This window comes from Drosophila albomicans, chromosome 2R, assembly GCF_009650485.2.
Source record: "Drosophila albomicans strain 15112-1751.03 chromosome 2R, ASM965048v2, whole genome shotgun sequence".
NCBI lineage: Eukaryota > Metazoa > Arthropoda > Insecta > Diptera > Drosophilidae > Drosophila > Drosophila albomicans.
The window spans coordinates 13,606,840-13,718,980 of NC_047631.2; the positions used below are offsets into that span (position 1 = coordinate 13,606,840).

Genomic DNA, 112,141 nt, shown 5'->3' on the forward strand with positions numbered 1-112,141 from the left:
GGAGATCTCTGCGCCGAAAAGCCAATCGTTCAAATAGAGCGTAACCAAAATGCGGAATGATGACTACATTTCAATGCCATTGCCAACAGGAAGCTGCATAAATTTTGGATAGGACCTATTAAATTATCACCACTGTCCATGCAACAACAACAGGACCAACAACAATAAATAAATGGCCATATTTTGCAGCTCGGTCTTGATAATCTGTCGCCGAGATGTGAGCGATTTATTTGATTTCGATTTTATTTGAATTTGATGTGGCTCGTAAATTGTCGAATTGTTGTTTGACATTTCCCAGGACGAGCGAAGCGCGAGCAGAGCAGCCCAAATGGTAGGACAAGGTCACTCCTACAAAACATATCATATCGACCCGGCCAAACCAGACCAGACCAGGCCAGACAGACAGTGTTCCAACTATTTAATGAAATCGCACGGCGCACAATTGAGACATGATAATGTGTATCAAACGCTGAGTTTCACAGGACCAACTTCTCTAACTGTAAATGTAACAGCTGCAGGCGTTTAAATTGGCCAAAAGCAACAGCAACAACAACTGCAAGAGGCAGAAGGCAAGAGGCAGTCAATTCCCAATGCAAGTGCTCGTTTGGCTATGCCCCTGTGTACCATAAAGTTGCCCTACTCCTCCCAGCATCATACGAGACTCGTCTTCGCCATTCACATTCGCATTCACACTCACACTCGGGTTGGCCCACGGCCAAGCAAACTCATTTCACTTTGTCTAGAGCATCATTGGGCTGTACTTGGGAGCTCGTAAGTAGTGCAATTTCTAAACTGAAGACAGACATTAGCATCAACATTTCGACGGCAAATGAGTGGCTTATTTATTTATAGAACATAGTATATATACGCAACTATAATGTCCAACGGACAGGCTCGGCACTCGGCAATTCTGTTCATTTCAATACAGTTTTAATAAAGGTGCATAACTCAGACTTTAATTCTTTTCACGCCCATATATATTATATTATAGTATGACGCACATCTTAACCCGTTTGCATAGAAGTTGAGTTCAAAGCAACTTCAATCTGATTTTAACTGATTAAATATTTGTAGCATTATTTTTTGTTATTTTTATTTCAAAATCTAAAATTTTTGTTTATGTGTAAACAAAAAAAAAACTATTGTTTATCGAGTTGATCTTGACTAAAATGTGTAATACGTGTAGTGCCAAAAATTATATTTTTGGTTTTCCCTAATAAAAAGATCATAAATCTTAAAGTGTGTAAATCATTATGTATACATTAAAGCATAGCGTTAATAGTTTACTATTAGTTTGCTATTATTAGATAATAAATCCTAATAATTAAATGTAAACAATGAAAAAAACCATAGCATAAATAGTTTGCATTTAGTTCGCTTGGCACTTGCGATGGCAGCTGGAAAATTTAGTTAGCACTTTAATGTTTACTATTTATTTATAGGGGTCTATTTTGCGTTGGCTTTTGCCTTTGTGTCAGCAACAAATAATAAGTTATGCCAAAGATATTGTCATTTAACTTGTTTGTCGGTCATTTAACCTGCTTTTGAGGGGATAAATTAGTATCGCTCATACGCCATGTTATCATAAGCGACCGTTGACTTCTGATTTTGAAGCTATCGCCCATCATCTGAAATGGCGGTCATGCAGTCTACCTAATTGTGCACAAGTATGCGTGCGAGGATGTGTGTGTGTGTGTGTGTGTGGCAGCTAACAACATTGAACCTTGATTTTATTGGTTGCAGTGGCATTTTTACGACCTCAAACCTGTTGGTGATAATGTAATGAAAAGTAACGTAACGTAATCTATCGTAACGTGTGTGTGTGTGTGTGTGTGTGTACGTGTGTATAAACCAATTTGCGAACTGATGGAATAACTTCATTAGTCGCTAATTGAATTGGCATTACATTCGACAGTTCGAGCATTCGTGCGTTTGTTAACTATTGGCATAAAGCGTAAACTATCCGCTATGCCACTCGCCAATTGATTAATATTATATTTTATTAGTACATCAATCGGCTGTTGCCATGAGCAGAATGGGCACGAGAATGCCAATGCCAATTGCCTTGGGAGCTCGATAACGCAGCAGGAGGAAGCGTCGGCTTTAGTTATCCTTATTTATACTGTGTTAATAATAGCAAACGCCTGCCAAAGGCTAAAGAGCCCAGCCCATTAATCTTAATTCAGTGTAAATATTCAATCAAGCGTAGAACGTCTGATGGCTGCTTTCTTGTAATTAAAGGCACATTAAGCGCTCGTAAAAATTAAATTGTCAGCAGCAGAGCCAGAAAGAGGAGTAAGAAACTGGGGCATCTGTTGTGTCCATTGGCTAATTAGTGGCACTTAAATTGATCCCCGCAACACTTGAAGCACTTCCGTTGGCCAATGCAACGATTGACTCAACTTGGCAGCTGTTAAAGCCATGGCTTTCACTCAAGTTTGCATTGCAAAATAAAGACAGAGTACATTCACTTAATATCTTTGTTATTCACTTGAAGATTGAGAAAGTTTTCGCATATCAAACAGAATACACAATATATTGATTGGCGGAATTCCTAATATATGTACATACGAATTTAACTTATAGTATAAACAAAGTTGGTAAATAAGAAGTACTGAACTTATATTCCTTTTTTGTTTACCAAAGCTCTTCTAGTTATTTATTCAAAATTGATCTACGCATTTTTGTTATATTTAAGATATTCAAGTCATTAAAGCAACAAGCACAAACGATAGAAGTCATTGAGGTAAATAATAAACGAAATGAAAACTGGAAATTCATTTAATTTGCGCTTGTTTATACCCTGTTCATATTAATTGGAATGGTATATACAATAATACATATTTACATTGAATTTATTGCTTTATTCTTTTAATTGTATTTAAACTAAACACAAAATTGATTACATTATTTATTTGTTACAATTTCAAATACACTTGAATGCGACCCCGAAATCGCTTTCTGACTTCTCACAGACATAATGTATTAATATTTTATTAGTCAGTGGGAATATTTACAGTGGCGCGCAACAAATGAGATTTTATCCTTTGGGTTTTATTCAAATTTGTGCAGTTTATCGATTTCACGGTACGTTTACATATTTATTGAACAATATTTACTAGATGGACAGCCAACTGCTGATGCGTAGTTTTATTGTCCTTTATGTATGCAGATTGATGTTGTGGGTGGCTGAGCACATTCGAACCTGTTATCTGCCTGCCTGACTCTTGGCAGACTTTCTCTTGTGTATGTAAAAATGCATAAAACGGCATAAAACTGCTGCTGATGTCGTTGGCAATAAAAATCTTTGCAAAGAAGTACTATAAAAAGTCTTTAATGACGCGACTGTCTGTAATTAAATGCCACCCAGACAAGCTCCAACACTCCATGCCTCGTGATATGTGCAGTCATCTGTGCTTGCATATGCGGCGTATGCGTGATGTGACTGAACTCTAAGCCGTTGCCGAAGCCAAAGCAAAGGCGCAATGAATTGGTCTTAAAAATGCGCTTTTATCATTTTAATTGAATGCTTAAGTTTCGCGTCGACTTTCTATTTATCTAAAGTCCAAACTGTCTGGACTGTTGTCAATTTCTTTTCTCTATTTTTGCTGTTGTTGTTAGTTTCTGGCTAAGCCAGAATTTGACATATGATTTATGGCCGCATGTCGCTGGTTCCACAAACAAGGTCATAAATATAGAAAAATACATACAAATGGCTAAACAAACGGCGAATATGGCAAATCGACCAAACCTCCATTGCTGCTGGCAGGCAGTTGCATTTAAAGCAATCGTATTATTTCGTGATGTAATTCGATTAAAGTAAACTACGTTGAATGGAAGCGAACCCGCGAATTTCGCCTCATTGCGCATTCAGCAGCAAACGAAACGTTTTCGACTGTTTGCACATTGCGTATACTTAATTTTGCATATGGTAAGTAATGGCCATCAGCTAGATTTTTCGTGCGTCAAGCGTAAGCAATTTCCATTAACGCATTTAAGTTTGGGTTTGAGTTTTGTGTTTGGGTTCGTTTCCGATTCGTTTGCTTGCATTTGTCGTTTGTTTATGTCATGACCCGTGCGTTTATCTTATGCGGGTAACTCCATCTCCATTTCTATCTTCGATTCCATTTCCATTTTCATTTCCATTTTGCATTGCTCTGCCTTTTTCCTGCTAAGCCTCCTTTATTGGCAAAGTTTCGATTGCGTTACGCTACGGACGTTGCTAGCATTTATTTAAATTTTCCTCGGCTCTACAAATTGCAACAACTGACAATGCGAATCGTATTTGAATTCAAAGTGCAATATTAGCGTTGCAATTCACCGTTGTTCCTTTTACCAATTTGTTCGGGACAGGATTACGATTGCACGCGCCCACATAAATAACGAACATAAATTTAAGAACCACACGGATGACATCTTCTGGTCTTGGAGGGGGGATCTGTCCAAGTGTCTAAATCATCTGACAGCTGTGGTCGCTGTATCATGCACATAAAATTCATTAACATTTACACATCTTCATTTTTAATGAACTGACAAATCAGTGCAGCTTTTCCCCTCACTCTCTCTATCATCATCTCTCACTCGCACTCTATATCTATCTCATTTTTATGGCTATAAATAAATCGAGACGCACACATATTGCGTTGACTGCGCTGCCGTCGCATAAATCTTACTTAAACAGCAAAATTATTAAGGGGTATAAGCGACCAAAAGATACCCTCTGAAAGTAGACGAGAAGAGTCTTTGAAGACTTCCTAACTTAAGACAAAAAAAATACTTATTATATATAAAAGTATTTCTTCGGAACATTTATATGGTATATGGAATGATGTTCGATGTATTTCAGTATATGTATTCAGTATGGTATATTAATTTGTTATATTTAAGGTTTATTTACTATATTATAACTTAAAGGGTATTTTAAAGTACTAGACTACTTATTTATTCGCAAATTAAGTTGCTAACAAAGTGCGCCTACAGCCCAGACTTTGATTTGTGGCACTGTGAAGCTGCAACAAACCCGTCACAATGAATCACATTTTTATTGACGAATGAGGTATTTGGCACCGCTGACGGCAATCATTGTTGTCGCCACTTTACCCGGCGCTACCATTACTCAAAAAACAACTCAAAACATGCTGGAAAATATGAAATAAAAATATGAATTAAAATACAAGCAATGCAAAGAAAGGAGAATTGCCGACGCAATTATATATGCAATATATGGTATTAACCCGAGAGCAACAAATCTAATGTGATGTATTATTTATTGAGAACCCCCAACACACAAAATTTCGCATATGCTCTCAATATGTTTACAAAATTTCAAAGAATATAAATACCAAAATATTCTAGATCACATTTCTTTATGAGTTCTTAAATAAACGATCGTTGCATCTGTTTGGATTTGCATAGAGACTCTCAACCGCTTGTCTGGCGCGATCGGGGTTAATGGCACAATTAATAGAAGATTGTTTTGTATTTGTTAACATCTAAAGCGAAAAGACTCTGCAAGTGTAGCGTTCAATCATTATGACACCACATTGACTTAACAACTTGTTTTCCGTGTTGACATAAATAAAATGCCACTTTGTTGTATGACTCGACAATTGTCACACCCCGCAATACAGTCTGCAGCAGCTACTCGGAACTCGGAAAATTCAATCACAATATTATTGTTTGGCGTACAAATGGCAAATGTCGACGACGCCGTCATTCTTTATTCACTCACACACACAGTGAAAGTACCGTTGCAGTAGCTTTTACTCGGCATAAACAAGCGACATACATATATGAAAAAGTGCTTCACTTGATGGTCGAGAGAGGATCGAGGGGGTCTGTTATTAAACCCCTCCCGATTCATGTACGCACTCTTATAGGTAAAGGCAGCCATACGCCTTTTACCATTTGCCTTTTTGCATTTGCGATTGCGGTTTTTCATGGCTTGTTTACAATTAATTAGGCTTGTTATGTCGCCATTTAATTCAATCATTTCGTTCATTTCATTTCTTTGTGTTATGCGATTTTTTACGAGTCGCTATAAATACTGCGTTTCCGTTTTAAATGCCTCGCATTTTTTCGCAAATTCTTTTTTTTTTTTTCTTTTTTGTGTTCTCTTTTTTTGAAAGCTGCTTAAGCTGGATTTTTATTTTGTTGTCTGCAATTTCTTCAGAAATTTCGTGAATAAGATTTACTTAAATTTTTGCTTAACCTAATTGCCAATTAGATTTGGTTGAAATTTTTGTGCTTTACTTTTGCAGAAAAAGCATATGAGATTTAGCTCGAATCTGCTGCTCGTTATGACAACAATATTTCCTCTTAAAGTGTGCCAATTTATCAAACAAACAGTGGACAACTAGCTTAAGAACTGTCTACGTTTTTATCTTGAATGGCTTTCCTAATGTCCTTATCGTTGCCAGGCTCTGGAATATCCCACCAACAACTAACTTGACTTACTTTCATCGTAAACATCAACTCAATGGCTTTTAGACTTGATAATTTACAAACAGTTTCCTATGGCATATTCTTAAGAAAGGTATTAAAGTTTTCTGTCGAATTTTGTGCACAGAATTGCGTTTTAAAATGTGAATCTTAAATTAACATGGTGGCTAGTCAATAGACACTTTAATATCGATTAGTATTTGTATATCGATAGGCACTAAGCAATCGGTATCAGCTGTCGTTAGAAGTAGCTCAGCAACAGAAATTAACATTTAATAAGTTTAACAAAACTATACTAGATATAGATATTGATGTTCTGTTACTGTTGATTATTTATTATATAATATAATGGTTTTTTATCTGTGCAAGCTTTATTGTATTAATTTATTTATTTTTAAATTTATATTTATACCATTTAATGAATTATTCAGAATTTGATGTATTTATTCTACATTTTACATAAAAGGGTATTCAGATTTCGCACTTTGTATCTAAATAACTTGGCCAAACGACATCAGCAATGGCATTATTAGGCACAACCCAAAACTCTTTACATAAATCTGTCAGACTATTTCTTTTAAAAGCCTGAGTCAGCATTCGTTTGGTGTGTGTATTTTTATAAGTAGTATGTGGATCAATCGGTGAGTCGCTTGTGGTTCATGGATTGAAACCCGCTTGTCGCGCGACAATAAATTTCTTGCATAAATTAAGAAATTCTAAAATAAATAAACAATAACACGTGTAGTTAATCGATCGAACTGTGGCTTTTAGGTAGCTCGTTCAATATATTTTGTTGCTTCTTTTCTGAATTTTGTTATTCTGATGCGATCTTAATGAATTCAATTTGTTCATCTTAAATGCGACTGATGTAAGACTTGATTTAGCCCAGACCAAGCTTGTGCTATTTAAGTCTCGATTCGTTTTGAAGTCAACAACAAGTCAAATGTACTGCGCAAACATTTCAATAATCTCTAAAATGTTTGCCGAGGACTTGTCGTGAATGCTTTCGAGAGTTGAGGCGTTGCATAAAATTACTATTTACAAGGATTCAACAAAATTTGCAACGGGTCAAATGGGTCGCCATAGAAACTGACATTGACACTCGGCATGTTATGTGTGGCATTTGCTGTATTGAGTTGACACTACTTGACTAGCATTGTCAACATGACCTCCTCCGAAGTAGACAAATTCGAATACACATCGCAACTTTGTACGTAAGTATTACCTAAGGGACTGTCAGCAATTTGTGGCAAAGACTTTTACAAATAATTTTGCTAGTTTATTTTTATTTTTTTGCTAGACATCGAGAGAGCGTGTGTTGTGTGATTGAATTGCAGTTTATTTGGCATTTAGGCAATCTGATGTGTATGTGTTTACTCTCTCGTTGGCTAACAAATTCCATTTTACGACTACGACACATGCACACACACACAGATACACACTGTCCCAGGGGCCACTAACAACGTGCAAAATACCACAATGAAACAACTACTGCCCCCGCCTCCGATTCACTTCAAAAAAGAAATTCAGACAAAAGGAAATAGAAAGATCATCAGCCATGCAAAAAAAAAAGTCAAGGCAGGGCAGGCAGGACATTATGGCCAAGAGTCAAATGCCAAAGATTTGATGCGTGTATGCGCCTGGCTTTAACATAAATCCCCCACAACAACAATGAGTCCTACGTGCCAACCAGAACGGAATGCAGACTCACAACTTCGACTTCGATACCATGAATTGTGCTCGTACTTTACGACTCTTGGTCACTCAGTGTGTGGGCAAGGGTGTTCGTCTAGCATGCCCGACATGTTTCGCATCTCAAATTCACATTTATGCAAGAATTCGACTTGAAGGCTGAGATTCAGAGAGATGCCAATTCATAGACATGGAGCGTGTGCTCGACTATTTCGAAGTAGTTTGTTATTTGCCATGCAAATGTTTGGCTACAAGCTGCTTATGTAATGCCGAAATTACGATGAAAACGATACTCTAATTTCAGTGTGCTAATTAATTGAGACTTATGTAAGCTGGCGGCAATTTAGTAACCGATAAATAATTTCAATTTTCACGTTTATCGCCGCAACCAAAACCAAAGCCAAAGCTAAGCACATCACGACGCGTCGTGGAGTGCCGCGAAAAGTAGGCAACAATATTTTATGGCTTAATTGCTGCTCCGCCATAACGCCCACAAGGTTACGCCCCCAATTGATAAGGCACACAGCAATAGTACATTTACAAAGGCGCACACGACTCATACATACAAATGGAATCGAGAGTTTATTGCCGTAACGTAGCCTAACTGGCTTCCACAACTCTTATTTATATCGAGGACGACGCCTCCAATCGCCTCTCGTATTCAATTTATGCGTTATGACCACCACACTCACATATGTCTGTGTGCTGGTGTGTATATAAACAAAGACGTATTAGTGAATTTAAAATAACAAAAACAAAAAGAAAAAAACAGTCGTTTTTATTTGACCGTAAATTGAATGATACAATTCTCGTTGTCTGCCCATCGAGACAAGTTGAATTGAGGGTAAAGTGATAGTAAATTCGATGGCACAACACAAAAAAAGGACAATAAAATTTATTGTGTGGTTGCCAAAGTAACGTTCACTCAAGTCTGCAAAATATTGCCATGTTCTTTCTGCTCCCATAAAAATGATTAAGTTCATCGAAACTATTTCATAGCCTTTCGCTTTCGCTGTCGCTTTCGCTTTCGCTTTGATGTGGACAACGATAATAATAAGTAAATTCCTGCGCAAATTTGATTAAATGTTTTTCGAGAATCCCTGTCGCCGGTTATAAAGCATATGATTAGCATACTAAAGAAACATATGCCATTCAAACGCTCGAGTGAATAATTTGCAAATATTATATATGGCAACTAAGCTGTATCGCAGAACTAAGTAGCTAATTCGATTTTGCCTAGTTTTTATGACATCAGGGAGAAAAAATGTCGTCAATTGAGCTAAACGGAATGGAAATTGTGACAAATATTGAAAATTAACAAATATGTGTATGATTTAAATATCTACTTTAGTTGGCTCTTTTTTAAATGTTATTTTAATAGTTTTTCCTACTACTAAGTCAGAAATTTTATGCATAAATATTCTAAATAGTTAGCTTATTTAATGCTGAATGAGATAATTTTAATTTGGTAACACTTTGTTATATAAAAGTTATGGAACCACCAAGCTGTGTTTTAGCTAGTAGCCCGTATAATTGCACATTAATTCACTTTTTGTGGTCAGAGTTGTACCTAGAAATTGTGCAAATACTGTATTCTGAAAACTTTTCAACACATGCTGCTGATGTTCGTGTTATGAATTCAAAACCATTTATTTTTGGCTAACATGTGTCCGCCCGCTTTTCGCTTAACCACAAATTTGACTCCGTCGCTAAATTAATTTTTCGCCCGGCACAATTAAAACTAAAAGCGCCAAAAAGTGCACAGCTGGCACTTTACATAGTCTGACCATATGCGATGAAAGGAGTATATTCATTTCTTGATAGATTTTGGTTTTTGTTACTCTATTTCCTATAAAAATTACGTTTTTATTTTAAATTAGGTAGTTTATCTTTTTCTATTTGAATTGTAAATTTTCAAATATTTCAAAATATTCAAATATTGCTAAAACATTAGAGTAGATAATATAAAATTATTTCCATTAAATCCATTTTGAATTTGATTTCATAATATGTATGAATAAAACTTTAGTAAATTAATCATACGCTAGGTATGCCTGAGATATGTAAATATATAAATTCTTATTATTGGATTTGTTGAAATTTAATATTATTAAATAATGTCACATAAATACTCTTTACTCTTTTACTTTACTACAATAGTATAATTTAACTTCATTGCATTGGAAAAATTAAAGTAGTATTCTCTCACTTCAGTAAATTATTCATACGTCACGTAGGCCTGATATGTGCAAGTGGAAAAATTAATATAATTAAATCAGCAATTATTGAAAGATTTGTGCTATATTAATCTGCAATAAATATTTTTTGCTCTTGACTACAAAGTATTGTTTCACTTCAGCAAATTAATCATACGCCGGGTATGTCCAGGCTTGTGTTTCTCCAATTACTTGCGATAATTAGTCAAGGACAGAAAGACATGCACGTTCTACACGTTCTCACACATCCGTAACACATCCTCACACACACACACACACACACATACACAGTTTAGCCAGTAGAAAATGAGCGATGTGAATTTACAGTTGGCAGTTTTCGCAGTCGCCTGTTAAACCACTCGACGGAGAGTTGCCAACGTCTAGACCAAATGGGAATTTATGCGTCCGATAGACATCTTAATTGCCGGGGATTATGGTTTAGAGTCAGCGCGTGGTGTGCTTAAAACTTACATGGAATTTATTTAGCCTGGGGACTCCATTTCGACAACCGAGTAATAAGAGAAAGGGAAGTTAATAAAGTGGAATTCTAGTGAAATATATTCTGCTTTATTCAAGATAAACAGTTGAGCAGATCAGTAATAACATTAGGAGTACATGCAGGAAAAAATTTATGACTAAGTGTGTAATATGTGCTAGGAATAGAAGCGGCTACTAATTGACCACAACTTGGAATTGTTTTTTTGCGCTGGAACCAGCCGAGATGCTTCGATGTCTCTGTTTCAGTTTCAGTTTCTGTTTCTGCTTCTGCTGCTCTTATCACAGTTATGTACCTGTCCCCCCAGACCCGTGTGTGTTTCCCCCTCCGAAATTTGGCGACACATTTTGCTTTTCCTTGAAGTGCTTTCAATAAAGAGCACGTTCCGTTGTCGTTGTCGTTGGCCTTGTCGTTGTTGTTGACGGCGACTTGTGGCCAACATTATCACCATGGTCGATGGCTCCATTGGTGGCGCCATCTTTGTGCCTGCCACGCCAATTCAATTTGGCTCGCAGACCTTTCAGAGCACTTGATGTCTTCGACGTTTTGGCCTTTGCCTTACGCACTTTCCCGCTACATCTTGTGGTTGCCCCAGGCTCCATGGCTGGCGTTGACATTGCTGCTACTTCACTCGCAGGGGATTGTGGCAAGTGCCGCGTGATGCGCGTCAGCTTGAGACGGGAACGAGAGAGACCCATGCTGCCAGCATCAAAGGCTCCTCCTCCCACGCTCGACTGACAACTCAACTCGTCAATCGCCCCCATGGCAGGCTGGGAGGAGAGACAACCAGCTGGATGCTGCTGCTGCTGCTGCTGACATTTATGGCGAGCGGACAGTTCGTATTGCTCCTCTGGCCACTGACCCAGCTCCGCCTCCAGCAGCGAGTGGGCATCGCCCACCGATGATAATTGCGATATTTGCGTTTGCAGCGTGCGATGTGGATGCGGATGTGGATGAGCAGGCGGATGTGCCGCAGCTGTTGCTGCCGCCGCTGCTGCTGCCTCAGCGCTTGTGGCACGTGTTGCAAACAAATCCTGACGACTGCGACTCTGTGTGCTCAACAGCGTGGCATGCGAACTGTTCAGCGAGCCACGTTGCAAGCGCTGCGAACTACGCGCAGCTCCTCCAGCAGCTGCCACGCCTCCATTCGCAGTGCTGCCATTGAGAGTGGTCAGCGTTGTAGTTGTGCGTACGCTATCCTACAGAAAGAGAGTTAGAGTATGTCGTGGGTCAAGTTAAGCCTACGTTATGCATTCCATTTGCGAGTGTATTCACCGTGTGCAGACGCAGTGATCCCGTCTGATTGCGTCGCAGTGCGCTGTAGGCATGCGGTAATCCCTGACCCTGATGCTTTCCAGACAGTCGAAATTGTCGCGCCAATGTGACCTACACAGACACGCAGTTCGAACACATAATTAATCAACATTCAGTCTGGCTGCTAAGACAACCACACGATGCGCTCACGTTGCCACATACACACTCACCTTGAAGGCCTCTCGGAACTTGTGGCTCATTATGTTATACAACAACGGATTAATGCACGTGGATAGGAAATAGAGCACTCCGGAAGTGTAGTTCAATATGCTGAATACATCGTTGAACCACTGCGACTCGATGCGGAACGTCGAGCCGTAAACCGCCATCAAGCGTTGCGCATGAAATGGCGCCCAACAGATGAAGAAGGCAACAGCCACAGCCACTGCATATGGAAGGTAGAACATGTCGCAAATCATTAGCAAGTCAAACTCAGGCAGCTCATCATCTCCTCCACCCTCCACTCACCCAGCATCCGGATGACACGCGTCTGTGCGCTGATGCCACGGTTTACATCGTAGGAGCGACGTGGCAAAGCCTGGAGGAGACGGCTCCTCTTTAGCTTTATTCCAATCAGCACGTAAAGCACACAGATGGCCGTCATTGGTCCGCCAAAAAAGAGAAAGCCGGAAACAGCGAACACATGTGCAAAGAAGTCGTTATTCATCTATTGAAGGGAAAATAAATGAAATAAATAAATCATAACAGAGTGCAGAGTGCGCACAGAGCATAACGCTTTATAATGCTTTGCCGAACTATGAATACCCTTCGAAATCTTCCGATTCCTGTTTGCATTTCTATTGTTTGCTACCAGTTTTTTTTTTTTTTTTTTTATTTCATTTTGATTAATGCATCTAATATGTAAATTAAACCTAATGCACATAAACTAAATCAAATCAATGAAACCGGAGTTAACGTTATGCTAATGCGTCGCCTTTTTTATTATCGATTGCATGATAGATATATCTAGTATAAAAGATGCCGGTGAAGCAAAAAACAAAACAAAATGATTCAGTTCAGTCGCAAATTTAATGCATTTAAAGCAAGTTCTCGTAGCGAAAACTTTGCATATTATTGCTATCAGCTCTTGTTTCGTTTATTTAAACTGAAGTTTAATTCTCAATTCTTTAAAACTGCAAACAATGAAAACCAATTTGTTATTGCTATGTGATTTTTATGACAATGTAAATTGACTTTGATATAAATTGCTAATAATCTGTTGGTCATACGCCATGTTGGCCGATTGATGTGTGATGAGCAGATACATATATTAAAATATCTATATTATGGCTTGCTGTCTACGCTACAAAAATCATTTTCTAACTACTTTTTGATTTAGTTGTACAAAACATTAGCATTCTTTATTACTTGTGTGTTGATTGAGATGCAATCATATTTTTGGTTATTTCTTTCAGTTCTTTCTATCTATGCCGAAATTCTTTAATTCATGCTGGAGGGATGATGTTTGATTGATACACATATTAAAATATCTATATTACTATCTGCTTTTGTTACTAACTACTTTTTGATGTAGCTATAGAAAACATTAGCATTCTTTATTACTTTGTGTTGATTGAGATGCAATATTTCCTACATGTACATAATATTACTGTGGGATTGATTATATGAATATCTTTAGATCAGGTTATCCTGTTTGTTTGATTAACTTAAGTTGTCGTTGGCACGTCATGCTTTTTCTTTTCTCAAAGTAATCGTCTCTCTCCTTATGATCGATAGTCGTGCATTTCCTAATCGATGGGACTCTAGCCACTGCAATCGATAGTTCAATTACTCGGCGTTGCCATTCGCACATTACTTAAATAAATCAGCTCTTTCGATCTATGCATAAATATTTTAATTCATGTTGTGTGATTGGGAGATTCGACTTAAAAAATCATTATTATATATATAAGTGATATCCAACAAACTAACTACATTTGATTAGGGTAAAGAAAACATTAGCTTACTTTATTGATTGAGATGCAATCATATGTTTGCTTATGAATATTTACATAAGTTATTTGTTTCAGTTCTTTCCAGATATGCTTAAACCCTTTCAATTTTACCATCTGCTTTTGTTAACTAACTACTTGTTGATTAAGCTAAACAAAACATAAATACGATGCAGTATTTATTACTTTTCTATCAGCTCTTACTAGCTCTGCTTCAATCCCTTAATTCATCTTCTTCTAAGTTAACATATGTTCTCTTTAATCCTCCCCACTTGGCAACTAAGCAATTATTTACTCAGCAGCCAGTATGAACTTCTCGACATATGTTGTGTTGATCAAACAGCAAAAGTTCATGCAAGTCTTTTATTTAATCTGACGCGCCTTCTGCTTTTACATCAAAGTTTTAGCACCCACTTCAGACTACACTAAAGAGAGTATCCAAGTGCCCTACTACAGTTCCAGTAAATCGTAATGCCTAAAGTTATGCAATCGACTCAAATGCGCTGTAAGAGAAAAAACAAGACTTAAGTGGCTGAACAACATTTACCGTACACGATGAACCTGCGCCCTGAGTCACCACCGAGAATTGAATGGCTTGTGGCAGGGCCAGCAGGAGGGCAGCTATCCAAATGGCAAAGATGAATTTTATGGCACGCGACAGCTTCGACATGGTGTGTTGCCTATGGGCGAACTGACATCAATCAACTCAAAATGGCAACGGCAATGGCTGGGGCACTCAATGAGGCACTAACTTACCTGAACGGATGGCAAATGGCAATATAACGCTCCACGGTGAACGAGGTGATGGTCAGCACAGTGGCATTCGCAGCTGTTTCGGAGAGCACGCTCTCCAATATGCAGATGCTGTCCGAGAAGGGATAATTGTCGGGATGCCAGAGATTATACAGATCCTGTGGCATGCCTATAAAAGTGATTAAAGTAAACTCCCAAAAGTCACACACTTTAACTCATTCCTGAAACCTACCCGAACATAACAGTATCAGATCCGATATGGCCAAATTGAATAAATAGAAATTTGTGGCCGTGTGCATAAAATTGTTGCGTGAGATCACAATGCAGGTAATTAAATTTCCCAATATGCCGGCTACAAATATGAGAGCATAGCCAACGCTTAACGTGGCCAAAAGACCCATGCTTGTTGGCATTGTGTATGGTCCAGCAGATCCTCGGTTTCGATGCCCTGCAGCAGGCTGGTCAAGTTGTCGACTGATATGTTCAGCACTTGGGTTAAATTCAGAAAGAATTTCTCATTGTGGAGCATCTGGAGGTCTGACAAAAGGGGCGTGCCATTGTAGCTGCCTATGCCAACGCCCCCCGTAGACACATTTGTTGCCCACATCTCAGACGACATGTGAATCAGTGTGTGTGGGTGTGTGTGTGTGTCTCAGTTAAAATATCATTTGATAGTCTAAATTGGACAGATGGCTAGAGGAAATATGGAAAGGAAGGGACAACAATTTATAAATTGCAATTTAATTTATTTTAAAGGTTTTCAATTTGTCTTCTGACCATTTGGCAGTAATGCTTCAATAATAATACACAAACTTTTGGCATCAATAATTCGTTAGAATCTGTCTTTCTCGCTCTGTCTCTTTGTTTCACCCGTCACACAGAATTAAACATTAGCCAATCTAAGGATTGCAGGCAGACATCTGGGCTTGGGGCCTGGGTGTCAGGTGTCTGAATGTCCTTGACAGATTCTTATGAAATTAATTTGCATTGCTAAGTGGAAATTAATTGAAATACTCGAAACACTGCCATGTATCACAAACAGAGGCAAATACATCCACAGGACAATGAGTTTGCTTCTTGAGGGTGGAGTGGAATCTTTGCTTTTGGTTCAAGGTCAACGGAGAAGAGCTGCTGAACTCTGCAGCTAATAAGTATGCCTAATATTCAGAGATATCCACACGAACTTATTCATTCAAGACGACGAGCATTGTCGTAAAAAGGCGGCTAACAGCTTTTAGATGACATTATTATTATAAGTGTATGTATCTCGCCGAAAACAAATACAGAAAAACAACAACAAAATAAATAAAAATATTGCTGCGTGTTGTGTTTTGTGTGTTGTTATAAATATGTATTTATACAAAATATGCACGTTTCAAGAATGTTGTCGAATTGTGTTTTATTATTATATGAAACTGGTTTCTCATCTCTCTCTCCCTCATGTAGAGCTCTGCTTTGTATCGTTTTCGTTAACTATCTGCATATATGTGTTGGGCGTCTGCTTGGCTATCAGGTGATCAAGTGATCAAGGGGCGCTTCAAATCTATGGGCGTTGAACGATGGCCAATAAGAATTTGATTCGGTTTCGGTTTCAGTTTCGGTTTCGAATTCAAATTCGCGAATTCGCGCGACGCACTCAAAAAATTATGGTTCATCGATGACCATAAAGTGCCTTTTATGTGTTTCTTGTATTATATATTTCATATACATAACTTTAATTATTCTTTTTACTTTTTGAGCAAACGCTTTTGCATATGAAATTGATTTTGTGTTCATTTAAAAATTCAAGAATTTTATGGTTTTTGCCTTAAGTGGACATCAACTTTGCACCGAATTTGGCCTAATGAATAACTTAGCCAACTGATCGCCAGAGATACGAGTAACAAATGCCACAGTGATGATGCCAGAAAAGTGGCGACAACTGAAACTCTTTTGCATTATATTCTTTGGGGTTTTTCAATTCACTTTATGCCAATTAATTATTCTTTTTTTCTGTTGTTCTTTTTTTTTGTTAATCAAGCAACTTTTTTCGCTTAACGTTTTGTGCATTTAAAACACGTTTAATTTAAATTTATAAAATGTTGCCGCCTGCCACAGTTTTATTTACTTTATTTTTTTGTTTTTAGCTTTATCTTTAATTTTTGATTTTTATTGCTTTGAACTGCTTTGATATTGTTTCCAGATCTTTGGCGAGCATTGCACTTTTGGGTTTTTGAAATGTGTTTCACTTTTTTTTTTCTTTTTGTGATGAAATGAAACTCATTTTGTATACACGAATTGCATTTTGGAATATTTGCTTATTAGTAACATTTCGCTAAAATGTTAATGATGTTGCTGATGCTGATGGTTTATTAACAAGGTTTATGAACTTATACACTTTTGATTATTATTAAGTCATACTTTTTTATTGTGTTGTCTTCACTATCGATTGCGGATGCGTGTTGCGCGTGTTTTTACTTTTATTTTAATGTAGATCAGTTTTGGGATTTATGTAAATTTATACTATATTATATAGTAGTATTTCACGCCGATTCACGAAAAAGACACGAAAGAGACGATTCACGTTTTGAGGTTCGTCAGCGACTCGGTAAAACTCGCAGCTCGGCCCACGAGCGACAACTGGCCGCAGCATCCGATTAACAGCAACTGATTTTTTGGCCAAAAGCGCGCAGCATATTGGCCAACACAATAACAGCGACGCAGCAGTCGCTGCCGCTGCCGCAGTCGACGTCTGACGCCAACAGCGCAGCAAGAACTACCGGTTGCTTTTTTGGAGATACTGCGACGGCGCTTTCTCTCTTGTTTCTCTCGGAGACAGCATCTCGCTCTTCTCTCTCGCTGATGCTGAAATAAAAATGCAAATGCTTAATATTGTGGCATGCAGTTAATCTTATTTAGTGGCACATTAAAATGCTTGAGGTGGCGCGCAGCTAGACAATTACGATTACAACTGGGCAAGGACATTGCTAATGATGCTCCTTTAGCCAATTTAATGAATGCCAAGTGTTGACATAGGCTCAATTAAAGTCAGAACAATTCAATTTCATCGCACAATCTGTGTCTGTCTATGTGTGTGTGTTTCACTCACATTTCAGTTTGCTGACCAGTTCGAAAACAGAAATTGGCGCGTGTTTTGCTTTTTATTATACTCGCACTCGCATTCGCATTCGAGCTCGTTGTTGCTGTTTGCTGGCGGATTTTATGGGTCCACTGGGCGTTTGTTGTTTAGCCGTTAGTTTTATGACCGCGTGCAAGCAAATCTATCATACGTACATACAGCTTTAGCAGCCATAAAAGTTAAGGTCTGCAGCCTATGTTGCAAGATAAATGTAATTTCATGCGATTGACAAAAAGAAAATAAACGAAATTTATTGCCTGCATTCAATATAGCAATCTTTATGCAAATAATGCAAAACAATTTTTGGCACTTAATCAAAACAAAGTCCTAAACAAACACACCAACAAACAAACACTAGAAGTAGAAGTAGCTGTTGCTATTCCTTGACAGATGGCGGCGGCTCAAGCCTTGGGACTATCAATGGACTCTCCACGTATCCTTTTCAATGCCAAGGCAAACAGGCGAGCACGTGCCAAAGGACATGCTCAAACCAATTGCTGATTGTCAGCTGTCAGTTGTCAACTTTTCTGCTCTCTATTTTTTTGCTACTTGCGACTTGATGCTTTTTTCTTTTTTGGTTCTCGCTTTTCAATTTTCGAATTTCTGCTTCGTTCAGCGTTGTTGTTTTTGGTGTTTGTATTTTCTTTCGCTTTTAGTTTCATTCAGTTTAAGCAGAAGAATTCGGTTGTTTTCTTTATGGCCACTGAACATGACATCAGCAGAGTTGTGTTGCTTTCTTGTCCTTTCAGTTTTAACACAACTCGTCTTCACTCGACTCGACTCGACTCGAATTTTGTGCAAGTTTTCAATTCATTTAGTTTTATTACCAAAGCCAAAGTCAACTCAGGCCAAAAGTCATTTGCAGTTCGTGCAACCCGTTGCAGCCCCCCGCGCTCTTCCCCCTCTTGGTTTGTCTTCCCAAATATTATACATACTATATATAGTATATATACTCGTAATAATTTTCTCATCAGACTGAAGCAGACAACAGACTCGTAGCTGTGACCTCACAATGATATGGCAAAACATGTTTGAGATATTTCACTTTTAATTTAAATTACAAAAATTCACAGTAATCATATTCATCTGAAAAAGTTTCGAGTAAATGTGATAAATGAGGCATCCGCTTGGTTGCCTGGTATTATAAAAATCGTCAAGATTTCTTTTGGGAATATCCTTTATTAAAAAGCTACATTATTATTACACACATTTTACATACAGAGTGTGGCGAGAAATTCTCAGAAATATGAAACAAAACGAAAAGAGCACAAAAGCGCATAAAGCATTCCATTGTTATATGATATGCTCAGTTATTTCCCAGGCAGACTTAAGAATTTCCACAAATTTTATGTGCATCAAAATTAGCTAAATTTAAGTTAACTTCAAGAAAAGTCTCTAAACTTTGCTAGCACTGACCTCACGCATATTTTTCTACAATTCTTTTCATTTTTTGGGGTAAAATTGTTTTTTAGTCAATTCAATTGCAACACGCAACTCGGGCAACAAGTCATCATTGCTGACTAATTGTGGTCTTCGATTAGCAGCTGAGTTTCGCATTACTTAGACGGCCTTTTCCATAATTGAATTCCATAGAAAAGTCCAAAGTTCGAATTGTTGTGACACACCCCAAAACAAAATAAAATAGAGAGAAAAGGGTAATGCTTTCATTTGCTTAAAAGCCTGGCGACAGTACGTGCAACTTCATGTTGTAAGCATTGTAACCATAAACTTTGTGTTGTGCAACGGGTTGTATGAGTTATGAGTAGGCAATGAAAGAAAGTATTCGATGGCAAGTGAAATGTTCGTTTTGACCAAACTGGCAAGTTCATTGCGCCTTACGACCACCAAGGACAGTCACATTTTGTCTAATTACATTTAATTAAATGCCACTCAAGCTTGGATGGCAACATTTAAAAGTGCTTAAAAAGCATTTCTGGTGCTCACTTTGTAAGGAAAATCACAGTGTGTGCGCCTAGCTGTCGTTATTGTTATCGTCAACGTTATCGTTATCGTTTAACGCATTGCACTCGTAAATCAAGATAAGCGCCTCTGGACCAACCGCAGAGCATTTCGAGTCTGTGGTCGACCCTTTTTGATTTAAGCCAACCAATTGGCCAGCTCTCAGACATGTGCGACTGACAGGACACAGACAGACAGACATACGCTCAAATTATGTTTCTTTTGTCTTGCCTCAACTGACCACTAATGGTCCCAGCAGGTCTCCAACCACCAACCGCTGTTGCTGCTGCTGCTGCTGCTGTCAAATGGTTCAGCAATTACAATTGAATTTTCTGCAGTGGCAACGTTGCGTATGAGCAATTAAGTTGTGTGCCAGCAAAGAGTCTCTCAATAAAACGCCAGATAACTTTTGTCACGCTGGGCAGCAGCCACAAGTGTTTTGCCACTTCGCTCGCTCGCTATCTTCTTAATATCTCATGCATAATCCACAGAGGACATAAACTGATTATGGTCAGTGATTATTTGCGTCACATTAAGAGATGTCCTTGGATAAGAGATGAAATGCCGAGGCTGATGCTGATGCTGTGTGTGCATTGCTGATGATTTGTACTTGAGTTGATGAGGACATTCTCTTAAACATGAAAGAGTAATTAAAGTGTTATGACGAGAAAGAAATTCCAACGAATTTTATGTGAAGAGTAAATAAAGTTCTACTTTGTAAAAATTACGTTAAAATGTTAAAGGATAATTTCCACGGTTGCCTCTTAAATATTTAGTTGAATTTCCTAATGTTCTAAAGTCATTATAAAATGGGCGTATTACTTTCGGCAGGACTTAACTTTGCTTTTGTGATATTTATGCTTGGGCAATTCAACGGCGCAATTACGAGCCATTGACAAACGGTTCGCGATATTTGCCCGAAGACATAACCATAAACAACAGAACGAAAATAAAAATAAGAATGGGGAAACCCAACATGAAAATCCGCTTTAAAACCACAAAGTCACCATTTCCATCATTTCAATTGAATCCGCGCACAGTCTGACAAAAACAAATGCCACAAATCTGCCGATGGCCGCCACAGAGATTAATATGCGGTCTGTCTGCACTGACAGCGGGGCAGACCGCAGCTGTCGTCGAAGTCAAAGTCGAAGAAGCAGCAAAGAAAATTGCGACCCAAATACACGCACATTTGCACTGGAACTTTATGACCTGCCTTTGCGTTTGCCTTTGCCTTTGATTTCGCGTGAGTTTTGATTGTTTTGCTAGTAGCTAAAGCCACACAGATTAAGATGGAGAAAGAAGATGAGGAAGGGGTGCGGGTAGAGAACCAGTTGAACGCTTTGATGGGCGGCGCCGTGGCCAATAAATATTAAAAGTAAGTGTAAGTGCTTTGTCCCATTTGCCATTTGAATTGGCTCTAAAAATAAAAACGAATAAGCAGCAAAGTTTTTTAATTCAATTCAGTTTTATTAAATTACCAACCGTTTATGGGCAGCATCTACGTCGCATTACTCATACGCCATGTTAGACACAAATTGTATGCGCTCCCAATGTTTGCGTTCGAGACGAATGCTCAGTGTCTGGATGTCAAAGTCAAGGTAAAGTGCATGAATTTATGAATGAAATTATGTCGAAATGCTCAAGAACCACAAAACGAACAACCAGAGCAAAAGAGAGAGAGAGAGAGAGAGAGAGCGTAGCTCTGTGAGATACAGTGTTGGTTAACAGGACCCAATGCTGCTGTTAGCAGCTGTTAACTCTGTTAACAGAGGACACTCAAGTGCTGCTTCGTTGGCCACAAAGAAGTTCAGTCTAACATTGACTGCACAGCAAGTCAGACGTGTTCGAGAGCGAAAAACTGCTAACAAAAAGCAACGAGTTACCAAACTAGACGTTAAATCAATTCATTAATTGATCATTAAAATATACATTTCAAATAAAAATTCTGCATAAATTAGGACTGTTGGATATGCAAAAAGTGGTTCGGTTAATTTTATGCAAGTCACGGAATTAAATGAAAACCGTAAATCGTTCGAAGAAAGTGCGAGATAAAAAAGTTCCGGAAGTCCTTTTGTCAGACGATTCTTTTGAAAGAAAAAAATAGATGCAACAAAGTTTTGCACAAAGCCTTTGTGATACGCGATAAAGAAGAAAAAAGCCAAACAACGGGTTATACGCCGCAGCAAGCGTAAAGATGTCAAATCAAATAAGAACGCAGCAGCTTTAAATGGCACTTGTCGCCTAAACTTATTTCGGTAAGCGGAATATTCTATTTGACTCTTTGAATCCCCTTTTTTTAAATTGTACGTGATGTTCGACGTTTGCTAAATTCAATTATACAGCAGCTTCTTGCTTACCTGTTCCTAAATTCTTTTGTAGAAATGTTAAAAGTTAAAGAACTGAACAAAAGCCAGAGATACATTTAATTAGGTTGCCTTGTCTCTCATGCGGTTTTCGCTATGCGCTAGTTAACTTTCACACCTGAATTGGCAATTCGATTATATCTCCAATTACCATCAGCAACAACGCAAAGTCCCAGTGAAAAAGGGACACTGATAGACCAATGGTGCTCCGTCCCTTAAGACTGCTGTCAAAAGGTATCCGGAAATCTTAAAGAAAATCACGAGAGCGACAAATTAGGAAAACGGTTTCGAATGATTTAAAGTGTGGAATATTTATGGCTGGCGACCCCAGCAGTTAATTATTCCCAACAATCATTTAGTTTATGGTGCATTTAATTATTAATATTTTGGCAATCTTAATAGTGCTGCCAAGCCATTAATTAACTTTATCATTACTACGAGTGAAATGGACAGGTGGCTAAAAGCTGAGAATATGATAAATTCGGCACAAAATGTAAATGTATTCGGCACATTCTCTTTTATGCATGTGAAATGTGAATGTGGCCAGGAGTCAAGTCAAATTACTTCTCTGCACTCAGACCTTGGCTTTATCCTTGGTCTTTCTTGTGGGTGTCTGCCAAACTCTAAGAGATTTATGTATGCATATTGTAAACGTGCCAACGAAATAATGAGTAAATTACGGTCTCCCAGCGTCATTTATCAAAGTTATTTAAAATTCCATATGTGTCGCAGCATTTGAGCCATGGCTTAAATGCCACCCAAAAAAAAAAAGAACCCAATCGCATATTATCTTAAATGACTCACTTCAGACGCAGTTGCCACCAAAAGTTGTCTCTCCACACCGACAATCATCATAAAAGATATGGAAAAGTTTTTGGTCAGCAATCAACCAATTGCAGAAGAAGAAACAGGAGCAGGAAGAGGAACTTAATCCAGAATTCAATTCAAGATGTTTGTCTATTTATAGAGAGTGAAATTATGATTCGACTACGCAATGAACTGGAGAATTGTTGCCTTCAATTACGCAACAGTTTTTTATTTTTTTTTTTTGGCATTGTTAAGAGCCAACAGCTGGGCATAATTCCTGGTAGTCACCTGTTGTAGACGGGATGCATATTATTATGCTATGTTTGGGGATTCTTCAATTTAAATTCATACTTGAGCCTAATGACTTTTAATGTTGTTTGCTTTACAGGCGAATGCACAATTTCGAGGCTGTCGTCTGGGCCGCTTATCAGCCATGTGCACAACAAAAACCACAGCCACAATTACAACGAAAACGACTTCGACAACGACAACGACCAGCAACGAAGGGCATAAAGGGACGTCGACTATATTAATAACATTGATAAGAGCCAAATATTTGGGGCGTCAACACCACACCCACAATTAATTGACATCTGACAGAATGCTACAAAACGTTGTAGCTGCTGCATGTGTTGTTGCTCTTTTGGTTGCTGGTGTTGCGGCCTCTGCTGCCGACAGCGATGATGATGGGTTCAATCAATCATTCATGGCTCATACGTTGCCAAATGCGGGGCCAAGTGTCAGCACAAGTCTCGGTGTTGGTCTAAGTCTCGGTGTCGATCCCAATCCCAATCCCAATCCTAGCCCCATTTCCACTCCCACATCCTTTCCCTTTCCCAGCGTCAGCTCAAGCCCGGAGCTGTTGCTGCTGCACAATGACAAATTTCTCACACATTTCGCTCAACTGCTGAACATAACGACTGAGAATCTAACAAATCTGCTTGGCAACAGCACAAATGGCAGTGCGACAACATTAACGACCGACTCCATGGCCGATGAATCGCCCACGCTGCTCATTGTGCTGACCGTCTGCTATGCCATCATTTTCGTCGCCGGCGTTTTGGGCAATCTAATCACCTGCATTGTCATATCGCGCAATAACTTTATGCACACGGCTACCAATTTCTATCTGTTCAATTTAGCTGTCTCTGATTTGATTTTGCTCGTCTCAGGTAAGCCATAAATCCCCCAACGGCTTACGCTGCGTATACTTAATACAGCAGCTCTTACTGCTGTTTCCGGTTTCCTCATTAGGCATACCACAGGAACTGTACAATTTGTGGTGCCCCAACTCATATCCCTTCACGGACGGCATATGCATACTGGAGAGCGTCCTGTCCGAGATGGCTGCCAATGCCACTGTGCTCACAATTACAGCTTTTACCGTGGAGCGTTATATTGCCATCTGCCATCCATTCCGGTGAGTCTATAAAAAGCGCAAAAAAAGAAAAAAAAATGAGAACGTGTGTGTGTGTCAATAACATAATAAATAGGCATAATTTAGCCAATCAACTGACATTTAATATACTCCCTTTTATAAGAGTAATCGTAATATGCCTAATTAGAATAGTTTTATGATGTTTTCCCCTCGTGGCAGCAGTTGTTTTTCTTATCAGTGACATTCGATATACAATAAATGCGATAGCATATATTATACATACATAGCCTAAAGCGTCGCATATTAAATAAAGATACAAATCGAAAGCAGACGCTCTGTTCATATTTATTTAATCAAAATTCAGTTAAACGATTTTCTCTCTCTTCTTATTTTTATAGACATTTTTTCAATTTAAAAATGAATTTTAATTCGTTATTTTTATGAAAACAATTTGTTTGCAATTTACTCGTTTTACGCAAAATGCCAGCAATAATTTTAATTGATTTCCCATGAAATTTGGAACAAACTAAATTTCACATGCGCTTTCGCCAACTTCAAAGTTTAATTTAGCATAATTAGCCCGGAAGCAATTTTCAAAAGTATTCGTTATAGTGCGAAGCAGCAAACTCAGCAAAAGTTGCTTTCGTTGTTCTTATGTTATATCTATTTATATTTTATGTATAGCACAATGTCTATGCATAAATACAATCTCATTTAATGTGTTTAACAGCAACAAAACACTTTTTGCTAGATTTGTTTACTTTTGGTTTATTTTTGGCTGCTTTTAAATCAACAACGATTTTAATGAGATTTATAGTTTTGCATAAATTCAGGAAATATTTTTAATACTTCTGATATTTTTGGTTTAATTTAATATGCTAACTTAAATTTAAACTGAAGTCTTAACTTAATTGAAATTGTAGGAAAAAATTTTGTATTTTCTTATATTTGACTGTTTTTCAATCAACGATTTTAATGAGATTGATAAATTAGCATTTTCATGAATTATTAAAAAAAAATTCAATTATTTCTATCTACATTTTTTATTTGAAGCTCAATTTAAGTTAATCGAATTATCTCTATGAACTTTAGTATTTCTCATTGCTTATTGTTGGCTGTTTAAAACCAACAACTATTTAATTGAGTCTTATTAATTTGCATAAATTTACTTAATATTTAATATTAATTTCTAACTATTTGAGCCTCTATATGTACATACATATGTATTTTATAGATATTAAACATACATACAACATATGAAAATTGTATTTAAACTTAATTAAAAACTCACTTTGAATTGTTGAAAACATCTATAAACATTCTATTGAATTTTGTAGTAAATTAAATTAAAGACACCTATCGGAAATACCGCAAGACTTTTTGGACAACGTTATATAATGTGTAGCCCAATTTTCAAACCAAAAGTTTAACTTGTGAAAAACAAATTTTGAATATTCTTTTAAATGTTGCGGTAAATTCTAATTTAATTTTGAGCTATCAACAAAGTTTCATAATTTTCGGTTATGTGCAAAACTTTTTATGATAAACAGCACAACAGTTAGAGTGATTTAAAGCGTTTTAAAGAGTTTACATTTTAGCTAAAAAGCAAATACATGTCGAGAGAGAAACACTGAGTCGACCGCTCTGACTTTCTGCCTTGAAGTATAAAATGTAGTTGAGATTCTTTGCACTTTATTCGCAATTCCTCAGTTGTTAAACCTAGCATTTTATTGACATTTTGAGAGTGTGTGTGTTTTTTAACTGACGTCGCTTTATGCTGCAACATTTACAGGCAGCACACCATGTCGAAGTTATCGCGAGCCATTAAATTCATTTTTGCCATTTGGATGACAGCATTTTTGCTGGCTCTGCCCCAAGCAATGCAGTTCTCGGTGGTCAACCAGGAGGATGGATACTCTTGCACGGTATGTTTTGTGTTTGTGTTTGGGCTCATTTAATGAACCCATAAAGATAAAGTGATTTTAAAGTACAACCCACACATAATATTTAAATATGCATATAGATGGAAAATGACTTTTACGCCCATGTATTTGCGGTCTCGGGATTTATATTCTTCTGCGGACCAATGACGGCGATCTGTGTGCTCTACGTGCTGATTGGCATGAAGCTGAAGCGGAGTCGTTTGCTGCAGGCGCTGCCACGGCGAGCCTACGATGCGAATCGGGGCGTTAATGCGCAGAGTCGCGTCATCAGAATGTTGGGTAGGTGAGTTGAGTTGGCGGCGGCTTCTTGATTGATTGAAGTCACCACCAACCGAACGCTAAGCACGTTGTCAAACTTTCTCTGCTAGAAAAGTCTACAATATTAAAAGTAATGTCAACACACACACACACATATGTACATCCACACACATCAAAAGGAAGTGTTGCGCTGCTCATTTGTTAAATGCGAAAACTTTTGGGCAATGATGCGCATACGCCATGTGGGCCACAAGCCTTCTTACATTTTTATACCCGTTTTCCGTAAGGCAAAAGAGTACTATAATTTAGTGAAGGAAATTTAACAGGCACAGGCAGCCATCTATGACTCCAATATATACATCTAAACATTCTTATTAATTAGCGTCAATAGACATGACTGACTATCCGAATGAACACTTAGATCTCTGAGACTATGAGATATACACCTATAATTTTATTTTGTCTGCATTTGTTACTGTTCCAGGCCAGCTTTCGCAAGCGCAAACTGATTAAAATCGAATAGCAAACCTAATATAATGTAGTAGTATATCAAAATACCAAATATAGCCTTTTAGTATACTTTAATTATATTAATCTGGTATATTTTGAGAGCAATATCATACTCTGTGGTATATATTAAATTTAGTTTTAAATATAACCATCGGTATATTTTATTATTTTTCTGGTATATTAATTTGGTATATATTAAGAATAATTCCGCATTATTTTGCTTTTATTGAACAAGGCTGCCGGGTATCTTTAAGTCGAGCACTCTGGCTGTAGCTCTCTTACTTGTTTGTCTCAGACTGTGTATATTAATCAGTTAGCGCCACATATGCGATGTTACTTGCGGAAGAGGAACTTGACATTTGTAACGCTGTGAACCCTTAACCCCCTCTATTTGCAGTAGCTGTAGCCGTTGCGTTCTTTCTCTGCTGGGCTCCCTTCCATGCCCAACGACTGATGGCCGTCTATGGCGTCTCGCTGATTAATGTGTGCCGTTGCCAGGAATCGTTCAACGATTACTTCCGCATACTTGACTACACATCTGGCGTACTCTATTTCCTATCCACCTGCATCAATCCGCTGCTCTACAACATCATGAGCCACAAATTTCGCGAGGCCTTCAAGGTATTTGTCTCACACATTTGCTTTTTCCATTTCACTAACATTCCCAGCGACTCATTTATTTCACAGATCACATTGACGCGCCAGTTTGGGTTGGCGAGAAACCATCACCATCAGCGTAGTCAGTACCATCAACACAACTACAGCGCACTGATGCGACTGCAGGGTTCGATGCGATTGCAGCCAGCGAGTTGCAGTGTCAACAATAACGCCCTCGAGCCTTATGGATCGTATCGCGTGGTGCAGTTCCGTTGCCGCGATGCCAATCATCAGCTGTCGCTGCAGGATAGCATTCGCACGAATACCACAACCACAACAATTAACAGCACGAGCCAGTCGGCTGTTGGTTCAGCTGGCGTTGGAGTTGGTGGCAGACGGTTGCGCAAGCATGAGCTTTATGCGGCAACACCGTGTGGCAGCGCGGTGCCACATCGCTTGTTGCAGTCGCAAGTGTCGCGTATGTCATCGCTTAGCGATGCCAACAGTCACTCGCTGCTGGAAACCGAGGTGGGGGGAGCAGTTGGGCGTGGCAAGCGCACCTTGCTAGCGACCAACAATGGCGCCTTGCTACTAACGCCATCAACCGAATCTCCGGCAGAGGAGAATGTGCAGCAGCCAGCGACGACGCGACTGAAATTATCGCGTGTGATAAGTCGACGCGATGAGGCAGCATACAGTGGCAGCTGCAGTCTGCCCGAGTCGGATTCTTGCCACAGCAACACGGCTGACACCTCGACGACGGAGGTGCGCAAGTTTCCGTGGCGCAAGAAACGCCAAAAGCGGAATGTGGACCCTGGAGGAGGCGGAGGAGGAGGAGGTGGAGGAGTTGCGGGTGTTGGCTACGCCACACCAAAGTCGCTGTGATAAAACGCTGTCGTTGATTGAAAATGTCAAGCCAGCTGAAAGCTCTCTGCAGAACTTTAGAAGTAGCTAGTGTAGATAGAAATAAACGAGTATTTGTCATTCTTTAGTATAGCATTTATCATTTGAGTTACTTTTCGTTCTTAGCTAGTAAATGGAAAAACAAAACTCAGAAGTCAACTTCGTTCGATCCGCACGTATCGAAGAGTCAACGAACTTTTTGTGCGCCACGCGATTTGCATGAATATTTATGGCCATCAAAATGACAGCGACTGCATTAGCCTGGCCCAGACGATTTATGCCACGCAGTAAAGTACAGCTAATGGAGGCTAGAAGACAACTGACGAACTGCCTTCGTCATTCACTGTTCACCGCCTAGTACTTAAGCTTGAACATATAAATTAAGTGTTAAGAGGCAACAAGTAAATAAACCTAATAAAAATTGTTACTTACATGCACCGAAAGCTAAACGAATTCTCTCTCTCTCTTTCTCTCTTTCTTTTGTCTCTCTTGAACTTTTTGCCTTGTCAACTCATCTGCATTCAAAGCCAGGCTAAAACTCAACCATGAACAATGTTTTTTCTTTGCCGTTTTTACAGTCTTAGAACCTTCCTTACCATCCACCTAACAACTTCTGGCTATATGTGCGACAGCAGCTCCTTCCTTCATCGTGGCTTCTGTGCCAAGATGTGGCTTTGTGTATGCTTCTGATGGACGGGATTTGTACCATTTTGCATCAGTCTAAGCCATTTCAATTTGCACTTTGCCAAGCGAATAAGCTTTCTTGGCCACTTCTTGCCACGAAGTGCATTCGAGCAGTTTCTTTTCGTCTGACCGAATTGTATATGCTTCTCTAAGATACTTTTTAATTTGCCCAAAAATAAGTAAAACTCAACGTCAACTAGTAAACTATTAAACTACAGTTTTAGTTTAGTTTGGCACAGAAGTCCTTGCACAAGTTAAATAAAGTGAACGCATTTTAAACTGTTTATAAATGCGGCATTTTGAATTTGAAGCACAGCTTAATTGCTCGGTAATTCCGCAACAAACTAAATAAAATTATCTTCAACTTCTCGTAGTTTTAATAGTTTGCGGCTACAATTAACAAGCACGTTCTGCAAAGCGTAATTTGACTCCTATGTAGAGCGAAAAAGTAAAGTGCACACAGTTTACCATACAAGATTTTTCCATTTTGAACTCTCAGAGAGATTAAGTATACGTCTCGGAAGATTAAGCATACGCATGAATGTACAGTGTAATATGAATTGTTTAGTGTGCTTATCGATGGAATGTCATGCTGAAAATAGCTTTTTCGCATACTCGCTTGTCACTTGGTAACTGATCAATCAAATTCTGCAAAAAAGCCATAAATTTGCTAGTCCTATTTAAGGCTTAAAGAAGTTGAATGCCACCATGGGACTTGATGTTTTTAGAGTAGATTTTTAGTCTGTGCTACACATTATGCACAGACAGTTTCAGTTTATTATCCACAGCAACAAACATTCACTCATATTGCCTTCCATTGTCGTCTGCCAGAGGAAAACCCAAAGAGATACAGAGAGAGAGAGAGAGAGAGAGAGTGGGAGAAAGTGAAAATATAAAATAAAACTATGAGTGGCAAACCAGATAGTTTTATATCATATTCCAGTTGTTGAGCTTTGAGATACTCCATGTCCAGATTTTAAACCCACATCCTTCTGGTTGGTTATTTTTCCCCTCTTTTGATGCTTTTGTCTGTTGCTAACGAGCGGCTAACACAAAGGCTTTGAACCTGCTTTAGAAATAGTTACATTTTAAAGTGGCCAGCCAAACAAATTTAAATGGCATACACAAGTGCTTCAAATGGACAGGCAATTAAAAATTTACACAGCACTTCAGCACTGAACCTCAGTTTAATTGAAGTTCGTAGAAGTTGGCAAATATAAAACCCACTCATACAGCTCGCAGATAGTTTTAAGGTTCATCGATTTCATGCTGTTGTTGTTGTCAATGACTCGAGGTCAAATCCCAGCCTTGTAACATCCATTCTTGGTTTTGGTTTAGTCCGAAATTTATGACTATCTGTCGGCTGGGAATTTTGATTTTATTGAATCAAAGTGCGCACACTTGACAACTTCAAATATTTGTAGCATACTTTACTGCGTTTTCAACAAAATTTCAATTAAAATGCAATCACAAAGTTTAACCAGAAAGTGCCACAAAGTGCGGTTTAGTTTTCCCGTTGATTTGTTTATGACTCCCACAAAGAGCATTGAATTTTGCAATTTTGGTTTTGTTATCCCCCAGTGCGAAATAATTCATAATTCTGCGTATGCTAGCGAGTTTGGGCACTGAGCAGCTTTAAATTTCCAATAAGTTGAACAAAAAATTGAGAGCAACAAATGATGTGAAATCTGTTGGCAGCTGGCAGCTTGTAACTGGCAGCTGGCATCTCAAATTTGTCGTTGTGACCGCCTCAAAATTGTTGACAACAAATTAAACGCAGCCCCGGTCACAGTTCAACAAACTAAAAGTGTTTGTTTTATGACACCCAAACTCGCAGTACGCGTAGTACTTGAAGCTATAGCTGTGGCTGTCACTGTTGCTGCTTTCGTTGTTATTGTTGTTGTTGTTGTTCTCGAAGCTAGAGAAACAGCGAAGAAAACAAAAGGGCCAAATCGCAAGGCAGACAGCTAAAGATTAGCTGCAGCTTGACTCACTTGCTTGAAGGGGCCAAAAATAGCTCGAAAAACTCGCACAATTGCAGCCATACAATAAAAACTGTTAGCCTTGACCAAGGACCCATGAAATGCCACCCACGCTTCCCTCTCTCCCTCAAATACAATGCCAATTCCTTGCTCATCCCATGTCAATGTCTCTTTATGTTTTGTTTGCGTTTCTCACTTGTACTGCGTCTTACCATAATTACTTGGCTTTAAAGACACTGACACAGAGAGATACTTTGACATCAGCATTTCAGCATCGAGTTTGGACTTAAAGTCTGCCTCAAATTCCCAAAGAGTATTTCAATTAGTGCGTTGTATCCAGTGCGTAGTAATTTCCATCTGGCTGTTACCCTCCAGAAACGTGTCTATTGTAATCCATTCGGGCTTAAACGTTGCGCCTTTGACTCTCTCTATCTCTCTCAACGCGCAGCTCTCAATTGAAATTTATTAAGCAAATTTACACAGATCCTTTTAATGGACGCAACTCGTGCGAGTTGTCATGCTCCTGCTATTATTCCATAACCTAGACAACTGCAGGGTATTCCAGCTCAATATATCTTCAAAGATATCTCCGAAAGCAAATGATTAACTTAATTAAAATGTTGTATATTACAAAAAGTATCCATAAAATAACATTCTGTACTTACCACTTTAATTAAACAGTATCTTCAAGTCGTGTTTTATCTCTAAAAACTCTTTCTCTTTTTCTAACAACCTTCAATGCAGCATTCAACTTTTGCTTCCGGCCAGGGGGAATAATTAAAGGCTTTTGCAGCAGTTCCAACAATTAATTAGTGTATCGAAAGTTTTATTAATTAAAACTGGTTTTCTGCTGTCCAACAAACTTTCAGCTTTCAACAAAATGTGCAATCACAATACGCAACGGCTTCAGCAAGTTTCAGCTGCATTAAAAATAACAAGCCAAAAGAAAATTGTCAATTAACAAAATCCTCTTAATCAGCATAACGATAACTGATAAAAAAAAAAAATTTAAATGCATTCATTATTATTGAATTTAATTGTGTAGCTATAATATTTTTAACTTATTTGCGGCTTTATACAGAAATATTGAAAATATTGCTTTTAACATATCTTTTCATTGACAGTTAACCAAAGTTGTCATTAAAATAATACTCATTGAATTTAATACAACTGTTATGCAATACTTAATGCGCTTTTAATTAAATTTTCTCTGAATGTCAGAGTTGCGACGAAGAACGAAAAATGAATTTACTTGGCCTAATTAATAATTTATTTAAATTGATACAACGTGCAACAAAAAAACAAACAGTCAAAAATAGGTTTTACAACAATTAAAACTATTTATAGCAAATAATTCAATTGTATATTTGAAGTAGAAATTACAATATAGATGACTAATTATTTGTTGTTACTAGAAATGTAAATGAATAATAAATTAATTTCAGTCGCTATAAAATTCGTTTGATATTGACAACAATCGGTTGCCAATGGAGTCCATGATATATATGTGTGTATGTATATATTTGAAGCGGACTTAAAGCACTCTGTCAACCACAAATTAACATAAATTTTAACATTCAACTAACGAAATTGACTTATTGTCCGCAATTTGGCGGTGTGTTGCGGTGTGGCCACCATTGCATTTCGTTGTGGGGAGAATTGTGCATAAATTTCATGGTAGAAAAGCCACACAAATTAAATAGCCAACAATTGGCATTGCAACAAAGCATTTCAGTTATTTCGGCCGACAACAACGAGAAAAAAAAAGGTTAATAACGTAAAGCCAGACGCGGTCTAGGGCTCGGGTCGCTCGTTAAAAGCGACATGTGTCTGCATATCTCATTGCAGGACATGTGGGAAACATCCGTTTTACAAATGGCACACACAAAGAAGACATCAAATACACGCAAGGAATCCGTTGCCAGCTGTTGGCTGCTTACTGTTGGCTGCTTTCTGTTGCCTGGTTGCTGTTAGCTGTTAGCCGTTAACTGTTGACATGTCCCGTATAGGGCTATTGGGCACGTATCTTACGGTCTGTTGGCGCAACAGCATGTGGCAAGAAGGAAACTCAATCTTTCGGCTCCAGTCAGTCTGAAGTTGCGTTCAATTGTAATCCTTCAGATACATTTAGTTTAGCCACTGTGGGCCATACTTACATCGATCTAAAGACGATGCTAATTGAAATGATTTGGGTACGCACTGGGGCTGAAGTCGAAGCTGTCGTCTGTGCGTTTGTTTGTGCATTGGAGCGACAACTGATGAGCTTCAGTTTCAGATTCAGTTTCAGCTTCAGCGAAATGCAATGGGAGAAGAAAAACGAGACTGAGACCTTGACGCAAGCACTACAAATGAGCAGCAAATCCCATTAAATTTATTACAATCTCTGCAGCTCACAAATCTGGCTGTCAGACAGCGATGACAATATTTAAGGTGATTTTTTCAGCTATTGTTCTACGCTTGTAATGCAAATTGTATATATGATAACTACTTGCTGAGGTAAAAGGTAAAAGTTAAAGGTCCCATACGTCATATGACCTTTTCATTGGCAGGCACAACGCCGACGTCGTCGCGTCGTCGAAGGAGCCACAAATCAAGTGCAGGCAACAAAAAACAAAAAAAAAAACCGAAGCAAACTGCCACATAAATAGCTCACGCCCATGTCTACGTCGCACGCCCACATTTAAAATACTCATACTTAATGCATAAATCAATGCTAAACAAGCTAAGGCAGAGCACAAAAAGCGAACGCCTCAAAGTATGCTACACTTTCTGCGCATTATGCAATATTTATCGAAGCGGCAACAGCAACGGTAAATGAAAATTAAAACAACATGAAACATGGAGCATTCGAAATGAGGCATAACTTTCGAAGTAAACAGGCAGACTCAAGACAATACTACAGTCACAATGCGCAAATGAAAGGAAAATAACAAATAGTCAACATCAACAATTGGCATCAATTGAAAATACAAATGTTCTCACGCAATCCCCGGACTTGATTTATGCGCCAAGCAAGACGATTTCATGTTACTAGCAGCGCAGTCTCAGTCCTACAAAAGCCATACAGCATTTGCTCAAATTACTTGAAGCAATAAATAAACTATAATTGGGAAACCAATAAACAGTAGTGGTAATGAATATTATTTACTACACGATGTAAATTGTATAAATTTTTAATGAAATTAATAATTAGCATAACACCGAATGAAATAAAAATATCGATAGTTTAAATAAAAGCAATGATATCGATAAAAGTATGGAGTAAGAAAGAATTCTTGTATCGAAAACGTGAGATCGCAGACGAACGATTTTGATCAAATTGTCATTGAAATCATAATAAATAATCTTATTATTTAAAGTATTTTTAAATGTCAAGACTTTAATTTACATAAAATAGAGAAAACTTAAACTATATTAATAGAAAAAATACATCTTTTAATATATTTTCAAAAATATCACTATTTAATTTACTTACGAAATAGAACATTTTTACCAGATTCGTAGTGTAATGCTCTCTTTTAAAATATTATCTACAGCTTAAGAAAACTTAAACTATATTAATAGAGACAATATGTTCTTTAATATGTTTTAAAAATATCACTATTTAATTTACTTACGAAATAGAAAACTTTAATAACATTCGTAGTATTTAAAATATTATCTACAGTTACTGCAATGCATACTTCATGTTTCCTCTTGGCAGTCTTTTAATTAAATCATTTGTGCGAGTCGAGATGTAATTCTGGATGAGCTCATTTCATGAGCCACCTGACGGTAATGCAATGATTTAATTGCAACTAGGGGCCACATGCCACGTGGCAGGTATCCAGATGCGGAAAGCTCCTTTGCTCTGCTCATCAGGCGTCGCCTTGTTAACCACACATGCTGAGCACACATACACGCACACACACACACACTGACAGAACAATGCACAGTTCGTAAATTAGGCGGATAAGTAAGCGCAACGAAATGTGGCAAGTGCCATACAGAACCACCAAGATACGAGCATGCCAAGACAATTGAGGGCCACAGCCTGATGAATGGGCAACTACTGCACGTTGGCTATCGCAGTTGAAGAAGGAGAAGTAGCCAAGGACATTCGGTGTCTGTGTTTTCCAGCAGCTTTTTCCCCCTGAAGGAAAGTGAATTGCACGCGGGAAATTGGAAAACTGTGCGTCGGCTATGTATATTTTTAGCGAATTTATTGCAACTTCTGGCACTTGTGGCATGCGCTAAATGAACATTCAACTCTGTATCTTCCTTTGTTACAACTGAGTGCATGTCGAGTCTCACGAGGGTTCTTTTACTAATTGCAATAAAAAGAAAAGATTGTTTTAAAAATAGAATTTTCAACAAAAGGTTTTGAAGTTGTAATTAATATAAATTAGAAATCTTACTCCAAAATCAATTAAATGAATTACTTTGACAATATTGTGCTTAAAATAGAATTTTCAAGTCTTTGGAGAAAAAGGGTTTCAAGCTCTTATTAATACAAATTAGAAATATTACCAAGAGATTAACCGCCCTCCTTGTAATTTGAGCTTTATCGTGGGAGTAGAACAAACAGCATGTTGCACACACACAATTTTCAGAGTTTACTTTTTATGGCTACAGTGCGTAAACTTTGACACTTCTCAGCCAGAGCGTTGGTGTTGCCATCGTCTTTGGTTAACTTCAGTCCAGCAACTTCAGTCAGCCGCAGTCAGTGCTTGGAATCCACAAAAAAATGTACATAATTTTGTGTTAATTGAAAAAGTTTTTGTTGGCCAGAAATGTATATACGACGAGTATTGAGAACACCAAAGCATAAAAAAATCAAGCAGCAACATGAACTTCAAGCTGCTTAAAATACGACTGAAAACGCTGTGATTAATTCTGAAACTGAGCCACAAAACGTTTCATTAAATACCCTCTGTATAAGCCAGCTGTTAAGAGGAATATTAAAAAATCACGTATACGTTAAAATCAAGTATTCGACTTTATTGCTTTATTATTGTTAGAATATATTTAGAGCGTATCTTTAAGCCAGCAACTGTAATATTACTCTCAATTTCATGACCTTTAATTGAGTAAGGGGAAACTCTCTTTACATTAAAAAAAAAAAGGAAATATTATCAATGTGCCCTGAAGATATTCCCTGTCGAGGTATCTCCAAGTCAATATCCTTTGTTACTTTGGCATTTGGTTTTAATCCAAAGGAGTCATGCCGCCTCGTGTTCGTTTGCTTGGCACCAAAGGAAATGAGTGGAGGTCTTAGCCAAGTTGGCTGCACGTTTAAGTTATGTCGTAGAATTCAGCAATTATTTTAGCTGTGTGCGTGAGTTGCGTGTGTTTGTTTGTATGTCTGTGAGTGTGTGTGTCCACGTGCTAGTGTTTATGCTAAGAGGGCTGATGGGGCGTGTTGAGTTTGTGGTTTTATGTTTCATGTGGTCTAGCAACACCAACAACAACAAGTTTCAGCTACATAACAGAGCCGCAACAGTCACAGTAACGACAACAAGTTGCTTTCGCAGTCACATTTTGACGGCACATTTTATATAATTTGATGATTTCATTAAATAAATTGTCCTACGGGAAACCGGCATCTTCATCCGTCATTGTGCTTGCGATGGTGCGTGCTTTGGCTCGGCTCGTGTTGCTACTTTGGGCATTGCTACTTTGGCCTAATGAAAACTGTTGCGAGAAATAATTAAAATTAGTGCAAACAACAGCTTGCGGTCAATACACGTACCTGAATGATATTGTCGAGCAACAGTAACAGCTACAACTACAGCTACGAAAGCGACAGCTACAGTTACAGCTTAAGATTGGAGAGCGCTAGAGATCCTCTTTTGCTGTGGTTTCGCTTTGGCAAACAAAAATAAATGACGATAAGAGCCACGATTCAGATTACCCACCTGTTGCCAGCGGTTGGCTTTAATCTGCTTTAATGCTTTCTATTGTCAAACGTGGCAAAGGCAAACGTTGTCAGTTCCTTTATGAAAGTGAATATGTTACTCGCGACTGCTGACAGTACATTTAGACATATGTTATACGTTGTGCCTGGATGTGAGTTGTAGAGATGAACGCGTGTTGAATTGTCAGAACTTTCATCAAAGCGTTCGAGAAAGTTATAAATAATTTCGATATTGACTTGCATTTCAGTTCGCAAATCACAATACTTACTTTATATACATATGTATAAATAATACTACAATATATAGGATGAACAATAATATGCTTTGAATCCAACACGACTCACGACAAGCAACGCGATACGTGCAACACGTTCGCATTGAGGCGTTTAAGTGTGGGCGTGACTTGTGTGTGAGTGTGTGTGTTTGGCAGTGTTTACTTTTTGCCACATGTGTTGATGTTTTGTTGTCACTACCACATTGTTGCTCTTTGCCCTTTGGCTAAAGTGAAAGCCAAGGAACCTTTAGTCAGTGTGCTCGTTGAACGCCCATTTTCCGCCCACAGAGCCCCGAGCTGGAGCTGTGCGCGAAAATTTACTGCAATGGCAAAGTTTTTAGCAAAATTACAGCAATAAACTTGGCTAGCAGTGTCAGCACAAGGCAAATTAGCAAAAAAGTCTAGCACTAAGACATAGTGTGAAAGAGAGATGGGGAAATGGAGGCAGAGAGTGACAGGGACTAGGTGTAATTAAACGTATTAGTTGGCGCATATTTTGCTCTCTGTTCCCATTCCTTCACTAGGGCACCATCAAATGCAAATCTTTGGGTCAGCCATTATCATTACCAGGGATATACGAGCATAAGTCAACGCCTATTCGGCCTGAACTCGGAAGTGAAGGATTCAACTGCTACGAAGGGCGTAAGCTGCAACTTGTACTCGACTTTAAATTAAATAAGGTTAAATTTATTTGCTTAGATAAAAAAGATTATTTGAAATTTTGTCTTCAATTTCCTTGAACTTCTTCAAAATAGTATTGTGCACCTAAAGTCTGAAGTTTAATGCGGGTTTCGGACGAAAATATAACATTTCTTTTACTTTACTCGCATTTCAAACTCTCGTTATCAGGGTCGCAGGTATTGCACTGTGGGGTAAATGTTCAAGAAATTTAATAAATGTTCAAGCATTTAAATATAAGTAAGGCAACATCTTTTGAGGCTGGTACATTATATCAAATTCTTTCTTTATTTTCATTATTATATTTTAAATTTAATGTTTATTTATAAATATTTCGATCTGAATAATATTTGTTTAATGATATTCAAATATCAAACAAATGATAAAATAGCTTGACTAAATTTGTGTCAATATTATTTAATAAGAAATTCACAATATCAATCTAAAATTATACAAAAAAAAAAAATAATATCCGCTATCTATTTTCAAATGCATCACATTACAAATATACTGAAAACAAGACTACAAAAATATACCGGAGGCTTTATTGGTATATGGATATTTTACTGCGTTCAAAATATACCATAAAGTACAAAATATACCAGATTGTCAGCCAAATCAACTAAGATCTATTTGAAGTAGGCTTTTTTTGGACGTACAAAAGTATTCCTTGAATAATACCTGAGAACGAAAATAAGAGAGTTAAGTTAAAAAAGTTAAGTAATTAATACCAAATTCTTTACCCCACAGTGCATTGTATTGCAGACCAGCAGGATATGTAGATACTCAGTGCATTTATACATTTCAATGAGCCAAGGACATCCAACATATAACGGGTCAATACTTATGTTCGCACTCATATCGTTGACAATAAATTCTATTCATAACATTCCAAACACTTGGCACGTTCGGTTTGCAGTGCCACTTACCGCTTGCCCTTTACTTTTTTGCGTGTAATCAGATGACGACAACAAATATCTGGTCATCTTTATGACAAAGTAATAAAAAAGAATTCCAGCAAATAAAGTAAAGTAACAGCAACAACAACAACACTCATTGCAATTCACTGTAAACGAGCGAACACAACATGAACAACACTTCCCCCATATCGCCTACATTGTTCATTCCTCATCTCTGGTGAATCCTCATTTTATGGTCTAGTATATCGACCCATGGACCAAGCTGTCACTTTGACTACGCACCCGCACATAGAAATTGTGCCTGCAAAACTAGGAAAAACTCACACACAATCTCGTCGAAAGATTTTCACGCTATTAAGTCGAAATTTCATTTAGGCCTTCGCGTAGGTGTGAAATAAAAGCCACACTTAACCCCAACGAGTTGTTAACCAAATTCACGCCTACAGATAATGTTCAAGCCGCGACCTCCATTTTCCCCATTTCCCATTTTCCCAGTTCACAAAAATTGTCATAGAGCGTTGGAAAGCGTTTTGCTTGCCTGTTGAAACCCATACCAATCGAAAAATTGATGGCAAAGTGGTGCTCAAGGTTGTCGCATCTGAATTGGAAAGCCATAAACTGCGCAGCGGTCGGGTGTCAAATGTTGCGTATACGCAGCGTAATCAATTTGAATGTTTTTTTGGGTTTATCAGCTGCTCAACTGCCTGCCTGCTTGCCTGCTTTCCTGCTGTGCTGTTCGCTGAGCGCCTGTTTGTTTTGAAGATGCGGCACTCACAATTGGGAATTAGTTAGTCTAATGAAAACAAATTATGTGCTTCCAACCGTTACCACAAATGAAAGTCAATTTAAATTTTTGGCTTTCAGGAAAAATGTGCGCATCGTTGAGCGCTGCTCATTGAAATGCACGTTAGCGCTGAAATGTTTTCCTAATTGTTTAGCGGGAAACGGAACAGAATAAAATGTCATGAAATAAACACGGCGACGAAACGTTCATTAGTTGCACTCAATTGTCACTGTATGTGTGTGTGTGTGAGGGACACTCGACAATTGCACAGTTTGTGCTACCCTCAAAAAAATTGTCTCCCTATCTCAATGCAAATTTGGGTGGCAAATTCAATTATACAAAAGAAGAAAAAAGTAAAATAAGCATAGAAAGCGCAACGGAAAATTGAATTAAACACATGGCGGCAAGTGATGAAATACGAGGACAGACAAAGTTCTCTATATCACATTTCTAATTTATTTTAAGCACAATAAATTGTGTGGAGATTCAACAAATTTAAGAAGTCGTAATTTTGAATAATTTAAAGAAAAAATGTCAAGTACCTCTTAAATAACTCGATTTCATTTTTGTATTACCTATAAGAAAAAGTTCTAATGAAAATTTAATACTGCATAAATTCTTGATGGTATGAAAATGAATTGCTAAAAGCGAGAATACTTAAGAAATCTGCACACGTATCACAAATACATGCCCATCGGCATACACGTATATATTTCAAATCGACTTTAAATCGCTTTAATATTGCAAATTTGAAATTTATTTGCCACGCAGACATGAACTTGGTTTGGTTTAAGACCTTGGAGAAAACTCTTGTTGCTGGTTTTTGGTTTGGTTGTTTATCCATCCATTTAGCAGCGCGAGCTGAAGCTGAAGTTGAAGCTGAATTCAAAAACCCTTTTTAGCTTAAGCAATTCAAGCCGCAAATCAAATAAATAAACTCGTCGCGTAAGAAGCTAACTCAAAAACCTTTTAGCCGAACAGACTTTAAAGCGAAATCGCGACAGTTAAATAAATATTACGCATACGCCATGTTATGGTGACAACAAAACATGAATACGTATTATGCGTATGTGTGATGCCAACGCAAGAGACGCCATGGCGATAAAAATCGAAAGATATGATACGAGACTATCAGCTGTCGAGTAACAAAAACAACATTTGCCACTAAAAAAAGAAGAAAAGAACTTAAAATATTGATGGGGTTGGCGAGAGTGTGTGTGTGTGTGCTTTTAAGAGCTTCGTTTGCTTGGTCATTGTACTCGATCTCGTTGCTAGCCTGAACCGCACTAATATGCCGTTATTATCATTGATGAAAGGGCAGCCAGCCGAGTCAACTTTATGAGGGCCGCGTCCATTTTCGGCCTACATACAACACATATGCGAATAAATTTGTGACATGCGTTGTTTTTTTTTTGTGTGTTTTTTGTACTGCAAGATGATGATGCCATTATCACAGAATCAGAGTCTGTGTGTATGTGTGTGTTGGTGTGTTTTTTGTGTGTGCTGCATGCGAATCGGACATAAATATTTTCCAGGCAACGCGGCCCGAAAGTATGCAACGAAATTGTCGACACACATATGAAATTGCCCCCAACACTGTCATTAACTCGGCTAGCGAACCATCACAAATTGTAAGCTACACTCGTGGCGCCTAATCAAAAGCGAAAACCTCTCGTGAACTTCATCTTTGTCAAGAATGTATTAGCATTGCATAAATAAAAATACAATTATGTATATCTTGTGCTAGTTGCGCTATGCTTTTTATTTTGATGTGACCCCGAAACGGAAGCAAACTGACTGAAAAACAATCTTAAAGCACATACAACCATGCCACATGGCACATTTCCGTTCTGTTTCCCTCTTCTCTCCGCACTCCCCTTAGAGTGCTTCTTTCGTTTCGCAAGCCATTTCAAATTGGCACACGTTTCCGTTCCATGGAAGCCATGTTTAAAGCATATTTTTTAATCATGTATAAATAGTTGTGGGCGAAGCAGAGCTTGGCACAATTTAGCTTTAATCTTCAATGTATTCAGCCATTGCTCCTCGAATCAAAAAACATTTATGCAATTAATTAAATCAGTGGTTCAACTTCTGCAGGAAGTCTCCTCATTAATGGAAAGAAATGTTTTAAGTAAAACTTCCGTTTTGCACTTTAAGTTCAACAAGTTTGAAGTTTACCAAGAGTTCAAGTGATATCTTCAGGACATATTAAAAAGATTTGTATTCTATGCCAAATGAATGTAAATTTATTTGTTCATGGCTAGTTTAATGGGGCGCACAACTTTTCTAAACTGTTTAAAAATGACAACGCTTTGCATATTTGTATTGGAAATTAACGCTTTTCGCAAAACCAGACACAAACTTCATCAACTTGGGGGCGGTTTATTTATTTTTTTTTTTTTGGGCGTTGTGTGTGTTGCTCTCTCTCTAAAATTCAATATGCCTTTTTTTATGGTCTATGATAAAATTGATGCCACTGCCCCTGCTCCTGCTATAAGTATATTGTGCGGTCGCTGAGCCTGAAGGACATTTGAACTTCACTGGACAATGTTTTCGTATACTTTGGCTGAACTGGTTTCTGATGCTGATGCTGATGCTGATGCGGCTGCTGTAAAGTCATGACCAGACATGAATTCATCATTATTTGTTCATCAATGTGCGGGCAGCTGGCGTGACGTCAACAGATGTGAATACAACGAAAAGGACAACGCAATTAGAAGCCAGAACGTAGAAACTAACAAACACCAGATGTTATTGGCACATGACATTCGATAGACACTGGCAGGCCACACACACACACACACAAAGTGGTAACAAGTGTTGAAAACATTTTCAAGCATTTCAATCAAGTGCCATCGCTTACTTCTTTATAATCGAAATGCATTCTTAATTAATGTGTATATAAAAATGGCTTTAATAAATTTTCGTACAAAAGTAAAGCAAAACGCGGGCGGCAGCTTAAACTTTAACGCCAATCTCGCCGGGATTGAATATCTTGACATTGCGATCGTTGACCTTATAGAGCACCTCCTTGCGTGACTGCTCGCAGGCATAGCTGCCCTCGTCGAGCACTCGCTCGATGAGCAGCTTGCCATCGACCTCACGGAAGACGCCGCTCTTGAGACGCAGCACCTGGATGCGCACATTGCCCAATTTGGCCACATTGTCGTCTGTCAGCTGATGGATGTCGCTGTTGCTTAGCTTCGTGATGACAGTCAGATTCTCGTGCTCTTTGGCCAGGGCAGCCAGAGACTGACAGAATTGTTGCACATGCAACTTGCTGGCACCCAAATTGAAAAGAATTGACAGATTGTCAATCAGTATGGTGTAACTGGTGCGATTGGCATAATTGTTGGCCAACTGCGTGCGTATGTCCTCGATGAGCTGTTCCGTAAGGGTCAATTCATCCGATGACCGCAGCCACTTGCAGTCGAGTCCTTGCTGGGCCATATCGCTCAGCACATCGATGACATTCAGAGTCTTGCCCAGAAAGATATTCGAGTTGTATCCAAGACGCATGCCAGCATTGAAGTAATGCTGATAATGATGCTGCAAGCAGATGAGAAGTGTACCCGCATTCGAGATGCGTAGACGTTGTCCCAGAATGCAGCTGATCAGAAAGCTGCCGTCCACATTCGATTCCTCACTGATGTGCACAAAGCCGGGCAACTTCTGCTCATTCAATCCGCAGGCGAGCAGCACTGAGGCGGCCATAATGTTGACAAATCGTGCAAAAAGGGCGCTGCAATGCAAACAACAAAGAAACAACTCAAGTGAATACGTTTAGTCAATTTATAAATGCCATAAAGTGTATACTCAATTAATTAGCAGCGCAATATTCGGCGTTGCTGACAGCCAACGGGTCGGCCGACGGGTCACGTGCAGCCAGCCAGCCTAAGTTCAGGACACTTCACTTGACCGGCGGCAACGGCGTCAGACTATTGACTTTTTTTCTTATTTTATTTATTTACTTGCCCCGCTTCGGTAAGCTGGAATGGTAAACATTTTCATTTTGTCACTTCATCATGGCTGTCAGCCACACACTTGGCCAATAACCCAGCAATCAATGAAAGTGAAGCGTACTCAATATAAATTTATTATCAGAAAAACAATTCTTTATAATAAAAAAAAAAAATTAAAAAACCCAAAAAAAATTTGAGAAGTGGCCCATGAGGGGATCGAACCCGCGACCTTCGCGTTATTAGCACGACGCTCTAACCAGCTGAGCTAATGGGCCGATGAATTCGATGTCGCCAACTGACAATTTGTACCCTGCCTACACACAACGTAAAAGCTCTTGATAAAGCTTTCAAACATTTGCCTTTATCCCGCTAGTGTAAATATTTATTTTTGAAAAATATGTCTATGATTAGTAATTTATTTTAGTAGTAGTATAGTTTTATTCCTAATTTCTTCCGGCTTGTTTATGACGTCTGAGATACAACGTGTATCATTGAATTGTATCAATACAAACAAAAGAAAAATCACCATTTAAAATAATTTCAATTGAATTTTTCATCTCTCCTTTTGAATTGCATTGTGCAGAAGAAATTAATAAGTGGTGAGTATAGATATTGCAAATATAATTATAGAATTTCCAAGATAAGTTAATCTTGAAACAAAATGTGAAAAATTTTGCATTGATGCCGTTAAGCCTTGGTTGGATTGCCAGTACGTTTTAGCGGCAAAACCTTTTTGAACTCAACCCGGTTGCTAATTTACAAATTTAGTTTTAAATTTTAATATTTTAAAGAAAATTAAAAGTGGTCATTGAATTACTGAATTTAACGCCATTTTCAACGATTATAAACGATTTGGCTACCGACGACATTTTCTAATGACTAATGTTAAGTGTAGAAAAACTCAGTTTATTATTTGCTAAGCCAAAAAAAAATATTAAAAAGCAAAATAAATGTGTAAGCAAAAATGTAAATAAATAAAAACCAAAAAATCGAAAACCCAAAAAAAAATCTAGTTGCATCGGCCGGGAATCGAACCCGGGCCGCCCGCGTGGCAGGCGAGCATTCTACCACTGAACCACCGATGCTTGAATGCCAAAGTCTCCAAGATTCGAAGACACAAAACTAAAGTGTGAGACTCGCAACATTCACACTGATAGCCGAATTGATTATTCAAATTCTACTTCGGATGAAACAAATTGAATGTCTGTTTATTGATTTTATATTAAGAATAGAACAGCTAATGAGGATAAATGTAGTCAACAAACATGTTGCTGCATTTCACATTATGCACGCAAATATTAAAATATTTTAATATCGCAATTTGCTTTTGGAATTATCTTCAAAGCTACTTCCACACCCAATCTCTGCCTTAGCAACACAATGCGCTAAGTGTAAACTCTCGCTCGGCAATCGAATTCAAAAAGTAAGTATTTGCAGTGCAAACTAATTGTGAATTAACAAAGCCAACATTCTAATTAAACCTTGACTCTCAATGTGCATTGCACCCATATAAGAACATTGCAACAGTTCACATTACGAACATAATAATTAAAACTTATTGCGTCAATGGACATTAAATTGAAATGAACTCATTATATGTACATTCGTTCAACTGGCGCCTGATCGGTGGGTAATTTGCCCAGCACATGGCCAATCGAGGCCGGCCAAATTATGTGGTTAATTACATAAAGGGCATTTCAAATACATAATTTCAGCAATCTTAAGCAAAAAAGAAAAGTGTGAGCGACTAGCTAATTCCCTGACAACAATTTAAAAAGTACGCGGTCCAGAGAAATTAAATAGTTAGAATACTCATTCAATTCCAGAGTATTTTGAAATAGCAAAGGTCGGTCAAACACCATATGACACAATTCGATATTAAAACTTTCAACACACATACACATACAGCATAGACCTGCTAGTGTGTAGTGTATAAGAAATTAGTGTGCAAAATTTGCTGAGTGTACGATTTGATTTGTACCGTTCTGGAGCGATTACAAAGCAGATAGTGTACAATAATTCCATAAACATTGTAGTTGTACAATGGAATCACAAATACTCGTGCACACATCAAGCAAACAAATCAACTGCGAGCGGACGAAGGTTAAAATGTAAAAAAAGCTCTCACCAATTTATGTTTGCTTATTCACGCGCTCCCGTTCGTTCACTCTCTTTCTCTCAAACGCTCTAACTCGCGGCTCGGCCGTTGCTCTCGCACTTGATGGATAGAACTGCTACGCTACCGGAGAGTGTCTGACAACTGACTAACTTAAGCCGATCCCATCACACTTCTGCGACATTTGCAAAGTGTGCTCGCCTTGACCGCGCTGTCACTTAAGCGGCGATAAAACATAAACCCCCCAAGCCAAACATTTCGCCGAGAGAGAGAAAGAGAGTCAGCCGTCTAACGATAGCCGAAGCTCACTGGCCGGCTGCTTCGTCCACTCAACAACTGACGATCAGTACGATTTGTGTGCTCAACCGACAACGTCGTGCTGCCAGCCTGCCTGACTTGTTCCAGCAGACAAGAGAGTAAGAAAACCCGGCAAAGAAGGCCCATTACCCCAGACCAGTTTTCGCTGTGGTAATGACGCGCTGAAGTTGTATTCCTCCCTTTCTCTCTCTCTCTCGCGCGCGTGTGTGTGTGTTTAACAACTGTGCGTGGTCTGCGCGTGAATCGGTGTTGCCAAAAATATAAAACAAAATAATTAAGCAGTAGCAAAATAACAACAAACGACGCCTGCGTTTCTTTTTCAAGGTAAAGTTTCCAACAGATGCCCGGAAAATTACAAAACCAATTGCAGCATTATTTACATGCTGATTTACATACATGTGCACTGTGCAATATTCAATTAAACCTTATAGTGTTAAATGCATTTGATGAGACAAATATGACATTTCAAAATACTACCAGACTCAGTCTGATAATAAATTGCGAGAGAAATCATGGAAATATCACGCGATGTTTCGTGATCTACGGGTGCAAAATGTGTTTGCTCCTCAGTCAGCTGTTCATATCAGGCTTTATGTCCAGCTACATATGTGTGTGTGTGTGTGATTATATGGGCGCAATCATATATACTCTTTTTTGGGGGCACGACTGCTTTAGCATTGAATTGTACACATTCATAAATATGTATATATGTGGATCATGTGATGCTTGTTTTGATACGTTTTAATAAGAGGACTTTGAACAAGTCGATTAAATTTATGATCAGATAAAAAACAAGTCAAAATACAGTAAACATTGCAAGGTAAAATCGTGACTAGCAACACTTTCTTTCACCAAATGATCGTTGAACATTTACGAAACCGTAAAGAAAAAAAGAAACATCTATTCTTTCCAGCTACCCAGCATTCGTATACGTAATACTCTCAGATGTACACGCAATTGTTTCAAATTTATATTTATATTATATATATGTACAAATGTTAACCTCAGCAGCGAAGGGCAGACACTGTCGACTTGTAGTATATTTATATGAAAGAAGATTTAAAGAACAAAAAAAGCCGGGTAGGAGCTAATTTTTGGCAAAACAAATACGATTCAAGTGATTTATAGGCTATTTGGGGCACGTGGCATGGTTCACACGTATCTCTACGGAAAATAAATAAATAATAAATAATAAACAATGACAAAACAACATGCGTTCATGTCGTATGCTGCGATTTTCATTTGTATTACATACTGTATGTGTGTGTTATCAATTCACGGGTGAACGCAACAAAATTAAAAGTCGATAAGCTGGAGCTGGAGCCAAAAACCAGCACAACCGGCTCATATTCATGACTAAACAAATAACTACATACATGCATGAAAACATATAGAGGTTAGCAAACAGTTCACAGACGAAACGAATCGAACTTTTAGTATCTTTATAGTGTATTTGTTTTCAATTTATTGCTGATACTCTTGTATCGAAGGTGCCAAAAACAAAATTTCCTCTATAAATATAATTTTAGGTCTGGATAAACAAGTGATTGGGGTGTGCCGGTTAATATTTAGATAATACTGAGCAAATTCTTAAGGTACAATATCCATTGCAAATTTACACTCACACAAACATGCCCATTTATTTGCATGTGTGCGTAAAAATGCAGGTGCGCAAATGGCTTATCACAATAAAGGCAATTCGGCAAATTCATGGCGAATAATAAACAGTGCCTTGCACAATGTCAAAGTCAAGTAAAAATAACAGAGAAAATATAAATAATGCATCTTTTTGCATAACGTGTGTTGCGTGTTAATTACAGACAACACTTAATAAATAATTAGAAAAGCTGCGCTGAACTGTAGTTGTTTTTTTTTTTTCAATTTTTATAAATAATTACTCATACACTAAACTCACCAAAACAATTCCTCATATACCACTAAAGTTTTGTATAATTTCTCTATACACTTAACACAATTTGAAAGCTTTATAAATTTTTGCCAAAACAACAATAATTGTACTCGAAAGTTTAGAGTGGCTGCATTTCCTCAAGCAGCTGATTGACAAGTGTTGCCACACACCTCGCCTTACCAAGAAGTTTTGTAGATGTGGCAACTTTAACGACACCAATTTAAAATCAATATATGAAAATGGCGCGAAATACTAAAATGGTTTTTGTTAAAGCCAAAATGAACCTATTTTACAACAAGACCTTTGGCTTGATTAAGATAAATTTGAGTTTTGTTATCGCAGAGTAAATGCCACTTTATAATATCCACGAGCATTTGAGATAAGACAAGAGATAAGAGAGACCCAAGACAACAGCTGATAGCGGCATCTACTGTCTGCCGCTAGGGGTCGCCACAGTGGGCGCTTGGGGCCGTCTAAAAGTCGCCTTCCTCAGCTGATTTGTGTATATCCTTACGTTTAGTTAGTTCCTGCAGAATGGTGCGCGTACAACGTCGATGACATAACACTTTAAACACCGTGTCCGCATCAAAAAACGAAAAATGATAACCCACCACAACATAAAGTTTTGATTATCGACTTTTCAAACTGTGCGTAATCAACGCATTAATTAAATTAAAACCCAGCGATAAATAAATATTAGTAATGTAAATGTTTTTCGAAAATTGTCTTTTGTAGCTAACTGAACAAAATGTCAGAGAAACAAGCACGTTGGTACTTCGGAGGCCTCGGCAGTGTGGGTGCTGCATGTGCCACACATCCCTTGGACCTGATCAAGGTCACGCTGCAGACGCAACAGGGCAACCTGTCGGTGGTGCGATTGATACCGCAAATCATCAAAGAGCAGGGAGTGCTGGCCTTTTACAATGGCCTCTCCGCATCCATACTGCGTCAGATGACGTATTCCACTACGAGATTTGGTGTCTATGAAGTGGGTAAACAACACATAAACACCGACACATTTGCCGGCAAAATTGGCCTAGCTGGTCTATCGGGTCTAATTGGTGGCATTGTGGGAACACCTGCCGATATGGTCAACGTCCGTATGCAGAACGATGTTAAGTTGCCGCTAGAGAAGCGCAGAAAGTAAGTAACCCCAACTCCTAAAACGCCTTTAATGTGAACCTCCTAATAATGATGTCATTTCTATGGAATACAGCTACAAGCATGGAATTGATGGCCTTATCAAGGTGTATCGTCATGAAGGCGTGCGTAATCTATTCTCCGGCGTAACCACAGCAACTGCCCGTGGCGTTTTCATGACCATTGGCCAAATAGCGTTCTACGATCAGATCAAATCGTATCTGCTGACTACGCCCCACTTCCAGGACAACCTGGTAACACATTTTACTGCCTCGCTCATGGCCGGCGCTATTGCCACCACATTGACGCAGCCAATGGATGTGCTGAAGACACGCATGATGAACGCCAAGCCGGGCGAGTACAATGGCCTGTGGGATGTCATACGGCACACTGCCAAGCTGGGTCCACTTGGTTTCTTTAAGGGCTATGTGCCGGCATTTGTGCGGTTGGGACCGCAAACGATCTTAACGTTTGTGTTCCTCGAGCAACTGCGTCTGAACTTTGGCTATGAAAAGACTAAGAAATCCAGTCCGTAATCCTAAACATTCCATCTGAGCAGAGGGTGTTGAACTAAATGCTAGATGTTTTAGTTGTAATTAAATAATTGATTAATGCTAATAACTCGTAATAACGGAAATGCTTTTATTGTTGGAAATATATATGTTGTACATTCTTACATACTTGTGTATGCGAATTATAAAATGAAATCTAAAATTGTTTTATTTAAAAATGTGCATCAGTATGCCTTATCTATCATATTTTGCGTTCAAAACAAGCGGTCAAAATAAATATGGCCAAGTTTACACACCACGGTCAATGTCAATGCCAATCAAAAAGCCGCAATTCAGACTCTGCCACTTGATGCGGCATACTCGTGCAAATACAATTTGGGACAATTAACTAACCAATCTAAACACTCGATAAGATAACTTGTTTTACTTACTTGGTTGTAGTTTTAAAAATTTGCCTTAATTTACACAAAACAATAAAACACACACGTATTTCGTTAATTTGCAATATCAAAACAGCTGTTCGCTTTGGCGCTGCCACCCCATCAGAAAAATCTAACTAAAATGTGGCAAGTATTGTAAGCAAACAGTGTGCTACAACGTCAGATTTAAATACTGAGTGTGCGCGTAAATTTGAAATTTAATTTGAAGTCGCAATGTTTTTGAAAATGTTGTTAAATACATTTTAAAGTGGTTTTGGTTCCCACAAAATGTTTATTAAATTTTCTTAAATTTTTATTAAAACTATGTAAACGATAAGCTTATCTTTGTGACGAGGATAAGCTCTAAATAGTCGACAATGGCCACAGAAAAATATTCACGCTGGTATTTTGGAGGTCTAGCATCTACGATGGCCGCTAGCTTAACGCATCCCTTGGATACGCTTAAAGTCAACTTGCAAACACAACAGGCGAAAATGTCAATTTTAGAACTTGTTTTAATCATCTTTAGACAGCGTGGATTGTTGGGATTTTACAGAGGTATTTCGGCCTCAGTAATGCGACAATTGACGTATTCTATGTCGCGCTTTGGCGCCTACGAGATTGGTAAGGACTATGTGAACACCGAAACATTTGCCGGCAAGGTTGGACTGGCTGGAGTATGTGGCGTGCTTGGTGGTGTTATTGGCGCTCCCGCAGATATGATTAACGTGCGTATGCAGCATGATGTTAAATTGCCGCCAGAAAAGCGCAGAAAGTAAGTAAACATATGGAAAATATAAGCTGATAAATCCGATGGTGATGTATAGTACTTACCTAGCTACAAGCACGCATTTGATGGCTTGACAAAGGCGTATCGTCAGGAAGGTATTCGTAGGCTCTTCACAGGCGCAACTATTGCTGCTTTTAGAGGTGGTCTCATAACCATTGGTCAGTTGGCATTTTATGATCAGATCAAGTCGCTTATGTTGAGCTCTTCCCACTTTAATGACAACTCGGTAACGCATTTTACTGCCTCGCTACTCGCTGGCATTACGGCAACAACATTAACACAGCCCGTAGATGTGCTGAAGACGCGTATAATGAATGCCAAGCCCGGAGACTTCACAGGCTTGATGGACATTATACGATATACAGCTGAGCTGGGCCCGAAAGGCTTCTTTAGGGGCTATGTGCCGGCTCTTGTTCGAATTGTACCGCTCACGATTCTAACATTCATGTTCTTGGAGCAGCTGCGTCTGCATTTCGGCTACGAAAAGATCAAGCCAATTGTTTACAAATACTGATAAAATTTGGTTTTAAAGAAGAATTCCTTTAAGAAATGACTTTTAGACATCCTAACTAAATCGCAAGAGTCTGATCAGATCTCTATCAAAATTCTGTACAGCGAAATTTGGTGTTACGAGTAGACAACAATTTCCGTTTAAATATATCTTAACGGAATCGCACCAGCATTTTGTAATCTCAGGTGTAAATCAAAATTCCATTGAAAATGCAAAACAAAATTAAAAGCTTGTAGCTCGTGTAAAAAGTGCTGTTCAAAAAAAATGTATTACACTAGATTAATACTACAATAAACAATTGTTCCAAAAATTATTGCATTTTATCTAACACGGGAAATATCAGAGGCACAACATGTTCCACTTCCGCTAGCATGTTGTGTGATTGCATCCGCTTACGTGGCGTATGCGCAATGTACACATGCAATAATTTGCAGCTAATAAAAGGGCAGAGCAGGCAGCCACATCATCCCAATTGTCATCAAAATGGCCTGTGCTCTTTATTGTCTCGCACTGTTGCTCTTGACTGTCATCCTTGTGGCAGCTGAAGAGGATGCCAAGATAACTTTACTCAAGTTCGAAAAGGTCATGGAGGACGATGTGGACTTCGAAAGTCATGTGGAAATGATCAAACAGGATGACGGCACTGCGATTATCAATGGCGAGTTCAAGCAGCACGTCAGTCTGGACAATGATTGGAAGGTAATCCAAAAAGTATTTAAGCTAGTAACTTAATTAATCGCATCACTAACATACAATAGATAAACATCACACTTTATCATGCCCACAAACCCGATGAAGAGTACAAGAAATCTCCGGAAAGACTGCACACAGGCGTGTGCGAATTTATGTCTACCTTCTACAAGAAGTTCTTCTACGAGAAGCTAAAAGACTACTCGAATGCACCGCATCCGGATACCTGTCCCTTGCCACCAGAACATTATCACCTCAAGGACTATCCCTATGAGACGCCCAAGATCAAGAAGATGATGCGCAATGGCTACTATCGCATGTTTGGACGCCTGCAAAAGGAAGATCATGTGAAGATCGAGTACTTGGTCGAGTTCCTTGTGGAATAGACGGTATATATTGCTCAGTTCTGCTGTCCTGCTAATAACGTTTATTGTGCTCGCAACCAATAAATTGAAGACCTATGCGTAGGTTTTCATTTGCTTCAATACCTCATCGTAGACGTATTTCTTGGCCTCGGTGCCCCAAATGAAATCCAAATGAGCCCATTTCTCGAAGGGCACCAAATAATCCAGTTTCATGTTGGGCAACTCATCGCGCAGCTTACGCACATCACCCACATCGCACATCCAATCGTTGGCACCGTAGTAAAGCAAAACAGGAGCCTTGGCATTGGCCAGCTTATAGTTGGGAGGCGTCAAGCTGCCGTATTCATAGGGATTGCGAATGGCCGAGTAGTCGAATTTGCGGAATTTGCCAGAGTTGTGCTCTTGGCAGAAATGCAGATTCTGATTAACCGAAGCTCCAGCGGGAGAAGTGGCCTTAATGTGCTCCAAAAGTTCCTAAAACGCAATGGAGTTTAGCTAAAGAATGAGTTTGGAAATTGTTTAGACTTACATAGTCCAGCTGCTCGGAATCGTAGCCACCAATCAAGAAGACCTCGTTGGCGCACATCTCAGCGTAAGGGGAAGTAGCCTGACACATGGCAATGCCCATGTCCTGCTTGAACTTATTGCTGGGCATAAACTCCATTGAGCCAACCAGCTCAACCATGGCATTGGGTTGACCCAGAATGGGAGCAAAGGCGCGTGTCAGCGGGCTCTTCATGTTGCCCATGTAGGCAGCAGGTCCCAGCAAATGGGCAGACTTGATCTTGTCATTGTAGGCGGGCTTCTCAGACATCATGACCAGGTAGACAGTGGTGCCTTGGGAGTGACCCACATACTGCACCTGTTTCTCGCCCGTCACCTTCAGCACATAGTCAATCATAGCGGGCACATCGTAGATGCCAATCTCATGCCAGCTGAAGTTCCAGAAGATCTGCCACAAAGTGGGCCAATACCTATGAGACTTGGAGTAAGTGTTGCCACGAGCATTGCCCATCCACACATCGTAGCCAGCGTCGGAGAGGATGTAAGCCAACGACTTCTCGGGACCCATTAGCACCCAATCGGAGCTGGAGCTGAGCATGCCGTGCATGAGGAAGGCAACGGGACGATTGGCGGTGTTGCCGGTCTTGGGGGAATAGGGAATGCGATGCATGGTTAGATAGTAGTTGTCGCTGGTCTCCACCGTGTGTCGTTCCATGGGATAGCCATCGTCCTCAATGCGTTCACCCTATCAGAGAGGTAAATGTTGTAATGGATTCCTTCTCAAAGTGTCCTCTTCACTTACGCAATCGGAGATGGGTCTGGCGGCCAAGACAACGCCGAGGACGCTAAGCATTAAGATGAGTCGCTTCATTGCAAAAGTTTTTGACGTGTGCCACCACCTGGCATTGCCTTATATACTAGCAGGGATGTCTTATCACCGAGATAGTGCCTTTTACTATCTGTAGATACTACGCGATTGGGGAAGTTCACCAAAGCCCCCCCCTGAGTTCAACATATATAGTATATATAGGCACGAGTCCTAATCAGCTCTCAATGTTTTGATTTCTAAGACTTTTGTCTAATTTACAATTGCGCCTATTCAACGACTCATGTTGTTCATTATCATTATTTCTGTGTTATTTTTTTTCAGAAATTTTCAATCAAAAATGTCTGACGATACTATAAATAAATCTAGAAGTGGTTTCGATCGCAATAAAATTTAATAAAATTAAAATCATGATTACAGCTGCGAAATATTCCAGTTTGTCTATCTGTCGAGTATCTAATCGTATTTATTGACTTCAGAGAGCGAGAGTGAGAGCACACACATATGACGTATACGCCCCCCTGTATCGATTTAAAAGAAAGGCAAAAAGAACGGACACATTCGATTGGTCTGTCGTATTGTCAGACAACACGTATGTGCTTGCATAAGGATCCATGGTGACCCGAGCGACAGGACACGACCACAACATTTGCAGGTGCTCTTAAAACAAGACACACATATGACAAGGCAATTTATAACACACTTTTGCGTTGAGTGGAGCAACGATTAACGAGCTTAAGTCGTAATAAAATCAACACAATGAAGCATCAGCAGGTTGTTGTGGACTATTGGACTATGTTCAAAACATCGGGACTCTGCATATTGCTGGCCATCTCTGGGTTTATATTCCTCAAGTGGGTGCTTAATCATTGTATATACAATTTTATCTTAAATTCTTTTCCTCTGCTAGAATGGTGCAAACTATTTTCTGGCTGCCCAATCATCTCAAGCGCAATCAGGAACGTCTCGAAGCCATTGCCAAGCAATACGGCAAGGACATGGATGAGGACGAGCGAGCTGAAATCGAAAAGATCTTCAATAGCGACGGACCTCTCACCGAGGAGAAACTCAATAAGTTGCTGGAGAACACTAAAGATGAACCCAAGAAGGAACAGTAGTTGCCTCTTTATAAACTTAACTTGTATATAAACACTTTTGAGTTTTGGTTTAAAACAATATAGCGCATATATATTATTTATGTTATTATTACGAGTATTATTATGTATGTATGTGTTGAGAAACAATAATTTCTAGTTTGCTTTTGATCTATGATATTACACATTAGACATTACACACATTGCACATTAATTAAACAATTGTGGAAACAATTCATAATTATTAATCAAGCAACTCGTTAGTTATTTTATTTATTTATTCAAGTAGGGTATATAGGATACTTAAAGAGAGGGAGAAAAAAAACACAACTAAATAATTTATAAAGCAGTTCTATTTGCTACTGATATATGTGGACTTAAAGCCCTTTCCTGCTTCATTGGTTTTCTCATCTTTTCTTTGATAAACGGAGCGAATATGTATAATTTGTAGTAGTATATATATTTTTCCTATACGAGTACATGTATGTTTTCTCTTTTGTAGCTTCGATTAACAAAGGATATTATCAACATCAACCTCATTGTTCCCAAACTAACTCATATCAAATATAAGCAAGCATGCCAATTTACTACAAATACAATATTTTATTTATTTACTCTTTGGTTTTTCATATATGTTTTGTTTTCGTTTTTTGTTTTGTTCATTTTAAAAAGCTCAAAATAGCGCAAGTCTCTCATTTTTTCACTTTTTGTATTTTTCATTTTTCTACATTTATAAAAACATTCATTCTACCATTTTCATTTTCTTACTTTCCATTTCGGATGGCCTTTTACTTTCCAGCCTGACAAAAATATCACGAGAGTTTTTTTGTTTTTGCTATCTTACAAATCGAACAAAAGTATACATAAATCTTCATCGAAATCGAGGGAAACTTAAGATCAACAACAACAATTCCGAGAGAGCGCATTTCTTGAATATGGCAATCGACGTTGAACTGAACTCGTAGTTGATTCTGCTGCTTAACTTAGTAAATATATATATATATATTTAATATAGATTATGAATGTAGTAGATATATATATTTAAATATATATTCTGATAACTGCCGCCCGCCGTCTGCTGCTGCTCTATTGGCTGGGAGTATGCATTGGAAGCCTAAAGTATGGATTGGCCAAGTTAACACGCGCAGCAGGCAACAGCTCCGGATGCTCGGTCAAGGTGTCCGACAAAGCAGTAAGCAGAACCCCTGAAAAATAGAAATAATAAATTACTACACATTATAACAAACATTAATAAATATATACTTACTCAAAACCTTCTTCTGCAAGTCGACAGGAATAACTCCTAAATTGCCTTCACGCTCCAGGAATTCGGTCAACTTCTGCAGCTCCTGTTGAGCCTCGTCTGAGCCATGAGCCAGCGACTGAGCGAACATCACCTGTTGCACATAAAGATTACTTAACTGTTATCAATTACTATCTCTCTAGTTAACTTACCTTGGCCAACTTGTAAAGTATTTCCTCTAAGCTGTACTCGTTGTACAAATACTCAACGATCTTGGCCCTGCCCATGGTATCATCATAGTCGGTCAGATCCTGTGGAGTCTCGCTCTCCAGTGCCTTCAGCTTGTTCCAGAAAGTGAAGCTATCCAACGCCTTGGTGCGTCCAATCTCTGGCGTCACCCCATCACCATCGTTATCCAAGTGAATGTAGGGCAAGGGCTTCTCAGTGGTCGTGCTCGTGGTTGTGCTTGTAGTCGATGTTGTTGTGCTCGCTGTGGTACTCGGAGCACTGCGTTTCAAGTGATTCTGACGCAGCTCCTCGGGGAAAATACGATTGGCATAGGAGCGCTGCAAGAACTCAATGCCTAGACGTATGTCGCGCAAGAACTTCAGAGCACTCTCTCGTGTAATCTGCGAAGGGATTTGAAATTGAAATTGTTACAGAAAATTGTGGCTAAAGAAGTAAGAAAAACAGTCGAGTGTACTCGACTGTGAGATACTTACCCATATTTGAATAAAAGAAATACATTTTGCGATATTTTAATATAGGTATACTTGCAAAAATACTAAAAATATCTTAGTAATATACTGATATAGTACCATTCAAAACTAGAGCACAATAAGCAAGTATCATCTAAGAAACTAGACCCCTAGAAGTAGGCGTGTTTGCCTTTAAAAGTATTTCTTTAATAACTTCGACAATTTTTATCTGATCGCAAAAACTTGTCAGGAATCATAACTATTAATTAACTATATATAAAAACTCGCAACTAGCTTTAAATGACGCTTCGATTTTTGATTTGCGGGGGCGGAATGGTAGTAACAATTTGAAACAAACTTGATCTGCGTGCAATATAACTATTGCTGTCGAAAAAAATTATCTTATCTTTATACAGTGAAGATTTGACTTCTATAGACCCTTCATCTTTTAATATAGGTAACTTGAAATATTCAAATCTTTAATATACTACTTTACTAAAAATTAGAGCTAAGAAAGTATGAAAGAAACATGAATGTTTTAACTTTAGTAGACCTTTTATATTTATTGTGGAAAAACTTGAAATGTTGTACGTATTCTATATACATATAAACTAGAAGATACTTTGTGGATTTTTGCATTAAATGGTAGTAAAATATTCCTATTTTGAATGTAAAAATGATAAGTTATTACCTTTCCTGCTCTTACTACCTTACTATTTTCTATATTTGCTCAGATCTTTATCCGACGCTTCTCTTTTTATTCGCCTTTACACAAAACTCAAATTTGATAAACTTAATAAACCTTCTTTTAAGTTTTTTCAAAAGTGAAAGGTCTATAGAAAATGCTTCGCTTTAGCTTACCAAATTCTCGTCGATTAGTTCCTCAACTGCTCTGGCCACGCCAGTCTCATCGCCGGTCCAGAACACATACTGAGCCATGTCGAAGGACGAATACTGTCCACTGGGATTGCGCAGCAGACTCTGAGCAGTCTAGAAAATACAGAAAGAGAAACAAAGGGAAAAAAGTTAATTAAAGCTAATCAATTTCAATTGCCATCGAGCTACATTCAATGTGGGGTGCATTAAATACAACAATTTATTTTGGGTTTAGCCAATTCGTTTTGCCAATCGATGAAATGAGTTCGAGTGTTGTCATAAGAACCTTGGCCGTCAGATGTGGCATGCTGCCGCTGGAGCCGGAGCTGGAACGTCGCTCAGTTGTCTTGGCAACCGATTCGAGCTGATCGATTAGAATGTCGCCGATGGTCTCCTTGTTGATATCGTGATTATGATGAGCCGCTGGTGGCTTCACTTCCACAGCTGCACTGGGAGCACTCTCTCCATTCTCCGCTGGCTCTCCGGCCACATCCACAACGGGCTCCACAACTTCGCTCTTGGGTGCCATGGGAGCAGCGGGCACAACAGCTGCGGTGGCTTCAACTGCGATCGTTGATGGAGCTGGTGGTGGTGTTGTTGTTGTGGTTGTTGTCGATGTCGATGTGGATGTGGATGCTGTGGTGGTTGTGGTGGATGTAGAGGATGTTGGTAACACCTCTGGATTCTGGCCAAAAGCTAGTCGAGCTGCACCGTAGAAAGCCTGTTGATTTTTGGGTGGTTTCGTGGATATACACTTTGATTTTTGCAAAAAGATACATTTGGCATTTACAAGCAAACAGTACACATACAAAAACTATGGAACAACAAACAGAATGTGATGGGAAGAAACTTTCTAGCTTTTCTTTACCTTGGCATGCGGATTCGTCTTTGGCTCCTCCAACTGCGAACGTTCGCTCTCATCCTTGAATGCCGCCGTTGTTGTGGTGGCCGATGTGCTCGTTGTCGTGGTGGTCGACATCGACATCAATGGCGTGGCCACCTCCAGTTGACGCTCCAAGTCGGGCAGGCCTTGATTTAAGACAGCCACTTGCTCCTTGCTGCTCGATTCTGGTGCAGCGATTACTTTCTCCACGCTCTCCTTAGTTGTGGTTGTGGTGCGAACAGTGCTGCCATCGTGTTGTCTCTTTGCCACCGCAGGCTGTTGTTCATTCCTCAACTGATCCAGTTCAACGACATCGTCCTCAATCTGCGGAAAGTTCACATCGCTGCGCTTATCCAGGCGACCAGCATTCGATGGATCTGTATCAAAAAGAAGTTAATTAATAAACATAATAATTTTAATAATATTTAAAGTTGAATGTCGAATAAGTGCGCCTTCCAATTAATTGCATACATATATAAAAATATTTTAAAAAATACATATATAATTGTCAATTTTGTTTAATTGCGCATTATAGAAAATGGAACTGTTTATTTATGAAATATGCAGTTATCGATATAAACTTCATAAAATACAAGCTAACCCAAAAAAAAAGTTTTAATATTTAATTTTCAAACAAAAGGAATGTTTAGTTATGAACATTATTAGATTAATGATAAGTGCAATAAAGTCAAATTTCAATTTTGAATTTCATTAAAATAGTTTAGCTTTTACTTGCAGTGTATGAATATTATTACTTTTAATTGCACATTCAAGATAAGTGCATAAATACCTATCATTTTTAATTGCACAATTGCACAATTAAAAGCACCTGGTTTGTTGTCTAAAATATGGCTGCGCACTTATCGACATCATATATGTACATATGTAGGACTGAATTCAATTGTTAAGTGGGTCCTACTTACTGTAGATGTAGGGCAAGAGGGCGGGGTAAGCGTGCGCCAGGCTGCAGCTGGCCACAAGGAGAATGGGCCAAAAGCTATTCCCAAGCATCGTTTTGGGCACTGAAACTGACATTAGAGACGTAATAAATTTGATTAGCTGCCAAAAATTCGATTACATGCAAATGGATTTTACATAAAAGTAGAATCGCACAAACACACACACACACACACACACACATACATACATATGCAAATGCGTGGTTATTACGACCCAATAGGGAAGCATACACTCACACACACTTGAACACACATTTAAATAATGCTAAAAATAACACAAGAAATCGATAAAACAGCGGCAGTAAAGTGAAACAGCGAAAGCAAAAGCAAAGCAGAGAACGAGCGGAACAACAAAACAACAACAAGCAAGCAGGCTCTTGCCTGTCAATGACAACCAGGGAGGCGAACAAAATGGAGGGAGGAGAAAGGTAACCCCAAGCACGCTAACTATGATGTGAAGTGAACTTTCTGCTGGTGTGGTGTGTGTTTCTATGTGTGTGTGTCAGCCACTCCACCCACTGCAACACACCCGCACACACACACACACACACTCAAATGAATTAAGAGGCTTGCCCGTTGGCTGTAAATTGAGTAGATTGGCCACAGAAGCAAATTATCGATGCATTTGGGAGCACTTGAGCACGTTCCAAGCCTTCGCTACGTTCGCTATTAAGTGGCCCCAAATGCAGATGTGATATTTATGTATTGCTGCCAAACTGTGCTGCAATTACGGTAACCACACGTCTTATATGCTCACACGCACGCACACACACACAATGCATTCTCAGTATAACTTGCCTACTGCAATAACACGCACAATTTGGGTGCGCTGAAAAGTATGCTACCATTTTTTTTATATTCAACAACACGCACACATCGACTGAATTAATACTTGTAATGTATATTATTTATTTTTAAATTTTTACCTTTGCTGTGATTGGTAAACTAACGGCGTCCTAACCGCACGGCAGCAGACAAGACTCTGACCCGAGCGCCAATTTGCGAATTGGCTTGGCTGAAAAAAAGCTCGCTCTTGCCGCGTTGAAGCGCTGTTAACCCTTATGTTATCAATGGGGGCTTCGACAGGACGTCATAGGACAAAAGCTCAACGAACTTTTAAGCGACTTTACTTGAAAAGATATTTCCGCTTGACAGTTTCTTATCTTATGTTTCAATTTATTAATATTTTTAACGAAGTTAACACAGTTAACAGCCAATACACAATAAATTATGATTTAACTGCAGCCGGGAAAGGGATCCACACGATTTTTCCTGAGTACAAATTGAATCTTGCGGTTCATGTCCTCGTTATAAATGGCTTTGCACTTTTCAAAATTGACGCGACGGCGCACCTATCAAAGAAAATAATTAAAATTGATAGTCAACATTGTCGACAAATAATTTTGCTCACCTGGTAGGGCTTCTCATAGAAACGCGTGCGCCGAAATTGGTCAAATATTTCTTCTTTGCCCAGAATACGATTGAGCACCCGACACGCCTCCTCTATGTTATTGTTTTGCACCATCACAGTGCGGGCTAGAAATTGAACGTGCCTCATCTTTAAAGTTTATTTAATATTTTACGTTTTGTTGACTATTTCTAAAATTGTTGTATTTTGCCGAAGTTAAATAACAGCCAGGCCGCTAAAACAGCTGTTGTGAAAAGTGTCACCCTATTGAATAAATAATAAAAACCTGAGCGCTGGTCTGCATTACAAAGAAGACTTCGTTTTATAGACAATTCATTTATTGAACAATTTATTTATTTATTACATTACAAATATTGGATAGTTTGATAGTTCCAGATTTTCAAAGCAATTTATTATTAAATAGCCAGTGTGTCCATTTTTTACATATTTTAATTTATCTGGTATTAAAATACCGGTACCGTAAATACAAAAAGTACCAGATTGGTGAATTTTGCCCAGTAAACCCACCACTATATATGGTATTATAAATCATTGGAAAAAAATGACTTCACGATTTTGATTGTGTATTTTTCTTATTTCCTAATTATAAATATATGACAACATTTAGTAAGCAAAGGGAAGTCTACAATTTTAAAAAAAATTAATTTAATTTGTACACAAAAGAATGTAACCAGCTAAGCATTATACTTTTCATTAGCGTTGGTATATACCCAAACATAAATAGTATATTTTGAAAACACATCTACGGTCACCCTGCGTCGAACATAAAACTCACCAACAAAGCGTGGCGGAATTCGTTTGTAGAGCAGGCAGTCGGCTGTTGAAAAGTATTCCGATTAATTAAAATTTTTAGAAAAGTGTAATTATTAAAGCGTACTGAATATCGGTATACATATATTTGAACAAATTACTCGAATACTCAGCGAAGTTCTGCTATAAAAGGTGAGACAATCTCAACTGACTAATAATTTCCGCAAGCATTGTGTGTGTGTACTTGGAAAACTGATTTTTGACCACTCTTTGTTAAGTAATCAATCATAGGGTAATTATTTTCTTTATTCAAAATTGGCAATTGTAAATTTTCTATATTGCTGTCTGCGTGATACATATTTGGTAAAATCGATTCGGCAGTCGACTATAGCCAAATTTTCTTTTGAGACGGTCGGCGATATCTACCCCAATTAATGATTCTCTGACGCAGCGTCCTGCGCGGCACATGTTTTCAAGCGAAAAAAAGTATATACACACTATACATACTCATTGCACACGCATACATGCAACCATATTTATATATCCGACTGGGGATTGCATATTGCACAATTGACAGGGCCTTTCTTCAGTGTATGTGTGAGTCGCACATAAATCAATAGAAAATTCTACAGCATTTTTTTTTTGCACGTTGTTTTTCACCTCGTCATTGTGTTGGTGCTTTTTTTTTCATTATCATTTCGTCTGCTTTGTGCTATTGTTCGCGCAGGGGCAACGGTTACGGTAACCAGGGCTGCGTGCGTATAGCGCTGACGAATTTTTCTAGAAGTTTGTGAATGTATGTGTGTACACGTGTGTCGGTGTGCCTGTGTGTGTTTATGTGTTTGCGTCAGTACAATTGTATGCCAATGAGTGGTGAGAGCGAGTGAGACGATGGTGGTGGTGGGTGAGAGAAAAGAGCAGCAGAGTCAGCTGCTTGCTCGCTTAGCGTTTGAAATGTAGACAGAAAAAAAAAACGAAATAGAAATAGAAAATTTCTAGAAAACGTGGTGCGCGTCCCACCAACAATCTGTCAGTCAGTCAGTATTTGCACATTTAGACGAGCTGACCTTGAAATTCGGCTTGCCGGAAGTACAATTGATACGACAAACAAATAATTGATGCGCTTGCTTCCTTGCAGTTCAAAGATCAACAACAGATTTTAGAAAAAAATGGTCAAAGAAACAGGCTACTACGATCTGCTGGGCGTGAAGCCCAACGCAACGCCCGATGAGCTGAAGAAGGCCTATAGAAAACTGGCACTCAAATATCATCCAGACAAGAATCCCAATGAGGGTGAGAAATTCAAAGCCATTTCCCAGGCATACGAGGTGCTCTCCGATGCCGACAAGCGTCAGGTCTACGACGAGGGCGGCGAGGCGGCCATCAAGAAGGGTGGCGCCGATTCCGGTGATTTCCGTAACCCCATGGACTTCTTTGAAAAGTTCTTCGGTGTTGGTCTGGGCGGCGGTGGCGGCGGCAGACGTCGTGAGCGTCGCGGCAAGGATGTAGTGCATCAAATGTCCGTGCAGCTGGAGGAGCTGTATAACGGTGCGACCCGTAAACTACAGTTGCAGAAGAACGTGATCTGTGACAAGTGCGAGGGACGAGGCGGTAAGAAGGGCAGCATCGAGAAATGTACGCAGTGTCGCGGCAACGGTGTCGAGACTCGTGTGCAACAGATTGCGCCCGGCATTGTGCAACATATCGAACAGGTGTGCCGCAAATGCTCCGGCACCGGAGAATGCATACAGGAGAAGGATCGCTGCAAGAACTGCAATGGCCGCAAGACGGTGCGCGAGCGCAAAGTGCTGGAAGTGCATATCGAGAAGGGTATGCGAGATGGCCAGAAGATAGTATTTACAGGCGAGGGCGATCACGAGCCCGAATCTCAACCGGGTGATATCATAATACTGTTGGATGAGAAGGAGCACTCGACGTTTGTGCATGCGGGCACGGATTTGATGATGAAAATGCCCCTGCAGCTGGTGGAGGCTTTGTGCGGCTTCCAGCGCATCGTGAAGACTATGGATGACCGTGATCTGTTGGTGGCGACACAGCCCGGCGAAGTTATACGACACGAGATGACCAAATGCATTGCCGAGGAGGGTATGCCCATCTTCAAGAACCCCATGGAGAAGGGCACGCTGATCATTCAGTTTGAGGTCATTTTCCCCGACGTGATCAATCCATCCGTAATACCGACGCTTAAGCAGTGCTTGCCGCCGGCACCCGAGATTGACATTCCAGTTGATGCAGAGCATACAGTTTTGGTAAGTGATATCAGAGAGTATTTAGTCTCATTCCTATTATTTATATCAAATGCATTCTGCAGGAGGAATATGATCCGAAGCAGCGTCGTCAGCAACACCAGCGCATGGCCTACGATGAGGATGATGGTGGCTACCAAGATGGACCCCGTGTGCAGCAGTGCACATCCAGTTAAGCGGCCTACCATATTTTACTAAACTATACAAAACACACACATATAGAAAGAAACACACCCGCAAACAATCCAGGCGATAACTGTTGCTATTGGGCAGGAGGGGAAATCATATTGTAACCTAAATCAAATCTAAAGTCTAAAACAATACATACACAAACAAAAAACACTCCGATTGTAACTTGCTGCTGCTGCTGATGCCACATGCCCCAACCACGCTGTGGAATATCCAACTACTAGCACCAATATACCACCACAAACTAAACAAACAACAATACCAAGAGCTGAACGTGGCATTTGCATTAATAATATTACCCCGCAAACAACAACAACACGATACAGTAAGAAATCAATCCAAATTGCAACAAATTTCAAGTTATATATTGATGGCTTAGGATCAGAAATGCTGCTCTTCAGACTACGAAATATGCAAAACAAAAAAAAAAAACTATGGTATATATATAGTATATATAAATAGGTATAAATACTTATCAAAAATATGCACTACATTAACGCGTGGTTCAACAACAGCTACAACTACAAACTACATAAAAGCAAATTGTTTAATTTATGTTTTTACCATGCTGTTTTGCGTTGAACCTTTTTTTCGCAAATGAGGAGAGAAGCCAATGAACCCGAAATGGAAAAACTTTCAAATTCAGTCGCCACTAGAATCGCATATGAAAACAAAAACAAACAAGAAAAGTCCGCAGGCGCGAACACGTTTAAGAACAAGTTTAAGTTATTTAATTCCAGCATAAATAAAAGCGTTAGATTAAACGGATATAACAAATAAAATAATTAATACACAATTTCAACTTCAATCTGTAAAAAAAGACAATTTATTATTTCAATTGTAGGGGAATCGTTGTGGTCATTGGGAAAATCAAAATGATTCAATTACGATCGCCTGATTTGCGTCGTAATATCTATATAATGTACTATACATATATGTGCTATATCATTTAGATGCTGTCGTCATTTGGAAACGAATTTTGTGTAGCTAATTTATAGGAATTAGAGGATAAATTAATTCATTATCAGTTTTTTTTTTTTTTGGATTTTCTGCTTATCGGCTAGGAAATGATTCATTTATTGATAGTGTGAATTCTAATTGAAACAATGTAGCAAAATCAGTTCAATAAATATATATTATTTTTTTAACTATACGTCATAAATTAATTAACCGAATGCAACCAGTTTTTTATGGACTGATGAAATGTACTTGACTTTTTTGCTTTATTTTGCAAATTCGCCCACATACGAATTTAGTTTTGCATTATGTCTACATATGTATACAGTATATATCGAAAGTGGTTTTGATTGATTTAAAAATAGAAATTTAGTCAGCCTAGCATCAGTTAAATAAAAGTGCAAATAGTTTGCAATTAAAAGCAACATTTGGCTTTAACCTTTTTTGCTTATTTACAATGTTTATTTCTCTGTTGCTTATATCCAATATTTACTGTGGATGATTGCATTGATCGCTCAATTAGGCGGCTTGTTGGGTTTAATAATTAGAAACCCGCATTCCCAGTTCGCGTTTACTTTTATAATTTTGATTGCAAATTTATTTACAAACAAGTAAAAGAGTTAACTACAAGTATAAATATATCTAGTAAACTAGCGCGCAAAGTTACGCAGAGCAGCCACAACGCCTGTGCCATAGATCAGCTTGCTCTCAACGCGCTGCCACGCTTCCTCCTGAGCCTTAGAAACGGAGCGCAGTGATTGGACGAGCAACGGCGATTCGCTGAGACTGAGGCCATGAGAGCGTAGATAGACACTTAGATAGGATTGGGCCAGTTCAAAGTCCATGTTGGTGCCCAGCATATACTCGATGAGCTTGAGGAACTGCTTGCATGGCCAGCATGGTGCCACCCGCATCTGGATGTAGTGACTTTATCTCAAAGTCCACCATCGATGGTCCCAACTGTGTAATATGCTTCACTGCGGGCTCGTAATTCCCATTCGCTGCAGTTGCCTCCAACAGTTTGCCAAAGCAGTCAGATTGTTGAGTGTTGTGGCCTGCAGAAGTTTGGAACCATCTTCATTTGCAGGAGCATTTGTCACATCAAAACGCATTTCCAGCCCCGAAACGGTGGGCAGAAAGAATGGTGCCTGCTTGGGAGCCTTTGGTGGCGCTTTGGGTTTATTGCGTCGCTTTATCAGCTCCAAATCCAACAAATTTTGCCAACGTGATGCAGCCAAGCCCGACATGGTAATCAGTTCCGTGTCCAGTTGCTTGGGTGTCTCGTATTTGGCATCAATTTCCTCGCCCAGCTCTGCCTCGTCATCGATTTCCAGCTCTTCCATTACATTCTCCAGTTCCATAGCATCGCACATATTAGAGGGCAGACCCACATAAGGTGCCGCTTCATTGGGATCAATGGAACGCAACGAAATCTGATTAAACAGCGTCTTGTTTGCCCACAAATAGATGCCCAATAAATTGACGTGAGCGGTGGCCAAGAAATCACCGCTTGGGGACATGCTTAGCGATATGCAGGGACGTTCCACGCGAAAATGATCAATCATATAGGAGGAGGGTATGTCCCAAACCTTAATAGTGGAGTCCATGGCAGCCGAAATGAGCCAACGACTATCCGGACTAAAGGTCATATCATTTAGCTTGGCTGTGTGGCCAATGAACTTGCGCACAATGACACGCGTATTCATATCTACTACATAGATCTTGAAGGTATCCAGAGCAATGGCCAGCATAGAACTCTCGCGATGCTGACGCATCAAAGCAACACCATCAGCCAGACGCAAGATGGCCAATGGCTTCGTAGCTATAAATGTAAAGAAGTATTGAAATCACTGGGGAAATATAAAGAGTTATCTACTGGACACTTACATGTGCCCTTGAACAACCAGAACTTGACGAGGCCTTCAGTGCAACCGGAAACCACATATTGATTCAAATTGTCGCTGGCCAAACCGCGCACCGCAACATCGTGCGCTTTAGCCGGTGCTCCATAGCTGCTGCGATGCAACCCGGACTGTATATTGAAGCGTTCCACATCGCCGGTGCTGTAGCCAATGATGACAAAGTTGCCGCAATGCGTTAGAATGATCGATGTCGTTTCTGCCTGGAAGTTGCTGCGATGACTGCTCTGGAATTGCAGTGGCACCAAGCGATGATCGCCCATGCGATTTTTGTTGAAAGTCCAGGTGGTGGTCTGTATAATGCCCGCATGGATGGCAGCAATGTTGTCCCATTCACGTTCACGAGCCGTGTCTGAAGTGAACTCCAAGATGGGTGGCATGCTGAACTTGTCATATTTGAAGCGATCTGTAGAGCAGAAATTACCATAAGTTTCAAATGCATTAAAATTTACCTAGAGTTAAGCTTACTCTTCTTTTTGGTAGCCTTGGAATTGTAGGTGGCACGACCCATGCTCTTGCTCAGTGACTCCGATATGGTGGAGAACACACGCATTGTGCTGTCCTCGCCGGACGAGAGTATCGACACCCCAGAGCCGCCATGATAGCGTATGCAAAGCGGTGGCTTCGTGTGACCCTCACGTATGCGCAGTTGACGTGCTCCCCCATCGGGCATATCGAAGACAAACAATTTCATTGAGTTATCGGGCGATGTGGTGAACACCACAGGTTCACTGGGCAAACAGATTGTAGTGGTGATTTCCTGTTCATGTGCTTGGAGCTGCCCAGCTAGTTTGCGCTGTTCAAGATCCCAGAATGCCATGTAACCGGTGATGCAAGATGAGACCAAAATGGGTGGACCATCTGTGCGGAAGGCGAGGCCTGTGACCATGCCCCATTCCATCTTGAATGCTACAATCACTGTATCGTATTTCAGATTCAGCACAACAATGCTGCCATCGCCATGGCCTACGGCAACCACATCCAATGCTGGACCCGGTTCGATGCAAGTGATGCGACTATTGTGGCGACTGATGGTGCACAAAATGGTGTTCTTCTTGATGTTCATGATCTTCAGCTGGCCCTGCTGTGAGCCGAGGACAATCTTATTGATGTAAGTGGGCGGATGAGCCATAGCAGTGATATTGAATTCTTCCCGGTTGAAGGGCACATCCAAATACACATCGTCGGTGCGTATATTCCAAACCTTCAACACATTGCCGCGATCCACGGCAATCAGATTGCCACCGAAGGGCAGCAAAAGGTGGACATCATGCTCATGGCCACGATACACATGGCGTATGTGTTTGCCCGCCCTCCATGCATAGATGCACTTGTTGCTCGCTGTGTATGTGTGTAATCTGTCCGTTGCCATGGCCGTAATGTCATCCGGGTGCAATCCGCTCACATGCAGCAGTCGCATATGACTGGCCGTATACACCTGGAAGGACCGGCCAATGCAGGTGATCAGCAGAGTATCGCGACGTCGCTGAACATAACGTGTCACCGCCGGCACCTGGTTGCTCACATAGCCGAGTGCACGATTGCGACGGAATATCTTGCTACTTTCCTTCACAATGGCACGTGGCTCTTCGTCCCCAGACGAATTATCGTTTGATCCCAGATGTGTCATTTTACTATTCGTTTAAATATTCACTTTTCTTTATTTAATTTTCAATAAACTTTCGCGCTTTTCATGTTTACCACCGAGCACGTGTGTTGTTTGGAATAGTGATGCACAAACATCGATATCATTAACGTTTTTGTTACTTTTGCGTGTATCGATGTCACTGATGTTATCCATAACAGCTACATAAAAGCGTAACAAGTCTTTCTTGCTGTAACAGCAGTAACAAATGCAATGTTTAAAGAACACAATATATAAAGATTCAAAAACTTTCATTTTAACCTTGCGACTATTCATAATTTAATCTTTTAATGCATTTCCTATTTCGTGTTTCGGTGTTGTCAACAGTCTAGATATCATCATATCAGCATTCGAATATGGAAAAGTAACAGCATTTTGTTCAAACAAGGCAAGAGATAGTTCAATTGGGTAAGTGATATGATACTCTTCTGTATTGGTGTCAATATACAGTATACACATTTTACTGTATCACAATTTTTTGCAAAATAATTCAAAATTGCAAATTAAAAACCATCGTTTTCCTATAAAAAACCGGAGCATTTCTGTTGTACTGAAACCTGTAATTCGTGGCTGTTTACTCAACTCGCACTGTTAAGGCGCTGTTACTGTTATCGATTTTATTTCCGCCACCGCTTCAATTTAATAATCGAATTTAAATTTCCAATGCCTTGGAAGGTAGAAAAAAAAGTAACCAAGTATTACATTAACCAGAATAAACACAGTAAAAATTTTTTAAATTTCATTTTATTCAATAACCCACATACTCGTAAACATATATACAATAAAAGCTCTTGTGATCATTTTTATAATTGCATTTGAAATTAATTATATACGGTGGAATGCTTGGACTCGTTGTGCTACATTCAGGATTAGATTGACATAATTGGTAATTGGTAAAAATAAAATTATAAACTACATAGGTATGTAAATTATGTACATATATAGTCTTTTGCCATTTTTGTTCGCATTGGTATAAATTAAGAACATTCTTTTGTTTGATTAGGAGAGGCAAGTAAAAAACACATTGCGACTGCATTTTCCCATTATGTTTTTATTCACAAAAACGTTTGCCTGCTTCCAGTGTACTATTATTATTAATTTTTTTTTTATTTACTGAAATTTTTACCAGCCCTTAAAAATTTCAGATGCTTTTCGAATTTTCACACAGCTCATTTGTAAGCAAGTAGCGAAAATTTGTTGCTCTATGTGTAGACACCTATGAAACATTGTAATAAACATGCACATTATTCATTGTTGTAACTGTTGTTGTTGTTTTCTAAGTTTTTTGTCGGATGCTGAAGAAAGTGATACGTATTTGGTTCGATTGATTGAAGTGTAGAGGTTTTCGGCATCGCTTAGTTCAGTGCATTCATTGCCAGTTCCCGATTGAAGTTTTCCCCAGAGTTGACGAGAGGATAATCCAATTCACCGAGACGTGGCACAGGTCGATGTGGGCGATTGAACTGCAAATAGAGAAGAGCAAAATACATAACAGATGCACACTTCACTTTGGACTCTAACCTACCCATGATTTCATTATTTTGTAGAGCACCTGACGTGAGGGATAATCATCGAATTCAGAATCGGGCACAGCGGGCATCTGTTCGTTGGGTGCTAGCATCGGCAGCAATCCGTTGGGACGCACAAACTCCTGCTCGAGGCCGCCAGATGAACCGGCAGCAGTAGCAGCAGCAGCTCCGTTGCCGTTCAAGGAGCGTTTCCCATGTCCGCCATAACAGACATGGCCATAGGCCTGACAGCCTTCTGTAAGTGCAAAATGCAAATTGGCAAAATGAATTAGCCAGCGTTGAGGTAACGTAAGAAATTGTGCCAACTGGCTGCTGGCTAAAATCATAATCGATATTACACACACACACACACAGACGCAAGTTATGTTCCTCTCGCATACACACGCACTCTATTAACTTGGCTGCAAAAAGTTTTTGAACCCCGAATGCGTTTGCAATCCCTGAGCGTCGAGTTGAGGCAAACTTTCTGTGCCATTATGTGCGAATTATTTTGGGGCAAACATTTGCTGCTCGCATGTTCGTCCTTGCCCTTCTGCCCTGCCCTCCTCCCGCTTGTCTACGACATTCGGTGACTCTTCAAATCTTTAATCGCTTGCCAATGCTCTGGAGAGACATCGTTTGATAAGCATTTGACCCTCCCGCCTCTCTCTCTGTCTCTGTCGCTTGCTGTCTCTGTGATTTCTTTTTTATGCTTTTATTTTTTGTTTATTTTATGTTTATAAATCCGTCTGTGTGAAAAAGAAAAACTGTTGACTCAAATGCTATTGCTATTTCGGAAGCTTCCGCTCGCACACAATAATCAAGTGAAGTCTGAGCTCCACACATGGGACTTGCCTTTGCCTTTGTCCTTCGACTCCCACCCTCCTGGCTTTGGCTATAATTTTAATCGCAGTTGCGCTGGGGAGGCATAAATAAAATGGTAAACATTGTAATGCTAATCTAATAAATTGTTTAAATTAGATGCCAGCGAATCTGTCTGAGTTTTTTTCCTTTTTGGTAGTGAGAGCTGACACACCTTGCCCCATGTGGCATACACACACACACAGGCACTGCAGCATCGTTTAACGATGTTGCAGCTGCATAAACAAAAGGCCACCAAGGAGCAATATCAATGGCAATGTCACAGTCCTTGTCGTAGTCCTTGATGTCAACGCTGTCAACGTGTTGTCTGTGTTTGTTTTCTATTAAAGTTAAACTGTAACAATTGATGCTGCCAGCCATAACGCGTGTGAGTGCAAAATGACTGTTGTGACTTCCGCTTGTCAGCGGAGCCATTTATGGCTTTGTTTTTGTGCGCTTAAATTAAATGAATTTTTCATGACAACTCTGGGGCAATATAATTCAATATTATGAATGAATGTGCAACAGTTATTAGAAACGTGTTTGTGTGTCTGTATGTGTGTGTACTTACTTTTGGCCTGGCTCTGTTGGGCGGCCAAGACGACGGTGCAGATGACAACCAGCAGCAGTGAAATAGTCGATTTCATTTTGGAACTGCAAGAGTGAGAAATAACAAATAGAATTAGAGCACGTCTTCGTCTTTTCGTTCTATGTGTATGTGTGTGTAGGTGTGTGTGTGTGGCACCTGTTGAGATCTGGCCTAACGCTTAACGATGCCACTTCGAAGGAGACGCTGCCCCTGGGGGTATGCTAGACTAATTAGAAAACCACGGCACACAAGTCACATGCATTTAAGGGAGTTAATCCTGGGCGCAAAACTTTTGAACTTTGATTTATGTTACACCCACACACAGACAATTAGTTTTGTTTCTGTATGTGTGAGAGAGGAAGTGGCAAAGGCAGAACTTCAACAAATGTTTGTTTATTACGTGCTTTGAATACGCAAAAAGCTTGAAATCATCTCGCATTAAGGATATATGAATACATCAATCATACGCCGCGTGTAACGCACCTGATCTTACTGCCCGAATGGACTTGTATTGAGGAAATGACGAACTCACCTCGGGATCGCACTGATTACTCGTTATACTTGGCTTCTGGCTTATATAAAGCAAACAAAAAAGATTTAAAAAAAACACACACACACAATAATTAACGAGGAATGCCTTTTATTTATTATCAGCACATTGTTATTGCAATAAATAGTTTCTGAGAACTTTGTATACGTGTAGAAATAATGTAAAAAGTAGTGTATATAATTGAAATCACAGATACTGTTTGGGGTTTTTTTTTTTTGTGGTTTGTGTTATTTAAATAAATTAAAATTACTTTAGCCACAGCCGAAAATTCAACGACGATTTCACATTTTCAAGCGCTGGCCGCCAACTGAACGCAGCTTGAGCTGAGCTCGTCTCAGCTAGACTCGTGCCTGATAAGAACAGGGAATCGTGTCAGCAAAAAAAAAAAAAGAAATGAAAAAAATTGGAGACGCCTGCCGCCATTATAAATAGCGTACAACTCTTAAGCGCAGCCTATTTTCATAAGCCTGATAAGGCTGATGAGCACTTGTCGCCATTTATGCTCGATTTATTGCCCAGCTACTGGGCAATCAGTGAAAATCAACAAGCCACCCACGCGAAAACAATAATATTATTGTTATTACATTGTTTATCAGTCGGGCAGTCATGTGTCAAGTGGTCGCAAGGAGCAACACCCTGCAACACTCTGCTTGCTACGCGTGGCTTATCTCGCTGGCTCATTTGCTTTGTCACCTGTTCGTAATCATGTTTTAATGAGCTCCCTATAATATCCGTTTGCTCTCCACCCCCTCCCACATACACCCATATAAATCAATTTCACAAACTTTCCACAGCTGCAGCGATTCCCCGATTCCTCTTTTTGCTGCCCTTGCCCTTGCCCAATAGTTAATAGTAGAACAACATCTGTCATAACTGCAGCTTATGAACAAAATGTTTCCGTGTGAACTTTTTCTTATCAGCGTCCAGCTGATAGTGCCAATAAATAAATACACACATACATATATGTATGTATGTGTTGTATGTATTACACATAGTGTAACAAAAAACAATCAATTGGATTAAATGTTAATCGAGCAGTTTATAAAAGCGTGCCTTCGGCATGATGCTTAGCGCTTGATCGACACAATTCGCAGCTCCAAAGGCCGCTTTATAATATTTACACCATAATAATAATTAACAACAACACAATACACGCTGATTAGCAAGTTACACCTGAGACAGTTTTGCCAACTATACAAAAACAAAGGCAGAGAAAAAGAAATCAAGCTGCTGCAAAACTGCGGTGCAGACTTTCGCCTTCAGCCAAAGTTGAACCGCTTTTCCTTTTCTTTTTTTGTTTAAGTTTACTACACTTCAAACGCAGACAAGTTAAGGGGTAAATTAATGCAGTTTAAACTAAAAGCAATTGAAGCTTAAGTCAAGCTAGAGGCTAAATTTATGCATAAATTAACAGAAAAATTGAATCCTATTTGATAGAATTAAGAAATGTACTTTAAAGTATAAATACCAATATAAATTAGCTTAGAATCTAGACGTGTTCATTGTATTTACTTAATTAAGTAAATATCTATTTAAGTTGAGTTTAAGTTTCACTTTTAAAGAAAATGATTTGATTTTGAGGTACTCTTTGATTTGCGGTTTACGATACACGAAAATAATATTGTGCTCTTTCAAAAGAAGGCGGTAATCAATTTAAATAAAAATAATTTATTTTCCATCTTAATTTGCACCATTAAAAATGCAAAGATCATATAGAGAAAGCTAATTTTAAAATCAATTCAGTTATCTTCACATTTTATATATGTTTTCATTTTTTAGTATTAAATTATATTTTATTTTTATATTTAATCTGTTTAAGTAAAACAAACAAACATAATTTATATGCACTCTCTTTGTATTGAAAATGAAATTTCTTCTTTCTTTAACTCTATTTTAGTTCAATGTATGATTAAACTTTCTATGCGTTTTTAAGTTTTTCTAAAGTTGTAGACATAATATATGAATTAACAAACTAAATTAATAATTTGAATTGAGAATGACAGTGTAATTGAATTGACTATTAAATTGAATAATTTAAGCTGATCTATTTTAAATATTTCACAAGTTTTATGAATAAATCAAATTGAATACTTTTTGGGAAGAAAAATAAATCTCTTTTAATATTATTTATATTAATAATGCTTTCAAAAATAATTTAATATATAAAGAGTGCAAAACTTAATAATATAATAAATGTATTTTCTAGGCACAAAAATAAATCTCTTTCAATGTATTATAAATAATGCTTTCAAAAAGAATTTAATATATGAAAAGTGTGAAATTTAATAATATAATAAATGTATTTTCTAAGCACAAAAATAAATTTCTTTCAATATATTATAAATGTATTGTCTAGGAACAAAAATAAATCTCTTTCAATGCTTTCAAAACTAATTTAATATATGAAAACTGCAAAATTGAATAATATAATAAATGTATTAATTCACAACCAAAGCATTTTCATTTAATAAAGGAAATTTATGACAGGTTGCATTGAAATGAAATGTAATTTTAAGAGTTTCCTAACTCTAAATGCTCAACTATTAAATTACAAAGTATTAAGCTTTTAAAAAGGAAAATAGTAAAGTTCTGCAGCTAAAGCTGCAAACTTGCCAAACTTCATGCCACGAGTTGTTGCTCACCACAATGATAACAAACTGAGGCAGGAGTAGGATAATACAAGTACTATATATATTGTATTTCGAAAGTAGTCTTCAGCTAGATTGCAGCATTGTGATGCATGATTTATGCAGCTGTTTGTAGTTAACATGTTGTCTTTTTGGCCCGAAAGTTTGTCTAAGGCAAATGAGCACACAAACTGTTTGGAGTAGGTATATAGTAAAGCGTAGGAATCAAGAAGTCGAGTTTCGACTTGCGAATGCAGCCCGTGGCGGGTTATTAAAAATTAATCAAAGCAGCGCCAGAAGAGATGGTGATGGAGAGATGGAAAAGTTAAGCGCATCACTCGAATGATTGAAGGCACTTAGTCAGCGAGACCTGTTTGTAGTCAACAGTGGCGGAGGATGAGGAGGGGGGAGGTCAGAGGGCCAACGTTACTCATAATTGACCAGTAATCTAATTTGATTCAATTAAAGCGAACAAATAAACAAGAGCACAAATTATGACCAGAGGCTGTAATAAAATATCTCGCATACAAAATTTCTCTAGGCATTAGAGGGAAATTACAAACAAAAAAAAAAAGAAGCCAAGTCAACAGGATGAAAAAAATGAGTTTGCATAGAGTTTCGCTTACCAAATGAATTTCTGTTGTTGTTTGCAAATTTGTGGTAACTAATTTGTTGCTGAGTATAAAGTGGCAATTAAACACACTGAGCAAAACACCCGCAAATTGTGCACAATTTAATTAATTTAATATGCAACCAAAAAAGGATAATTTACACTGTTCGCACTTTAGTTGCAGTTCTTTTTTTTGCAAATTTATATTATTATTATTAGGACCGCGTGTTGTTGTTGAGTGTCGCTCGACTGCAAGCCAAAAATCGTGTGATGCCGTTAACGGGCGGACTGCTCAGCTTTATACTGCAGCAGGACGACTGAAACGCTGCTCGTTGTGTCTGTGTCTGTGTGTGTGTGTGTGGGTGTGAGTGTCGTTCGACCAATCAGAATGAAGCCAAGAGCCGAATGTCACACGAAGCTTTACCGTCTGCAATTGGTATCGTTGTTGGGTTGACTTCTTAGCTGCTGTTTTTGCGTGGGCGCTGCAACATTTGGATAGGCCAACAACCAAAAGCAAAAGCATTCATTCCCTTTGAACCTTTGCTCAGATTTATTTGGTTTGGCAAGTGCGTCAGCGAGATATATCAGCTCAATCCAGCTGACAACGCTCCCGTCCAGCAGCCGCCGACGCCGCCAACAACATTTTGTGGCTAAGACATTTTAATTGAATAATAGCCGGCTGATTGAATCAATGAATATGTCTCTTTGATTCGCCAGAGACAATGAAAAACTCTAAAGGGGAAATTTTAATGAAATATTAATGATTGACTTGTTTACAACAATTAGGTGAAATCGTTTTCTGTGTGTTGCCAAACGAAGCCGGAGACGCGCAGCTTATCTCATCCAGAAAATAGAAAATATTACGTCGATAAGCAGCTGTTGCTGCCTCAACGAATATGCAAACAGATCACAAAAAAAAAAAAAGGCAAACATATATATGTTATATTTGACATCAAACAGTAGCTGCTCCCACATATATTAGAAGCTCTCTATCATCAATCTGTTAACCATCTAATATATTATGTTAATCAGTTTGTTGTGCACTTCCTCCAGCTGACTTGTGGGGCTGATTAAAAAACACTAAGCCAAATTAATTGCAATGATAATCACAACAAACTGCAGTTTGTTTGCATTTTAAATGTTTAATTTTATGACTTAATTTTATTTTTTAAAACTAACTTGAGAATCGCAGGGAAGGGCTTTCAAAATTGAATTGAATTTCCGAATTGAAATTGTAGTTGTTACATCAAAATAATAAGTGGAACTTTTTGATTCTATTTAATTTCATAAAATTCAATTTTCAAAATAAGTACTTCATATGTTAAAATCGCTGTAAAGGGTGTTGATAATTAAGTGTGTTCACTCATATTTTTAAAGTTTAATTTTACGATTCAATTTTATATTGATTGACAATTGATAATTAAGTGTGTTTATCCATATTTTTAATGTTTAATTCAACGATTCAATTTTATATTGTAAATTTTAACTGTCAAATTACCAGCTACACAAATATTATGTTGACAGTTTGAGAATCGCTGAGAAGGGCGCTAATTTTTAAGTATGTTCTTAAACATTCCGAGTCGGAATTTCCGACCTATAAGAATTTAAAGTGATAAAAATGATGATGAGCATTATTGAAAACATTCCCAAAACATTGATAAGTTTCTTTGTAACGTATAAGTTTAATGATATGCTTAAATTTTATTTAATACAAATGAAAGCGCTCTAAGTTATCCATATAATTAGCCACTTATATAAGTCTCATATTAAGAACTTGAGCATCGCTGTGAAGGGATTTGGATCAATGTTGCAAAATCATCATCGGATGAAAATAGATATAGATTAAAGATTTTTATAATGACTTGAGAATCGACGCGACACTTAAGAACACAAAAGAAAGAACAATTTATTAGTATTTAAAAGTCTAATTTAATTTTTATTGGTAGACATATTAAATGGACGGCTCAACGGATGGATTTGAGAAATTAAAAACAATGTACACACAAAAATTAAAAAGATTCAAAATGCTTGCCACAATTATATTGATTCATAGCTCTATTTAGAAGAGGTAACGCAGCAGCCAGATTCCCAGGAGCGTGGTGAAAAGGCCACTGACTTTAGCCAGACCCGATGCGGCATTATGATCGGCGCAGATGCGAGGCTGTGGGGCACCAACGTAACGGCAAAGGGTGCCCACAAAGTTGACCTGGGCATTCTTGTTGACCTTTGAATCGAATTGCTAAGAGAGGGAAAGATAGAGTTGGAGATTCAAAAGAGCAACAAGTTTTTCTGAAACGGGAACTCACCTCATTGAACAGAATGGTGGGCACACTTGTGAGGGGTTCCTTTAGCTTGAGGGTAACATCGCCAGCCTGACGCAGGAGCGCACTGCCTTCGGTGCTATTGGCGCACACCTTGATGTTCTCCCAGTTCACTTGACTCTCGCTGGCACAACGCTGGCCGGGATAAACGTTGTCGGGGAAATTCTTGCCCGCCTTCATCAGGCAGTTGATAAAGTCGAGGGTGAGGGATTCGCGGGTCGAGTCCAAGCGATACGAGTCCGATTGGATTTTGTCAATGGCACAGGCATGCACCTTATTACCATAACACTCGTTGGGGCCATGATGACACATGAAGGTCACATCAGAGCCCAGGGTGGAGTACTGTGAAGTAGGCAAGGTAAGCAAAATGAGTTGTTGTCGATAGACAAATGAGGGGCATTGTTGTTGGTTGTTGGTTGTTGGTAAGAGCAACTCACTGTGGATTTGCCAAAGGGCACAAATGTGATTTCGACCACATCGCGCAGCTCGCTCTTCAGCGCCGGATAGAGTTGTTCCGTAATAAACTTGGCGCTGTCCGGACACAGAGATTCGTAGTAAACGGCAACGGGCACCTGGAATACAAAAACCGTTTAGTCTTTGGGGAATGGGAGAATCCAAAAACTCCACCCTTAAAGTTACATACTACAATGCATTCTGCCTATGTGAGTGTGTGTGTGTGTTGGGTAATTTGCATTTTTACTGCACATGCAAAACAGTTTCGCATGAATTAACACAGCAACCAAAATGCAAGTCTGTGTGTGATCAAACAATCCAACAACACACTCCATCTATAGCTGCCTTCTGTTCAGTTGTTCTATTGCCAAATTGCTGCTGCATGCAACGGTCAACTATTCAATTGGCTTTGATATCAAGCAGCATATTCAACCCAAAGCAGAGCTCAATTGATGCGTAGTATAACGAGTATGTATCATAAAAAAACAAGTTTCACATAATTTCTTATTAATTCTCAGCGCTATTCTTTTTTTTATTGATGACTCCGTCAATTGAACTTCAAAATAAACAGACAACAAAGGCAAATATGAATCATGCAATCTGGTTTTAGAACTGCTTCAGTTGCAGATCTGAATATGCTATCCAATTGAGGGCTGTAAAAAATGCTTGATTTGTGATTTGACCTTTTTTTATATTTCTGTTGAATTTACCAAAGTTCTGTACTCGCAATGAAATTGGTGTCTGATTATGAATCACAATTTCTATTTTTTTTTTTTAATTAAAGAAATGATTTTTATGAATACTTTTTGTATTACTAAGTATTTGAATTATTAGGAAATATTTCAATTCAATTATTTTAATTTTATACAGTCTAGTAATACTAGTAAACTTTATGAACTTACATATGTATATTTTGGAAAATCGACTAAATTTTATCATATAAATTCAACATCCCAAATTGTCAGCCAAATTTGGGTTACCAACTTAAGAATCGCCGAGAAGAGATTTAAATAAAAATAAAAAACTTAAAACTTAACTTGATAACTTGGCTAAAGTGATTTTTCTATTTATTTCGTTATTTTTCTTTGTCGGCTATATATAGCCAAAAATATTCGGCAATCAAAAAGCTAGAATATCAATATTGATATATATAACTATTATCTCAAATTATGTATATATTTTAACCATTTTAATTTATGATTAATGACATGAATTATTGTTTACACATCTACTAAGCATGAATCATTACTTGTTCATTAATCAAATAATTTAGTTGGATATGAAGTTATGGAAACTTTTGAACAAAAATGTAATTATTAAAAAAACAATAAATTTTTTATGTCAACACACACACACAACAATTATCGCAAATGAAAATTATTTCACATATGAGGCTTTATCTTTTACAGAACGAAATTCCCGGGAAAATAATTAAAATGCAGCTCAGGTGACAGCCGAACTTGAAATACTCTGTCTGAGTCATTTGGATTGAAGCATTCAATATAAATTTTAGACTGTCGCCTCATTTCGTGACTTAAATTAATTATTGTGTTTACCAGTCGAATTAATTTATAAATAAATTGCTGTGTTTTTTATAAGTATGAGATGATTATAATAACATTCATGACAAAAACGCTTCAAAGTTAGCAACGTAATCTCTCAGCTATTTATTTTCTATACGTATGCACATATAATTTCCATATGTTTATTTAGCTATTCTTTCAGCTACTTATTATTTATTGTTTGTTCTTTGCATTCAAATTTCCCACAACTGGAGAGCTTAACAAAAGCCAACGCCAAGTGTTCAGTTCTTTGTGCTAGGCAAGAACAACAACAGGTTGGGCTATAATGAAGCTTCCAGGCTTGGCTGGAAGTGAACACCGGTTCCTGCATTCAGCACAATTACACACATCCAAATGCGATGAAATGGAAACTGATAAACTGGTTTTGGACTTCAAAACAAAAATATCAACTAAAAGATGTCGTCGCAAAGAGAAACCAAAAAAAAAACATTGTACATTTAATTATGCACACACACACACACACATACACACATGCATGTTGAGTGTTAACATTTTCCAGCTACAGCATTTTCCAACAATAGTTCATTCAACCCATTCAGAGTAGGGCGCGCCACTTGTTGCTTGTTCATTTGAAAAGGGCAGCAGCCATGTACTACTTTTTTCATTTAGCCCCTCCCACGTCCCTGACCCGTTGCTGTACAGTTTTGCATGCTAAGCAAAATTTGCGTGATTTTGGAGCTCACGTGTGCTAATCGCCAATTTTCGGTGGCCTTCGCTTCTTTGCATTTTAAATTGATTTTCTTAAGTCATTGTTGTGATTACGTAAATCGTAAGTATGTATGTACATATCAAGTTGTGTGTGTTTACGTACCTTTGCTGCGCTGCAGACAGTGGCGACGGCCAGGCAAACCAATAAGACAAATTTGTGACTCATGCTTTTGCTTTCTTTCTGTATGCGGCAACGGCGGGACTTAATTATTTGATGACACGGACACGGTAGCGAATCAAGCGCAGGTTGTGCACGTACTCACGTCTAAGCGTCAACTGTTTGCTCACATTCGTTTCAGAGTTTTCAACAGCGGCAGCCGCAGCAGTAGCTCCAACCGCTTTCCAGTCTGAGCGCGCTATTGAAAGAGAGCGACGGGCGCTGCCGCTGCATACGTAATTCAGACTTAGCTCGATCTGACACACATGCATATTCCAGTGCACAGATCGTTATGAAGAGAGTATCATGCAAATGTGATGAGAGAAGTTTAAGAGAGAAGCCATTCTATTGTTGTTTGTTTATTATAACCAAACACATTGAGTCACTTTGCACTTAAAGGGTTTGCTTGCTCTTAATTAACTTAGCATGTAAATGTAACAAGAAAACAAATCTCAGGTGTTTTTGTGGTTTTCATTTTTTATATTATGGAATTAAAAGTTAACACATATGTATGTATACGCTTCAATTTATGTACATGCACATTTTATCTCCCAAGTTGCCTGTCAAGTGGCAGGTGCGGCTTGGCTTCTCTCAGTCTCGAAACTTAAATCCCTTGGCTATCAAATCTTTGCGAGCCTCCAAAATCTCCGCCTGCAGTTCTTTGGCTGCCTCTGGGCAATCGTTGAACGTAAACGTACGATACAGCACAGTAAACACGGAATAAACCTACACAAGAACAGGCGTTAGATATTGATATTAACTAATTAGTTTATTACTTACACCAAATAGAACCAAAAGTAGCACCGGCAGCAGCTGAATGTGTAACAAATATTTTGATGTAAGCGGCGTTTGCACTGTGCCCAGCACCAAGGCCAAGTAAGGCACAGCAAAGAGCGTTGCATAGAAGAGCCAACGCTGTAAGTTAGTCATAATTTCCCAGTTATCAATTGTAATTGCTTTCAAATTAAAAATTTAAAATAAAAATAAATTGCAACACGTAAACAAAGAGAGCTGCAGTGTGACCGAAGAGTGATTGCTGCAGAATGTGCTAGTTGCCAATATACGCGTTTTGCTTGCCGAAACATAGTTATGAAATAAAATGTATATTATAAAGCAGTTAACAAAAATTTATAAAATTTACTAAAAAACATAATTTATTTATTAATAATCATTTCATTATTTGAATGCAGTTTTTACTATAAAGATACATGCATAAGAAATTTAAGTTTATCCATCTCTTTGGTCACACTGTGGTCTTATATACGACTTGTATAAGACTTTCCACGGTTTGATTTTAGTGATGCTCAAACTGTACAGTTTTCGAATACATTTAAATGTTTTCAATGGTTATCTTGTTTTTAATTTCATGAAAAGTAGTTATATTTCATCATCTAAAAGTGATCAACAAAAGTAGCAGACTTGGTACACCTTACAGCCTATCAAAAAAAAAAAACTAATATTGCTAATATTCAAAGTCCTTGAAAATGTAACGGTTTTCCTCCAAGAATTTGAAAAGATTCTCTTTTGAGTAGTTGCAGATATAGTATATGTATGAAGGTAGCACTTTTTATTAATTTACAAACATATTCAGATCGTTTTGCAATATTCTGTTTTATCTTCAGTATCACTATGCTAGAATATAATATTAATGAATACATAACAAAACAATTTATTTTACGAGTAAATTGAAATTGAATATTCTTTTTGCGTTGCTCTTGCCAATAATGTTGATTGGTCATCAGATCAGACATATAACTTCAATCGAGGTCTCGGGGGATGAAGCAAATACTTTTCAAGCTTTGTTTTTGTTTATTGCTGATTGAGCTCACCTAAGAGGATGAAAGGACATGACTCGTGTGCATTTGAAATGTTTTCGACGACGACAGCGGGAAAGAGACTAATTGTACAATATATGTATAGTATGTATAAACTATTTAAAATAAACATATACGCATATACATATTCATATACATTATATAAATATAAATATATATAGGGCTATATATGTGTATGTATGTATGTAGTACTGTACTTGATTGCTTACAATTAAATTCTATTCCTGATTCAGGTTCTTGATCACGTAATTAACAATGAGTGCAAATATTGCAAAACAGATTACAATCACCAGGTTCGAATAGATCGACTGCCAATTTAAATAGGAATTTCGTGCACAATTCTTAAGCGCTGCTGGCCCAGCAACACCTCCTCCCAAATCCACGCCAGCTGCTGCAGCGCCCAACGCGACAGATCCATTGGCATCGCAGGCATCCGTTGGCATTGTTGATTGTTCCCCATTGCTGGCACTCGTTTGTGGACTGTCTGTGGCATCTGTTGTGCTGCTGTTGCCTTTGGTGCGTTTTGTTGCGGCGCCACTTGAACTAGACTTGGAAGCGGAGGCGGCTGAGGAGGAGGATGAAGAAGAGCTTCCTGCTTGGGTGCCTTGTAGACGCTGCTTGATTTCGCTGACAATGTCCGGAAAGAGTTCGCAGAAGTTCGTGTTGCGTAGATTAAATGCAAGCGATTTCTGTGCAAATACTTGCTTGTCATAATTCGACGACTCAATTGAGCCCAATGTCGGCGTGCTCTCCAGCTGTAATTTCAAAATCCAAATAGCCATTTAATTATACAATAATGAATCCGCAATATTGCATCACATTACCATAAAACTGAGTAAGCCCGTGAGTATTGTGCCAACGCACCAAGTGGGATTCCACGTATCTGGATGAAAGTCTAAAAGCAAAATGCAATTAGTAAACGCTTGACATGAGATTATCTTTAATTAGGCATTACCTGAAATGCTCAAGCACAGTCGCGTGTTGATTTTGAAGCGTCCATTCGGTGTCAACATGTAGATCGATGGCGGCTTAAAGGGGAACTCGCGGGGAAACAAAAGTGTGCCATGATAGTAGCCACCATAGTATGGCGAATCTTCGGGACCCTTGACGCAATAGTGCCACTCGAGGATGTTGTTGGGCAGCGGTTCGGCAGTGATGTAGGGCAAAGGATCACGCTTGAGACGCATGTAATCCTGTTTCATGCGCGACACCGCTGTGGGTTGTTTGCGGGCGCCGGATGCGGACGCCGTTGACGACGACATTACTAACGATGATGGTAATGATTATGTTGAAATGCTAAATAATTTTAGATCGTTAGCCAGTTGCTTGAACGAGAACTGTAAGACAACAAAACCAAAAGAGTTATAAATATTATTTGATTTATCACAAACGCACACTGATTGTGCTAAATACTGATAACATGTCTGTTTGTCTGTGTGTGTGGGGGACGAATGGAAGTGCAAAAAAGAAAACACACACGTGGCCAATTGCATTAGATCGAGTGGGTGTGTGAGTAGGACGTCATTTTCAATGTTGAAGAGGAGTTCAGCGCAAGCCAATTAAAATCAAACTATTGCGGATTAATGTTTACGCTTCATTTTGGCAGTGTGGGTGCAGGTGTCTGTTGACTGTGTTTATCTGTATGTGTGTCGTTTGTTTAGCTCACCAACCTCGAAAATTGTGTTTCCTTGTAGTTGTTGCTGCTGCGGCGACGTCGGCGGCGGCTATCGTAAGTGCAATTTACGGCTAGGTCACAACAACAGCAAATTTATGAAGAAAACAACAACACAAACACAGTTAATTGATGATGCCAGTTGCATTCGACTTTGCACTCTTTTGTTGTTGCTATCGCCTCGCCTATTGTTTTAGCTGCTGCTGCTTAGTAATTAACCCACGAGCACTATCTCTATTGTTCAAGTTGAAAGTATTTCGTGTATAAATGAATTTCAAGTGCGTAAAATTTGCAAATCGTATTGGTGTTAAAAAATTTCTCTCGACGTAGTTCTAAGCTTTTAGTGTTGTGGGTCGTACCAAAAAACAATGTGACCGCAAGCTGGCTATGGGATTTATACTATTCAATACAGAAAGCTACACCATTTTTAAAGTTTCATTGTATTGTATTGAAATATTCTTTAAAATTGTATTTCAAATTATTTATAAAATCGCATTACAATAAATTGAAAAAGTGTATAAAAGATTTATAGACAATGAATTTCAACGTTAAAGGTCACACTCGAAAACAGTGTTCAACAAGAGAACCCAGCTGATTTGTCATAATTCCCTGCTGTTACTTTTTGTGCTGCCAACTCGTAGCAAAATTTCAAAATTCAAAACAATTGAAAAAAATTACGTTACAATGCAGTAATTCAACAATACAATCATGTGGCCGATGCAACCGTTGTCCGTTGTCGAAATATTGCAAATAAACAATTATTTAGCCGCTGGGCAATGGGCACTGCTAGACAGGCGGGCAATGCACTTATTGTGCTGTCTGGTCAGGGCGTTTTCGTCTATTTTCAACTGATAAGAGTCAATCATAATACACACAAATGATAAGCGCGTATATTGCGGCCGACTGAGTTTGTTGTTGCTACACATTGAACCATAGAAGGGTGAGCACGGGAATGACGACTGCGTCTAGATTGCTTATCAAAAAGCATTTGGTTTATTTGCCGATGGGGATTGGCTGACAAAACAGTTGCTACTCCGACGGTGTAAAGTGCAGTCGCTCTTCAAAACAATATAAAAATGGCTGCTATTGGAAAAATTGGATTCCTTGGCGGTGGCAACATGGCCAAGGCGCTGGCCAAAGGCTTTATTGCAGCAGGGCTAACGAAACCCAGCGGCGTTATTGCCAGCGTTCATCCCGCTGACAAGATATCACAGCAATCGTTCCAAGGACTGGGCATTGAAACGCTCGTGGAGAATGCACCCGTTGTGGAACAATCGAAGATAGTTTTCATCTCCGTCAAGCCCCAAGTGGTGCCTCAAGTTCTCTCCGAGATCAAAGACCTTAGCGCCAATAAGCTCTTCCTCTCGGTGGCCATGGGAATCACATTGAAAACATTGGAGTCTAGCTTATCCGCCGACTCGCGAGTTATACGCGTTATGCCAAATACTCCTGCGCTTGTCTGCTCCGGCTGTTCGGTGTTTGTGCGCGGTAAGCTGGCCAATGATGCAGATGCTCAGATCACAAAGCGCTTACTCGAAGCCGTTGGCACCTGCGAGCAGGTCGATGAATCCCAGTTGGATATTGTTACAGCGCTAAGTGGCAGTGGTCCTGCCTATGTTTTTGTTATGATCGAAGCCTTGGCTGATGGCGCTGTGCGCATGGGAATGCCCAGGGATATGGCGTATCGTCTGGCAGCACAAACAGTGCTTGGATCCGGGCATATGGTGCGTGAGTGCAACACGCATCCGGGGCAGCTGAAAGATAATGTCACAAGTCCAGCTGGTTCAACAGCAGCGGCTCTAAAACACCTTGAGCAATCGGGTAAGTGAATGACGTCGATTGTATTGCATTTTTAATTGACAGTTGATTATCGCAGGCTTTCGGGCGGCGGTTGCCGGTGCGGTGGAAGCGGCAACGTTGCGCTGTCGCGAGATTTCCAGCAAGCCGACATAGACACAGACAATCTATATATATATGTACACATACGTTTGCTTTATAATAATATTAATAATTACACTTATCAACTTGAGTTCAAAAACACATTTGCGTCTAGAATTTCTTGCGCTTCTTGGCGCGCGCCAGCTCATTGAGCTCGCCCTGCTGCATGGATGCCTCCTGGTAGATGCGCTTGACCTTCTCATGCCGCTCCTTGTCGCTGTAATGAAAAGAGTCAAATGTAAGAATATATTTACAACAAAAGCTAACTTCGCTTACCTTTCCAGCTGCTGCTTGAGTTTGAGGTCTTGCACAAAGGCCGTGTCGCGACGTATTTCACGTATGGCGCCCTTCTTCTCACGCTTGATCTTGTGCAGCAGCTTGGCACGCTCCTCCTTTTGCTTCGACATCTTGGGTCGCCGTTTGTCATCGTAGACGACCTCGAAGCGTGGCTCCAGCAAACGCAAGGCTTTCGGTTTTCTATCAGGTGGCGCCAACGGCTTCATTTTCTGCGTCGCAAGTCGCTCCAGCGCCTCCTTGGCCTCGGCATAATGTTGATGCACATGCTCTGCGTATGGCTCGAGCGATAGTCGCTCAAAAAGCGCCAGGAAAGGCGTTGCCAGACAGCCGGCTCCAACGTGTTCGCCAACCAGCTGCTCCATGCAGTGTTTGATCAGACGCAATGCAGTGTCTAAGGCACGTACTTTAAACTCTTCGGTGATCGTGTGCGTCACAAGATCAGCCGCCTGCATTTGTTGTGTCGGAAGCGCTTTGCTCGTCTTGCTGGCTGAAATAGCTAACAGTTTACTGAAGGGTCCATCACGCTCAAAGGGCGGCACAATTTCCAGCTGATCTTGTCCTTGCTTCTTAGGTATCGCCATGTGAACGACGCCCCTGCAGAAAATTAAAGACTCCTGGCAACAAACGCTTCGAACTGGCGCCAAACTCCAAGGCAATGCTGACAATAAACAGTCCCATGGCAATGTCTTGGCGAGTGCGAACTCTAGCCCGGGATAGAATGTGTTGCATGAAGATGTAGGTAGGCGTGGCGACAGGATGATGGAAGTCCGAGGTGGAATACAGATTCGAGACGATCTTAAAGTAGATGAGCGTTTCCAGCGATGGATAAACCTTTTGATTCTTACGATAGTCGCCGTACTTTTCTTTCAGAACATCTAACAACGTGTTGGACATGCGTTCAGGATTGAGATGGGACAGATCATAGAGATGTGGCATCAGTAGTGAGACTAACTGGAAATGTGACACAATATCCTGCTCACTAGCATCCTCAAACATGTCCTTGATGTACTGCAGCAAAAAGGCAAACAGCTTGACAACATGCTCACGATTCACGCCATCGAGCTTGGGATCATTGCACTTGATTATGCGCTCCACAACAGTTGCCTGTTGGGTTGCCGTATATTTGGAGAGAAGCTGGGTGAAGTCCTCGTATGTCTTGGGCATTTTGATAGTGAATGGTATGCTGGTGTCCATGGACGCTACCGGTTGCGCTTTTGGTGTTTTGGCTTTCGGTTTATTTGCTTGCGGTGCCGCTGCTTGCTCGTCTTCGCTTTCGCTTTCCGACACTTTTAGATCGCTCATGTTGTCAACCTCAGAGTCGCTTTCTTCCTCCTCCTCCTCCTCTTCGCCTTCATCATCATCATCATCTTCAGTGTCGTCAGCTCCGTTCTCATCTGCCTGCTTCTTTTGACTGAGATGTGTGCCCAGATTGCCTTCCAAATCATAGGCTAGCGTATCATCGTCATCTTCCTCGCCCGCAACAAAATAACCATCATCCAAATCATCTGCGGAACGATGTGGGACTTGCACATTTGTCTCCTGTTCCTCGCCGTCGGCTTTCATACGACGCAAACGCTCGTTCTCCAGCTTTTCAAGACGTGCCGCTTCCTGTTTGGCCAGCTCTTCGGGTTTAATTAACTTGTCGGTGACGCTACCACGCGGTTCAAAGATCATCTCTTTCAGCAGCTTGTCGTAGGCATCTGGTGGTGGCTTCTCGCGCTGCTCATCCTCTGTGGCGGTGTTGACGAGCCCCAGCAACTGTTTGTAGTTGGCGTCTAGTTTCTCGGTCAGGTCATAGACTTCATCTTTGTCCTTGGCTATTTCATTTTTACGTCGCTTCTGCTCACTGATCATTTCTTCAATGGCTGTCTGACGATCCTGTGGCTTGTCCCCATCGCCGCCGAAATGCGCCGCTGACGTGAACTCGGCTAAAATCAGAAATTTTAAGGTTTAACTTAGTAATTGGATAATGGTAACTAATGCTCACCATCCAGACGGTCGTTCTCCTCGTCCTCATCATCGGAACGTTCATCTCTGTACTGTTCAATCTCCTCGAGCGTCTGTCCACGATGCGTTAGCAGCTCATCGTCGTTTAGATTGAATTTTTCCGCCTTGTTCGACGCGCGAATCTGTGACAGTTTCTCGGACAAAAAGCGCGCATTCATCACAGACTCGGTGAGTTGATCTCCACTCAAATGCTTGCCAATGCGATGATCCACAAATTTGTTGGACTTGTCCTTGACCGCATATTGCTTGCCCAGAGTCTGCGTTCTTTTCTGCAAAGCCTTGGCCCGGGAAACACCTGGCATACCACGATCATGCTTGCAAATGCGGCCCAAGATTTTGAATTTCTCTTTATTTACGTGCACATCGAATGGATTTACACGTTTAGCATTTTGAGCTGTTGCCGAGTCAAATGGATTGGAGCTCTTTACAGATTTCTTGGAGTATACCGCATCAGCGTTGGACTTTTTAGTCTTGAATCCCATTTTGTCTGCCGTCGAGTGAGAAATGCATGGAGCACAAAATGAAAACAAATGCAATACACGTGCGCTCTTAGTATCGATAACGTTTACACCGATAAATTAAAATAATCGATTTCGATATGAATAAATATATGAATTCTTTCATTTTTTATATTGTGCGCGTATTTACTTAATTATGAAATAACTTAAATATATTTAATTGTATATAGTTTAATTAATTAAAAGCATAACTGTCTTATAATATTAGTAAACGATTAGTGCTCCTCATCGATATGCTTGCTTGAACTCGAGCATTGCACAAAAATTCATCGTCAATATATTTTTCTTATCGATATGTATTTTACAACCCTAGTTGTAATATCATCCCTGTTCATATGTGTAAATTTTTCGCCGAAAACCGACAAACGTCTACAATTTGGTTATAGTGTAATAGTGAAAAATATTGAAAATAATTAATAAAAGCATGCAATGTTGCAATTAGACGTAAGGCAATACTAATTTGCATATGAAGCTTGTGAAAAACAAACAATAATTGCCACGTACATCAAACTGCCTGCAATTGAAGAAAATACTTCTCCATTGTGTGAGTGCGTGCGTGTGTGCGTGTGAAGAAGTCAAATATTTAATTTTTATGTAAAATCTACATAAGAACTAGTGGACACAACTTTCGTATCTTGAAACTTACAATATTGATTGTAATATAGCAGTGCAATGAGTGCAACGCCACCAGATTTGTTGCACTTACCGGTGTCAACCGGGTCAGGGAAGGATAAGGAATCCAATGGTGGGGGCAATGATGATTACCGCAGCCGGGGTGGAGATAAAGAACGTTCGCGATCCAGAGATCGTGGCAGAGACAAGGATAAGGACAGAGAGCGAGAGAAAAAACGCAGGTATGTGAATTGTAAATGTGTGTCACAAGTAATCGCTGGTTATGAACGATTTTGGTTATTTGCAGAGACCGTGATCGCAGCAGCAAGGATCGCGATAGTAGGCGGCGCGATAGTCGCGAACGTGATAGAGATCGTGACCGGGAGCGCGATCGTGACTCACGCTCGCATCGCAGTCGTTCGCGCAATCACGATGACTACGATAGGCGCAAGAAACGCTCACGCAGCAGGGATCGCGATCGTAGTCGACGAGATCGCGATCGCGATTCACGCTCAAGGCGCAGCAGTTCACGCGGCGGTGGCAGCAGTCGCGATGATTACGATCGCAGTCGCAGGAGGCGCTCGAGTAGCCGCGGCTATGATCGGCGTCGCAACGAACGCAGTCATGAGTCAAGTCGGAATAGTCGGGAACGTAGCAGTCGGGAGCGCAGTAGCCGGGAACGCACATATGTGAATCCCTTTGACACGTCCAACAATCGCAATTCACTTCATGAACAGGACTCTCGAATCCCTTCTCTATTTGAGCGGCACCAGCAGCAACCGCAGCTGGATACCATAAGAGAAGAGAGTGCTGGAATTGGAGGACGCTTTGATCTCTCGCAGACCATTCATGAACTGATGAACAATGTGAGTGGCAACAAGAGTTTTGCTGCCATGTTTAGCAGTCAGAATAGCAATGATTCAATGAGCAATGGACTTTCGGAGAATTCACGTAAGTATTTCACATAGATTACGAGATTAATTTCAATTCAATTTGATTTCATAATTGACTTTTTGCAGTGGATAGTGCTGCGGAACGTAAGCGCAAGAGGAAATCACGCTGGGGCGGCACCGAAAAGGACAAGACATTTATACCGGGTATGCCGACAATTTTGCCATCGACACTGGATCCGGCACAGCAGGAGGCCTACTTAGGTAACTTGGTTATAATCCTTGTTCAATTGTAGTTAGCATTAAACTAAGTTAGTTGCGTAAGTTTAGCTCTTAAGTCAAATGACATCAACTAATGAGCAAAAAACAAAAAGAAAACAGTACACAGCCACAAAATAGTCACGGGGAGATCACAGTAAGCGTAACCGTGTTATCCAACACATTTTAGAAGTCCCAAGTCAGACGGCCGGACGTTGCGAGTAAACGATACCAAACGAGTAAAACAAACAACAAATTGCACTGAGCAAACTATAATAATCTCTCGTTCTCTTTTTGAAGGGATTCCGGCGTGTGACACAAATAAGCGACACGAGTTCCAAACGGCTAGTTAATAAGATTATAACCTTATCTTATTGCCCCACAAAATGAGAAATACATGAAAATACTAATGTAATCAACCCAAATCTAATAACTAAAACAAACAAATGCAATCGATCAACAAAACTAATGTAACATCTATTTAATTGTAATGCTCACAAATTTTCAGTTAGTTTAGGCATCGTCGTCTGTCGCAGTCGTAAAACGGAAAATACACAAATGTTGTAGAGAAAATACGTTTCGGTCTCCCCCCAAATCCACAAGTTATTGATATAGCAACCAATGAACCAAATCCAACATATATAACTTTCTTTTTTTCTCTCTCCTACAAAAATTAGCATTTTTACATATACTAATGTCGAGGTTACGCTCGATTTTCTTTCTTTTTTCTTTAACTCCTTGTAATTGCAGTTCAATTTCAAATCGAGGAGATCAGCCGTAAGCTGCGCACTGGCGATTTGGGCATCACACAGACACCGGAAGAAAGGTTTGAAAACTGTTTATTCTCACACAAGAACCACAGCAGCAAAAACTAAAACAATATAATCTAAAATTGGGGCATCAGCAGAAGCGGATCTTCGAGTGGCGGAGAGATGATCAGCAAGCTCCTGACTCCTGATGATTAATCGCATTTGTACAGGTTTTAAAATGCAGCATGTTATGCACAAAATGAAGTCATTTTCATTTCCTTATTTGTAATCTTACATTCACATGGTGTTGAACCATCATCAGTTAATGGAATGTTCTTTTTAGTTGTATCTTAATTATATTCAATTCTTTTCATTTTTGAAAAAGTCTTGTCGAAATTTCAACTTGATGCTGTTGATGGCAATGCTTGTGAATGATTTTTTTTTTAATAACTATAATAACTATGCAAATTGAAATACTTTGCTGGGTGTAGGATGGGTTAAAGGTTATATACACAATCACACACTCCTATTTCATTTCACACACACTGGTCGGTAAAAGAGGGGCAATTTGTTGGGATATCTTTAAACTAAACTAACCGTATATTTTTTGCTTTGCCAGCATAATTAATCGATTAATTTGATTTGACAGACAACGTTTTAGATTGACTCCCACAAGAAGTGTAAGCGCGACGTCTGGCATATTAATGCAATATCCTAATCCTAATCCGATTTTTTTGTTTACATTATAATGATGTCAATTTCTTCTCTTCCTCAAAGCCGTGAAAGAACGAGCGTCCAGTTCCCTAAAGAAACAAAAAAAAATAAAAAGAAAAATAATTGCACATTTTACAGTTTTACAGAGTTAATCTATACAACTTTTACAGAAGGGTGTGCTCGAGAGCAACAACAGACCTGCCTGAAACAAAACTAATAATACATTACCCATATACAACATTCCAGAGATATAGAAATATAATCGTATGTGTAGATGCAGCAGCAACAAAATCGATCAAACGAATTAATCAAAATTCTTCTTTTCTCAATTCACCAGCAAATTTAATTTAATCTAATCAATATATAGTACTTTGCCACTGCTGATGATGATTGTTGATTAATCAAATGATAATTTGCAAATTACAGGACATATACATAGATTTATATAAATATGATATTGTACATTTTACGATATACGCTAATGTAGTAATTACAAATATTAAGTCTAGACAATTTTTGATTATGTTCTCATCGAGCTTCCTTTGAATTGTCCATTTCAATAGCCATTCTTTTTCGGTTTTTTCTTTTGCTTATTCACAGGTCTCCATCTCCGGAACCAATCTATAGCTCTGATGGCAAGCGGTTGAACACACGCGAGTTTCGCTATCGCAAACGCCTGGAGGAACAGCGTCATCAGTTGATTGTCAAGATGCAGGCCGTTAATCCCGAGTTCAAGCCGCCAGCTGATTACAAGTAAGCTGAAATATCAACAAGCTAGGTCCTCAATTTAAACTAATACTTTATACCATTTTTAGGCCACCTGTGACTCGCGTCAGCGATAAGGTTTTGATACCACAAGAACAGCATCCAGATATCAATTTTGTGGGACTGTTGATTGGACCACGCGGCAACACGTTGAAGGCCATGGAAAAAGACACCGGCGCCAAGATTATCATACGCGGCAAAGGCTCTGTCAAGGAGGGCAAAGTGGGTCGCAAGGATGGCCAACCGTTGCCCGGTGAAGATGAGCCGCTGCATGCCTTTATCACTGCGCCCAATCCCGAGGCGGTGCGCAAGGCAGTGGACAAGATAAAAGACGTTATACGTCAGGGCATCGAGGTGCCCGAGGGTCACAATGATTTGCGTCGCATGCAGTTGCGTGAGCTGGCCCAGCTCAATGGCACATTGCGCGAGAATGACATACAGCGCTGCACCTGCGGCTCCACGGATCACAAGTCGTGGCAGTGCCCCGACAAACCGATCATCACCAACACCATTGTATGCACCTCGTGCGGCGGCACTGGCCATTTGACTAAAGATTGTCGCAACAAGCGTCCAGGTTCCGGGGCACCAGGCATGGCTTGCGAGGATTCGCAGGCCAAGATCGATGAGGAGTACATGAGTTTGATGGCCGAATTGGGTGAGGGACCGCCGCCATCGGCGCCTAAACCCGAGGCACCAGCTGCACCTCAATTGCATCGTGCCAGCTACAGCATCTTCGACAAGAAGCCCACGCAAATGCAAGCCATACAATCGCCGCCCAACTCCACGTCGCGGGATCATCAACGTGACATGGGAGGTGGAGGTTGGGGTGCGCCACCGCCTGAGCATCACATGGGCATGGATCCTAGCATGGGTGGCATGGATCATGGAATGGCTGGCATGGCGCCATATGTGCCAGCTCCGCCAGTGGGTCAAGCACCGCCTCCGATGCCACCGCCGCTGATGCCTTGGATGAGTGCACCACAGCCACCGCCGCCGGCCTCGGAGCCCATGAATCCGCCTATACCGGGCACATTGCCGCCTCTGATACCGCCGCCACCGGGTACAAGTGCACCACCGATGCCTCCATGGGCTGGTGGTTATCCTGGTTGGGGAGGCGGATATGCGCCGCCGCCACCTCCGCCGTGTGCACCGCCACCACCTTCAATAAGCTTGGCGCAGCCGCCACCACCGCCGCCGCCATCTAATTGATGATGCACACGCGCATCGCAACTTTAGCATGCTTCACACACAATTAATTAATTGAATTTGCAGTCTTTGACCTTTGATTTACAAATCAGATCGGATCTATAACATACTATATAACTATGTAATTTGTATTTTACGCTTCATTAAAGGATTGACACCATCTTAAATTGCTTTTAGGATTTTTTTATTTTTGTGTGTCTTTATTGAAGAATGTGATTGGTTGTGGATGCTGTTCAGCCGTGTTTGCTGAAGTATTGCTTGGACTCGTCCACATCGGGCTTAATGGTGGCCGGGTTTGTCTTTGGATTCCAGTTAGCCGGGCACACTTCGCCGTGCTCCTCGACGAACTGGAAGGCCTTGATCAAACGCAGGACCTCATCCACGGAGCGACCGACGGGCAAATCATTGATCGAGTACTGACGCAAAATGCCCTTGGGATCAATGATGAATGTACCGCGCAACGAGATGCCCTCCTTATCGAGGAGCACATCATAATCGGCAGATATCTTCTTGGTCAAATCGGAAAGCAGGGGATACTTAAGTTTTCCAACGCCTCCGTTTTTGCGATCTACATTGCACCAGGTGAGATGGCTGAAGTGCGAATCAACCGAGACGCCCACAACCTCAGCATTGATATCCTGGAACTCCTTAATGCGTTCGCTAAATGCAACAATTTCAGTTGGACACACAAAAGTGCTGCAAAGAGAAAATACTGTTTAGTTTAGTATTTCAAGTGATTCTGCGCGATGCTTACAAGTCCAGGGGGTAGAAGAAGAGCACCAGATATTTGCCTCTGTAGTCCTCTAGTTTGATCTCCTGGAAATCGTTGCCGACCACAGCGAGACCTTTGAAATCAGGCGCCGGCTGTTGAACGCGCACTGCGCAAAGGGGAGCAGCTGAGGAAGCAAGAGCGAGAGAGAGATGTGAAATAATAATTGGTCATTTACCTTCCCAATCCTTAGGTCTACTTACTCTGATGCAGCAGACGTGCGGCCTGCTTGTGTTGAGCAGCAATGCCTTTGCTTAGCAGCGATGCCTGAAATTAAAATGCAAATTGCATTTTTCTCAAATTACGTAATCACAGTGGAATGTTTTTGTATTATTTGGATTGCAGCCAAGGTGCAGCACTTACATTGCGTAGCAGTGAACGTCCAATGAATGACATGTTTTATTTTTGGTTACTATTTTCAATTTGTATCTTAGATTTTACACAAAATTTATAACCGCTTTGCACCAAGTCGTTAACCCCTGGCGAACGATAAGTGGCAACGAAACCGGCAATACAACAACTAAAAAGTGACAATACAAAAACAAAACAAATGACAAGAAGCTGAGTGACCGCAAACTGCTTTCCAAAAATTGCTTGAATAATACCAGATAAAGTTTATAATATGCTTTTAACGGTCACACTGGGTAAAAGCTATTTTTAGTAGGTTGGCAGCTGCGACGAAAAACTTTCAACCGTTGGTTAATTTAAATGCTGCCATATTGAAAATCTATATATAAATGAGCAATGCGTTCGTTTTGTATCGTTTTCAAAGTGTTTGCCGCGTGTTTTAAGATGCACAGATCAGCAAACAGATAACTGTTTTTGCAGCATGTGTGTATGAATGTACGTGTGTGTAAACAAAGTCCTATTTTCTGGACCAAAGATAATGGAAAGTGTAGCAAAATATTTATCACGCACTCCGCACGCCGCACAATGGTAATGAGCTATAAAACATATGAATGTGTGTATGCGAACATGCATTCATGCTTTGTTTTGCTTTTCTTAATCTAGTAATGCCCAAAAGCGGCTCAGGCTCAGCACATACACACACACTCTTGAGCATAATGCACAATGCGAATCACAATGCGTAAAATAATGGAGAGTTTTGCTTTTCTTTGGTTTGTGCGGTGGCAACAGTAGCGACTACTGCACATTCTTTGAGAAACAATGCCAGACGGCCTGTCGTACTTGATCTTCATACTTTTGCCGCTTTTCTCTGTGTTGCCTACAATGGATTATTTGGCCAGAAGCTGTAAGCAACATGTTGGCAAAACACTACTGTGCAGAAGTCTACACTCGATGATCGTTGACATTTCTAAGTTTCGCCAGCTCCATTGCGCCATTTGCCACAATTAGACACAATTCCCAAAATGGCGGCGAAACCACACTCATGCTATCTCTCTCTCTCTCTCTTTCGCAGCTTTAGTGGATGCTCCCAATGCGCTCATTTCCAGGCTTTTTACACTTTCCACTTTTCCACTGTAATTTCGAGGCTAATTACGTGCCCATCTATTTTGGTTGTCTCCACGTCCATCTGCGCGGAGGGTGGGAGCTAAGTAATTGTCGGGAGTGCGCAACATTTTTATGTGTGTGTGTGTATGCGTGTATGCTTGCGGTTATTCAGCAACTGTGATTATGGCATTCCCAGAATTTGAGGCGAAAATGCCGAGAGTGCTGCACTAATTCAGGCTGCTTAGCCGCTGAGACTGTTGGACTGTGTTTAGCAATTAAAGCGCACGTCGCTTTGTCTATGCAGTCCGATGATCGGCACACGCCAGCGTGTCCAGCATGGCTAACAACGTGGCTAAAACAATTCACGACCCGCCCCGTTGGATTTGCGCAGATTTACATAATTTAAACAAATAGCACTTGAAGTGCTTTGTAAGGATCTCCGTTCACACGGCTTGGCTCAGGTGCCGCTCAGTCTCTCTCTTTTTCGAGAGAGAAGGATCTGATATCCTTTGTCACACGGATGCCGTCATATTAGCACAAATCTGCTTACCTTTGTTGTTGAGTTTCGAGTGCCGAGATTGGCCCAGATTGGCCTAGATCTCACTATGTCTTGCCCTCGTTCTCGTGCTCTTGATTTGTGACAATTGTCACAATGCACTCGAGGCTTAGGCTCGAGGTGAGAGCCTCTCTAGCACCTTCTTCTTCTGCCGCAATCTGCGTAATCCCGATGCAAATCTTGCTAATGTGATTCGTATCAAGAGTGTCACACAGGCCACGCACAGTTTGTGTATCTGCAATGCCAACTGCACTTCGTATCTGTATCTTTATCTGCATTATGTAGCTGTATCTGTATCTGTGTCTGTGATTGTGTCTTTGGCTTGCTGTTCTTTTAACACTTTGCTGCTGTAACTCGAGCTCTCGCCTGGTTAATTAAAAGAACGTCTTGTTATCCTTTGTTGTCCTTTCACAGCTCGCAAATAAAGTATCGCATTATTTGTTGGCTGTCGGCATTTCCGATTCTTCTCGATTTTCCCCCCGCTGCTTCCCACGTTGTGTAATTCTACTTTTGGCAAAATGGTTTTTGTCTGCCCGGCAACTGTCGATAAATTATCATTTTATCTGCAATTTATTTGATTGCAAAATGCTATTAAGCCTACAATGCAATTATTGCGCTCTCTGGCAATTTGTCCGTGATTTTCTCCATGCAAATGTGCGTACGATAAATGTGTGTGTGTATGTGTGGGAGTGCGGGAGCGTGTAAAGGTGTGCGGGTGTCTGGCATAGAGATAACAGTAAATGCCATTTTAGGGCGCACAATAAATCATAGCAACAATAGTGCACACACATTTAATTTACATTATTTTGGTTGAGTTTTTCCCACTTAATTTAAGTATTTGTACAAATATTTTATGCATGTATGGAATATTATTATTTGTTTCTATGAATATCAAATTTAAAAAACACAAAACAATACATTTTTTAATTGATAACTTTAGAAAAATCAAAATTCAGCTTAAGGTCCCAAGTTAAGTATTTATTTTAAATTGATGAGACTATGAAGTTTCCAAATTTTTACAACAGAAAATATTTATAGCTGCTTACAATAAAAAGGAAAGTAAAATTTTTTAAACTTATATTTAAAGAGTCGTATGTATATATTCAAAAAGTAATTGAAGACCTTTATTTTAATTATAAATAAATAAAAAAATGTTCGGCTCTTAATACGAGCTATACTTTTGTAAATCCAACTTATTGATTTATTACTCAATTACTCAGATAATTTATTAATCTGTTAGTTAACCTTAATTGCGACAGCTAAAAGTTATAATAGACGTATATTTTAGATTTTTTACTACACCTTTTAATTACATTTTTAAATGCCTAATTAATATTATATATTATTATTATTTAAGAAAGATATAATAATAATAATAAGCAATGAATACTTAATTACCTTTTATCGCTTATGTTACAGCTCTAAAAAATTTCCAATTCTTAAAATAAGACTACTAGATTTAGGTTTCAAAATTCTGTTATTCATAATAATTTTTCTAGCTTTAAGAGTTTTTGTTCATAGCTCATTTAGTAGAGCTGTCGCGTATCATTTTTCACTATAGTCTAAGGAGAGCGTTGTCCTTCGTAGCTATTTCTAAATAGAGTGATGAACATATGTTACATATAACACATAATATATAATTATTAATTATAATTACTGAATGCGTTAATAAAATAATAAATAAATAGTAGAAAAGAAAAACAATTAAAAATATAATGTAATACTTTTGTGATATTTTAAGAAGATTTTTAGTTTTAAAACTATACGATTTTATCCTCTTATTATATCACATCATCTTGAAATTAATATGTGTTTTATAAGTTTTAGATTTTCGTACTCTTGATACACTTTTTAGACTACAATTCTTAGTACTAAGAGCAAAATTTGCATCTTAGAACTTTTTTCAGTGAACTTTTTATTATTAAAGTAATTTCAATAACATATCTTTGGATATTCTTTTCTAAGTCTAGAGGGAGCTAATGCTTTGAGCCATTTTCTAGTTGATGCCTTATTTCTATCATCTATCAACCGTGTTTCATAGCAAACCAAACAAACTATACTCGTATTACAACGCTTCTATAATACATATATTTATGTAAACGCAAATTGACAAAAGTGTACATAAATAATATAGTTATTCGGAAAGTAGGAGAGTGTGTACTATGTAGATTTATATCGCTTGAATGCGCCATTCTCCTTTTGTTGTTGTCGAACATTAAAATGGCGTGAAAATTATTGCCATTGATTTTTGTTGCATGCTGCAGCAGCATTGCTGTGGCATTGTTGCATGTTCAATGCGAGTGGCATTTATTGTTGCTGTTGTTCGAGTTGTTGTTGTTGTTGCTGTTGCTGTGGTGCGGTGGCCATTGCACAATTTGCGCAACAATTTGCGTACATTTAAAAAGAAGCGCTTTCGACCATTAATAATAATTGCTGTGATTTAAATTTTAATGGATATCGCTGGTAAACAAATGCTTGCTCCTCGCTCGATTGCAGGTCGTATATGGAATATCCTATATATATAGATGCGTTTGTGTGTGCGTGGGCATTTGTTTAATGTTTGTTTGTGTTTCCTCTGATAATTTGTATTTATTGCCGTGCTCGAAATGGGAAATGAGAATTTGGCTCCGAGGAGCAGAAGTGCGAGAGGACAATGCCAAAAACTTGAGAGCTTATTTTGCCTCTCACAGTTGTATGCTGACAATTTTAATTTAATTTGAATTCAAATTGCTTTCAGACACTGCAGCAGCAAACACACTTTTGCCGGTTGAAAGCAATCGCAACAATTCAATCACTTTGCTGTTTGTTGCCCACAAAACAGCACCATCAACATCACCATCAACATCACCATCGACATCGTCATCGTCATCGCCACCACCAAACTGTCAATGTTAGCTGCTGTTCCTGCTGCCAATGCCACGCCCTCCAATTCGCCCAGCTCTCGACAGTTAAGCGCTATAGTCGTCGCTTCTTTTTTTTTTTAAACATCAATGCGATTGCATTCATTTCCCCTCGACACACACCGCGTTCACCCGCTCAACAGGCAGCAGCAACAGCAGCTAGCATCATGTAATTTCTTTAATGGTTTTCCATTCCACATCCGCAATGGTGTTCACGCCCACAACTCGCCAACAGCCAAATGTGCCCCCAAAAATACTGAGTACAAAACCAACACGGAAGCCAAATAAGGTGTAAAATTTGTATGTGCACACAAAAGCTGAGTTATAGTCGTTGTAGGAGTGATGACAAATTTGCCACAGTGGACACACTTTCAAGTGAAATTATAGCCAATGCAATGGGAACGAGATGGCAATACTTAATGGTTAGAGAAAAGCATAATATTGATTTTATATTCTTTAATGTAATTAATATGACAACTAAATTATGGATGAAAATTAAAAACTTAAGCATTTATTTAGTACGTGATTTTAAAAGGAATAAAAAAACATTTTCGTATTATTAGCAATATATTATAATATAGCTTTATTAAAGACTCTAAAGAAATATATAATATAAGAAATTGAATTGAATACTCTGAGGATTCAACCTATAAAATGAAAATTCTTTCAAATATTCTAAATAGTATTGGTTTTGTTGTATATCAAATAATAATGACTATGGAATTCATGTCATTGATCTCATAATAATAGTATATATGCTAAAATCTACATATTCAGATGGATAGCTTCATATTTAAGATATTACTTTCCTTATGAGTAGAAGAATAACCAGAGTTTATAGCAAAAAATTAAGACTGACTTATTTGATAGAATGTTTTCTATTTACTAATTTCAAACAGAGATCATATAAAAGAAAGAGAGATACAAAATAAGAGCAAAGTAGTCTTTTTCTTCTGAATTTTTCATAGAACTTTTATTTATCTATTTTAGGCATAGCTCGCAAAAACGGTCCGCTCTTTTTTTTTTGCTCATTCTCTCCACTTAAAAAAAGACTCAAAAACGAAATGCAATCGTTGGCTGACCAGCAATTAATTAAATTTAAGTGTTTCTAAGAATTAAAATGTATAGCAAAAAAATACTGAATACTTATCAAATCTTTTATTTACTTATATTACGATTGTAACTTAGCATTAAAATATTAGAGAGCAGCTTCCGCCTTTATACTAAAGATCTTTTTGTAGTTGAACTTTAACTTTTAGTATCTTTAGAATTTAATTACATTTCGCTTTACGGGTTTTTCATTGTGCAAGTTTGGCAACTATTTTAGCTTTTGTGTGTGCGGCCTAAACGCATTAAAACACTTCATTATGCTTTATCCTATGTGATAACAAAAGCCACACACGCACCCAACGCAAACACACTAACTGAACATACAAACAGAGAAGAGAATACAACCCAATCCCAAGCCCAAACCCATGTCCATATATCCCCGCCCCATAAGTGAGGCCGAAGCATATGGCAATGAAATACACTTGAACAACTTTATTACCAGACTGAATCTCGCAGCTAAGGGCTGATGATGAGGCACAGAAAACTAACCGGGTTCGTTTTAATGGAACGAGCTGCATTTGCATTAGGGGAATGGCCATGATAATGACTGAAGGGGCAGAGGCAAGGGGAACGGGGTTCGCTTAACAAGTTTTATACAAATCACGGCACGTCAGAAACCATAAAGTGTATAAATACTTACTTGGCAGGCAGCAAACTACTTACATACATACGTGTTGTGTAGTATTTTACCCTCGTCCTTTTCCGCTGATCCCGCGTATCCTTGACATTAGAGGAGTGCGTGCACGTGACTCCTGGCGATGATGGGCTTTCAACCACTTTGATTTCGCGTTGTTTGCTGTAAATTTTACGCCTGATTACAAATGAGACCGCCTCGCTGATTGATAAAAATCTCACGGTAATAGGCCAAACAAGTAGGAAACCTACAGTCGAGAATGCTCGACTGTCAGATACCCGATACCCATTTTGAATAAAAGCAAAACAGTGCGGTATTCATTTCAAAATGTACCGAATTAATAAACCGAAAATACTAAAATAATACCAAAGAATATATTTGGTATATTGATATGGCACAACCTTCAAAGTATACCGTAGAGTGTCAAATACATTGTTATATTACTACATTAAAAATATATCATAAAGTGCCGAAAATACCAAAATATTTTGTACATTTTTATAGTACTACATTCAAAATATACCGTAAAGTCCAAATATACCAAAATATTTTGCTCATTGATATAGTACAATAATTCAAATATACCGTATACCAAAATATTTGGTACATTGATATAGTACTGCACTCAAAATATACCGTAGAGTGCCAGATATACAAAAATTATATCTCTATCTACATACGGACAGACGTATATTACTATATCGTCCCAGCTGTTGAAGCTGATGAAAAATATTTATAGTTTATAGAGTCGAAGATGCCTTCTTCTGTCTGTTACATACATTTTCTGGAAGCACAAGCGTATAATACCCATCTACCCTGTGAGTGGCGGGTATAAAAAGGGCGTTTCAGGGCATTCACATGTATTTAATATAATTTTACATTTATTACATTTTATGCAGAGACCCTTTGGCAAAGTGCACAATTCCCGTGTTTGGCCAACAGAAATTGCACACTTGGCCAGCTCGGCTGAGTACATAATTATTAGCCTGGCTTTCGATCAGTTGATCATGATCTTAGATCACGGGCTTAGACTGGCGCCAGTCTCAATCTCCATCTTCATCTTCGACTCTGTTTCAATCTCAGTCTTAGGCTTCGTCTTCATAATTTTTGGCTTTGCATCGAATGCAAATGCACAAGCAGAAGGGTAAGGGTAATCACTCTGGGCCAACTCCTTGAAATTGCTGTGGCATATCTTAATCCCATCTAATGCTTTGAGTATAATCCCAGGTAGCAATCATAGCTATAGCTACCGTTTGGATGGTCGCCGCCTTGCTTCGCTGCTCTCTCTGTGTATACTCTCAGCGTTGGCAACAAATTGGATTACAATTAAATTGCATTTACATACAACGAACGAACGCATGCCTCATGCCTCATGCATTGTTTGACTGCGTTGTTAGGCCTCAATTAACAATTGCCATGTTTCCATTTTGATAAGACCCCGGACTCGATATCCAGCTGTGCCTGTTTTGCTTTTACATTTTAGATGCACAAGATAATTGGGACTATGCATGATGCAGTGAAATGATACACGACTTTAAACAAAATGTTTGCACAGAATGGAAATGATAATTACATGGAAAATGGTAGAATTTTATTGCGGTAACAGATGTAAATTACTAATGGTTTGATACAATATTAAAAAAAAATACAATTTCAATGTTGTAAATAGTGAAATATGAAATTTATGGCCTTTAATATACGTATTTTTTTATAAGTATTTTCAATCTATTGATATGCATATTTATATCTTAAAATGTTGAGATGGAATGCATGAATGAAATTATTTAACCTGAACCTAAGAACCTTATTTTGTTTATATGTATTTAAATAATGTGGTCATCATTAAAGTGTTACAATGTTCTGAAGTCTTTTTTCATTATAGCATTTTTCTTATAGCAGCTAAATAAAATAATAAAATATGGTAAAGTTGTGACAATCATAGAATATTTAATGTTGATAAAAATACAAATAGCTTTTAATTGAAAGAGAATAGAATCAATAAAATGTATTTAAAATTATTTTCTTTATGAATATTCACAACTTCCTCTGACAATCAACATAGATCTAATAGTTCAAAGTCCTCAAGGATATTGCAAATTTCTATTTAAAATATGTTAAATTGTTATAAAATTAGTTACAAAATGTACTATAAATTGCAAAAATAATTAATATCCATAAATTTATTTGCAATCAATGATTAAAGTGTTTATTGCAAAAGTCATCAACATTAATTGCAAATACTTTACATTGAAATTAAAAGGTGCGCAATTGATGTTATTAATCTAACATACTTAAATTTACTAGTAATTGTCAATCTACAAGAATATTGATTACATATTTTTATTTTCAATGCTTAATTTGTATAAATGTTACTGACTACAAAATATAATAATAAGGTAACAAATGCATTGATTTCTTTACAAAATCGTTGTACTTATCAAGAATATTGATTACGATTTTGAATTGCAATATTGTTTTAAACGTGAAAATATAATAAATTGAATCCTGTCGTTTTTATTATAATATGTGCAAAATACTTTGTCAATCAATAAATACGTTGACAAGCATGTTGATTACAAATATCTATTTAAAATATGGAAATTGTTTTAAATGTGGCCAAGCATAAAATATGATATAATTTGCGAAAATAATTGATTTACAATATTCGACTATCGCTTTGATTGCAAAGTTTCTGTTGGAGAACTAGAGAGAGATAGAGAGAGAGGCCAATGTACTCGACGCGTTGCCAATAAGCCAGGATATGAGTGTATATCCAACCATAATGCATCATCATTAGCCAGAACAGAGAGCAGAGCACTTCAGGCTCTGTCTGTGATTGTGATAGCTTTTAGCATTCGCCCAAAAAAAAAAAAAAATAATTGAATTGTTCTTCATTATTTATTTTATTATTTTGCTTGTCTCTTATTATCGTTCCAGCTTATGTTCAGCTATTGCGAAACTCACTATCATCATCCTGCCTGCTGCTCCATTGTTTCAATGTGCTGCCCCCTTACACACACACACACACACACAGAGTGTATGAAGCACTTTTGTGGCAACGCCATCGTCATCTACATCGCCATCGCCATCGCCATCGTCATCAACGTGGCGCGTCATAAAATACGCGAATTGCATTTGCCATTTACGATGTGTCTTTCTTTGTTTCTTTCCTGTTTTTTTTTCCCCGTCGATGTTGTTGCTCTGCTCTCTCTCTGTTATTGCTCTTCTTGGGGGGATGTGGATGAGGAGAATGGCACCGCGAACCGGGCGAGCTGATTCCTTTGGGGATTTTGCGCACAAAGCAGTGCCAAATTGAATGTGGGATTTGACAAAGATATAGACGAGCAACGACGACGACGCCTCGCCTTTACAGTCATGTGGAAAAAGGGGGGGCGAGTAATTTTATTGTGCTGCCTTTTATGATGTGGCGACAAATTGATATTTCCTTCAGCGGGGACTTGATGCGCCAGCAAAGGCAATTTAGATACACTCTCACACACACACTCTTAGACTTACAGTGAGAGCGAAAAGTAACCGCAAATCGGCTGGACGCGCTCGCTGGGCGGTCTTCAAATCCCGCCCGCTGCGCTCTTGTTGTTGCTTGTTTGTTTTGTTGTCCGCCTTATAAAATAATTAAGTCTTAGCCACTGTTTTGTTGCCTGTTGTCTGTTGTCGGCTGTTTCTGTTTGTTGTCTTTGAATGCGCGCATCCTAGCGGCATTAAGGACTTTAGCACGATTTTTCGCAGGGTTGCCATTCACCATTCCCCCTGGAAAAAGATCCTTTTGCAGCGCATGAATTCGAAACTTTTACTGTACTACTTTAATTTCATTTGATCAACTGCGTGCGCTCCGCTCTCTCTCTCTCTCTCTCTCGCTGTTCAAACATCCCTTCGCTCTTTAGGCTGAAATCAACTGTAAGTTAATCGCATTAATCCGCGATCGTTTTTCAAGTGGATCCTGTTTTGGGTAGCTTGTGATCCTTTTTTTTACTGCGACGCATTCAGTTGCAAAATTTAGGAGGCACACAAAAGAAGCGCAGCATCAGACAGAAAAGGTTAAGAACAATATAAGGGATGACGACTCCGATTAAGAAGAGAAATCTCACAATGCACTAGCTGGTGACATTATGGCGTATGCGTAATATTCGCATTATTTTGTGTGCATTGATGTCGCAATTTGCTTATTAATTGGCAAATTTAATAGGCGAAGTTTAACAACCCTTTTTTATTAGCAAATTTAAATTCTTTTTTTTGTTAGCTATCACTATTCAAGAATTTTGTATAATGAAACTCACATACTTGAAAATTTACATCCATTTATTATTTCAATACAAAAAAAAAACTTTTTGATGAGTGTAGCAATCCATTTAAATGTAACCTAATTTATAGGAGAATTGAAACTTAAGTGAATCAGGAAAACATAACTATTAAATGTCAAATTTACTTATAAATAAAAATTAAATATACAAAACATAAAACAGTTTTCATAGCTCGATTCTACAAAAAAAAAAGAAAAATATATACATAAATAAAAAATAATCTAAAAGTATGATTCAATATACTTATGCAACTGTTTTATAAGTTTATAAATATGTTTCACATTTTATGTTTGTTTTTTTTCTTTATTTTGTTATTTCTTACAAGATCGCAGACATCATTAAAAATCTAAATAAAAAGTTGAATATATATTTTCAAATATCAAAATGGAATCATTTTTTACCAATTGTAAGGTATCTTCTAGTCGAGGACTTCTCTCTTGCTTGCGGTCATCTCTTTATCAGCATTTTCAACCAAATGGGATACAATTCGCTCAACAATCGTTGGCTGTTTGTTCATCCTTTTACGTCCACTGCAGTGCACTGCACCCATTGCTTTTCCCTCGTCTCTTCGCTTTTCCCGTTGCTGGTCGTTCTACCTTTTTATTGCAAATTGGTAATTTCATACTGTTGGCGGTGCCTTTGTTGGTGGCCGCCGACAACTCGCTGCTTTTGCTGCTGCCAACGATTTTGCTGGCTCTTTTGTAGCTAATTTACAATAATTGCTTAAAATTAAAACCACTGAGCATTGTTTGTGTGTGTTTATTTCATTTTATTGTGCATTCACGATTAGATTTCAAACGTTTATCGACCGATTTTTTTTTAAGAATTAATCCGTATTAATAGTAGTAGGTGAACAGGTAGAAGAAGAGAAGTACAGGCACAATTTGATCCTAAATAATGAAGACCAATATTCATAGTGTAATAAATTCAAACGTTTTCTATCGATCAGGTTGAAGGGTTTTTACATTTAAGTATTATTTTAAAAACTCGTACAATTCATATAAGTTGTTTACAGATAAATGTCAAATATTGAAAAAGTTACAATTATTTTAATTTTATATTTATATATATTGTCTCTGAGTATTCAACAATATCAAATATTTATACTTTTATATAACTCATTTGTAATATTTTATAAACACTTTATAGAAGACCTTTGATTCATATTTACTATCATTTATCTTTTCGTCATTTGATATTATATTGTGTAAATACTTTGTTGAACTCTTTTTATTAATGTTTTAAACTTATATATTTTATCAGATACTTTGCAAACATTTTGTTTAAATAACTTCTTATCATTTTGGTTATGGTCTAGGTATCAAAATTTCTTCTGATATTTCGTAGATACTTGATACTTCTTGAGTTTTATCATTTTACATATTTGTACACTAAATATTTTATAGAATAAAATTGAATCACAAAATCATTTTAACTGTCGCTTAGTTATCATCATTTCATGTGTTGTTTTGTGAATACTTTACAAAATAAAGTTGAATCATTTTATCATTTACAATATTCTGCAAATTGAACTTTAAACAAAGTCATCTCCTCATCGGGTCCAGACAACGTAATGAGGTCAAAGCCATGTGCAATTCGAGTAGCACTTTGCGTCTGTCGCTGGAAAGCAGTTAACGCTTTTACGACTTCTGCTTTTGTCAGCGCGGAAATTTATGTGTCTAAAATGGCACTCAATCAGACTGGGATGTCGTTGTCCTGGCCTTAAAAAAAGTCATTTGAAAAGCACCGAAGACTGCGCTACACAAAATCGAATCGAATCGTATTAGGAGGATGGTGAGGGGGGTGACAGGAGGAGGTGGGCACACGCAAAACTGTTGAAATGATAAAATATGAGCGTTCGTAATACAATTTATTTAAATCAAAGTCTAAAGCGTTATCTATGGGCATTGAGTGGGCGGAGGGGGGTTGCGGTTTCAACGGGGTTGCGTGTGGCACGACTGCTACTTCTTGCCTCCCCTGCCACACACCCCCACACACACACACACACTGACATCCCCGCCACTCGGTCTAGCTTTCAATGTGTGGGTGGAACTTACATATTTCAGTCAGTCAGCCATTGTTTGCATTTGAATGAAGACAAAAGCCAAGCCCAAATAGCGCGTCACAAATTTAGCCGACTAATATCCGAAATAGACAGCAGAGTGAAGGGACTACAACTCCATTTGGTGCTTTTAAGCATTCACAGTCTGTAGTATATATGTATTATAGTGATGGCCATTTCATGCAGTTTATTGTTTAGCATGCTTTTCGCCTATTATATAAATGTTAATAACAAAACAAAAGCCACAGCCATTTGCCTAATGTGTCCGATAACGTAATGGAGCATACTCAAAATCGACATGCTACAAAACTGTTTCTGAAAGCGAACTCTCTTAAACAGCCAAATAGCTGTCGAATTTACGATGAAATATCTCTCTCTCTGTGTGTGTGTGTGTGTGTGTGTGTGTGTGTGTTTGTGTGCTACAAACGTCAATTGCCAAATTAATTGCAGTTAAGTCGAGCAAATGTGCCAAGAACCTTGGGGGCATCGAAGTAGGTAAGTAAACAGATGCCGGCACACAAGTCAAAAGAGTTGAATTTGCTTCGCCGATCAAAATCGTATGCATAGTTATGCAAATCCCCTTAGCAAAGGGGCAAACCAACAACCTCCACCCAACCGGGGAAAAGTGGCTTCATAGTTGTAGTTGTAGTTGTATTTGTTGTTGCTTTGCTCTGTAGTCGACTTTTAGGCGCCCGTCTGCCTGCTAAAGTGGAGTCAATGAAAATTGCAACTCCCACTTTGCTCGTACGTCAATTAAGAGTTGTTTTTCTTGTTTGCCTCTGCCACACACACACACATACAACTACTCTCTCACACATACATAGAAAAGCTCTGAAGCTTGTCTGCATTGCTTTTGGCTTTGGTTTCGCTTGCTTGCTCTCTCTATCTCGCTCTGTCTCGCTCGCACACACACACGCTTTTATTGCAGTGCAATTTGTTGTAGAATCGTTTTGTCCGACAGTTGAACAGTTTGTTATTTCTTTTAAATGTTCCAAGTAAAAGAGCTTTGGTCGTTTGCTTTCGGAATTTTTGTGGCTTGCTGCCCAGCGGTCGGTTCTGGAATTGGAGAGCTTAATGTGCTCGACAACAGCAGGAGCAGAAGCGGGAGGAGAAGGGACAACTGTGTGTGTGTGACTGTGTTTTGCTTTTTGGGTTTTTTGTAATACGTTGTTGCTGCTGCTGCTGAATAGAACATTTTCATTATCACTTTTGTGCTGCGGCAAACTGGGGGGCCTGCAAAATCCATTTGTTGACGCATTTTTAGAGGCCCACATTGAATCTTGTTTAGCACCTCTTTGACTATTATAGCCAATGTCAATTTGCCTAATTAATGCCAGCTAAAATAAGGGCAGCCAGCAAAGCAGGCAAGCAAGCAAAACTACAATAAAATTGCATCGTCAAAACGAAATCAAAATGAAATTGTTTTGTACAACCAAAGAGAGAGAGACAAAACTGGGTGGCATTGACAAAAAAAAGAAAGAAGAAAGCCTGACTCTTGTCTCTGGCCTCTCTCTGTGTGTTACACAAGTAATGCGATTTCCATTTGGTGCATTCAGTTAAAATTAAAGTGGGCCAGCGCCCAAGTGTCAACACCTTTTGAACTAAGCGTCAGAGCTGTGCTGCTCTCTGGTAACGATTGGGCTGCTGTTGCTGACTTGGAACATGAAAACGAATCAAAAACAAGCAAAAGCAAGCAAAAGCGTAGAGGGAAATTACACAAAAATATATGTTACACACTCCACATACATACATATGCAGGCGGGCAAGACTCAATTCCAGCCAGACACAGAGAGAGTGGAGCAACTACAGAGGGACGCAAGTGAAGTGAGGCGGGGGAGGGCGAACTGGGTTGCGTAGTCTGCGGTGACTGCCAGCACTTTGAGACGCACTTTGGCAAAGCAATCTTCTAAACAGGATAAATGTAATTGCGCATGAATTTCTACGCATTTTTCTGTGCCGTCGCCGTCGTCGTCGTCGTCGACGTTGCTGTTGCTGATGTTGCCCGTCGACGTGGCCGACAGAGTGGCAAATGTTTTTGGTTATTTGCCGGCGGTGTCAGCTGAGCTGTGCAGTGGTGAGTGGTGGCCCATGGAGTGTTTCCATTGGTTTGCCTGCGACACGCCCACTCTCGCTCGCTCTCATTCGTTTCCTCTCCCTTTCTCACGCCCACTGTCTCTGTCGCACGCTGTCTCTCTCAGTTTCAGTTCAATTGCCTTGTAGAACGGTTTTTTTGTTTTGTGCAAATTGCTTGCAACACTTTTTGAATGCCTCGTGGTCGTCTCAGTTGAAAGCATTTAAAATTTTCAATTTGCCGCTCTCGCTTTTTCTCTCGCTCGCTCTCTCTCTTTTGCGTTGTCTGCAAAGTTTTTGCTCAGCTTTTTGCTTTTGTAAAAATGGCCGCCTCTGTGCGCATGGGGTTGTAGTCTGTGAACGTGGAACGTTGTGGAATTGGAACATTGCATTGCTTTGATTTGGAATCTGAGCGCTTAAGATGTTTTGTGAATTGAACTGAGGTTGATTTACGTGCACTATGTAAATATGGTATAACAATGCACTTTTGAAATATTGTATATTAACATACAGATAAAATTATAATTTATTTAAATATAGTACATACATATATTACAAATAAATTATATGGTTTGATTTGTAAATCTTTCTGACAATTTATACTACTTTTAAGTTTGCTAATTTATGAATTTTAAGAATAGATTAAAATTATATTGAAATATAATATTATAACTGTATAGTTGAGCAATAATTAAACATTTTGATTTGAAATGCTTTTTAACGAGAGTGCATTATAGTTTGGTACAATTGAAAATTAATGTAATAATATACTACATATTTAAATGTCAAATAAAAGTAAAAGTACTATAACTAGATTTTCGCGTTCAGTTTTATGCTTACAATTATAATATTGAATATCAATAATTTAGGAAATAACTTTCATGATGATTTATCAGTAAATAAATAAATATTATATTGCAATATATCATTTCTTAATTGTTGTGTTGATTGCTTGATTTTGTCCAATTAATGTGTGTGTGTTGCTGCGTAATCTTTTACTCATTTACAGCTCACTTCACCCGAAAGGAACCTTTTAGCTGCCATCAATTAAAATGTTTTGCACACTTTGGAGCAACAGGATTGCACACAGAGCAGCACTTGACCCTTGGTGGGTGCCAATTGATTGATTTTATATTGGCATTTCAATAGGAGCCCAACACACACACACACAAGCACACACAAACAAGCGATATTTGGGTAGAAAAGGGGGAGACTAAGCACGCCCCTCCAACGTCACTTAGGCATGTTCCAATTGCCAAGTGTTTCAGTGTTTTCTCCGGCTCAGACATCGGCTAGCTGTGTTATTTTTTTATTGGCACAATTTACGGGCAGCGACAAAAAGAACATACGCAAAGTGTCTGTCGATGCGGTTGCAACACAATTGTCGAAATAAACGAACTCAACTCAGTTTTGGCAAATGGAATGGAAATGGCAATGGAAACAAGAGAGCAACAGCCTGCAACCCTGTACAACAGACAGAGAGAGAGACAAAGAGCGCGCTCTCTCGCAAATACAACGATACCTGTGTATGGAAGGGTGTGAGTGCGAGTGTGCGGAAAACCATTTAGCGCACAGACCAAAATAATTTCAACCAACCACCTCAGCTCAGCACAGTTTCAGTTCAGTTCAGAGCTCTCGAGTTCAGTTCCGTTTTAGTTCATTTTGGTTTCAGTTTCAGTTACGGTTGAGCGCTGTGAAAGACAGTCGGCGCATTCGCTCGCTGTTCGCTCTCTCAACGTGTGTGTGAGTGTTGTGTGTGCGTTACAACTAGGGGTTAAAAATCCAGAGACTGAAACAATAAAATTACTAAACGATCGCTTACACGCACAGCACGCTAGAGTGAGAGTGAGAGCGAGCACAGGCAAGTGCGCGAGTGAGCGAAATAGCAAGCGAGAGAGAGGCAGAGGCAGAGGCGGCAGACAGAAGGCAGCAGGCAGAGGACGACAGT

General features: G+C 39.0%; 21 protein-coding genes, 1 long non-coding RNA gene and 2 other non-coding genes across 40 annotated transcripts in view; 9 read left to right on the plus strand and 15 right to left on the minus strand.

Moving 5' to 3' along the window:
- Window positions 1–10,894: 10,894 nt before the first annotated feature.
- On the minus strand, window positions 10,895–17,544 carry LOC117575392 (substance-P receptor). Its single transcript, XM_052006673.1, is given in 8 exon segments — window positions 10,895–12,044; window positions 12,121–12,231; window positions 12,330–12,544; window positions 12,628–12,826; window positions 14,659–14,791; window positions 14,868–15,033; window positions 15,097–15,286; window positions 15,289–17,544. Coding segments are annotated over 8 exon segments (2,040 nt in total). The 5' UTR covers window positions 15,484–17,544; the 3' UTR covers window positions 10,895–11,213.
- A 4,372-nt stretch (window positions 17,545–21,916) lies between these two features.
- On the plus strand, window positions 21,917–29,136 carry LOC117575391 (neuromedin-U receptor 1). 4 transcript variants are annotated; one of them, XM_052006669.1, is made up of 7 exons: window positions 21,917–22,199; window positions 23,503–24,286; window positions 24,369–24,534; window positions 26,285–26,417; window positions 26,516–26,714; window positions 27,601–27,824; window positions 27,891–29,136. In XM_052006669.1, the coding sequence occupies exons 2-7, from the start codon at window positions 23,716–23,718 to the stop codon at window positions 28,683–28,685; spliced, it is 2,088 nt and encodes a 695-aa protein (XP_051862629.1). In that variant the 5' UTR covers window positions 21,917–22,199; window positions 23,503–23,715; the 3' UTR covers window positions 28,686–29,136. The 4 variants fall into 4 exon arrangements, with proteins under 4 accessions (XP_051862629.1, XP_051862630.1, XP_051862631.1 ...); XM_052006670.1 differs by having other exon boundaries at window positions 27,604–27,824; XM_052006671.1 differs by lacking the exons at window positions 24,369–24,534; window positions 26,285–26,417; window positions 26,516–26,714.
- Window positions 24,406–29,577, minus strand: LOC127565876 (uncharacterized). The gene is made up of 3 exons (XR_007955273.1): window positions 29,300–29,577; window positions 29,136–29,235; window positions 24,406–24,540 (listed from the first exon to the last, which is right to left on the minus strand). It is a non-coding gene; the product is annotated as an uncharacterized LOC127565876 (long non-coding RNA).
- Window positions 29,578–42,816: 13,239 nt separating this feature from the next.
- LOC117574195 (uncharacterized) lies at window positions 42,817–50,427 on the minus strand. 3 transcript variants are annotated; one of them, XM_034257896.2, is made up of 2 exons: window positions 50,311–50,427; window positions 42,817–43,664 (listed from the first exon to the last, which is right to left on the minus strand). In XM_034257896.2, the coding sequence occupies exon 2, from the start codon at window positions 43,634–43,636 to the stop codon at window positions 42,881–42,883; it is 756 nt and encodes a 251-aa protein (XP_034113787.2). In that variant the 5' UTR covers window positions 43,637–43,664; window positions 50,311–50,427; the 3' UTR covers window positions 42,817–42,880. The 3 variants fall into 3 exon arrangements, with proteins under 3 accessions (XP_034113787.2, XP_034113789.2, XP_034113790.2); XM_034257898.2 differs by lacking the exon at window positions 50,311–50,427 and adding an exon at window positions 48,234–48,373; XM_034257899.2 differs by lacking the exon at window positions 50,311–50,427 and adding an exon at window positions 46,013–46,155.
- Trnai-aau (transfer RNA isoleucine (anticodon AAU)) lies at window positions 44,086–44,159 on the minus strand. The gene has a single exon. It is a non-coding gene; the product is annotated as a tRNA-Ile (tRNA).
- On the minus strand, window positions 44,899–44,969 carry Trnag-gcc (transfer RNA glycine (anticodon GCC)). Its single transcript has one exon. It is a non-coding gene; the product is annotated as a tRNA-Gly (tRNA).
- On the plus strand, window positions 46,344–50,068 carry LOC117574194 (mitochondrial dicarboxylate carrier-like). Of its 4 annotated transcripts, none has more exons than XM_034257893.2 (3): window positions 46,344–46,642; window positions 48,963–49,370; window positions 49,444–50,068. In XM_034257893.2, exons 2-3 carry the CDS (start codon window positions 48,976–48,978, stop codon window positions 49,901–49,903), a joined length of 855 nt encoding a protein of 284 aa, XP_034113784.1. In that variant the 5' UTR covers window positions 46,344–46,642; window positions 48,963–48,975; the 3' UTR covers window positions 49,904–50,068. The 4 variants fall into 4 exon arrangements, with proteins under 4 accessions (XP_034113784.1, XP_034113786.1, XP_034113785.1 ...); XM_034257895.2 differs by having other exon boundaries at window positions 46,381–46,416; XM_034257894.2 differs by lacking the exon at window positions 46,344–46,642 and adding an exon at window positions 48,749–48,874.
- Window positions 50,428–50,534: 107 nt separating the features above from the next.
- LOC117574193 (mitochondrial dicarboxylate carrier-like) lies at window positions 50,535–51,909 on the plus strand. Of its 2 annotated transcripts, none has more exons than XM_034257891.2 (2): window positions 50,535–51,073; window positions 51,137–51,909. In XM_034257891.2, the coding sequence occupies exons 1-2, from the start codon at window positions 50,676–50,678 to the stop codon at window positions 51,600–51,602; spliced, it is 864 nt and encodes a 287-aa protein (XP_034113782.1). In that variant the 5' UTR covers window positions 50,535–50,675; the 3' UTR covers window positions 51,603–51,909. The 2 variants fall into 2 exon arrangements, with proteins under 2 accessions (XP_034113782.1, XP_034113783.1); XM_034257892.2 differs by having other exon boundaries at window positions 51,126–51,311.
- A 152-nt stretch (window positions 51,910–52,061) lies between these two features.
- On the plus strand, window positions 52,062–52,679 carry LOC117574197 (uncharacterized). Its single transcript, XM_034257900.2, has 2 exons — window positions 52,062–52,298; window positions 52,358–52,679. The coding sequence occupies exons 1-2, from the start codon at window positions 52,083–52,085 to the stop codon at window positions 52,673–52,675; spliced, it is 534 nt and encodes a 177-aa protein (XP_034113791.1). The 5' UTR covers window positions 52,062–52,082; the 3' UTR covers window positions 52,676–52,679.
- Window positions 52,680–52,693: 14 nt separating this feature from the next.
- On the minus strand, window positions 52,694–54,048 carry LOC117574192 (lipase 3). The gene is made up of 3 exons (XM_034257890.2): window positions 53,961–54,048; window positions 53,184–53,903; window positions 52,694–53,128 (listed from the first exon to the last, which is right to left on the minus strand). Exons 1-3 carry the CDS (start codon window positions 54,027–54,029, stop codon window positions 52,748–52,750), a joined length of 1,170 nt encoding a protein of 389 aa, XP_034113781.2. The 5' UTR covers window positions 54,030–54,048; the 3' UTR covers window positions 52,694–52,747.
- Window positions 54,049–54,485: 437 nt separating this feature from the next.
- LOC117575180 (uncharacterized) lies at window positions 54,486–55,270 on the plus strand. The gene is made up of 2 exons (XM_034259289.2): window positions 54,486–54,838; window positions 54,895–55,270. Exons 1-2 carry the CDS (start codon window positions 54,744–54,746, stop codon window positions 55,100–55,102), a joined length of 303 nt encoding a protein of 100 aa, XP_034115180.1. The 5' UTR covers window positions 54,486–54,743; the 3' UTR covers window positions 55,103–55,270.
- Window positions 55,271–55,989: 719 nt separating this feature from the next.
- LOC117575178 (uncharacterized) lies at window positions 55,990–60,771 on the minus strand. Of its 3 annotated transcripts, none has more exons than XM_034259288.2 (8): window positions 60,664–60,771; window positions 59,702–59,806; window positions 58,764–59,155; window positions 58,182–58,616; window positions 57,881–58,009; window positions 56,534–56,950; window positions 56,346–56,475; window positions 55,990–56,283 (listed from the first exon to the last, which is right to left on the minus strand). In XM_034259288.2, the coding sequence occupies exons 2-8, from the start codon at window positions 59,787–59,789 to the stop codon at window positions 56,165–56,167; spliced, it is 1,710 nt and encodes a 569-aa protein (XP_034115179.2). In that variant the 5' UTR covers window positions 59,790–59,806; window positions 60,664–60,771; the 3' UTR covers window positions 55,990–56,164. The 3 variants fall into 3 exon arrangements, with proteins under 3 accessions (XP_034115179.2, XP_051862916.1, XP_051862917.1); XM_052006956.1 differs by having other exon boundaries at window positions 58,182–58,649; XM_052006957.1 differs by lacking the exon at window positions 58,182–58,616.
- A 121-nt stretch (window positions 60,772–60,892) lies between these two features.
- LOC117575181 (28S ribosomal protein S21, mitochondrial) lies at window positions 60,893–61,419 on the minus strand. Its single transcript, XM_034259290.2, has 2 exons — window positions 61,149–61,419; window positions 60,893–61,089 (listed from the first exon to the last, which is right to left on the minus strand). Exons 1-2 carry the CDS (start codon window positions 61,293–61,295, stop codon window positions 60,973–60,975), a joined length of 264 nt encoding a protein of 87 aa, XP_034115181.1. The 5' UTR covers window positions 61,296–61,419; the 3' UTR covers window positions 60,893–60,972.
- Window positions 61,420–61,940: 521 nt separating this feature from the next.
- LOC117573768 (dnaJ homolog subfamily A member 4) lies at window positions 61,941–64,875 on the plus strand. The gene is made up of 3 exons (XM_034257163.2): window positions 61,941–62,108; window positions 63,055–64,186; window positions 64,249–64,875. Exons 2-3 carry the CDS (start codon window positions 63,086–63,088, stop codon window positions 64,357–64,359), a joined length of 1,212 nt encoding a protein of 403 aa, XP_034113054.1. The 5' UTR covers window positions 61,941–62,108; window positions 63,055–63,085; the 3' UTR covers window positions 64,360–64,875.
- A 99-nt stretch (window positions 64,876–64,974) lies between these two features.
- LOC117573767 (WD repeat-containing protein 36) lies at window positions 64,975–68,989 on the minus strand. Its single transcript, XM_034257162.2, is given in 5 exon segments — window positions 64,975–66,216; window positions 66,218–66,360; window positions 66,363–67,151; window positions 67,217–67,654; window positions 67,717–68,989. Coding segments are annotated over 5 exon segments (2,769 nt in total). The 5' UTR covers window positions 68,879–68,989; the 3' UTR covers window positions 64,975–65,979.
- Window positions 68,990–69,924: 935 nt separating this feature from the next.
- On the minus strand, window positions 69,925–75,873 carry LOC117574771 (neuropeptide CCHamide-2). Of its 4 annotated transcripts, none has more exons than XM_034258718.2 (4): window positions 75,655–75,873; window positions 71,834–71,916; window positions 70,419–70,657; window positions 69,925–70,356 (listed from the first exon to the last, which is right to left on the minus strand). In XM_034258718.2, exons 2-4 carry the CDS (start codon window positions 71,907–71,909, stop codon window positions 70,249–70,251), a joined length of 423 nt encoding a protein of 140 aa, XP_034114609.2. In that variant the 5' UTR covers window positions 71,910–71,916; window positions 75,655–75,873; the 3' UTR covers window positions 69,925–70,248. The 4 variants fall into 4 exon arrangements, with proteins under 4 accessions (XP_034114609.2, XP_034114608.2, XP_034114607.2 ...); XM_034258717.2 differs by lacking the exon at window positions 75,655–75,873 and adding an exon at window positions 72,652–72,738; XM_034258716.2 differs by lacking the exon at window positions 75,655–75,873 and adding an exon at window positions 72,384–72,703.
- A 1,670-nt stretch (window positions 75,874–77,543) lies between these two features.
- Window positions 77,544–80,984, minus strand: LOC117574769 (GILT-like protein 1). Its single transcript, XM_034258714.2, has 4 exons — window positions 80,807–80,984; window positions 78,397–78,531; window positions 77,945–78,301; window positions 77,544–77,877 (listed from the first exon to the last, which is right to left on the minus strand). Exons 1-4 carry the CDS (start codon window positions 80,867–80,869, stop codon window positions 77,698–77,700), a joined length of 735 nt encoding a protein of 244 aa, XP_034114605.1. The 5' UTR covers window positions 80,870–80,984; the 3' UTR covers window positions 77,544–77,697.
- A 335-nt stretch (window positions 80,985–81,319) lies between these two features.
- LOC117574772 (dolichol-phosphate mannosyltransferase subunit 3) lies at window positions 81,320–81,904 on the minus strand. Its single transcript, XM_034258720.2, has 2 exons — window positions 81,641–81,904; window positions 81,320–81,586 (listed from the first exon to the last, which is right to left on the minus strand). Exons 1-2 carry the CDS (start codon window positions 81,788–81,790, stop codon window positions 81,452–81,454), a joined length of 285 nt encoding a protein of 94 aa, XP_034114611.1. The 5' UTR covers window positions 81,791–81,904; the 3' UTR covers window positions 81,320–81,451.
- Window positions 81,905–82,422: 518 nt separating this feature from the next.
- Window positions 82,423–84,716, minus strand: LOC117573977 (ubiquitin-conjugating enzyme E2 J2). 2 transcript variants are annotated; one of them, XM_052006443.1, is made up of 5 exons: window positions 84,366–84,716; window positions 83,651–84,032; window positions 83,520–83,590; window positions 82,905–83,450; window positions 82,423–82,689 (listed from the first exon to the last, which is right to left on the minus strand). In XM_052006443.1, the coding sequence occupies exons 2-4, from the start codon at window positions 83,955–83,957 to the stop codon at window positions 82,914–82,916; spliced, it is 915 nt and encodes a 304-aa protein (XP_051862403.1). In that variant the 5' UTR covers window positions 83,958–84,032; window positions 84,366–84,716; the 3' UTR covers window positions 82,423–82,689; window positions 82,905–82,913. The 2 variants fall into 2 exon arrangements, with proteins under 2 accessions (XP_051862403.1, XP_034113412.2); XM_034257521.2 differs by having other exon boundaries at window positions 82,423–82,757; window positions 84,366–84,715.
- A 295-nt stretch (window positions 84,717–85,011) lies between these two features.
- LOC117573978 (pyrroline-5-carboxylate reductase 3) lies at window positions 85,012–86,409 on the plus strand. The gene is made up of 2 exons (XM_034257524.2): window positions 85,012–86,188; window positions 86,244–86,409. Exons 1-2 carry the CDS (start codon window positions 85,444–85,446, stop codon window positions 86,318–86,320), a joined length of 822 nt encoding a protein of 273 aa, XP_034113415.1. The 5' UTR covers window positions 85,012–85,443; the 3' UTR covers window positions 86,321–86,409.
- On the minus strand, window positions 86,203–89,130 carry LOC117573976 (nucleolar protein 14 homolog). Its single transcript, XM_034257519.2, is given in 4 exon segments — window positions 86,203–86,522; window positions 86,582–87,195; window positions 87,197–88,530; window positions 88,590–89,130. Coding segments are annotated over 4 exon segments (2,556 nt in total). The 5' UTR covers window positions 89,092–89,130; the 3' UTR covers window positions 86,203–86,416.
- A 336-nt stretch (window positions 89,131–89,466) lies between these two features.
- Window positions 89,467–94,422, plus strand: LOC117574184 (splicing factor 1). 2 transcript variants are annotated; one of them, XM_034257876.2, is made up of 6 exons: window positions 89,467–89,981; window positions 90,047–90,690; window positions 90,759–90,893; window positions 91,638–91,713; window positions 92,951–93,103; window positions 93,166–94,422. In XM_034257876.2, the coding sequence occupies exons 1-6, from the start codon at window positions 89,800–89,802 to the stop codon at window positions 94,322–94,324; spliced, it is 2,349 nt and encodes a 782-aa protein (XP_034113767.2). In that variant the 5' UTR covers window positions 89,467–89,799; the 3' UTR covers window positions 94,325–94,422. The 2 variants fall into 2 exon arrangements, with proteins under 2 accessions (XP_034113767.2, XP_051862467.1); XM_052006507.1 differs by lacking the exons at window positions 89,467–89,981; window positions 90,047–90,690; window positions 91,638–91,713.
- A 66-nt stretch (window positions 94,423–94,488) lies between these two features.
- LOC117574185 (peroxiredoxin-2) lies at window positions 94,489–95,621 on the minus strand. The gene is made up of 4 exons (XM_034257877.2): window positions 95,454–95,621; window positions 95,294–95,357; window positions 95,076–95,217; window positions 94,489–95,017 (listed from the first exon to the last, which is right to left on the minus strand). The coding sequence occupies exons 1-4, from the start codon at window positions 95,484–95,486 to the stop codon at window positions 94,555–94,557; spliced, it is 702 nt and encodes a 233-aa protein (XP_034113768.1). The 5' UTR covers window positions 95,487–95,621; the 3' UTR covers window positions 94,489–94,554.
- Window positions 95,622–111,890: 16,269 nt separating this feature from the next.
- Window positions 111,891–112,141, plus strand: part of LOC117576119 (homeobox protein Hmx) — an 11,670-nt gene continuing 11,419 nt past the window's right edge. The window contains 1 exon segment of the mRNA XM_034260677.2: window positions 111,891–112,141. This exon segment is cut by the window's right edge and continues 1,139 nt beyond it. The gene's annotated coding sequence lies outside the window, so the exon portion shown is untranslated.

Excerpts from the sequence above, each read along its gene's own strand:
- LOC117575391 (XM_052006669.1), top strand. The coding sequence starts at position 23,716 with ATGCTACAAAACGTTGTAGCTGCTGCATGTGTTGTTGCTCTTTTGGTT. Across the intron at positions 24,287-24,368 it reads TTTGATTTTGCTCGTCTCAG|GCATACCACAGGAACTGTAC; the intron begins GTAAGCCATAAA and ends TTTCCTCATTAG. Across the intron at positions 26,715-27,600 it reads TCGCGTCATCAGAATGTTGG|TAGCTGTAGCCGTTGCGTTC; the intron begins GTAGGTGAGTTG and ends CTCTATTTGCAG.
- LOC117574195 (XM_034257896.2), bottom strand. The coding sequence starts at position 43,636 with ATGGCCGCCTCAGTGCTGCTCGCCTGCGGATTGAATGAGCAGAAGTTG.
- LOC117574194 (XM_034257893.2), top strand. The coding sequence starts at position 48,976 with ATGTCAGAGAAACAAGCACGTTGGTACTTCGGAGGCCTCGGCAGTGTG. Across the intron at positions 49,371-49,443 it reads CCGCTAGAGAAGCGCAGAAA|CTACAAGCATGGAATTGATG; the intron begins GTAAGTAACCCC and ends TATGGAATACAG.
- LOC117574193 (XM_034257891.2), top strand. The coding sequence starts at position 50,676 with ATGGCCACAGAAAAATATTCACGCTGGTATTTTGGAGGTCTAGCATCT. Across the intron at positions 51,074-51,136 it reads CCGCCAGAAAAGCGCAGAAA|CTACAAGCACGCATTTGATG; the intron begins GTAAGTAAACAT and ends GTACTTACCTAG.
- LOC117574197 (XM_034257900.2), top strand. The coding sequence starts at position 52,083 with ATGGCCTGTGCTCTTTATTGTCTCGCACTGTTGCTCTTGACTGTCATC. Across the intron at positions 52,299-52,357 it reads GTCTGGACAATGATTGGAAG|ATAAACATCACACTTTATCA; the intron begins GTAATCCAAAAA and ends AACATACAATAG.
- LOC117574192 (XM_034257890.2), bottom strand. The coding sequence starts at position 54,029 with ATGAAGCGACTCATCTTAATGCTTAGCGTCCTCGGCGTTGTCTTGGCC. Across the intron at positions 53,904-53,960 it reads CCAGACCCATCTCCGATTGC|GGTGAACGCATTGAGGACGA; the intron begins GTAAGTGAAGAG and ends CCTCTCTGATAG. Across the intron at positions 53,129-53,183 it reads ATTCCGAGCAGCTGGACTAT|GAACTTTTGGAGCACATTAA; the intron begins GTAAGTCTAAAC and ends ATTGCGTTTTAG.
- LOC117575180 (XM_034259289.2), top strand. The coding sequence starts at position 54,744 with ATGAAGCATCAGCAGGTTGTTGTGGACTATTGGACTATGTTCAAAACA. Across the intron at positions 54,839-54,894 it reads TCTGGGTTTATATTCCTCAA|AATGGTGCAAACTATTTTCT; the intron begins GTGGGTGCTTAA and ends TTCCTCTGCTAG.
- LOC117575178 (XM_052006956.1), bottom strand. The coding sequence starts at position 59,789 with ATGCTTGGGAATAGCTTTTGGCCCATTCTCCTTGTGGCCAGCTGCAGC. Across the intron at positions 59,156-59,701 it reads CCTCTTGCCCTACATCTACA|ATCCATCGAATGCTGGTCGC; the intron begins GTAAGTAGGACC and ends TTTTTGATACAG. Across the intron at positions 58,650-58,763 it reads AGACGAATCCGCATGCCAAG|TGTATATCCACGAAACCACC; the intron begins GTAAAGAAAAGC and ends CAAAAATCAAAG.
- LOC117575181 (XM_034259290.2), bottom strand. The coding sequence starts at position 61,295 with ATGAGGCACGTTCAATTTCTAGCCCGCACTGTGATGGTGCAAAACAAT. Across the intron at positions 61,090-61,148 it reads TCTATGAGAAGCCCTACCAG|GTGCGCCGTCGCGTCAATTT; the intron begins GTGAGCAAAATT and ends TTTCTTTGATAG.
- LOC117573768 (XM_034257163.2), top strand. The coding sequence starts at position 63,086 with ATGGTCAAAGAAACAGGCTACTACGATCTGCTGGGCGTGAAGCCCAAC. Across the intron at positions 64,187-64,248 it reads ATGCAGAGCATACAGTTTTG|GAGGAATATGATCCGAAGCA; the intron begins GTAAGTGATATC and ends TGCATTCTGCAG.
- LOC117574771 (XM_034258718.2), bottom strand. The coding sequence starts at position 71,909 with ATGAAATCGACTATTTCACTGCTGCTGGTTGTCATCTGCACCGTCGTC. Across the intron at positions 70,658-71,833 it reads CCAACAGAGCCAGGCCAAAA|AAGGCTGTCAGGCCTATGGC; the intron begins GTAAGTACACAC and ends TTGCACTTACAG. Across the intron at positions 70,357-70,418 it reads ACAAAATAATGAAATCATGG|TTCAATCGCCCACATCGACC; the intron begins GTAGGTTAGAGT and ends CTCTATTTGCAG.
- LOC117574769 (XM_034258714.2), bottom strand. The coding sequence starts at position 80,869 with ATGAGTCACAAATTTGTCTTATTGGTTTGCCTGGCCGTCGCCACTGTC. Across the intron at positions 78,302-78,396 it reads TGCCCTTTGGCAAATCCACA|TACTCCACCCTGGGCTCTGA; the intron begins GTGAGTTGCTCT and ends CCTACTTCACAG. Across the intron at positions 77,878-77,944 it reads CCACCATTCTGTTCAATGAG|CAATTCGATTCAAAGGTCAA; the intron begins GTGAGTTCCCGT and ends TCCCTCTCTTAG.
- LOC117574772 (XM_034258720.2), bottom strand. The coding sequence starts at position 81,790 with ATGACTAACTTACAGCGTTGGCTCTTCTATGCAACGCTCTTTGCTGTG. Across the intron at positions 81,587-81,640 it reads TACTTTTGGTTCTATTTGGT|GTTTATTCCGTGTTTACTGT; the intron begins GTAAGTAATAAA and ends GTTCTTGTGTAG.
- LOC117573977 (XM_052006443.1), bottom strand. The coding sequence starts at position 83,957 with ATGTCGTCGTCAACGGCGTCCGCATCCGGCGCCCGCAAACAACCCACA. Across the intron at positions 83,591-83,650 it reads ACTGTGCTTGAGCATTTCAG|ACTTTCATCCAGATACGTGG; the intron begins GTAATGCCTAAT and ends TTTTGCTTTTAG. Across the intron at positions 83,451-83,519 it reads CGGGCTTACTCAGTTTTATG|CTGGAGAGCACGCCGACATT; the intron begins GTAATGTGATGC and ends TTGAAATTACAG.
- LOC117573978 (XM_034257524.2), top strand. The coding sequence starts at position 85,444 with ATGGCTGCTATTGGAAAAATTGGATTCCTTGGCGGTGGCAACATGGCC. Across the intron at positions 86,189-86,243 it reads AAAACACCTTGAGCAATCGG|GCTTTCGGGCGGCGGTTGCC; the intron begins GTAAGTGAATGA and ends TGATTATCGCAG.
- LOC117574184 (XM_034257876.2), top strand. The coding sequence starts at position 89,800 with ATGAGTGCAACGCCACCAGATTTGTTGCACTTACCGGTGTCAACCGGG. Across the intron at positions 90,691-90,758 it reads TGGACTTTCGGAGAATTCAC|TGGATAGTGCTGCGGAACGT; the intron begins GTAAGTATTTCA and ends GACTTTTTGCAG. Across the intron at positions 93,104-93,165 it reads AAGCCGCCAGCTGATTACAA|GCCACCTGTGACTCGCGTCA; the intron begins GTAAGCTGAAAT and ends TACCATTTTTAG.
- LOC117574185 (XM_034257877.2), bottom strand. The coding sequence starts at position 95,486 with ATGTCATTCATTGGACGTTCACTGCTACGCAAT. Across the intron at positions 95,218-95,293 it reads CGCACGTCTGCTGCATCAGA|CTGCTCCCCTTTGCGCAGTG; the intron begins GTAAGTAGACCT and ends TTGCTTCCTCAG. Across the intron at positions 95,018-95,075 it reads TTCTTCTACCCCCTGGACTT|CACTTTTGTGTGTCCAACTG; the intron begins GTAAGCATCGCG and ends TTCTCTTTGCAG.